Here is a 116,075-nt window from a genome sequence, read left to right on the forward strand (position 1 = left end):
GCACCCTCACTTGTCAAACCCTGGATCCACCCCCAAACGTTAACTATACTTTTACATACATGGCATGCTATTAGCTAGAGAATTTATATATTCTACATGGGATGCATGTGTACTAGCTACAACTGTACCTGATTTAACAATATACAAATGTCTACTATGAACTCATTGTACATGTAAATAGCAAAAAGCAGATCAATTCAAAACAATAACAACTACTACAATATTAATTATTACAATGGTCTAACTGTCTATAGTTTACATTAACTATCCTCCAAATATATCTTTTGTAATGATGTAATTTGTGATAAAACAGTTGCAATATCAACTATAGCTTCTGCACTGATATTGTTGTCTTTTATGTTTAATACTGTTAAAGTTGTGGAACCTTGTAAAGCTCTTGTAATCTTTATGATACCTATCTCTTGTAAATTATTTCCACCTAGATATACTTCTTATAGTTTGGCATTATGAGATAGAGTCTTTGCAATGTCATGTGATGCTTCATCACTAACAACATTACTCCCCAAGCTTAGTACTTTAAGAGTTGTAATGGTCTGTAAAGCTCTTGCAATTTTAATGGCACCTGCAGCATGTAAACTGTTTTCATGTATGTAAAGTTGTTGTAGTTCAGTATTATAATACAATAGCTGCAATCTCACCAGCAACTTCATCATTTATCTTATTGCTTGAAATATTCAGACACATTAGTGTTGTAACGCTATTGCAATTGCCATGTTCAAATCATTTCCACATAGACCTACCATTTGTAAGTTGACATTACGAGATAGAATAGTTGCTATATCATCTGCCGTTTCATCACTAATATCATTGTCTTGCATACCTTGTAAAACTCTTTCAGCCTTCATAGTGCCTGAGTTTTGCAAGTTATTTTCATCCAGACCAGTTATTTGTAGTTTAGTATTGTGAGATAAAACAGCTTTAATGTCATTTGCTGCCTCATCACTGATATAATTACCTTCGATATTCAACACTGTCAAAGTTGTAAAACTTTGCAAAACTCTTGCAATTTTAAGCATACCTACTGATTGTAAATCATTTCCACCTAGATATACATTTTGTAGTTTAGTATTATGAGATAAAACAACTGCAATATCATCTACAGCTTCTTCTCCAATATTGTTGTTTTCCATACTAAATGTCATCACAAAGTTTTAGTACTTTTCAAACTTCTTAAATTCCTAACATCATTTGCAGTTTGTAAATTATTTCCATCTAATGCTACTATTTGTAGTTTGGTATTGAGAGATAGAGTCATTGCAAGTTGATTTGCTGCTTCATCACCAATGTTTTGGTTTAACATAATAAATGTTGTAAAAATTGACGTATTTTGTAAAGTTCTTACTATCACAACACCATCTGCTGCTTGTAAATCATCTCTACCAACATCATTGTGTTGTACCTTATGATATAAAGCAGTTGCAGTGTCAATCAGCATTTCATTATTAAAATTTTCTTCCAAACCAAATGTTGTAAGTATAGCAGGGCTTTGTGAATTACTTGAAAAGCTAATGGAACTTGAATATAATGAAGAAATATCACATAGTAAATGCTGCCTATATAGAGTGAGTCTTTGCAGTTTTGAATTATGAGATAAAATAGCTTTAATTTCAGCTGCTGCTTCATCACTAATATCATTGTGATCCATACTAAATATTGTCAAGGTTGTATTATTCTGCAAAACTTTTGCAATCTTAATTGCACCTGCTGCATGCAAGCCACCAATATAACCTTTGTAGATTAGTATTATGAGATAAAACAACTGCAATATCATCTGTTGCTTCATCAGTGACATTATTGTTTTGCATATCAAATGTTGTCAGATTAGTAGTAGTTTGAAAACCTCCTGCAATTTTAATGACACCGGTTGCATGTAAATTATTTCCACCAAAACTTTCACTATTGACACTAGTGTATCTATAGTCTAGTCTCATATGTCAAATTTTAGGCAACATCGTGATTTACCGGACCAAAGTTCAAAACTTGGTACAGTCATTCCTTAGGATGTACAAAGTGATTTTAGAAGGGGTACCACCATGAACTCACCCTGCACCCCTTTGTGCGACAGCTATTTTCAACAATCTGCGAAATTAAAACCCATCATATTTACTATATTGAATAACTTATGTTTTTCTAAACACATATCTTAAGTTTAATAATTCCTATTTGTGAGTGAGCACTCCATGACATTCCAATATAGTTTCATGGCTCTCTAAAGATACATGGCTTACACAAAAAATAAGTTAAGCAAAAATTAAAATCACTAAAATTTAAATATAGCTAGTTTTGAGGATATTTCACAATACTAGCTTCTTATTAATTTTCTATCAAAAACCAATGGCAGATCCAGAATGGGGAATTTCGGGATGCCCCACCCCCCCACCTTGTGGAGGAGCCATATTTCTTTTGATAAAGACCAAGATCAATTTATAACTCATGAAAATATACACATTTTACTATATAGCATTTATTACAAATTTACCTGAAACCAAAGCGTCAAACTAGCGGTGAAATTGTCACCCCCATACTAAACGCCTCTAAAATAATTATCATGTTGCTGTTGTTCAAGACATTCATAGCCTTTTAAACTGTCTAAGACTTCGACAACCATCTTCAAAGGCCAAATGGCAAAAATCAACAGTGCATGACCTGACACTACTAAGAGGTGATTATTTTCTGCTTCAAAAATGCAGCAACTAACAAGAGAAAGAGAATCTGGCTCTCCCCAACCACCTACAACGTGTGCCCCTCCCTTTGCCAGCTCCTGGATCCGCCCCTGAAAACCATGTCTATATTTCCACTACTTTGGCCAATCACTGTACACAGAACATCTGTTTACTGGATATTTTATCCCTTGGGGGCAAACAAGGTCAACCTTATAGAATTAACAAGGTTTCAGAGAGCAATGATTGGAAAAATCTTTGGCTTTAATCTACTTTAATCTTATACAGTTGTTGATCATGGTTATACGTTAGCTATTAATAAGCTGAATGTGTACATACAGGGGTATTAATTAGCTCTGGGCCATAGTCAGAATTTTATCTGGGTAGGTTCTTTAGATGAAAAGGTGGACCTTTTGTGTAGTGTAGCTTGGGAGTCTGGAGGTATGTTCCATTAGGAAAAAATTTGAAAATACAGACTGAAAAGGCTGCCAGAATTTGGTGACATTTCAGGCACTAAACCTTTAGGTTAAACTTTTGCTACTGAATTGTTGGTCTTTAATACTGAAATAGTGAACATTTTTTTACTGAAATTGTGGACCTTTTCACTCAAATTGTGCTGAAATTGTGGACCTTTTTCTTCAAGAGGGGGTTCTTCAGAACCCCCCCTGCCTACGGGCCTGTAGCCGGTCTTCTATTAGCGCTATTATGTTCAGGAAATACAATTTTCTAGATTAAATGTTATGTTTAAAGCACAGATTTCAAATGATTTACAAAACTCTACAGTGCATACCATGTAAGTTGCTACTTGATGAAGAGTGCTGAATGTAAGTGTTACAATGCTTTTAATCCTGCAATTATGTGTACTGTAACAGCTATATATAGAGCAAACATTAACAATATGGAACAATACCAGCTGGAGGTTACACAGCTCTGGAGGGATACTTAATCAGAGAATCTGTGTAGATTTTAAAAATCATTAGCATTGCAATGGACTCACTATTAGCTGATTTTGTCACCTCTTGGAATTTGAATAATGGTTAGCTGGTTCTAAGCCTTAAAAACGCATCTCTTAATTGGTTAAAAACATGAACTTACAAAAAGTTTTGCATATGACAAAGATTATTTTTCAATACAGACCCTTTGACCTTCAGTAACCTTTACAGGAATTTAACATTCAAACACTATCATTTCTGTCACTAAATCAATCCACAAAATTGGTTTCAAATTGAAGCTATTGTCCCAAAGAATATTAAACTGTTTTTACAGAAAGTCTGTATGTAGCGTATACTCTGTTCTAAAGTTACAGTGACCAATCATGAACCACAGTTTTTCCCTTCCATGCACAAGCTTGAAATATGCACAGAATATGTTTACATTTCTAATAGATCAGTAAAAAAAACAGTATTATGGGGTACATATCTCTCCTGATAGCAGGTTTATGTGTGAGGTTTAATTTGTGTGCATGAATTTTGGCACAATTTTACTGTTTTATAATCATTTTGATTAAACCTTCTGGATTCTAATTTTTAACTGAATCAACATAGCTGAGACAGTTGCTTTGCTAGCTTGCAATTGTAGAATTTCTGATTTGCAAATGTTTACATGTACGTACTCACAAACATAGGCTCAGATAATATTATACACATATCACTGGAAAATATGTCACACAACCCTATAGAAATGCAATTATTTAGTGCAACTAAAAATCTTTTTCCTTATGTTGATTATCAAAGCTACCATAATGAAATCTCTTGAATCCTACATGTCTAACTCATACAGAATGGCAATCTGTAAACTGCTGCACAAAGAAAACTTTGTATGTGTGATACAGTATTACATTGATAATTTGACATCCTCACACAATTTTTCTGCCCCAATTGCATGCACATCGGAATTATAGAAGTTTCACTGCAATTGTTCAACATAAGCAACCTCTCCGAGTGTCTACAATTTTTACGGTATTGTAGCATAGCATGATCCTTTTCTCAATGCCATTTTTACATGTTTACAGGGTATTGTCTTACTGCATTTTGTAATATATGATGGGTGATAGCTAAGTTATAATCCAGTGCATATGGAGGAAAATGTATGTATACTCTACAGACCCAACTAGGTGCATGTAAAATTGATACATTGCTCATATACCCTATTGCTACCAGTCATGGTGCATGCAGGTTTAAAACCAAAACATGTGCATGATGTGACTTACATATCTTAAAAATAATGCAGAAATTTATAGTGCAAGTTTTCTTATTTGGATTCAATATGTAGTAACTGTGTACTGTCAATAGGGCTGCATGACAGCTCCTTGTGCTACCAAATCATGACACGCCAACATAATCCTTGACATACTATACAGCAACAATTACGGGTGCACATAGAATGTGGTAGTGTCACTGTGACAACATTGTATATACATAGATTACAGTTGAAGTTAAGGAGAAGGGTGATATCTAAAATATTGCATATTTGAGTGCACTGGGTATCCCATAGGCATTATCACCGTTTTAGCAATGTGATTTGGACAAGAAGTGTTTTACTATATGATGTACAGATGTTACTGTACATCTCTTGAATGTATACAGAAGTGGTCTCCTAGTACAGGTAGCCATGCATAGGTGTGAATAATACCACATATCTAACTCGGGCTCTAATAATAATTTCAGAAATGCAATCTGTAGTATGTATAAGTATACTATATTATGAGTAGAAATAGGGCTACTTTTGCTCTTATAACTTAGTGCAAGCTATGGAAATGTTAATGTTCTCTTTAGAGCAAGAGTATTAAGTTTAAACTAAGCTATAGTGTATACTGAATTGTGTATAGGTGAAAATCTGACTAATTTTAGGCATTAAATTGGGTGCAAGGTCACCAAAGGTCAAATTAGAGGTGATGTGGCTCTCTATTTAAAAAACTAACTTTTAAACAAGCAAACTATGTGGCAAGTTTCATGCTTTTTTCCAAAAGTGCACAAAAAGATCTTAGAATCCTAGCTAAAGTGCATTTTGTTAGGAAATAGAAATGTGTAAAATATAGTGTAATTCTGGAACCAAGGAGGTGTATTTGGTAAAACAAGTGGTGCTCTGTGTGCAGAACTTAGCCATTGTAGTGGAAACATGTACATGGCTTTCAATGGAAAATAAGTAACAGGCTAATTATTTGAAAGTTCTTCATGAATAACCGTGTTCAAAATATAGCGATTTTAATTTTCGCTAAATGTATATTTAATAGTTATACCATGGCCACAAGGGATTTGCCTGATATATATATGCCCAAGCCCGAGGGCGCGGGCATATATATCAGGCAAATCCAGAGTGGCCATGGTATAAGTAATATATACCACTCTGGCATGCTCACCTAATAGGTGAAGGAAGACAAACCTGCATTCACCACATTACTTTTATACAGAGGTTTGCAAAAATCGATTGTGGGTTTAAATTGTGGGCACAAAAAAGAAATGATCGTGGGTTTCACTGGTTGTAGTGATACCATTTTAAACCAAATAACCACTTTGTGGATAAATAAAGTAACCTAAGGTGCTAAAATAAACACTTAGACATATAGGTTGTGAATGTTTGAGGCATCTTTTCGTGCAGTTGAAATGTACTCCGTAGAAAAACAATCCCCACATTGCAAAAATGATTATTTAGTGATGCTTAGTAACTGAACTATGCAATGCTGACTCAATCATTTCTTTTTACTTCACAACAATGCCCCTGACTAAATCAACATGTTTAATTCAAACCCATAATGCAAAATTTTAAGCAGCTCTAATTCAAACCCACAATGCAAAACTTTAAGCATCTCTATATAAATAATCAAAGGGAACTGATGCTTTGTAGCTGCCTCAGCATCAAAGGCAGTTGTGGTCAGGGCTATATCATGATATTGCCCTAACCACAGGGCAATATCTAGATATTGCCCTGTGGTCAGGTAAATATGTGATATATAACCCTGTGATTTTCTTTGATCTGAGGTGTCAAAGTGGTATATTTTTGTTTAAGCTATGTATCTTTATACAGAGCCATAATATTTCAATGAAACTGATTATGGGATGTTATGGACTGCTCACTCACAAAAAGGATTTATTGAAATTGGGAATGTGTTAAGGAAAAAACAACTTATTCAATAGGATAAATATAATAGGTTTTAATTTCGCGGATTATCCAACATATAACTGTCATACAAAGGGGTGTAGGGCAAGTTCGTGGTGGCACCCCTTCTGAAATCACTCTGTATACCCTAAGTCATTGTACCAAATTTGGTGCTTTGGTCCAGTAAATCACGATCAAAACCATAAGGAACTAGACTAATCCTGGTGTATACAATTAACAGGTTCCATAAGTTCTTAACACAGAAATGTGTGTTTATACTTCAATATCTATCATGATTGTACCACTTTTCTCCATCTCACATAAATAGTTAACAGAAATGGTGATAGTGGCCCAAAATACTGACTTTGAGAGTGTTGCCAGTAGTTGCAAACCTTCAAGCGGTCCAATTCTGCAAACAGTTGCTGATACTCTGTTTACATAACCTGAACATAGTGCCAATGGACAGGTCAACTCAAGTAAGGTAGTTGAATCTGTGGCAGTATTATGAATAACAAAATCTGGTTGATAAGTATCACAGCTGGTGAAATTGTGGCTGGAGGTGGCTCTTGATCACTGGCTTGTAGGTTTAGAAAGTCAGCAAAAACTCAGATAAACGGTAGCAAGAGTTAACTATAGATGGTAGATGTTCAAAAATGTCTGCTACAGAGAATAGACGCTGTCATACAGTGAATAAAATGCATATAATTGAACCCACTTGGATTATTACAGTTATATTAATTGAAACCACAACTCCTAAGTTGTAGAAAACAACACTAATCACCACAAGATAACTTGCACAGTATCCAATAAAGCTATAATAAAAGCTCAGTATCAAAAATGATTTGCCTACTTCTAGCAATGATACAAGCACTGTGGACTATATTAATAATACTAATGCATCTGTACATGCCTGTCTTCTCTAGCCAAATTGCACACACTGACATGCATTATAGCATAGTATCACCAACACCTTTTAGTAGTCTGTGAACTATATAACAGACAGGTAAGGCTGCACAGAGATCAAGCTACTCATTATGAACTCATCACTCTACCATTAAATAGACTATACTAAAAGCTGCAGCTATGTGCCTCTAAATATGCAAACAAGACTTTGAGAACCCTAAGTTTGTGGTATACATACAGGGGCGGCTCCAGGGGGGTTTCTGAGGTTTCCGGAAACCAGTTACATTCAGATAGAGTTACTCTAATAGAGCAGTCAATCACTCTAATAAAGCAGTATTCAGAGCAGCAGTGTAGCAAGCTATGTAGCTATAAATACGTACTTTATCAGCGGTATTATACAGTTAGTGTGGGAAGTTACCTTCTTTTTTTTGGTATTCACCAAAAATTTAGCTATGCTCTTGATTAGAAACCAGTCACCAAAAATCCTGGAGCTGCCTATGACATACAAAGTAATGGAAATCAGGTTGAAAAGGGGAGTATCCATTCAATGGAGTACTGGACTCAAACTTTTTGTTTTCTTGCCTTTTACAGCCAAATTTAACCACAGAAGTATTTTACAAATGAACACCATGCATTCACCACAAGACATAAAACTTACACAGAAGACATATAAAACTTGCACATTATCCACACAAAAAACTACATTAAACCTCAATGTAGTTTCTTATCAAAAGTAATTCGCCTACTGCTAGCAATGACACAAGCGCTGCTACATAATGCATCTATCTGTCTTCTCTAATCTTCTTTTGCAAAATAGCACACATTGACATAAAATTCAGTCAGTTTTACACCTGCCTCAGTTAGCCAGAGAATGCGCATGCACATGTGTCACACACCCACGCACGCACGCACACACAATCTAACAGGCAGGTAAGGCTGCATCTTTGTGAAAAAGAATAATTTAAACTGTTAAATATGAACTTATCATACCATTAAATGAACTAGACTACAGCTGTATGGCTGTATATGCCTCTAAAATGCAATGAGAACCCTGAGTGTCTGGTATTCATTATAATAGCTAATCACTTTTAGTGGTTGGGAGAGGTGTTGAACAAACTTCATGTGAGTCCAGTAGTCCAGTCCAGTCCAGTGAACAGATACACCCTTACAAATTGCTTATTTACTACATATATTTCTGAGATTGTCAATCAATTCGCTATCCTTTTAGCACATTAAAAAAAAACTCATTTTCCAAAATTTAAAAATTGAGCTGGAGTGCCTACCATACAATTTTTAAGCAATGCAATGTTTATGTTATCTGTTGCAATAAGCTAAAAATATCTTATGACTTGAAAGGTCAAACTAATAGCATGCAGCTAAGCTTTGCATTTCTTCTGTGCAATGCTGCACTTCACGCAGTGTAACCTAATTAACAGTTTCTTGTATGTAACATTTTCTACTGTTGCTACTGTTGCTGCTGCTGTGTTATGATCTTTTTCATTGGTGTCATTACTTATTCAATGAATAACAACAGTCAGATTATCTTTAAAGAGGCTAAAAGTAAATTGTGCCACATGCCAAACCAGTGCCATGCACAGTAAAACTGTCAACAAGTTAAATACAAAAATGCTATATAACTTTACCATGGTAATGACATGCATTAGTTATACATTTTTGTCATAGTAACTTCAACTTGATTCCAGTTGTTGATTTCAACATTGCATGGAAGTGTGGCTCCACTGTGTGAGTTGTGTCCATCTCTAGCAGAAACCTGTATCAATAAGAATGCTATGCATGGCTACTACTCATTTATCCACAATGTATTTCATTATTAATTGTTTTCACACACTATATACTAAGAAATTCACTTTATATAATTAAAATATTGTATGATAGTAGAATGCTATAGAATATCTAATCATTGCATGTGTGTGCTTGATAGTTATTTTAAAAGTCTTCTATCCACCATACCAGCTGTACTTACTAGTATTATTGTATTACCACGTGTGGGATGACATTTTGAGCAAAGAGCAATGAATTATTATAAAACCAAGTCTGAATTTTAAACTCTATCATAAACATGGTTCATGCAAGTTTGAGGCACAAATGCATGCTCTCTCTATGCAATACTAATACAATACAAGTGAAGTGCATACAGGGACAGCAGAAAAGAGAGCTGTAGCCTCTCCCCCATCTGGGATATGGTGGGGCTTAGCCTCCCTAAAAGTACCTCTAGCCACCATTGAGCATGAACAATATTTGTGCTATATTCTACAACATCTTATAGTTGCTTGCAACAATATAAAGACCAAGATACCTCAATAGAGGAGTCGCCCCGATACAACAGTCAAACAAATAATAAACTGCTAAGTCAAGAAGTACTCTCAGGTTCAATTTCAGAGGACCTAATTTTTCAAAAAGTTTACTCTTACATTACAAAAAGTCTGGCTGCATCCTTTCAAAGTGCAACCTCCCACCTCCTGAAAAAAAATTTTGTTATAACTTTGCCCTTGAATGCGTATATAATGGACTTCTTACCAGCATGCATGTTGTGTGTTCTGTCTAATTAAAGTGGCGCTGAACCAATTAAGGGCAGCCATACAAAGCTAATTGGACAGCATATTTGTGGTAATGCGCAAACAAATGTGGAAATTATTGTTGTGTGATATGGCAAATTTTGTATATTGCCTAACACGATTATTACTCTCTTCTTTTATCATGATATGATAAACTATCATGATATACAAATTGCATGAAGTCATGGTAATAAATTGCTAGTATTTGAGTATAAACCATGTAAAATAGTCCCTAACATGCACTTTCCTCTGCAAGTAAGTCTGTTATAAAGAAATTAATACTGTCTTGAACATCATTTTCTGATGAAATTGCTATACCATCATATATCACGATATAATGATATTAAATTTTTCATCACAATTACAATATAAAAATTAATATATCATGACAATCAATATAATCGATTAATTGCACATCACTAGTGGAAATCCATTACAGTCGATTGCATGTGTGTTTGAACATTGCACAGTGCGTGAATTATGTCTGGCCTGCCTACAAGGGCTACACAGTCAAAAACAGCACTAAACAAGCTCAAATTCATAAAAGAAAGAATAACAAATGTTCTGTAACACTTACTTACTTTACACCTGTAAACGAAACGGAATTATACGCAATATTCAAACTCATGTGCAATCAACTGTACATGCGAAGCGTTTCAATTGACAAACTCTGTCAGACCGTCCAGCTACTGTTGTCAATACATGTACTGCGGTATGTCAAAAGGCACCTGTCGGGCTGAAGCAACATCAAACAGTGAAAAATCAAGCCCGTAGCCTTAGCCGTTATCGAGTTATGCTTATCTGAAGGCATTAGTCAGTCAGTCAGTCAGTCAGTCAGCTGAAAATTCCACTGAATAAATTTTATTAAAAATTCCATAGCAATTTCTCTGAAGCATTTTTGGCCAATCTGGAGATACTTTTAAGCTTGACTTCTGCCCAACCAATACTGCCAAGGTATTGTGAGATTGATTTCTGGTCAATATTCTTCTGTGAAAAGATGCTAACCTCCCTGATCCCTAATATACAGTACTACTGTACTGTATGATACTACTGTACTGTATGATATATGTCACGACATAACTTGCTCTGGAAAAACAAGTTGATGTTGTGCTACTTCTAAAAACCAGGCGCTGGAAATATATTTTAATCATAATTACTGAATTATTTTGTAATTCTCTAATTATGTCGCTATGCATTGTTAAGGAAGCACAGGTAGTTCACAAAGTTTGCAGAGTTGCTACACGCGTATTTCAAACCAATGAAAAGAAACCACCTCAGTGCAAACCTTGCCTATGCTCAAGTTTAATGTGGGCTTCATTTAGTGTTTAATTTCATAGGCTGACTGCTTTTACCACTAAAAGGATTTGCTCATGTGGGTGCGTACAGACAAACATAGATAGGTAGATAGATAGATAGATACACACACACACACACACACACACACACACACACACACACACACACACACACACACACACACACACACACACACACACACACACACACACACACACACACACACACACACACACGGTTTTACAAAAACAATTTCAGTAAACCAGGCCTTTGCCCACAGCTGGCGGAACAGGAGCACGCCCACAGTCAGTCTTTGGCTGGCTGTTGGCGAGTGCCTCACTTATAAATAGCAAAACATATTTACCATCGGTGAATTTTACACAAAACAACAATATTTTCAAGAGTATAGTACGCATAATTTTTGGTCCCAATATTCAATTTGTACGAAGACGAATTTGTGTGCTATTTCTATGTTACAACATGAATGGGCCATAACATGCTATGTCATGTCATGATATGTCATACATCACGACTATCATGGCATCCCTAGTTGTGCTGATTTCTCCTTTATTATATTATAATAAACAAAATCAGATAAAAATTTATAGTAATAAAAAAACATCACTATAGTTTGGTGACATAACTAACCTGTTCACAATATGTGCAACCGTAACTTTGAGCTCTTGCATGGCAAAACGTTGACCAATACAATTCCTAAAAGTGACAAAACAGAAACACACTAACTCAAAGCATGTACATGTACACAACGTGGACATACAATGACAACACATAACTATAGTTACTTTTTGTAGGATTAAGGGGACTCTTGACCCCATTTTTTATTAATTGATTTACTATTTTGTTGACAAAAGCCCAATTGATTTTCCCTGCAATTTCCAGTTCCCTGTAATTGGCCAACTATAAGCTCTGTTGGATGAGATACAAACCAATTTCAAAAATCACCTAGTTTATCTACACACATAACAAGTAAACGAAAAAATTTGGAATTTTCAACTAGAGTAGGGACCATAGCACATCGATAAAAAGTACTGAAACAAGTTGGAGTAGTCCATGATATTAAATAACAGTAAAACAATAAGAAGTGTTATATCCCTACTGTGCATTTCCGTTATGGTATCTTGAGCACAGTAGGGATATAACACTTCTTATTGTTTTACTGTGATTTAATATCATGAACTACCCCAACTTGTTTCAGTACTTTTATCAATGTACTATGGTCACTACTCTAGATGAAAATTCCAATTTTTTTCGTGTACTTGTTTGTTAACTTTTTTTTTGTAAATTATGACTGGTGAACAAATGCATACCGCATCTGAAATGGCACCGATATATTATTACTGTAACACACTCTATGCCAGTGTTAAAAACACCGTGAACATAAAAGTTAGCTAGTGGATGCCTTGCTAGTACAATACCCAATCTGTATATAAATTGGACAAAATATCAGAAATATGCTCTTGTTAACCTCCTACATTGGATATAAAGCATTTGCAAGTTATTACGAAAGTGTACAGGCTCACATGCAAGTAATAACATAAAGAACTGTAAGTCCTGCACCACTTTGTTGCGCAGTTCCCTAAAATATGTAAATTTACGAATGCTGGTTACTACATCTGACCGGATGGTAAGTTACAAGGCTTAAAATAATAAGCCAGCATGACTTAGGTTCATTTCTATGTCATGAAGAAACTGCCAGAATTAGGAAATTTATTGGTTGGTATCAGTAACATCCAAACATTAAACACTTGGCTGAGTAACACAATGGCTAGAACTGAAACATACATATCCAAGCACTGGAAATTGTTCTGCAATTTAAGTGTCTGACTTCTGAAGGATGGTTCTTAAAAGGGGGTTTTCACTCTGGAACATGGTAATTGCAAATTCAATCTAGCTATCTAGCAGTAAAGAATTCATTTCAAATAATCAATGTCCACTGTTAAATCTTCTAAATTGGCATTTAGAAATGCAACTGAAATCTTTATAAGTAACTAACTGCAATAGCTTTAAAAACATCGAAATGAGAATTAATTTTAGAGGAACTTATTTCGTATGAAGATGCTGGGGTAGCAGCTTCAAGTGATTTTGCAGTGAAGAAAGGTGTTTTGTCACTAGTTATTGTTTGCAATGAGTACTTACTTGACTGATAAACTGATTTTGATGTACTGATTAAAGAAAAACTTGGCAGCAGCTCATCAAGTAATATTAAGGCTCTTCCAAAAAGGGGTTTGGACCCCTGCCCCTACCACCGCCTCACAACTTTTGATGAATTTCAATATTTTAAATCCATGATAATGAGCAAAGCAGCAATTCTTGCCCACAGATTGTAGTACCAATTCATAGCACTGGAGGCGCATAGATCACATGTACCAAGTTTGAATAGCTGTGGCATATATCCACACCCACTGTTCTGGCAGGCCACAGCCAGTATGGACTTTTATCAGACAATAATTTTAGCAGTTCTTTATGTAGCCTAGTCAGCAAATTTAGACAATTAAACGGGTATAACTAATCACTGGACTGGACTACTGGATTAACATATTTTTGGTTTTTACACATTCTGAGGTAGGTTTTATTGTGTCTTGCTAGCTAACGGCCTTCAGTCTGCTACTAAAATGAGTGTGAGGAGTGGAATAAGCAAAAACTGACTTCTCACTACTTGTTATGCTCTACAGCATTTATATACTTAGTATTGTGTTTTGGAGATTGTAATATATAGCAATAGCTAACCAAAAATCATTCTACTATATTTGTGCTACCTATCATACACTGTGTCCTAGCTCAGACACAACTTATCCTTCCTAAAACAATCTATTGTAGCTAAATTCGCTCCTACATGCAATATACACAACTGTAGGGTTTTTTCTGCTATCATGATTAGTTCTTAACCGTGCTGGTTGGCATACTATAATATGTGACCAAATTTATTAGCATTGCTACTATTTCAGCTCCAAGACTTCATCGTTGGTTAACCATAACTAGCACATTCTCTGCAGCATACTGATAAGGAGTATAGACCTTGTGCATGCCAAGGCGTGGTCTAGCAAAAACCAGAAAAAGGTTGCTACGGCTTCAAGTTTCGCGATAGTTTACGAGAAAAGTGAGGGCAAAAGTATCAAGTGTTCTATTGCAAAAATCTTCCCTAGGCGGAATAACTCGCCATGCAGCAAATATGTTATATACTTTTACCCAGTAACTTACTTTATACCAGCGCTACTCTTTTAGCACGATTCCTTCATATTAGCATTAAAGAAATTTCGTATGCATACAATGCGTATGTTTTTCGCCCTCAATAAATGGCGGATGCATTATTTTGATGATGTAATAAAGTGCCACGCCTTAGCGTGCACATGGTCTATAGGTATATGTATTGTAGAAGAACATAAGTAGTGAAAATCACTAGAAGTCACTCCACTCCTCACACTCATCATTTTAGTAGCAGACTGCAACTTTTCTGAAGACCCTTAGCTAGCAAGACTCAATAAAACCAAACTCAGAATGTGTAAAAACCAAAAATATGTCAGTCCAGTAGTCCAGTCCAGTCCAGTCCAGTAGTCCAGTCCAGTGATTAGTTACACCCCAATTAAACTTTCATCCCTGCTTATAGGCGACAATAAATCTGCGAATTGGTGAGTGACTAGCTTTGGACATGTGCCTACAGTTGATACACCACTATGCATATATGTACACAGACACATTGTGGATACCTATGACACATACATACCTTGGTCCAGCAGAAAATGTGAGGAATGCAAAAGGATCCATATTTTTCATATTCTCAGCACTAAACCTTGTTGGGTCAAATCTCTGTTAACACACAATGATACAACACACAACACTTGTGCATGAAAGAACTACTCACCTCAGGATCATCCCAGACTAATGGATCATGGTGTACAGTGTAGATACCAATATTTATCCATGTTCCTAAGATGATATTGGTCAACATAAGTGAGCAAACATCAACCTTAACTTGCCTTTAGGAATTCTTTGTCCATTTCCTACAAACCCTTCAGATAATTTGCTGGTAATTGGGACAATTGGGTACAACCTCAATGTTTCCTTAATACACATTGTAGTATAATTGAGTTTAGTAAGGTCTTCCCTAACAGTGTACACATCAAATAATAATATAACAGAGTGATACTCACCATGTGATGTCATCAGAGTCCCTGCCAGCTAACACTTCTCTTATCTCCTTCCTACACTCTTCCTGGTGTTCTTTGTACATGGCTAGACAGTACAGGATCCAACCTAAAGCTGATAGTAGCACATTGCCATATATGGCATAACAACACATGAATCCACACACAAACCTACTGCAGTAGTGTCATGACCACCAAACATAAAAGTGTCCACTTCTTCTCTGATCTCTGTGTCTGTTAACCCCTCACCATTTTCATCCTTTACGCACAAAGTAATTTTAGTTATACTAACATATTTACTATACCCTTGCAGATAATAAAATGTCCAGAAAATCTTGATACTTTCTAGTTGGCTGTGATCCTAGTGGAGTCTACCAGTCACATTTTGACATATAAGATATTACGATAATAATATTACCTTCAACAATTCATCTCTTCTCTGTAAGATAACTTCTTCTGAGAATTTATGAACTAAATTACAATTATGGAGAAATTTGTGCCCAGCAGCAGTAGCAAAATATATCCAGTCAAATGCAAGAAGTGGATTACTGTGCATAGTTAATAAAAAAGTAATGATAGATGGCTCACCTAAAGCCATGTATATCAAAGGTAAATAGGGAGTATAATATGTGACCGGATCTGCAAGAATCCGACATGTTAGTGCAAGCCTAATTTTACAGTAGAATGCAATAAATGCAATGGGTATGAAAATTTTTAAAACAATCCGTAAATTTTGAGAGCTTGTTTTACAATGAAGGAAGGTGATAATGGCTAAAACCTTGGTAGCATCGTGATCCCCAAAGCTAGACAAATTCTAAAATCTTATTTTGTGTCAGTACTCTCAAGGAGATGGAAGATATGAGTATTGGTCTGCCTCACATTGGACAAGCATTTAGTTTATCACATTTTTGCCTTTGTCCTGGTTGTAGGAATGGCCTGGATGACAAAAGTTACCAGTAATAGATTTGCCTGTTCATGAAGAACCTGATGGTGTAAGTTGCATTTGGTAAAGGAATGCATTTGTAAGTTATGACAGTTTGATTACACGCCTGTAGTTTATTTTCTGTATTGTCACAGTACAAATTCATTTTTCTGTTGTTGCTACTTTGTAGTACTGTAACATCAAAAGTTCTTGGCTTCTAGAGCTGAAACTCTTTGGTTGACCATTCTTTTGGCTAACTAAATAAAGAAAGGAGTTCAAAAAATGCACTAACATGTGGGGTTCTTGTAGATTCGGTCACATGTTATGGCAGTTAGACCTTGGCAGTACCAAATACTAAACACACTGGTAGGAGTTTATCCTTACTGACACAATGTTCATGACCTCAACAGCTTGGAATAAAACCCAGATAGATCCCACATAGATTTTAATGCATAGCTAGATATCAACACCTTAGCTTTGGCTTTACCTCAGCCATCCTGGTTATGTTTATGTGACAAAGTGAGTGAACTACAAAAAAACGTTTCTAACATGCCAAAGTTGAAGCCTTAGCAGCAATCATAAATGTAGCCATTCGTGTGTATCTTCCTATCTAAGAATTAATATTGCCAATACAACCAACATATTAACAATGTACGATGAAGTGCATGTCACTAAATACCAATTACTGTCAAGTAACCAGTTTTCAGTTATGCTCTGTACACAGCTACAGAGAACAGTACGTAAAGCATTTCTACATCTAATCTGCTCACAGTATGGTACAAAAATTACTGCTGAGCCTGGTTTCATTGTGGAAAGGGGGCAACTCCCCTTCCCCGCATCTTTCTAACAAAAGATCAAGATACGTTACAGAGTAGTTAGCCACTCTAACAGAACAGTCACATTAGTAACATTTATCAATAATTGCAAGTAGCTAGTTTACTTCAATGCTTATTAGTTCCTGACTCAGCATATGCAGTAAAATGCTTTATTACTCTATTATTATTGTGATGTACAAGACCTCAATAATGAGTATAAAGTACATGATCAGCTACCAGCTAAATTTAGGTAAGATTTAAAAGTGCTAATATTGTCAGTTTCTACAACATGATCAGGAAGAGAATATTGCAGAGTTTGAAATTTTCTCTAAGCATATAATTCCCCCAGAGTTACCCAGACCCCTAGAATAGCATCCATACTATGATATGGATGTATCATATCTCCTTAGACAAGTACACAAAAAAATTTGGAATTTTCAACTAGAGTAGGGACCATAGCACATCGATAAAAAGTACTGAAACAAGTTGTAGTAGTCCATGATAGTAAAACAATAAGAAGTGTTATATCCGTACTGTTCATTTCCGTTATGGTATCTTGAGCACAGTAGGGATATAACACTTATTGTTTTGCTATCATGGACTACTACAACTTGTTTCAGTACTTTTTATCGATGTGCTATGGTCCCTACTCTAGTTGAAAATTCTCAAATTTTTTCGTGTACTTGTTTGTTAACTTTTTTGTAAATAATTTTATTATGACTGGTGAACCCACACATACCGCATCTGAAATGGCGCCGCATCCCAGCTATATCAATTATCGTCTGAAAAGTGAAATATCCATTACACTTGGTTGTCAGCTATACGAATCAAGAACTTTTCCGGAAGCACCTCTACAATCTATGCATAACAAAAGAAATGGTGCCGCGCCCTAATTTTATTAATTATCGTCTGAAAAGTGAAGTATCCATTACGCTTCGCAGTCAGCTTTGTTCAACCTGTTACACAGCAATATGAATCAAGAACTGTTCGAAAAGCACCTTTGCAATCAAAATAGCCACTATGAAAAATACAAACGATTTTTGTTTCGAAGGGCATCATGTGCTCGCGCCAAATCAACACCTTTCCCTGTCAGCAAAGATGAATGGAACACAAAGGAGGACACTGGTAAGTCCATGAAGAATGCATTGTACATACTGTGGTATGCCAAAAGGCACCTATCGGGCCGAAGCGAAGTCGAACAGTGAAAAAATCAAGCCCATAGCCTTAGCCGTTATCGAGTTAAGCTTGTCTGAAGGAATCAGTCAGTCAGTCAGTTACTTACTTACTCAGTCAGTCAGTAGAAAATTCCATCGAATAAATTTTTTTTAAAATTCCGTAGCAACTTGTTGAAAGCGTTTCGGGTCGATCTGAAAGCTTGTTTGGACTTAGTTTTACCTCACCAATACTGCCTCATCGTCGTCAGGGAAAATTGAGGCTGGTTTTTGGGTGATTTTATTTTGTGGGCCACGCCTGCTCCTTTGTGGTCCCTACTATACAGTTACTATCGTACTGTATGATATGCCATAAGGCACATGTCAACCTCATGTGATATCTTTAGTCCATTAAGCCATTAAGTCACCACCTGGTTTGATATTTTTTCCATATTCAACAGTTTCTCAAGATTCTGACTTCCCAAATACCTTTCAACTTTCTTGCTGGTCCAAATTTTACTTTGGTGGGTATGGCAGAAATTTACCAAATCACATTCCTCAACAAACAAATCGTGCATGTGCATCAAACATAAATGCAGTTTATTATTATTTCACTTACTATACTCGTTCTAAAAGAAGCCGTGATAGTTCTTTGGTAGCCACAAGATATGGCACCTCCCTATGGGTACACACTATACACTTGTTAGTTCATTTACATCTTCACACTAACCTCTCCTCTAGACAGTTACTATTAATAGAGTAAATACATCTCAACAACACATCTAGTGTATACAAGTTCAAATACTCAGTGATCTCCACTGACTCTCCACTATCAGCTAATCCACTCCATATCTCCTATTGGTTCACACTATACACACTGACTCTACACAGTATATTAACACACCAGCAACTTGTGGGACACTTCATTGTATACTGGTATGTACTGTTTGAGTATGTCAAAGTGAAAAGCTGGAGTGAGCATTTTACGATGTCTTCTCCACCTCTCTCCACAACTGGTCACTAAACCCAAACCTGAAATTAATGTATTTAACTTCAAAATATTTGTGCTTTGTTTTCCATGATGTGCTTCATTCTACCAAAGTGCATTTTATATTCTTTATTAAGAGTGTTACACAACCCATCAAGCTTGATCCCACATACAAACATAAGACTGGATCTGTGATAATGATGCATTTTTCTTATTGAATAATATTTATAATCTACTTAGCCAAGTGTATGCTCTGGCCAAGTTTCAGCCTTGTATGCCAACAACTTTTGTATTTACAATCCTACAAAGTAGCAACAACAGAAAGATCGATCTGTACACTACAAAAATGGTTGTAACTTACAAACGTAATAAAGTACAGAGTTGCAACTTGCACCAACGTATTTGCCATGAATAGGGGAGTCCATTACTGGGTAAGTTTTTCCTTCTATCGCTTTTCTTCACTACATACAGAGACGAATCAGTAAAGAAAAAAAGATCACGTACAATCGCTTCGACATGACATAAACAAATGCCCATAACTCACATATCCTTTAGTCTACTGAAACGAACCAAAAACTTTCAAACTTCCCTTGAGTAGACGAATAAGATGATATCCAGGTTTTTATCATTAGACCCTTTCTTCAAGTGTTTACAAATTTTACAGATTTTTTAAAATTTTTACCCATTCCAATCAGTGGCTTTTACTGAAAATTTAGGCTTGCACCATTATGCCAGGTTTTTGCAGATCTCTGGTCACATAATATCAGATCACGAATGATAAACTATTAATCGTTTGTTAAATCAGTTAATGCACTGTGTATACTCACAAACAATTATGTTTCCATCAAATGCTTTGTACTACCTCTTCAATTGTGAATGATAACTACTTCTAATAGCTTATCGTGTTAATAAAAGACAGAGTGGACCAAAAGGCTATAGCTACTGTACATGTAGTATTGATAGACACATAATATACAGCATTCATATACAGTACACATATCAACCTACCAGTCCATTTGTGCATACAATCATAACCTCTCGGTTTTGGTGCCTCTATTAAATGTAGTAATATTAAAACATGGACACACAGTCACACACATATGCGTACCTCCTGATTGCTGTAAGAGTACTCCGACAGTTTCAAGGTCAGCTGTAAACACCATAGGGATGAATGGTCCAATCCAGTACACACACCATTTAGGATATTTCACATGATAATCCTGTATGTACTGCAGTGACTTCATAGAGAAATCAAACTGTGAAAGTTAACATTTAGTTAATCACATTGATAGCACTTAAATGCGTCATTTCTAAGTACAGTAACATGTCACTAATAGAATTTTACAGAGTAAGTTTTCTGACCTCCATACTAGCCAATCAGTTATAAAATTAGCCTATACTATATAGATACACTCTTGTGGTTGTAGTTACCAACCACAGGGGTTGTATAAAGTTATTTTGTATCTGGTCCAGCTCTAGGAAGACTACAAGTTACTGCACCACACTCCAAAGTCTGAAACATAAACCTTCTAGGGCAGGGGCGTAGGGAGGGGGGGATTCTAAAGGGTTCAGGAACCACCCCCCCCCCCCCCCCCCCCCCTGTAAAATTTAGACTTCTGCAAGCAGGACCCTAAAACACCCTTTAGTGTGGCAGGACAAAATGAGTGAGTAATGGCACAGCACAACAATCGATAAAGCATTCATCTCTCAGTGAAGGATTTACAGAGATAACATAAGCCCTCTTCAAAACTTGTTAGAAAGATCAATATACTCTAATAGAGCAGTCAGGTATACTCTAATAGAACATGCATGTAAATATCCATATCTACCAAATTATGAAGTTTTTCAGACATTCTAACATTAAATGCAAAATTGAGCATGACCTTATGCTGCTGTAGCTTTGTGTGCAGTGTTTAAAGATATAGCTAGAACTCCAGTAATTTATCACTTGTGTACGCAAAATGAATTCATGTTACACATATTTGTATAGTTATAATGTTTTGATTGTAAGTTATGCAGTGCTTGAAATAATGGTCGGACATCTGATGTTTGTCTGAACATGTTCTATTTTGGTCGGACATCATGTCCAACCAAAATTGGTATAAAATTTACTCAGACAAATGTGTATCAGATTTAATATAATAATTTTTCATGGTAAAAGTATTCAATCTCTGAACAAGTTTTACAAATGTCTGATCAAAAATAGTTTAGTTTAGGTGCTATGTCCTAGCATTTTTGTCTGCTTATTTCAAGCACTGGTTATGATATTTGTATCAGTGGATTTATGGTTCCTATACCAGTGAATTCATAGGCGGTGGAGACGGAGGGCCAGGGGAGTCATGGCCCCCCACTTTTATGGGACAGTGTTTGCAAGAAAAGATCAAAATACTCTAATAGAGCAGTCACAGTATTCAGAGAAGCAGTGTTTGCAAGAAAAGATCGAGCTACTTAGCTACGTATGTGTAGTTATAAATAAGGAGGGTGGAAGGCAGCTATTGTTAGCAGGTATATATTTAGCTTTTTTTTGGTCTTCACTTACAGCTGGCCTGGCCCCCTCACTCTTTGGCCTGCTCCACCGCCCCTGAGTGAGTTAACTATCACTTACAGATTACTAGCTATATGCGTCTCCATGTGTTATGCTGTCTGTTTCCACTAGGTAACTTTATATAGTATCCCAGGGGCACTTATAATTAATATACTTTTGCATAAAATATAGCAATTTGTTTGAGTTTTGATTCATCAAAATATTGAAAGTCTCTCAGCCGCATCCCTGCTTCTAGTAACTCACTACTGCTGTTGGAACCCTCCTTCAAAAAATCCTGGCTACACCCCTGTAGGGAGGTTTGGGTCTCTGGTGGCATGCCTCCCAGGGAAAATTTTACAAAATTAATTCTGAAATTCCAATGCAGTATTTATGACTGACTGTTCTATTAGAGTACTGTATTGACTGCTCAGATATATCACAATGTATTGCAAAATTCTTAACATGTATAGTCCGGTCAAACCTGGACTAGCAAGGCAAGTTCCTACGCCCTTGCAGTTTATTTTGACTGCTATTTTCAGTCCAACTACATACTATTAAAGTACTCATAATGTATGCATAACTTGACCTGTAGCTAAAATTCCTGTCTGCCATTGACTCTAGATCTCTAAATTTATACTTGTGGAGAACAAGCAAATTGTGGTAAAATTCATACAGCAAATCAGATAACTGATGTACAAAGTATCCCAGTATATCTAATCCTCTTCACTACATATATATTATGGTTTGAGAATAGCGAGGCACTATTGGTACATACATTAATTTTGTACAGGTAGACTTTAAGCCAAAGTAGTCTGTAGAATCTTCAGTAGAGCTGGAGTGGGACCAGTCCAAGAGCATGCATCATGATGCATATTGCAAAACAATGACACATTTACATTAGAGATGTTGAAAAATAGCTACAAGCATTTTCCGTTCAATTAAACCATAATAAATAAAGTAATGTCCACTTGGTTCCACTTGGGGTACTTTGAAATAATAAAGTCACTCTCTCAAAGGTTCTTATGGATACATATACTTGAAATTGACAAGGAAAAGACATCCTGACCACCTGGCAGGCTCCTGTAAGCGTTCGAGTGTTAATAAGATGGCTGCAGGTTCAAGACTGCCCAGGTCCAGTCATGGATTTTTCTCCTTTCTCCACCTTTTCAAACATACTTGCAGTAGGACCAGGAGTCCTACAGACCTTCAGCACTTGTGTTGGTAAAATCTTAATAAATAAATATAAATAAATAAATAATTCTGTGGCTGTTGTTATTCATAAGGTAGTCACAAAATTTTTAAAAAAACTTAAATAAAAAAGATCTCAAACAAAAAAAAAATTGCAACATTTTTGAGGATTGAATGCAGGACCTACACCAAGCTACAGTTTTACCACTACACGATGCTGCTACCCCATACCTTATAGATGTGATCAGTTAATAAGAATCAAATGGTATGGTACTACTGTTTAAGTAGTGATCACCCCAAAAAATTTAGTGTGCCACCCAAAATCCCTTTTTGAAAATCATCCTAGAAACATCTTACACGACGAACTCACCTTTACAAAATAGTACTAGTCCATATAATATACAATGCAGATTTAAATATAACAAACACTACAGATATAGAGTTATTTTAAAATCGCCAAAACTTGAATTTTAGTCTCACTGCCTCACTTCCTGATCACAGTCGCAAGGCTAGAGGTCAAACAAAGCAGCATACGGATACCATCTTACGTTACAATAACAAACTCACCAGTGGGATGTGCCTTTTGGGGTTCTGACAAATGTAGGCCCTCTGCGCATTGCCGCTTCTTTTATCTTCAATTAGGTTGCTTGTCTTCTTCTTCATCCAACGAAACCATATTGAGGAGTTAATTTTCTGTATCAACACTTTCTTTCAGCAGCATATTTAGATGCTACAGAATTATTTCAGAGCTGGATTTCAGAAACGCTTCATGCAGTCCCAGTGCTACTAAAGTGGTATACTAACTAGATATCAGCAACTTCATGATTGGAATTCTGTTCACAATACGTTTGCCACCACACACATCAAATAAAGATCTAGATTGACTAATAGCAATAAAGTACGGAGACTACACCTCTTAACAGTCTAGCTATTTACTTAACAGTAAACGAGATTACCTCACCCCTTATTGGTCTAGCTAGCTGTATAACCCTTGGCTGACTCAAGATACTCTAATACAACAGCCATGTATGATATTCTAATAGAACAGTCACAGGTTACACTGTAGCTAGCTGTGCTACAACAAAAACTAGTATTTTAAATTTAAAAATGAAGTAGGGATCTATGCAATAAAAGTAGTGAAACAAAGATGAATGATGGTATTACAACATAACTCGGTGGGAAAGTCCCTACTTTGGCACAGCTATAACAGCTATTTTGTTCAATGCCAAAGTAGACATTTCCCACCGAGCTATGCTGTAATACCATCTTGTTCACTACTTTTATTGTATAGATCCCTACTTCATTTTTAAATTAAAAATGTTAGCCTACCATATTTTCTTGTACAAAAGCCTGGGCTATTATTTCCTTCCCAGCATTTGTGACCCAGCCTGTAAACAAATAGGGACTATATTTGAGACCGGGTATTTATTTTGTATTAGTCCGACTGATGCCCAACGTTTAATCAAATTCGGGTGGTGATTACTGTAATGGTAAGCATAGAAAACAGCAAGAAAAACAGTGATACCATGTGTTGACTACATAAACAAGTGTAAGAAGGCTTAAAATGATTGGAAAATAGTTGTATCATACACATCTACATACACTCAAACTGCTCAAGTGATTACTTATAGTACCTTCATACCTCAGAAGGCTCTAAACTCAAATATAAAGAAGCAACAGCAAGGGAAACACTTAAAGCCATTAACAGTGGGTTCATAGGGTTGCCAAAAACTTAATACAGACAGTGAACATCATTATGATTAACATAAGGTTTGGGTTAGGGTCAGGTTCAGCTTTGGTTTCTTCTTCACCCAAGTGGCTTAGTATTAATTAATACTAGGTGTACCCGCGCAAAATGCACGTGATACTAAGACAATAATTATGTGCACATCATCACATACCAACAAAGACATGATTACGCATAGCTACTAATGTGCACACATAATTTCTTCAATTGTGTGTGCATCAACAAAGAGTAACTGATGTCATAGTTTATGTAATGTAGGTTGGCCTTATGCACTAGAGTTTCTGCACACCTGTCCTCATGAAGGTGGGTATCAAGATGTGTACCAGTAACCATGCACATACACAAAAGAGATTAGCTTTTGAGTGGCAGACAAATGCCACAATTGGGATGTACTCTACTTCATTTGGATGATAATGTTGCATGAACTAACAAAGTGTGAGTGAGTGTGGTATGAGGATCAATAGTTGGTGCATCACCACAATGACCAATTCAACTTGCGTTTTACATACAGTGGTTTATATTTAGTTAGATTGCGTTGTTAGAGTAACTGAATTGGAGTTCCATTTCTACATCCTAGTCATAATATTGTTGTGTTGTTTACTTATTACATGACAAAGTGTGTATGCAGTGCAGTATAGAGTATGGGTATTCAAGTTAATCGGCTGTACTGAGCGAGAAGGTCAAAACCAGCATGTGCATTTGGATAGAGAAGAGTTGCTTATTATAGTTGCTCTCAGAATTAAAATATCAGCATAGCCCAGGTGAATCCTTCATAAGAAGAGCAGTTGCCCAATTAGAGGTAGTATGTGTTCTATTAGAGTACACTGTAAAAATGATTTCGTCATTTTAACAAATTGTTTGTTGCATTGCGATGGATGTTCTATTAGGGTAGTTAAACTAATAGAGCTTCTGGAAGTTTCAGCTGTCCCTGTAGAGTTAACCAAGGAGTGAAAATGTGTCCCCTACACATTGAAGACTACAATAGCAACTTCATGATCTTGTCCACGATTCGTCGCTTGGTAAGGTAGATGTATGTTCTATTAGAGTAGTTGAAACTTAACCTCACTCACAATAAAGTCATCCTGCAGGATGCAGAGTGTGTCTTTTAGGCTAGTATTCCTTATGTAGTCTGTTAGGCAGCCTGATTGGAGTGACCATCATTCTCTAACTTGCCACACCCACTACGAAACTCTCCTTTTTAACTGTTTCCTTCTACCTTGCAGCGGTGTTGCTGGTAATCCTCCATTTTCGTGTAATCCTCCGTTTTCGTGTCACAGTTCGTGATTTTTTATTTTATTTTTTATACTGGACAGCCAGTAATTACTGATATGCAGTGTTGGGAGTAACGCGTTAATTTTATATGGCCTCGATTTTTATATTTCCCGTTCTGTTGTCCACAGGAGAGAGAAACGTCTAGTGTAGGCTGGGATGGGAAAGGCTGGTAACACAATAAGTGTCTCCAGAAAGTTTTGGACGAATTCATGTCTCCCTCGGGTAGTTACGGTGATTTAAAGGGTATTTCCCGTAGTTTAACAAATCGCCACCAATCCTGGATCAAAAGATTTGTCTCAAATTCTAGAATTGAATGGTATCGATCCAATCGGAATCCAACCAAGAATGACAGATCAGTGCTCGAAAAACTTGTGCGTGGGCGTTAGAGAATTAATATATAGATACCGTATTTCGTTGTATAAAAGCCACATTTGATTAAACACCTGTCTCGATTATAAGCCAGGGGGGTTCCAGCACCTCTGGAAAATGAACGCCTGGTCTCAAATAGAGGCCTGGGCTATTACTTGAGTCTACCAAAAGTTTATCTTCATACAACTAGTGTGTTTGGTTCTATAGTTATGATTGTAATTGTAATTGTAATATTTACATGGGGAATCCACTCAGTAAAACTGATTTCCCTGCACATATACATACAAATATTATACACAAAATGTTAACTACTATGCTTATATTACGAAAGTACACAAAATTCAACTAGCTATAATTACATACAGCACAAACAAAACAAAACAACAACAAAAAATATTAAGAATTGAGGTAAATTTTTAAAAATGATGGTAATGTGGCAGCCTCAGAAACACTTGCCTACAAATTGTTCCACAAGACAGCCCTTTGATAAAAGAAGCTCTTTTTACCATAGTTGGTAAACACTCTGGGGAAAAAGTCAATTAATGTTACGGCTAACATGACCCGTTGTTATGTCCTTTGAAAATTGAAAAATATTATGCAAATAAGGAGGAGAAATCTGATGTAAAGACTTGAAAATCTGAATTGCTGCATGAAATCTTTGATGCTCAGATGCAGGATTGCTGTAAAAAAATATTCATACAACAGTGTTGTACAAATAGCCACTTCGTAAGAGAAACTATGATGAAAGCAAAATGAAGCAAATCCATAACTTAGGTGAGGTGAATCCTCAGACACAACAGTACTACCCTACAGTTGGTTGTGGCAAGGAACAACTACAACAATTAAGTTTAAGCATCAATTCTATTGCATCTAGCTATAGCTAGTATGCACAGATATAAACACCTCGTACAGGTTCTGACTTCAGTGTTCACACTCCAGTGCCTAACTGGTAAAGTTAGTTCTAAAGCAGTGCGTCCAAATGTGGCGCCGGCCGCCTAGTCTCGCGGCGCCCGACCCTAAAAGTCTTTTCAGTAGGGTCGGGCGCCGCGAGACTACCGGCCGCCAGACTACACAGTAAAAAGCTACGCCCCCAAGTTATGTGCTCGGTCATGTACTGAAACACACAACACTCACTTCGAGTGAATTTCCCCACAGCCATCGTCTTGGAGGAGACGGCAGCGAGCGACTGAGATGTCTAATTCCATTATACCACGTGATCCACGAAGCAATCACTCCGGTGAAACGTGACAGTAAGATCAGTAGCAGAACAACAAAACCAATAGCAAACGAATAAAGTATATCCATCAATCCAGTACGGCAGAGAGTCTCTCTATTTCCACAGTGAATGATCTATTCTCAGGCTATTAATTAGGATTTACGCTAGGATTTACGGAAATTTTCTTCCGGGTAATGCTTGGCCTTAAATCTAATATACTTATAATGTCTCCAGCCATAACAAAGTACACCACTTAGTTATTTGATCATCTAAATAACCAAACAGGAATGGGATGGGAACACAAAGATAAGTCCATATGCAGCATTGACCTCAGTATTTACATAGCTACTGCAGTATGCCAAAAGGCACAAGCACCTATCAACTGAAGCATTATTGTTAATGTCCCAAGCTAAGGTCACAGATACTCATATAATATAATTAGGCCAGGAAAGGCTGATTCACACTGAGTTTCTATTGTGATTTGACCAATTGCCTCGTGTTGTTGTTGTGGTGCATCTTCTCCGTTTCAGTTATTATAGCACATGGGACATGGGTTAGCTAATGGTCACATTTTAACAGTGAAGAATGTAGGTGATATGAATACAAACTCTTAACTGCAGCTAAACAGTTTCCTCCTCATCTTGTTGTAGTAGCTAGTTACAGCAAAATTATAAAAACTGGCTGCATTTTTGCTTCCTATTAATACATTTATTGACAAAAACTGATACATTATACCACAAAACTCAGGTAGCCACACATGCATGCACATGCCATTAAGCCTCTTAAATAATCCCACCTGGCACTTTGGACCTTGCATCATGCGGTGACTTAAATGAACAAGCATATTAGCTATTACGAGATGCATCGTGACGGCAACAGAACAAGAAGCTGTTAGCCATGTCACACCTGATATTGTAATTGTTTTCAAAATTAATGTAGAAAGTTAACAAGTAACATACTCACCCATCACCACAAAAGAACCGGCAACCTTAAGCTTTCCCAGTACTCAGTACCCCTATAGGATAACGTTTACCATGATTTTAATTGTTTGTCAAAGTCTCATATCACTTAATTGCCACTCATCACAGGATTACAACATTGGTACTCACATGCATCTATAGCAAAACAAAGTCAAATTGATTCACTTGTTAAGTTCCAGGCAGCTTCAGAAACATCCTACATAGCAGGGCGCCCTTTTACTAACATAGATAATTTTAGATATAGACAAATTATATATAAGCAGTGTTTCTCTTTAGTATTTGCCACATGTGGTGGAATATATATCATGGCATGCACATTCAGATAAAAATTGAAATAGCCTTGATACTTTCATGATACACTCACTATACAAAAGAGTACAAACTATTGTGCATTTTTATTTTGGTCTTTTAGCTTCTCAATCATCAGACACTCAACTTTTGGTTTAACACTGCCACCAATCTTTCTTTTCCTTCGAAGCTATTTGTCACCGGAAGTTGCTATCAAAAAACCACAAGCGCCTTTTTTAGCAAAATTACTACAGTAACTCATCCAAAATTTTCATGCCTTTTGGGTGAAAAATGACAGACTTTAAACATAAGGGTGTAGAATAGCAAGGGGCGTGACCGTTGTTTAACACACAGGTGCTAAAAATTTAGTAGTAAGTCACAGACTAATTAACAACCATAATATCATCAACGTAAAAGATAACCTGTTTCACCATGTGACTTGGGAAGCCTTACGCAAACTGTACAGAGCACCCTTAATCTATACAATTACCCTTTCTCTTGTTTAGATTTAGAACTGTTTGCACTGGCTGGCTGCTTAGAGTTACAAACCTTGGCCCTGTGAATATGTACATATCAGGTAAGTCTTAGTCAGTAAACAATACACTCTCAACTGTCTGTAGAAAAATTCCATATAATTATTTGGATTTCCATTTTGTATTTTTACAACAATTGACTCCAGTTACTCTCTGTGGATGCATGTGAGTATCTGTGAAATTTCAATACACATATTCACATCTGGACCATGCATGCATGCAATGTCAAGCTTACACATGCAATATTTTATTTTCTATATGTGACCAGATTTGGGAAAAGGTACCTTTTCACACTTTTTATATACCAGCAAATAAATGTCATAACATACACTGATTGATATCAAAATGCAGCCAGATACTGTAGCTTCACTCATGGAAAATTTCAGATGATTATATGCAACGATTAAACAGTTACGAAATTGTAAGGTTCAAAAAATGGGTCAAATTTTGTGTGAAAAGGTAAATCCAGTCACATATATCTTGCTGCCCATCAGTATAAGTGGTGAATGACCCATACTATAGTTGGTTACAGTGGCGGATCCAGGATGGGGCATTTGGGGCAAATGCCCCCCCCCCCCCTTCAAGAAATTGCATACAAGATCGAGATACTCTAATAGAGCAATCAATTACTCTAATAAAGCAGTCACAATGTTCATGAGGCAGTGTAGCTTACCTATGAAGCTATAAATAGGATTTTATTTTACATAACAGACGTGATATAGTTGGTAAGGATAACTAGCTATTATTGTCGAGACCTTTTTTTTTTTTTTTTTTTTTTTCTTTTTTTTTTGGTCTTCAACTGTTTTTCAGAAAGGTGCCCCCCCTCTTTCCAAACTCTGGATCCGCCCCTGGGTTAATGATAATAAAAAGATATACTCTAATAGAGCAGTCAATTATTCTATTAGAACAGTCGCATTTTATTCATATTTTTTTTAAAGCCACCTTGTTTAAACACCTTCTCAGAGCTCTTCCTAGGCAGTCCCCTCAGAATATCATCCATGTCTGTTGTAAACTTTGATGAATCTTGAGTGTTCTATTAGAGAGTATAATTAAAAGACTGCTATTAAAGTTATATAAATATGATTCAATTGATTCTATGAATCACAAAGCATACATAAAGAAGCACCTTAACTAATACATCCTTGAATTTTTAATACTGTTATTTCTTAAGATATAGTTTTATCATGACCAGCACTTACTGCTGTATAAGCACAGCATACTATGCTATAAACCACAAAATTGTAGTCTATTAGAACAGTCACCACGTTTCTAGTCACCCACCACTAGAACAGACAATGTGTAACATATAGTAAACTAGCACTTTGGCCCCTAAAGTGAAGTGTATTATTGTATTATCCTTAATATAGGTTGGATACACACTTAAGAGATTTATCAGATGCATATTAACGATAAATATTCTTCTTACAGTGATTAGGTAATACCTATTCATAGTAACTGTACAACAGTTATAATTAAACTCTCTGAGTCACTATTGTGTATTTATATTTTTATTGGAGTCATTTGATGACACGTCCTTAGGGATAGAAGACAACGATGGTGAAGATACTTGGATTGTCTTTTTGTTGTCTCCACGTTCAACACCATCTGCCCACCACTGTTTCTTGCCACTACCCAGTAGCAAATATGCAAGAGCTCCAAAGATACGCACCTCAGCTGCAATAATGAACACAAGTCTCCATTCTTGTCGGTAGACATCAATGGATGTGGGATCTTTGCAGCTGTCATTGCATGTCTCAAAACTTGGCTAATGTAACAATATTAATACATTCAAAATATGATATAACACGCAATATTAATGATCATACCAGTACATACTACATGTATCACACACTCACTTTCTTGGCAATAGCTTTGGCCACCTGTGGTCCAACAAATCCTGGTATTGAGGCCATAATGTTGGCTATGCCAAATAAAATTCCAGCATATTTTGGTGCAATGTCCAGATTATTAACAACTGCACCAGCTGTACCAAATCCAGAGCATGCAAGAGACAATGACAGGAATGCTATTGCCCATTTAGTAGTGTCTCCATAATAAGCACACATTAACAAAAACAATGCTGATAATAACGCACCTGAAATAAAAAAAATAGCATTGATCACGATCTTGACTTTAATTGTTTGAGAACATATTGCACATGTTATACTCTTTTTAGAGTTCTGTAATTTTATATTATCTCCTAATTTGAATATTATAGTTAAATCATAAGCTGACCTCGGCTGCCACACACCACTCAGCTACATACCCACCAACAAGTCTCTTAGGTTTTTTAACATATCAAACTTACATACATATAGTTGTGTAAAGTTACTTTCCCGACAAGTTTTATTTCGTGCTAGTATTAACTTGATGGATAAATTTTTAAAATCTGGTCACATATCAACTATGCACAAATGTTACAAGACTACACCATACATCTATTATCCATAACATGTACCTGCATGTTACACTACATAGAAATAGACACTAAATTGTTAGTTTAACAGTTAGGCAGTTTATATATAACAATACTGGGAAAGTACAAACCAAACTTTTCAATACTTCATTAAAGCATTTAATTTTGCCTATTGTTTTTTAGTTATACAAGTACACGAAAAATTTGGAATTTTCAACTAGAGTAGGGACCATAACACATTGATAAAAAGTAGTGAAACAACATGGAGTAGTGCACAATATTAAATCACAGTAAAACAATAAGAAGTGTAATATCCCTACTGTGCATTTCCATATGGTATCTTGAGCACAGTAGGGACATAACACTTGTTATTGTTTTACTGTGAATTAATATCGTGTACTACTCCAGCTTGTTTTACTACTTTTTATCGATGTGTTATGGTCCCTACTCTAGTTGAAAATTTCAAATTTTTCTGTGTACTTGTTTGTTAACTTATTTTTGTAAATAATAATTATGACTGGTGAACCCACGCACCGCATCTGAAATGGCGGCGCGCGCCCCAATTATCGTCTGAAAAGTGAAGTATCCATTATGCTTCGTTGTCAGCTATGTTCAAGCCGTTACGCAGCATTTCAAATCAAGAACTGTTCATAAAGCACCTCTGCAATCCACGCATACCGAAAGAAAGAAATGGTGCCGCGCGTCCCAGTTATATCAATAGAGAGCTTGCATACAAAATGCGCGTACAAAAATTGCTTGACAACTGTTACTACTCAGCCATAGTTGGGGGCAAATTTCAATGGGACTAATTGTGATGAATGTTCTTGGTTTGCCACCACAAGCTACGCACAACGAGTATCACTGCCAGACGCTAGGATAAGATTATAAATAAATATCAAAAGTAGGTTTTAACATATACAAGCATAATATTAATTTTCGGTAGATTTCTCATGAATTATAGCGCTTTGTGGGATTTTGACTACAGCTATCCTAGTTTATACAAGTGACTAACCTAATGAATATGCCCTGTACTTCGCCAAACCATTGAGAACAGCTGTAGCACGCATTTTTCCCCCAAACATGGCTGACCTAGCAACTGTTGTTAAGCCCACGTTTCATATGCAAGCTCTCTATTATTGTCTGAAAAGTGAAGTATCCATTACGCTTCGTTGTCGGCTATGTTCAACCCGTTACACAGCAGTATGAATCAAGAACTGTTTGAAAAGCACCTCTGCAATCAAAATAGCCACTATGACAAACACGGATGATTTCCGTTACGAAGGGAAGCCATCACGTGCTATCACCAAATCGACACTTTTCGCTGTCAGCAAAGATGAATGGGACACAAAGGAGGACACTGGTAAGTCCATGAAGAAGGCATTGCATGTACTGCGGTATGCTAAAAGGCACCTGTCGGGCCGAAGCAATGTCGAACAGTGAAAAAATCAAGCCTGTAGCCTTAGCCGTTATCGAGTTAAATTGTCTGAAGGCATCAGTCAGTCAGTCAGTTACTTGCTTACTTACTCAGTCAGTCAGTTACTTACTTACTCAGTCAGTCAGTTACTTACTTACTTACTCAGTCAGTCAGTTACTTACTTACTTACTCAGTCAGTAGAAAATCCCATTAAATAAATTATTTTTAAAATTCCATAGCAACTTGTTGAAAGTGTTTCGGGTCGATCTGAAAGCTTGTTTGGGCTTAGTTTCACCTAACCAATACTGCCTGATCGTCGTTAGGGGAAATTGAGGCTGTTTTTTGGGTGATATTTTTCATGGGCCACGCCTACTCCTTTGTGGTCCCTACTATACACTACTATCATAGTGTACTATATTGCTAAAGCTTTCCACACCTGAAGAGCTTCTTGTATTATACAGTAACAAAATTATTGCACTGACCTAGTGCAGTGTTAATCTTCCTGATCACAGTTGTGGTAACTAGTTTACGCTGCCTCAACAAATCTGTCACTTGTCCCCACGACAGTGATACCACTATCAAGCACACATATGGTATTGCGGAGTAGAAGCCATTCTATAAATGATGACATAATGTTATCACCAATTCATACGGTACATGTAGAATGTATCTTCCATGCAATTGGTTGTAAAAAAAAAGGTGTCCATGGCAACCACAAAAGCTGATATCAGGTGTGGCCTAGAATAAATGGTAATACAACTAACTGTAATAAGCATAGTTTTAATATTGGACCCTTATCAGTGACCCGTTAGTCTTGCTGCATTCCCAATTAATTCCTAATTGGCTAGTAATTTGGCCACTTTTTTCAATAGTCAGTATGGAGGAAAAGCTTCCAAATTACTAGCCAATTAAAGGTTAAATGGAATTAATCGGGAATGCAGCAAGACTGAATGTAGAACACGAGTCAGTGAATGATAAGTTTCCAATACTAAACTTTGCTTATTACAGTTAGTTGCATGTATTACTATTCATTTTTGGCTACTCCTGACATCAGCTCTTTCGGTTACCAGATACTTTTAGTTGCACACTTTTTACAGCGAAGATATTTCTGCAAGGAGGAATTCACTTGTTTTGGTAAATCAATTGCATTGGTATAAATTTTATCATGGGTATGTGATCTAAATTCAAGATACAACAATTTATGTGGCCAGCATGCAGGCCAGGTAACCGGCTGAAATACACCTTACAGCTGTAATAATGCACCAGCAAAACTTCTTTGTATCATATGGTAATCATATCACCTTGACCATGTAAAATGTACACAGAAATTGCAATTATTAAATTTGTATAGTGATTACAAGTCATACAAGGCCAGGTAGTCTCATTCAAAACAGTTGCTTGTGATAGAATTTTGAATCGCCAACTTCACAGAACACCTGGCACCACTTATACTGCTTTTCAATATACATAAAACAATTACTATAGTAATATCTCGATGGCAACAAAAGGAGGCAAGAAATAACAACAATAACGGCTAACTGGCTGGGAATATGCGACAGAAAAAAATCCAATGCATGATTTGTCTCATAACAGGTGAGTGACTTGGTATGGATACAAGTATTGTTTGTGTGTGATATTAAGTTGAATATATTATATACTAGCATTGGTACCTGCCCTATGTGCAGGACCATCTCCACATTAAACATTTTAATGCCACGAAGAGGGACTAAGCATTAAACACCAGCACTGCTAATGTAGCTATGTAGGGTACATGGTGATGTCACATTTTTTAAAGAGCATGAGGTTTTCTTATGTCATTAATGATGCAAAACACTAAAGTTTATTGTTTGTGGTTTTGACAGGAATGTAGTTTAATTATTCAGTGCATCTTCCCTACCAGTGACTTCAACGTGCTGTATAGAACAAACGAAACCTTTGCTGCTTTACATGAGAACTAATGCAACAATAATTAATATATTGGGAACCAAGCATAAATATTAGTGTCCTATATTTGCTGTGTAGCATGTATGTCGATAGTGCTTTAAAGTACATGATCCTTATGCAGTACATAATAATTTATAGTGAAGCATGCATGCAAGGCCAGCTAATTAGTTTAACTGCATGCGAGCTAAGGCAATTGTATACAGTATACCCTACATTACATACAGGTTGTGTACACACGGTACAGTTTCAGTTTCTACATTTTGATGTTTACTTTACGGACTGTCACAAAGAGAAATGAACTTGAGCATAATTTAAAGTCAACACAATTTGCAGTTATAGTTACTGCATGGCAAGCAAAAGTTCAGAACTTGTCGTATGCACTTTCAGTTCTGATGTTGCAGTGACACATATACCTCTTGCCATACAAAAACCCAGTTTTGAAACACCTGCAGTGTAATTGACCAATAAGGTATTGTATGAATCTTTAGAGTGAAAGCATGTAAGCATGCAGGATAGTGAAACAGTTGTGCCAGGTCAGATGCAGTTCCTCGGTGTAAACTATGGATCTGCATGGTTCCAGTATTATAATTTTTCAGATGCACAGTACTATTTGTTCAATCATGCAAGCTGCCTATTACTACAGCAGTATTGAGGTAAGTCTGAACAAACAGTTTTTCATGTCAGTGCACACCTATGTGCTTAAAACAAAGATGTAGATATTCTGGATACTGGTGAAAGAAGCTTTTACCTACTCTAATACAACACACTGGACCAACACACAGATGGACAAATATGTTGGCAATTTGTCTGCCCTGTCCCAAAAGTGCTATAAGAGTCCCTATTATGTGAGGTAATTCAGTGCCAGTGCTGAAAAACTGAGCATAAGAGTTTGTAGATGAAGACTTGCATGGAACAGATAGAGCAAAAAGGTGCATCAAAAAGGTCCCAAAAGTGAAAAAAAAAAGTTATGACCTAGGTGGGGATTGAACCCTGGCTGGTTATAATAACTTGGGGTTAAGGGAGGTGCACAAATCGCCACAGTTGTTTATCAGTGGTTTTGACAGGAATGTAGCTCAACTTTTCAGTGATCCTTCCCTACACCAGTGCCTTCATCGCCCTATAAAGAGCGAACAAAAGCACGTATTGATTTGCTACAACAACACTCGAGTTGCCAGATGATGGGCGTTTAATTTTGCTAAAGTCCCGCCTCGATACGTGCTTTGCATGCCAAGATATGATGAGCTAAAAGTCGTGTTTTAAAAAGGTGTTCACAAAAAGGTACTGAGTAGAAAGAAAAAAATCTGTCAACACGTGGATTTGAACCCACGACTTCTTACACGCTAGTCAGGCGTTCTACCACTTGAAAAGTATGTGCTGTGGTTTTCAAAGGAATGTTGCTCAAGTTTTCTCTACACCTTGGCCTTCTACGCGCTGTAGAGACCGAACGGAAGCACGCGTGAACTCGTGATAACAATCTTAGAGTAGGCGGATGATGAGCGCTTCATTATCAGCACAGACTATGTCGATTCGCGCCATGTCTGGTGAGTAAACAGCGTGACCGTCAGACAGACAGACAGACAGACAGCTTTTCAGCTTTATATATATAGATATGTCCATTAGCTGAGGTGTAAACATCACATCAATTGCAGTGAGGATTGAAAAGTCATTGCTACATGGAAATAACTCACACTAGTGGCTTGCACTTATTTTTTATTGATGCCCATTTTACTTTCTTGGCCATGTAACTCACTACCGTGAGTCTTGATACAAACATGTGTCCATGTATGAACACAAAACAACAGTACAGCCTGTGTGATCTGTGCTCTGGGTAAATGGCTAACCTTTTTAATATCGAGACAAAGTGTTTGGTCAAGAAATGTAGGCAAGCAGGTGAGGAGTGTGTAGAAGGCCCACATTCCAGAGAAGTGTGCAAGTACAATACCAAGAAATGGTGGTGATGTGAAAATCTCTTTCCATGGAGTTGACGGATCCTACATATATCCATAAATAATAAAGCATATACACAGTCAACTTAAACAACTTTTAAAGGGCTTTTTTTCAATAGTAGTTCAGCTTGAATGGTTGACTCTATATAATGTTGTTCTTGTGGTGATATTCGTGGATGACTGGCAGGTGTATCAAATGCTAGAAAGAGCCAGGCTACAAACCAAATAACTCCAGCAAAACCTGCAACATTATTACATCAATGGTGAAGCAGCAATGTTTCATGTATAAGCATACCAAAACAATAGAACACCCATGGCCATCCCATGGTGTCACATAGCACTCCAGACAGTGGAAAAGCAATGACATTGCCAATGTTAACACCTAAAAGTAAGACAACTGATTACATTCATATCTGTATCTTTTCTAGTAATACTTGGTAGTTCCACACAACAATATGATAAGGAATTTAAAAAATAATCAATTCAAAAATGAAGTACAGTTTCAGCAATAAAAGTAGCAAAACAAGAGATACGTAAATGATGGTAGCTAATACAAACATAACTCTGTGGGGAAAATCCCTACATTGGCATAGCACCAACTGTTCAATGCCAAAGTAGGGATTTTCCCACATAGTAGCTATGTTGTATAACTACCATCATTCATATTTCTTGTTTCCTACTTTTTATCACTGGAGCCCTAATAAATTATTAGGTTGTTACTATTTTTGTTATAACATAGATAAGATGTGGTTGTGACTGCTTTAATAGAGTATCTCAATCTCTCTTGACTCAAGTGAGCTACGTAAGTTTGCCTTGTCTAGTTTTCTATAGCAATACCACAGCTGACTGCATCTAGGAGTGGGGTCACAGTGTGTATTGATTGTGTTGGCATGTTCTGATTGTTTTGAGGCGTAGCTGTATAATGATACAAGTACACAAAAATTGGAATTTTCAACAAGAGTATATAGGGACCATAATACATTGATAATAAGTACTGAAACAAACTGGAGTAGTGCACGATATCAAAACAATGTGAAGTGTTATATCCCTACTGTGCTCAAGATATCATAAATGGAAATACACAGGCAATCATTTGTAAGAGCAACTACATATGTAACTCCATTTATAATAAACTCCTCTAAGGAAAGTGTCAAAGACAATTAATGCCTAGGTATGGTTTCCTTGCATAAAGAAGAAGATCACCATGTAATTGAAGACAAAAGGAAAGGCAAAGCGCAGAAGGCATACTCTTGTCGGAACCAGAAAGGCACATGCCACCAGTGAGTTTGCTATTGCGGTGTGGCCACTACTTTTTGGCCGCAATTGTGGCTGGCTGGCAGGCAGGCAGGCAGGCAGGCAGGCAGGCAGGCAGGCAGGCAGGCAGGCAGGCAGGCAGGCAGGCAGGCAGGCAGGCAGGCAGGCAGGCAGGCAGGCAGGCAGGCAGGCAGGCAGGCAGGCAGGCAGGCAGGCAGGCAGGCAGGCAGGCAGGCAGGCAGGCAGGCAGGCAGGCAAAAAATCAGATTTTGGCAATTCTTTTGTAAAAAAAAAAATCAATATCTGAGTGTTTTCTTGCTTTCAATGCTGATTTGATGTTAGGTTGACTAAGACAATTCCATAAAGGTGATTTTCATTGCATATGACAAAGATTATTAATGGCTGTATTTTGGGTGGCATCCATCATTTTAGGAAGGAACCCTACTAAACAGTACTACCATCTGTTTTATTCTGTGTATCTAATTGAGTCTCACACAGAAATAAATAACAGAATTACAAGAAAACAATAGCTATCATTTGGTTTCATATTCAACACACATACCTGCAACTGTAGCAAAATTTCAAGAATCTAACTCCCTACCATATAAATTATTTTGCAGAAGAGGCAAAATCTGAATTTCAAAAAAGGGCATATTTCAAAGTCCTGGGTGGATTTCAACTAAACAGAAATCCATGTCACAAATTACAAAAGATACACGCTTGCCAACATCTGACTTACTGATGAAATAATTCCAGTCCCTATGCACTAGAGAGAAGACTGGGTGAAGCAAATTCTATTCAGCCACTGGATCATTTATGACTATACTAGAATTGCAGCAGACTGTCTCAATTCCCAACAATGGCAGTTCTGGACAAGATGCAGTAATGATTAACCATTACAATCACTAGTACTGAGCTAAAGCACAAGCAATTATGTATCCACGCCAAAAATGTTTGATCACATGAAGACTGAGTTACTTTTAATTTATTTTAACAGCAAGTTTAATTTCAAAGACAAGAGCCTCTTCAAAATATTCAACTCTTTGAAAATTACTAGCCATATGGTATATTACAGCTTTTAGGTTTCTTAGTCCTGAGTGGGATGGCCATTAGTAAATAGCAAAACACAGAATTACGGAATTCTGGACCGGAATTCTGCGCCCATTAATTTTATCATGTAAGTCATATATACTAGTCTTTGGCATGGTGCATCAAGTTGGAATCGATAAAGACATGCTGGAATGAACATAGATCATTTTCTCATTAGCACAGAAACACAGATTACTGGTACAGGAACATAGAAATGACTGACAACAAATAAACTAAGGAGACGCTGTTGTAGCAGAAGAAACTGACCAGTGCAAATTGGACTGCCGAAATGATTTGCTCAAGGATTTTCTGCCTACCATGCACTCCACACAGTACACTTAGCTAACCACCAGCAAATGTTACACTCTCATCTGGCATTGTGCTCAGAATAATTAAGGCAGAGTCGGTAAGCAATACAAGATGGTTCTTCTCTCTTAGCCCTGTTACAGATCCTGCAACGCTGTCTGTTATCACGCATACAGAAACAATTTAGTGATGCACGAGTAGCATAGTAGAACAGAGCTAGCTACAGTGTGCCATTCTTGCTATCATGGATTCACAGAATTTCTCCATGGCATTAGCCAGGATTTCGCCAAGGGAGCACTTACAGTTTCATTTGACTAGAATAGCATAACAGTCACCATTTTCCTGTCTGGTTTGTCTGCTGCAAGGTCCTCTGCTTCACTGTTGTCATTCACTTTTAACAGGACTTGCACTGTAGATATAGATACAACAACTGTATTCACTCTGCCAATGTATCATGCTTAAGACTCGATTATATGAATCATGTGATGACATTGATAGATGCAAAATTCCACTCCGTAATTCCGCATTTTACCAATATCCGAGTGGGATAGCACTTACAAGTAAGACTCTTTGCTAGTAAGAATTAAGTTTAGCAGAGAAGGTTTGAGATCCCATGGTTCATACACCTCAGGATATCAAAGACGTACAACGCTTCACCTAAAATAGATTTCTTTATTTGATAAACGAGAGGCCAAATGGCTTATCATGCACAAGCTAGGACCACTATTATTAAAGTTTAGCTTATACTATACCTAGTTATAACAACAACAAGAAATCCACAAATGGTTAGAGCTGGCCCAAACATTTACTAGTAGTATTAACATCATCACTTAGTTACCTGCTACTACGATGGTTGCCATTCCACTTCTCTCCATTGGCGGTGCCCACTTCCCAAGCATTGCATTCCATGCTGGAAATGTCACTCCCTATATACCACCAATGGCATTAAAACAGTTTACATCTTTCCTCACCTCAAAAGCACCCATTACAACTCTACAAGCAACTAGTGCCCAGAGATTGAAGTAGGCCATTAGTGGTGTGATTAGGGTGAGTAATGATGCCACCAGTACACCAACACCAAACACATATTTCCCACCAAATTTGGTAGCCAACCATCCTCCAGGAAGTTGAGTGAAAATGTATCCATAAAAGAAACTAGACAAAACCCAACCTGTAGATGTCAGAGATAATGATTATTCATATGCATGACAAAACAAACACAAAGATCTATTGTAAGTGTCATTCAAAAGAATCAATTGCCTAAAACCCTGTAGACTTCAGCAACAGTATAATCACTTTATAAAAAGAGTGACAATACTGATTTAAGGTGTTAATGCAGATGTGGGTTTAGGGTAGTGTTTTTCTAGTACACAAATAATGTTCTAGTACAGTACTAGTTCTAGTTCAGTTGCCAGAAATATTTTAAGTTTGTATCAGTTCTAGTATTTGTTGTTTAAAACAATTTTTGTTAGTATTAGTTCTAGTTTTCCTTGTTAGACACAATAATAGTTTGTATTAGTTCTAGTATCCATGACTGAAACAATTTTAGTTAGTATTATAGTAGCTGCAATTTAGTAAGTATTAGTTATAGTGCTATACTTTGTTATAGATATTCATTGCTTTTAAAAAATGATCACTAAGTGTATTAGAATTATCATCCTATACCACTTTGAGAAGTAGAACATAATCAAAGATTTAAAATATATCCTAACAATATATGTGACCCAGTCTGGGAAAACCGGGCTTATCGCCTATTTAAAAGTATGGAGAAATGCTGGTTTTAAGTATTTAGTGTGTTGTAGCTCGCCAACGGTTGAAGCTATGTGTACCAAATTTTCACATGTTTTACACCAATTCCTTTACCTTCCAGAGCATCCACTGTGCAAGTAGCCAACAACTAAGTTTCCCACCATTTTAGATAGTTTTTAAACCGAGGTTGACTGTATCAGGCGAGCTGCAATTGGGATGGGAGGCGGGGGGGGAGGCCCTGGAAGGCGGGCAAGATGGTGTTCAAATATTGAGAAGGAAGGCCAAGGGATGGATTAGGCCAAGTGTTGGGAAATTGAGGTCTCAAAACTGGCTAAAATGAAAGGAAATTCACAGCAGAGGTACTTATTCAACACCACAGAGCTGTACCACCACATACAGTCATCCCAGGCTGACCAGAGCTCCATCAAGGCCCCACACCACACGTACGAGTCGCCACTGGGCTTGGGAAAAGCAGCCAGCAAAACCAGACCACTCAAGTCTAGCTGATTTTGATTGTGGAATTAGATAGTTTGTTCATGTAGCTTTGTGTCTTGGGTGAAAAATCGAATCTGCTGACATGGGCGATAAGACCGGTTTTCTCAGACTGGGTCACATATACTATACTTCTTGTTTCTACATAAGAAGATCTGGCTTTCTAAGTTTTGTCTGTCATATGGTTTTGTTTCCCCTTGCCACCTCTCCACCAGAAGATAATATTTTTTCCACCAGAGCAGTGGTTGCTAAAATGTCACAAGCCACTCGAGATAGTAATAAAAGTTGCCTTTGTTCTTACAAAGGTTATATCATCTTTCAGCATTTGTGCTGTAAAGTCTTAATAAATAAAATAATGTCCACTTGGTTTCACTTGGGGTACTTTAAGATAAGAAAGTCACTCTCTTAAGGTTCGTATGACAAGGAGAAAACATCCTGACTGCTCGACAGATCCTGTAAGCGTTCAAATGCTAATCGGATGGCTGCAGGTTCGAGGCTGCCCAAGTCCAGTCATGGGTTTTTTCTCCTATATTCACCTTTTCAAACATACTTTCTGCAACAACTTTAAACAGGCTGTAGGAGCATTTGTGCTGCAAAGTCTTAATAAATAAATATGTTTAAAGTCAGGCTTTAATGAGAGAGATATAGTCAGTTCACCAATCAGGTTCCTGCTAAATCTCAAATAACAGCTGCTGCAGTACTAAAAGTTAAGTTTAGTTCTAGTATCGGTATTATAAAGCTATTAATATTAGTTTATTTCTTGTTCAAAACTTGAAGACAGCACTTTTCTAGTATAGTTCCAGTTTTTTAACTGGATTATAATGGAATTATAGTTTAGTTCTAGTTCCTAGAACTAAAAGGAAAAGGCTGTACTAAAACTACTTTTAGTTCTAGTTCTAGTATACTAGAAAAACACTAGTTTAGGGGTGACATTAAATACCTTGACGCACAAAATTTTACTGTGTATATACTAGCTACAAAGTTGCTTCCTATAAATAGAAAGATGCATGGAGAGAGCAAAGAGAAGGGCTAGCTCTAAGAAGGAAGTAGTCAAAATTATATATTTGGAAACTTAAAGTCAAAATACCTAATAAAACAGTCAACTATTCTAATAAAGCATTCAGCATGCAGGATTTCATTATGAACTGCAAGGGAAAAAAGCAGTGCTCAAGCTGAAATTAAACCTCTTCTTCTTCTTCATGTCCGCACTGTTATCTCACCATTGTATTAAATATCCTCCCATACCAAAGCTGAAATTTCAATAAAAATATAATTCTTCATTGGTATACTTTATATATGTGACCCAGTCTGGGAAAACCGGTCTTATCACCCATGTCAGCAGATTTGAATTTTCACCAAGAACACAAAGCTACATGAATAAACGATCAAATTTCACAATCAAAATCAGCTAGACTTGAGTGGTCTGCTTTTGCTGGCTGTTACAATAATATTATCAAATATTGAATTAAATCATGCAATGTAATACATTTATAAGTCGTCTTCAGTAATCATCATTGTGTCTGCAGAAACGTGAGTAAAAACAAACCAGTCAGCTTTGGGGCCTTATAAAGTACAAAAAGAAGTGAAATCCACACAAAAACAGCCAAGCTGTAAAAAAAATGGTGCAGCCTTAAAAAGCCTGGGTGAAAAAAGTTGGGAAATCAAAGGTGGCAGCCAAGAATTGGCTGCAATGATAATAGGTGATTCAGTTGCTACAAACAGCATTCCGTAATTGCTTTTCATGCAGTTGTAACAAATGAAAAGATAGAGAGCATTCAAGACATAGACTATAGGCTATTATGTATAATTAACACATTCAATGAATTGTCAGTCATCCATGAAGCTTACAGCAAACGTTTATGACAAATGTTGCACACTTGTAGTATATATTGTGTTATGAAATCTTATAGAGTGACTACCTCTCCCAACACAGAACACCTAGGACTAGCTATAATGACCATGCCATATAGCTAGTCCTATACAGCACACATGTAGTAGCTCAGGTGTGATATTCAATGATGTAATGTATGATATTGGTATCAAACCTTCCTGTCATTACCCAAGGAAATAAACAATAATGTAATAGTATGAGATATGTTCAAATAAATAAGACGATGCTAGGAGATGGGCAACATTATAAAGCAAGTCCTTTCTATAGCATAGGGACTATATAAGTTATGTAGCAGCATGTATAACAATGCTGTATGACTAGTTGTGCCATTCATACTTGGGTACACATGATTAGTGCAGTCTCCAGTGTTAAGAAGTGGTACTACAATCTGAGATCAAGAATTGCTACTTTCTTTGCATGCTATAGATCATTTTAAAATATAAAAATTACTTGAAAGACATGCATGTTAAATCACATACCTAAAATACAAAGTTAATTCTGATGCATGCTTACAACATTAGCTGAGTAATAAATGATTGGCCATATCAGGGTATGTACCAATTAAAACAATAATCCATAATTTCTAGCATGCTCACTTCATTTCATGACATAGTAGAACACGTCAGTTAGGCAGTAATCCAGGTCCATTAAGTTCCAATGACATTTTTCATCACAGGATAGCTTGTTTGCATGACTTACCACTCCACACACAGTAAACAAGCTTCCACAATTTGATGGCATGTAGAGGTGGATCATGGTACTTCACACACACATACACGTTAATGTGGTATGTGATAGCGCATGCATCATAACATCAACTTCTTATGAACTCTTGATAACATGTAATAGTTAAGGATCTTCATGATTTAAATACCCGAGACAAAGCCAAGGTTTTTTTAAAGCCACAGATATCTAAGTGTGTGGCCTCTAACTGACTTAGAAAATGGTGTGGGTGTAGACAGATAAATTGATTGTGGGTTGAATAAAACATCATCATGTCATAGCTTGCACAAAATGTAAGCCCACAATCATTGTTATCTATAAAAGGGAGCTCACTGATCTGCTCTGCCTCGGTGATCAACTGTGACATCTGTAAGCATATCAGTGATCAATAGTGAGGTGTGCTATGTGTTGACTCCCTCAACTGGAGATATGCATTCCTCAACTGGAGATATGCATTCCTCAACTGGAGATATGCATTCCTCAACTGGTGATATGCAGATACCTATATATCTGCTAATAAGGAGGTCTCTAATCATTTTAGAGAACGTCTCCAGGGAGATCTAACCATTTTAGAGAACCTCTTTAGAGGTTTCTTCGCAATTTTAAAGACCTCATTATCTCCCAAAGATCAAAGGATTTTATGAATAGCATTTTCTAGTTTCTGTTAGAGCAGATCTAGATTTTACAATAATGTGCAGGATTTTACCATCAGTTCTAACAATTTGAAATTATATGATGTGTAGTCAAACAATTCTATACAGTTTCACAAACCTTCTTCCATGTTTGACCAATCAAAATTTCTAGAATAAGAAATTTTACGTAAAATCATTTATCATTAACACAAATCTCATAGCTACCTTTGGCCATGTTGAGGGTGTTTAGCAGTCATCTGTACAATGGCTACACTCAGGTTAACTCGAAGTGCATACACGTTACATATTCCCAAGAAAAGCATAAACACGAGCACGTATCGTGCTCTGACAAAAGGTAGACAGTCGATGTACCAACATGGGGGCGCCCAGTGAAGTTTCTTCTTTTTGTGAGACTGACTCAACAACTGCACAGATTTCCAATCGTCTGAACCCATCGATAAATTCAACCGTAGATTCAATCAGATCCACACAGAACTATAAATCATATCTTGTGTAAGTAACACGCACCACCATCCTAATAATGCCTCCATCCTGACAGAGGACAAACCACTCTGGTCTCCACCTATCACCACGTGCCTATAATTTGGTCGAATTGCACGTGATTAACTATTTTAATTTTTTTGCGCGTGACCGTACTTGAGTCCTTACCTTGGTCGTTTTTACTGTGTGTTAAGCACATTGCTTGTGTGTGTGTGTGTTAAACATATTGTTAGTGTATATCTACTCATCATGATCAGCTAAAAGACTTATATCGATGGGTTTAGACGAAGATGCCGGAGACGATGATACCGTACATCTTCTGAGTCAGTTTCACAAGAAGAAGAAACTTCAATGGGCTCCTACGTGTTGGTACATCGACTTTTTACCTTTCGTTAAAGCACGATACGTGCTAGTTTTTATGCTTTTCTTGGGACTGTGTAACGTTTATGCACTTCGAGTTAACCTGAGTGTGGCCATTGTACAGATGACTGCTAAACACCCTCAACATGGTCAAAGGTATGGTGATTAGCGTATAATAATTTGTAGTTGTATTCAAACTCCTATCCTAGAAGTTTTGATTGGTCAAATACAGAAGAAGGTATGCAATGTGTTGAGTGGGTGTGGTCAGTTCTATTTAATGTGCTAAACAACTATAGCTATGACTTCAATAATAGAAGAAACTATTTGATTTCCAGGATAAATTTGCCGTTTCCCTTGTGATTGCTTAGGAGGCGATTGGCTACCGGGTTTTGTAGTGACTTTGAGGGAATAATAGACCAAAAGTCAGGGTTTTCAAAAAAATAATATTCAGCCTTCTGTGTTTTCTTGTTTTTAAAGCTGGGTTTGATGTTATGCACTAAGACTATTCAATTTTAGTTACATATGATGGTTTTTAATGGCAGCAGTTCAATGGGTGCCATTATATTCAATTAAAGGGAGAACCCTACAAATCAGCACTACCATACTGTTTGATGGTCTTCGCTAACAGTACTAGCAAACATCCATCCTTCACTGTTTCTTTCAGTGACTCATAAATATTGCATTCTTGGGATAATTATAAATTCTGAAGACCTCTATAAGATAATTCACTAAAGGGATGTCAAGTTTACAGTTGAGCAGAGATGAAGTTTAGTTTTCTTATTCCTTATCCATGTGGTGTCCTGTATTATATGAAAACAACAAAGCAACCTCTAAATCCACTTTATGTGTACCATGGAGAGTACAAAGAGTGACTGTTAAATCAGGATATCTAGATAAAACCTGTAAGTTCTAGTGTATGGTCAGAGCTTTGTATATAAATAATGATACTTCCCTTGACACTGTGTGTGTGTGTACAGGTATGGTTGATCGTACATACCTGTCAGTTATACGAACACATTTCCCTACTCCACTGTATGTGGTATATAGCTATATATGCGTAACATACTTTGGCATGTGATTATGCTGTAACATTCATTCCAAATGCTGTGCCTTTGGAAAGTCATTGGAGTTTAAAGTCAATTTGAACAGTTTTTCAATTTTCCAAGGAGCAAGGGTTATATTCTCAATAGGACATTGGTAGGGTGGTACCAAAGCAAGCTGTTAAAGTTGTAGTTATTCACATTGGTATTTCTATACAGGTTGGGTCTTGTCTAGTTTCTTCTACGGCTACATGGTGTCTCAACTTCCTGGAGGATGGTTGGCTACAAAAATTGGCGGTAAATATGTGTTTGGTGTTGGTGTACTGGTGACATCATTACTCACCCTAATCACACCACAAATGGCCTACCTCAATCTCTGGGCACTAGTCTCGTGTAGAGTTGTAATGGGATTTTTTGAGGTGAGTAAAAAGATGTAAACTGTTTTTTTCTAATGCTGCCAATGATAATATCAAGGGAGTGACATTTCCAGCATGGAATGCAATGCTTGGGAAATGGGCACCACCAATGGAGAGGAGTGTGATGGCAACCATAGTAATGTCAGGTAACTTCTATGCATTACTACACCTACTCTGTGAAAGCAGTAGAGTGTTCTATTAGAGTACCAATTAAAGTACACTTTTTTATGCTGTGTTTTATGATTTCAAGTGTTCATATATTCACCTTGCAGTGCTAAAGTACTCCTAGTTATATACATAATACATATAGATTTCCATATACAAGGTGCTAATGTAATTATCCTATTCAGGTCTTAATATTGGTAACATTGTTGCTTTTCCACTGTCTGGAGTGCTGTGTGATACCATGGGATGGCCATGGGTATTCTATTGTTTTGGTATGTGTATGCATGTAACATTGCTTGGTGTGATGTTACTGTAATGTTGCAGGTTTTGCTGGTATTCTTTGGTTTGTGGCTTGGCTGTTTCTGGCATTCAATACACCTGCCAGTCATCCACGAATTTCTCCACAAGAACAACACTATATAGAATCGACCATTGAGGCTGAATTGCTGTTGAATAAGAATACTTCAAAGGTCAATTTAAATTTGTGGCCTTGTATGCTAGTCTAGCTGGGTGTGTACAGGATCTATCAACTCCCTGGAAAGAGATTTTCACATCACCACCATTTCTGGGTATAATACTCGCACATGTTTCTGGATTGTGGTTCTTCTACACGCTACTCACCTGCTTACCTACTTTTCTTGATCAAACACTTTGCCTTGATATTAAAAAGGTTAGCTACTATGTTATATACAATACTATCCACACAAAAACAGCCAAGCTGTGAAAAATGGTGCAGCCTTAAAAAGCCAGGGTGAAAAAAGTTGTGAAATCAAAGGTGACGGCCAAGAAATGGCTGCAATGATGTTAATGCTAACAGCCAAATTTGTTAGCATTAACACATTAACATCATTGCAGCCCTTTCTTGGCTGCCACCTTTGATTTCGTGAGTTTTCACCCAGGCTTTTTAAGGCCGTACCATTTTTCACAGAATAGGGACCATAGCACTTCAAAACGGTAATATTATTGTAATACTCTAATAGATTGCACATTTTTTGAGGACATCTAATAGAACATACATAAATTGTTCTAGAACAATCCAGTACTTTTATTGGTAGATCTATGAAATCACAAACGTTTATTTATAGACAAATAAAGCAGAAATTAAGCAAGTTGATCAGCCAAGATAGCAGTGTGTTCAGTAGTTAAGGATGCGGGTGTTAAGTATGGAGGTCCCTGGTTCGAACCGTGGTAAACTTTTTTTTACATATTTTGTACACCCTTTTACCCTGCAGTGACTGCTCTATTAGAGTATCTTGATCCCATCATTTTACACTTGTTTGGTTTTTGCTTTATAACTTTGTAACTTTTACAATGCATGTACACACCACTTTCAAGTAGCAGTTTACTCTGTTGCCTTGACAGAAAATCAACATTTTAAATGAAAATAATTGTCCATAATTTATCGGATTAGTGTCAAACTTGGCGCATGAATTCAGGTGCACTACACCATGAATATATTCACAGGAAGAAAACACAGCTTTTTCGTGTGTGCATAGCTCCATGGCCCCTTCTCCAAAGCACACTGTTTTTGTATTATAGCTGTTGCCAGGTAGGGTAGGTCACACAGTAAATTTGATTAAATTCGCAAAAGCCGTTTGCGAGATATGGGTGTTCAAAGTTTCTATTTATTTTCTTCATATGTTTTTTCTTATGCCATATGGGGGGGGGGGCTACAAGATTTCTTTTCACGCACTTTGCAAAAATTGCTATAAAATATAAACATGTCATTCGATTGCCTCAATCTTTGGCACAAATGAAGAGCGTATATAGGTGAATTCACATACCAAATTTGCAGTGAATCTAATGAATATCCATGGAATTATGAGAATTTATTCATGCAAAAAAAATCAAACTTTTATGATCTACCAATGAAGATTTTAAATACATACAAAGTCTTCAAATTGTGCACTCTATTAGAGTGTTACAATAAAATTAGCAAATAGTTAAATAAAATGTGCAATACAGTCAATTGTAACTTCTGTCTTCAATGATCATTACTTTATCTGTATAGGTATTAAGAAATGTGAGTATAAGCAAGTTCCAAAGCCATCCTAAAATACAAAAAGTAAAATTCAGTCAAAAACAGCCAAGCTGTAAAAAAGGGTGCAACCTTTTAAAACACTTTGATTTAGAAAGCTATGAAATCAAAGATGGCAGCCAAGTAATGGCTGTAATGGGTGTTAGTGCTAATAGATATTATGAAAAATAGGAATCTTCACGATCCCTAATTAATGATAATGGCTGTGCATTATTTAATTTGTGTCCCATTTATCTTTGCTGACAGCACAAGGTGTGATTTGCAGTAGTGCTGCATGATGGCTTCCCTACATTTGTAACAGGAATTGTCTAAGTTTTCCGTTGTGACTGGATTGATTGCAGAGGTCACTTCTCATAGTGTTCTAACACTGTGTAACGGGCTGAACATAACTGTAAATGAAGTGTAATGGCCACTTCATTAATTGATAATTGGGGTGCTCATTCAGACAAAAACAATAAGCCCCGGTGCCATTGTTTCTTCTAATGCGGTATGCAAGTCATAATAAAAAGTAAACAAACAGTACAAGTGTTTTTTCTTGAATTTAATCCTTGAACCCTTTGTACACAAGTACACAGAAAAATTTGGAATTTTCAACTAGAGTAGGGACCATAGCACATGGATAAAAAGTATTGAAACAAGCTGGAGTAGTGCATGATATTAAATCACAGTAAAACAATAAGAAGTGTTATATCCCTACCGTGCATTTCCATTATGGTATCTTGAGCACAGTAGGGATATAACACTTCTTATTGTTTTACTGTGATTTAATATCGTGCACTACTCCAGCTTGTTTCAGTGCTTTTTATCGATGTGTTATGGTCCCTACTCTAGTTGAAAATTCTGTGTACTTGTTTGTTAACTTTTTTTGTAAATAATTATTATGACTGGTGAACCCACGCACACCGTATCTGAAATGGCGCCGCTCGTCCCAGCTATATAATTAATCATCTGAAAAGTGAAGTATCTATTATGCTTCATTGTCAGCTATGTTCAACCTGTTACACAGCATTTCGGATCAAGAACTGCACCTCTACAATCCATGCATACCAAAAGAAAAAAAAATGGTACCACACGTCCCAGTTATTATCGTCTGAAAAGTGAAGTATCCATTACGCTTTGTTGTCGGCTATGTTCAACCCGTTACACAGCAGTACGAATCAAGAACTGTTCGAAAGCACCTCTGCAATCAAAATAGCCACTATGAAATATATGGACTATTTCTGTTACGAAGGGAAGCCATCACGTGTTACCACCAAATCGACACTTTTCGCTGTCAGCAAAGATGAATGGGACACAAAGGAGGACATTGGTAAGTCCATGAAGAATGCATTGTACGTACTGCAGTATGGCAAAAGGCACCTCTTTGGCCAAAGCAACGTCAAACAGTGAAAAAATCAAGCCCATAGCCTTAGCCGTTATCGAGTTAAACTAGTCAGTAGAAAATTCTGTTAAATATAATTTTGGTTGTTGAAAATGTTTCAGGTCAATCTGAAGGCTTGTTTGGGCTTAGTTTTACCTAACCAATGCTGCCTCATTGTTGTCAGGGAAAATTGAGACTGGTTTTTGGGTGATATTATTTCGTGGGTCACGCCTACTCCTTTGTGGTTCCTACTATACAGTACTATCATACTGTATGATAGAGTTTAGACAAAAAATGAAATTTTTAATAAGTACAGTGCTCCCTCAGTTATCCGACCCCCCTAGGTACCAAGATGTGTTCAGATAATCAAAAGGTTGAATAATCGAAGCCTATTCATTTATATACAGAGCCCTGTTCAATAACTATAATAGAATGCACACATTAGACAAAATACTCTAATAGAACAGTCACTTCTACTGTTCGGGTAATCAAAGGTCAGATAATTGAAGGAGTATGGTTTGAAATATAATTATATGCTAACTGCAGAATTTGAATCTAATGCACACCAAGTGAACAGTTTTCTTATATGCTGGTTTTGATGCATTGTAAAGCATGCAGTAGCTCAAACTAAAATCCCAGAGTAGCTGGATAATTAGTGCTTCATTTCAGGCATGAATTCTGTTGATACATGCAGAGACTGTTGAGCACTCAGTGTGACAGGCAGACAGAATTTCTGCTTTAGGTGTTATTTAAAAGTGCATAGCATAGCTATATAGTTCTCTTTAGTGCAATATCAGCTGGAATGTACAGCATTCATAATGTATAGAATTGATTGTGGGAAGCTATATCATGTACAACAACGTACATGTGTTGATGGCAATGTAAAATACTTCATCAGCTACATAGCGCACGCTAAAGACAATTTGTTTCACATGTGTACTGTAGGCTCAGCACAACAGAGTCTATCACAGTTGCACCTAATTAGCTTGACACTAGATAGTTGTGCATAGCCTCACCTTCTAGTTTTCAAGGACACCTCCTCACAACTATGTGCTACAATACTGCAACCACAAATCCTCTGTTGTTCAACTAACCAAAAACATGTTTCCCTGTTCAACTGAAACTATCTAGGGAAATTTTTTGTGCTACTTACTTGGAGCATGTGCATGACCAAGTGATTGTTCTATTAGAATGGTTCATTAGAAGTTTGATTGATACTGTTTTGGTGTTAAAAAGTTGACTGGTTTCCAGAAACTGGTGAAGCTCCTAGAACTGTACACACACACACACACACACACACACACACACACACACACACACACACACACACACACACACACACACACACACACACACACACACACACACACACACACACACACACACACACACATGCATACATACTTTTGTACTGATCTGAGAATATATAACAACTTGATATATTATGTATTCATGTTTAGAATGGGTTCTACTCAGCAATACCATATGTGTGCATAATAGTAGTGGGAATTTCGTGGGGACAAGTGACAGATTTATTGAGGCAGCGTAAACTAGTCACCACCACTGTGATCAGAAAGATTAACACTGTACTTGGTGAGTATAATAGAGTTTAAACATCTTAATCATGGTAATACTCTATATACCACATTGAAGTGTGACTCCAACACAGACAATTCAATAAATATCACTATCCTCAGTGGACCTTTTAAAAATGTAACCATATGTCCAGTTTGGATAACACAAACTATCCAGGCTCACCCCTGGTCTCAGGATCACTTGTGATCAAATGAGTCCCACCCCTGGTCTCAGGTTTTCCTTTTGTAGTACACATACCTACAAGGGCTTGAGTGCGGCATGCAACAGGATATTATCTGTTGTATAGTTGCACTTGCACTCTATTAATATGTACACCAGTAGAAAGTTGTGGTAGTGTCCATGTTCCAATTTGCAGTATTAGAATTCATCTTCTCCATTAGAAACTCAACAAGTGACAATCAAATATTTCCTTAGCGTGCCAATTTATCATGCCAGTAACCCACTAAAAGTTGGAGAAAATTGCCCTGAACACTTGATCAAATGTAGAAAAACTGATCCCTCTAGAAAACTTGCAAAGTAGATAATTCTGGTCAGAGTGTAAAGTGTACCTTGAAAAGACAAGTTTTGATCTTTCTTGGTAAAATAAGCTGGTGGCAGGGACATTCCAGATTGTGTTTGGCATAAGTTTCACAATTATGATTGTATTGCAAAATTACCCTTGTAAGAAATTTACGGTATAGTAGTCTCTAAGCACATAGCCTATCTTGTGACTAAACAGCAATGCCATACAAGATCAAGCCAGTGAAGCCACTATACTGCATATTCCTGCAAAAAACAATGGGAGTCTTCATTCAATAATCAGTCCATAAAAAGACACTACTCATCAATCACCTTAGTTGACACTAGTTAGCAAATTTCCACAACTGTCATACTGATAGTGTTGAGCTATTTTAGTTTTCCGTAACAGTATACCTATAGCAATAGATAGTAAAAGTCCATATTCTTGCTTGTGGGTAATGTGCAGATTGTTATTTAGGTCAGTGATACAGCAAACAAGCCAACCATGTCCCCTAGTTTCAACTGTCCATTGTGTGGATATGCAAATAATTAAATGTCTATCTAACATTCCCTTATTTTCCCACAATTGATTATGATTCTATACATTACTAATTACAGGTGGATTCTTATCTGCAATATTTTTACTACTATGTGGTTATTTTGGAAACACCACCAAATGGGCTATAGCATTCTTGTCATTGTCTCTTGGATTATCTGGATTAGGTACAGCTGGAGCAGTTATTAATAATCTGGACATTGCACCAAAATATGCTGGCATTTTGTTTGGCATATCCAACACATTTGGCACAATCCCAGGATTTGTTGGTCCACAAGTGGCCAAAGCTATAGCCAAGAAAGTAAGTGCATACAAGTTATAATAATATAATAAAAATACTTAAACATTGCATGTGTACAACTTTAGCCAAGTTTTGAGACATGCAATGACAGCTGTGAAGATCCCACATCCATTGATGTCTATCGACAAGAATGGAGACTTGTGTTCATTATTGCAGCTCAGATCTACGTCTTTGGGGCTCTTGCATATCTATTACTGGGTAGTGGTGAGAAACAATGGTGGGCAGATGGTGTTGCACATGGAGACAACAAAAAGACTATTCAAATATCTTCACCATCATTGTCCTCCATCCCTAAAGACATGTCATCAAATGACTCCAATAAAAATACCTACACAAACAAAGAATGCAATTAAAATGTTTATTATATATGTAATAGTACCTGTACACTATTTATGTATTTATTTATGTATTTTATTTATGTATACACTATTTATGTATTTTACTTTATCTGCAGGAAGCATAAATTCCTTGTTTATGTAATGAATTTATGCTTCCTGCAGATAAAGTATTTCACACAATAATCCACCCTATGCACAGATGCATTTCACCTTAAGAGAAAGAGGAATTTGCTTGGTTTCAGAGGCATAGCCAGAACTGAGCATTGATAATTGCACACATCAAGATTGAGATACTCTAATAGAACAGTCACCCTGTCAGGCAAATATGCACAATAGTAGCTACCCTAATGAACTGTTAAAACTAGCCTCACATTCAATTTCAGAGTGTATAATGTTTAAAAATTTTCCCAAGTGGCATTAGCAGAAAGTCAAGATATCGTAATAGAGCAATCACCTTACTACAGCATATTAATACTTATACTGTGCATAGACTGCTGAAATCAGAGGGCCTAATTTTCAAAATTTTCCTGGGGGAGCATGCCTCCAGACCCTCTAGGTTGGCATGCTAGTGTGCAAAGGCACACTATGGTATGTCTTTCCTATTGAGCTATAAATATATTTTTAGACAGCCCTGGCCATCACCTAAAGTCTAGCTACGCCCTTGCTTAGATGCTGGTAATTAATCTATTAATACAGTTTAGGTATAATTATAATGAAATCATGGAGTTGCTAAATTTTGACTATACCACAAAAGCAACTGCATGATCATTAGATTTTAGAAACTTACATAACAGCAGTAGCTTTACTATAACAACTTATATGCATGCAGTAATCACATGAGCCGGGCTTTGCTTTATGGGATGTATGTTTGTGATTTTACTTTTGTCATATTATTTTTGTGAATCTTGTATTATATAATGCATACATGACATCACAACCTATTCTATAGCTATGGCACGTCCAGTGGTCATACATGTATTATGTAAACAAACCAGTGGGATTTGTTGTAGATTTGTATTTCATTGACTATAATAAGTTGATTTCCTTCCTGTGATGCATGCATGGAGATAGTATGTAATAAAATTTTTGTCAACATGCAGTTGTAAAGTCTTTGTGAAGTATTTCCACAACATAAGTTTATTATGCACTAGCATACAAATTTGAAAGCCCATAATTCCTTCATTGTATATACACTAAGGAAAATGGAGAACTACGCCAGCTTGAAGATGTGTTTATATAAACCAAATTTTGAGTCCAGTAGTCCAGTCTGGTGAATAGCAACACCATTTCTGAACTATAGACATAAAATAGCATCCACTAAAAATCATGATGATGACATTAACTAGTATGTAAATGTAATCACCATGCATCAAGTGCTAGGCTGTGTACTGTCTAGAGCTCGATCTAGAGACTGGGCCTGTGAGACTGCTATGTGTGTCACCACTATAGCTAGGCAGTGAGTGCTACATTATCTATTTTTACAGTAATGCTTCCTCAAATACAGACATTAGTACAACAACAATTAATTACAGTTATGTAATTTTGCAGCATCCTCATGATATCTCGACATTTGATCAGTGCATGGTACCAGTCAGCAAAGGAGCAGATATGTTCCAGCTGTGTAAAAATCGATATAGCTACAGCGGTCTATGCTAGCCAATTTGGCATGACTGTTGCCAAGAACAGGTATTGAATTTTTAATTTGATTTAGGCCATACCTATTTGAAAAGTTGTTGCTCGGATTATTTTTACAACAAAATGGGTCGGTCGGTAGGCAAAAAAAAAAATAAAAACACTGAGCTATAGACATAAATAGCTATAGTTTCTGTTGTAGCTACTGTAGCTAGATTTATTTTTAAACTATAGCTAACTATAGTTTAGCTATAGTTACATGTTTCAAATTTAAAACATTTTTACACTGGCTGCACTGTATGGGGTGCCATTTGTGCCAAAATAGTACAAAAACACCTTATTTATAAACTATAACCATACTTTATAAATCAATACACTACTTTATAAAGTATAGACATATACTTTATAAATCATAGACATACTTTATAAATCATAGACATATACTTTATAAATCATACTTATACTTTACAAATCATGCATATACTTTACAAATCATGCATATCTATATATATAAAGCTGAAAAGCTGTCTGTCTGTCTGTCTGTCTGACGGTCACGCTGCTTACTCACCAGACTTGGCGCGAATCTACATAGTCTGTGCTGATAATGAAGCGCTCATCATCCGCCTACTCTAAGATTGTTATCACGAGTTCACGCGTGCTTCCGTTCGGTCTCTACAGCGCGTAGAAGGCCAAGGTGTAGAGAAAACTTGAGCAACATTCCTTCGAAAACCACAGCACATACTGTTCAAGTGGTAGAACGCCTGACTAGCGTGTAAGAGGTCGTGGGTTCAAATCCACGTGTTGACAGATTTTTTTCTTTCTACTCAGTACCTTTTTGTGAACACCTTTTTAAAACACGACTTTTAGCTCATCATATCTTGGCATGCAAAGCACGTATCGAGGCGGGACTTTAGCGAAATTAAACGCCCATCATCTGGCAACTCGAGTGTTGTTGTAGCAAATCAATACGTGCTTTTGTTCGCTCTTAATAGGGCGATGAAGGCACTGGTGTAGGGAAGGATCACTGAAAAGTTGAGCTACATTTCTGTCAAAACCACAGATAAACAACTGTGGCGATTTGTGCACCTCCCTCTGCCTTAACCCCAAGTTATTATAACCAGCCAGGGTTCACATAACTTTTTTTTTTCACTTTAGGGACCTTTTTGATGCACCTTTTTGTTCTATCTGTTCCATGCAAGTCTTCATCTATAAACTCTTATACTCAGTTTTTCAACACTGGCACTTAACTGCCTCACATCATAGGGACTCTTATAGCACTTTTGGGATAGGGCAGGCAAATTGCCAACACATTTGTCCATCTGTGTGTTGGTCCAGTGTGTTGTATTAGAGTAGGTAAAAGCTTCTTTCACCAGTATCCAGAATATCTACATCTTTGTTTTAAGCACATAGGTGTGCACTGACATGCAAAACTGTTTGTTCAGATTTACCTCATTACTGCTGTAGTAAATAGGCAGCTTGCATGATTGGACAAATACTACTGTGCATATGAAAAATGATAATACTGGAACCATGCAGATCTATAGTTTACACCGAGGAACTGCATCTGACCTGGCACAACTGTTTCATTATAATCCTGCTTACATGCTTTCACTCTAATGATTCATACATTACCTTAATGGTCGATTACACTGCAGGTGTTTCAAAACTGGGTTTTTGTATGGCAAGAGGTATATGACAACATCAGAACTGAAAGTACATAGCATAGGACAAGTTCTGAACCTTTGCTTGCCATGCAGTAACTATAACTGCAAATTGTGTTGGCTTTAAATTATGCCTAAGTTCATTTCTCTTTGTGACAGTTGGTAAGGTAAACATCATAATGTAGAAACTGAAACTGTACCATGTGTACACAACCTGTATGTAATGTAGGGTATATACTGTATACAATTGCCTTAGCTCGCATGCAGTTTAACTAATTAGCCTTGCATGCTCATTATTTCACTATAAATTATTATGTACTGCATAAGGATCATGTACTTCAAAGCACTATCGACATGCATGCTACACAGCAAATATAGGACACTAATATTTATGCTTGGTTCCGAATATATTAATTATTGTTGCAATAGTTGTCATGTAAAGCAGCAAAGGTTTCATTTGTTCTATACAGCACGATGAAGTCACTGGTAGGAAAGATGCATTGAATAATTAAACTACATTCCTGTCAAAACCACAAACAATAAACTTTAGTGTTTTGCATCATTAATGACATAAGGAAATCTCATGCTCTTTAAAAAATGTGACATCACCATGTGCTCTACATAGCTACATGAGCAGTGCTGGTGTTTAATGCTTGGTCCCTCTTCCTGGCATTAAAATGTTTAATGTGGAGATGGTCCTGCACATAGGGCAGGTACCAATGCTAGTACTTTATAAACCATACACGTAATTTGTAAACTATTAACATACTTTATAAACATGATTTATTAGGCATTTAGTATTTCCACAAACACATGATATTATCGTTTGGTAATGATTGTCAATTATCGAACCTTTCTGCACGTGTAGAATAAATCCTCGCACGTGCAACCGAAAGCAGGATGGTGGATGTCATACCGGGTTATCACAAGCTTTGGAACAAGCGTTTTAACATTTGCTGGGGCAATAGCACAGAACCAAGTACAAAACGTATGGATCTAGCATACAACAGTGTGGCTTCCTCCGTAAGCATCCATGTGATGCCACCAGTTGTTGCGAGACTTGGACATCTCAACAAGGTATCTATTGCCTGTGGTGTAGTATTGATGTTTAATTTCAACTCAAATAAACAAAGCATTGACTGACTTTCAAGGTGGCTGGAACTCTGACACTCTGCGGTCAACTGAGGGTGACATGACTCCCATGCAATTGTACCTAGATGATTTACAGGCCACTGAGTGCAGTATCATGCCTCAAAAAGTAATCTGGATTAACAAGCAGACTACAAGATTTAATGCCAGAGGAGACAGACCTTGTAGAGATTGTTGGCATGGTTTTTTGTATGTCCTTTTAGCCACCAACACAACTGTACTGTAAGAAAAATGCAAACAGGTTGTTAATGAGCTTATTACCCTGGAACAGGTTGTACAGATTTTGAAAACAATTTTATGAGCAATGTAAATACTAAGACAACACTAATTTTACAAATCAACAGTAACACATGTCACCTATAATAATATATTGATATTGTATTATATGTCGTAACAATGTGTACAATTTTATATACTTAACACCTAATTTCTATTAAGAAATGTAACTTGTCTTAGAGTATTTCTGTTAAACTTCTCCATACCCCTGTGAGTTGAAGATGTTGAAAGCATTTTTCCAACAGTACAGTAAGTGTCATTAGCAACAGCCATGACATCATGAAATAGGATTCCCAGATCAACTGCTTCTTGTCTTATGAAGCACGCTTTCAATAATTTCTCTACATCAAACGCCTTCTTTGAAAAATGTCACAGGGCATCAGAATACACTTGTGATCTTCTGATATTGATCCTTTGAACATCCTCATTGTTTGAAAATTTTATTGCACGTAACTGATGTTGCTGAATCACATGCTTTATAACAGCACTATCAATAGGCCCTTCTCTGGTTCCCTGATAAGCATATCATTGTATCGGTAGCTATAGAGGTGGCAGCAGTGGTACTGGTGAAAAAGGTGCAAATGGTAACATAGAGGTTGCATTGGTGTTGGAGATTGTGGTATTTGTGATGGGGATTGTGGTGTTGATGCAGAGTAAGTTTCCACAGGACTGTTCACTTCAATATCCCCTTGATCACCCTACATGAAGAATTAATTATGTAATTAGTCTGCAAATTAAATTATATGTGTACACCTCTACCCCTCTTCAGTGGTGTAGTGAAGGTCAGCTTGTGCCCGTATATAAATAATATTGTGCCCAACTGGCTAGAGAAGCGAACCACCTGCTGTGGAGTCCATTAAAAGATGAGCTTTGCAATGGTATAGTTAATGATTTTGCACCAACACCTGTCACTTGCAGGTACAGAAATGAAAAATTGGAATCATTTTGCATTGTTCCTAGAAAAATTGACCAAATTTCACATTCAACATCATTGTCCATCATCTCTGATGTGAGGTGTAGCTTATACCAATTAGACCATTGTTTGCCAAAATAAAAGCATAAAGAGGTAAAAGCATATTAATAATGTATTCAAGTTTGGCTCTGGCTAGTTGTAGACAGTACGTGCATACTCCAAACTACTAATAATGTATGTTACTACTTAGGGCCATTGCAGAAAGACTTGAAAAGTAGTCAAATGTTTGTGTACAAGAACTCCACAATCAGCCATGCCAAAATGGTCCATATCTTCTATTGCGAACTGCGATGGCCCTTGCCCAAAGCTCATCGAAAATTATCTATTTGGATACTCTACTACATCTTTCATTAGAGAACAGCCATTGATTTTTAAAAATATTTTCAATTCCGAGTCAATATGTTAGCCACAAGGTCACATTCTTTGACTTTGAACCTAGTGCCATTAGCTATTAACGCATTTAGGCCACACACTCCTTTTTTGTGGTTGCACCAATGTTATGGAACTCTATACCATTGGCAGTTTTGTCTCAGCTAACTGCAGGAAGTTTTACGTATAGGCTTAAGTATTTAGTTTGTAATTGTGTGGTCTTTTGTGTGATTGTTAAATATAGCTAGTTAGCGTAAGTAGTTTAATTTTGTTTTGTATTTGTGTCTAATAATAATTATATAATTGTACCTAATACTGTAGTTTCCTTTTTTCTTGGGCACATCATCTGTGCTGATTGCCCAGTAACAGGGATGTACCGAGGGGGTTTCAGGAAACCCCTTTGGATTTTACACAGTACTTGAAAGATAAAAGAAATTGAAACTTCAGGTTTCCAGAATGTGGAATCTATCATGGAACAGGACTTTTACATAGTTAAATAATAGTTTCTAACATGATGGCAACACCTGCAGCATTGTTCTGAATTATGATTTTGGTGAAAAGATTGAGATACTCTAATAAAGCAGTCAGATAATATAAACTACTCTAATGTAACAGTCACTTAGCTGTAGGGGAAACCCTTTTTCAAAATTACTGCGTATGCCCCTGCAGTAATCATAAACAGATAAATTGTATGTGTGTATGTATGTTCTGTGTTGGGGACCACCTTGTACAGGCTAGCCTTTTGTGTTAGCTACCCTTCTTCAGAGAAATAGAGCACGCTTCTTTTACCCCTACTACTGGGGAATGGGAAAAGAAGCCATAGTTTTCTATAGATGTTTGGTTGACCTACTGTTTCATTGAGATTCAACTGCATACAGCTGTACTCTGGCCTGCACACTGTCCTTTTCTCTGTTGCCCTCAACAACAGTGTATATCAGTGGTAGTAGGTCCATCTTGCTACGATCTGCTAACATCTCTCCAGAGATGGGCCACTGTGATGAAAACAGGGACTACTGAGTCCAACCTTCTGTCTCTTAGTTGTCCAGCACATGCCAACTAGTGCTGGGGATGGTGGCAAGGGCAGTCCATCTAGCCCGGAAATAACAATAAAAAACAATAATACTATAAGTAACACTTCAAGTTATATTCCATTCACCCCAATTCGGGTTAGTTAATTAACTTGCCTCAAGCAGGCAACTCCGAAAGTAGCTAACACATGTAACAACTTGGTTAAATACCTTGTTGAAGAAGCAATAAGAGCCGGAGAGAAAGTGGTTGTGGAAGCGTCGGAAGCAACTCAGCATGGCCGAGTGAGGTGGCTGATCTCAGAGCCAAGATTGACTGTTGGACCATGGGTCCAGTCAGTCTGTGGTACACATTGCCGTGACGTAGTTGGTTCTGCGCTATATAGCCCCAGCGAATGGTAAAAACACTTGTTCCAAAACTTGTGTGACCAGGTAAGACCCACTTTAAAAGCTGCACGTGCGAAGATTTATTCTACACGTGCGCGAAATTACTTTATCGATTACTGACAATCGTTACCAAACGATAATATCATGTGTTCGTGATTGCTTATTGAAATGCTAAATGCATAATAAATCATGTTTATAATAATTTACAAATTACGTGTATGGTTTATAAAGTATATGTATGAGAGAGAACCATCACTAATAATTGATGAGAAAACATGCATGATTACAAACAAATTATATATTATGTGTTATGTGTCCTCGGACAACATGCGACCACATGTCTGACCAACAGTGGACAGCAGTGGGCATGGCAAGGAAAAAAAAATTATATTTAAGTACAAAACTAAAGTTACAGCTTAAATTATATACAGATTAAAAACAGTCCGGGTTGATTGTCCATTCTTTAGAGTTCCTACCATAAAATATTCTCTGTGAAGCAGAAATTGAGGCACTGGCCATCTTGAACAAAAGATTTCTAGCACTTCCCTTGGAAAATAGGGATACTTGCTGGGTAAAATTTATCACATCCTTAATTGCAGCAATAGAACTAGGTTGAAAATGGCCCAAAACACTGACTTCCACAGTTCTGTAGCAGTGAGGAATCTTCAAACGATCCAATTCAGCCAAAAGCTGTACATACTCAGGTTTATAAAGTTTGCGGTTGTGTGCAGACTCCAAATGATGTATTGAGTCCAATGGACATGTAAGCTCTATAATGCCCATCGATGCAGAGTGTCTGTTATAGATGACAACATCGGGTCTGTAAGGAGTGACTAAGACATTGGAGGGGATGGTTTCAGGAGGAGAGTCATTAAAACGATGTCCCTGCAGGTCCGCATAGACACTGACCATCTGGCAATCAGAAAAGAGAGTAATTAACTGAGAAATTAAAGTGAACAGTACTTGATTATGTCTATAGGTGTACCTTTGTTGGGATAGTGCTATTGGGCAACCACCTAAAATATGAGCGGTAGTTGGCCGGTTAGAGTCACAAAGGGTACACTTGGCACCACACTGTATGTGCCAGCGACGCAGGTTAACAGCAGTAGGCAGAGTGTCCGAGGATGCTCTCAACAAGAAAGAAAGTTGCCCAGGGTGAAATCCAGTCATTAACTTATTCCATGTTCTGCAGCTAGTTTCTAACCTAGCAGAATCCAAAAATTTGCATTGCACAGTGAGTTGATTGAGATGGGCTTCACTGTCAGAAGTAATTTTACTAGTCAAATCATCCTTAGCTCTCTTGTAAAGAGACCGTGCTGATGGCATATCGGACAATTGGCTTTGGGCAGCCGACAATATGGAATAATCTTGATTCTGGAACTGCAGAAAATCATTACCAAGATGGAGATGCAAGCCCAATTCCTGCAGCTGAGGATCAGATGATGCACAGATACATGAAAGCAAACTAAGTTTTGCCTCTCTTGACACACAAGAGACACTGGGGCAACAAATTCCCGGATAGTATAGGATTACCCGAGTAGCATTCCTTGGAAGCTGTAACCATTTCTTAAGATAACGACTGACCATAGATTCGAGTTGTTTAATAGTATGGTTAGTGATTGCATCAACACATAGATGGAATCTTAACAGTGACAAGATGTAATTCCTATAAATCCAGAGCTTATACTCTCCCCTAACAGGAAGAGAATCAGTAGCTGTTAGTAAACCAGATAGACGAGAAGTCATATTCTTGTTTGCAATAGATTTGGTAGCTGACAAAGACACATCAATTAGTTTTCCCAGAAATTTTGTGCCACCCTCAGTAATCAATTTTGTGGTCCCACCTGATAACGGAATTCTCTGTGACAAATGTTTAGAGCCATCAAATAGAAATGAAACGCACTTTGAAGGCTTAAGTGTTAGATCCAAGTCTGCAGCTTTCTTGTCAATCTCTTGGAGCACAGAAGAATGGGTTTCCAAATTGGTGGAAATCAAGGTAGCATCATCGGCATAACCCTTCACTGAATGGGCAATTGAATCGACAAATTTTGGAGAAGATTTCCAACTGGATTTAACAGTGGCAGGTTTATCAGTAAGAGGCACAAACCTCTTTGCCCTCTTACCACAAGGTTTCCAGTCCACCTGGTGGAGGTCAACTTCTTCAAATACCATTGTATCTATGTCTTCCTTGTACACAAGTTTACAGAAACCATTAAACAGATACTTGTCAATATGAGCTTTATACCAACCAGGTTCTTCATCACCACTCTCGGACCATTTAATGTATACAAAAGAACCAACAGGTGGTAGGCTATCACAATTAGGCACAGGAAGTTGAAATGTGTAGCCACATGGATTATTCAAAGAGTCTGCCAACTGTAGAAGTGGATTAAATACCAACAAAAATATCATAGGGGAGAGAGTATCTCCTTGAAATACTCCTCGTTGAAATGGTATCATAGCTGTCTCCCAGTGATCACTTGTAATTGTAACTGACAACTGTGAATAAAATGAAAAAACATAATTGAAAAAGGAGGAAGGTACTTTGACTGCCCTTAACATGTCAAAAATAAGATGGTGTGAAACAGAGCCGAAAGCATTCTTGAGGTCAATAAAAGTTACCATCAAAGGCTTTTTGTTTGACAGAGCATCTTGCATAATTGCTGATAAAGAGTAAATGTGTTCAAATACACCCGGCATGCCTGACACAAATCCTTTCTGTATGGTTTATAAAGTATATGCATGATTTGTAAAGTATAAGCATAGATAATAGAGGGCGTAAACGCCCTCTATTATCTCTGGTATAAGTATGATTTATAAAGTATATGTCTATGATTTATAAAGTATGTGTATGATTTATAAAGTATATGTCTATACTTTATAAAGTATGTGTATGATTTATAAAGTATATGTCTATACTTTATAAAGTAGTGTATTGATTTATAAAGTATGGTTATAGTTTATAAATAAGGTGTTTTTGTACTATTTTGGCACAAATGGCACCCCATAGTATGTACTGTCCACAGACATGCATGTCAAATATCTTCTACAAGCCACATGCATAACTACATAAAATAGCTAGTAGCTACATACATGGCAGCACTGAAGTTTCATATCCTAGATTGCCATTGCCATTGCCATACAAGGTGGGGCACTGGATCTATACGCCAATTAACAGACAACATTTATGCCTTTCGAGAACAAACTTTTACTCCTGACTGTTCTATTAGAATATCTCGATCTTTCAGCAACATTAATTTTAGCTCATTAATTTCTAGGTGTCACGTGATGATCAGGTTCTTTTCTTAATTGGTCGGGTCCGAGCAACGACTTTTCAAATAGGTATGCATGGCCTTGGATTTTGGGTCAGTTTTCTCTTTATATATAGAGTTCTAGGTATAGATTTTACGTGTACCGCACGCGAAAAATAAACTGATCTAGCTACGGTAGCTAACTGGCTACAACACCGCCGGATTACTGAGAAATTTCTTGTGAGAGAATAAACGTCTTAATAATTAAGACAAAATATACATTACAAGCATACAGGGGCCTAGACACAGGGGAACCATGTGCTGATGGATCAGTACAGGAGCCCTGGCAAGACTTACATTAACTAAAGGTACTATACACAAAAAAAAACAAAAAAAAACAACTATATCTACATATATGTAATACTTAAAGTTTACCTAAGGTGGTCTAAAAGATCCCAGCCCGGGGAGGCTCTAGAATTAAAAATTCTGTAAGAACAGGACACAGCAATGCGAGCTGCCTGCTCAAACAAGGATCTTACGGTTTTCTTTGGCACTTCACAAGCAGTAGCCATTTGAGCAATTGTTTCTGACAAAAAGTGGCCTAAACAACCAATTTCAATTGGAACAAGATTGACAGTTAACCCAGAAAGCTGGAGGTCATATTGCAGGGAGCTATATCTATCTTCCTTTCTAGCTCTAGCAGCAAGAAGATGTTGCTGGGTATTAGTTGGTACTGTCAATTCGAACAAACAAATGGAATCATTAGAAACCAATACCAAGCCAGGCCTGCTGAGGGTGGAGGACAGATTGGTTGGGATGGTACTAGGGGGGCTGGAATTAGCTAGATAACCTGGAAGGTCAGCGTAAAGTTTGAATGTTTCAGGTAAATGCTGTTGGAGCCCATGAACAAGGACCTGTAAAACTGAATCATGTCTCCAGGTATACCTGCCTTGATCTAGAGCAGCAGGACAGCCAGTCAAAATATGGTTTGTTGTGGGTTGAGGAGCTTGACAAAGGGCACATCTAGGGTTGTTCCATCTGGCCAGGTTCATAGGGGTTGGTAGAGTGTCACAACCAGCACGTAGCAGGAAGGACAGCTGTTTTTCAGGGAGGCCATACATCAATCTCTTCCACAGAGGGCAAGCTTGCTCCAGAGTTACAATATCTAAAAATTTATTTTGAACAATTAATGGTTCCAGTTTTGATTTCCAATATTCAATGTGAGCAGAACGTAAGTTGTGGCAAGCATGGTTCTTGAAAGTTGCAGAGTGAATGTTGGCAACTGAAGCCTTAGCAGCAGATAAACAGTCAAGGACAGTGGAAGAGATATCGGATCTGTTAGCTAAAATAGAATGTCGCAGCTCTATAATCAGTGGATCAACTGACCATTCAATGGCCAGAATGTATGAAAGTTTGGCTGATTGCTTCAGGTGTGGTAAAAAGGGGAGATCCAACACATCCGGGTGGAAAACAGTTCCAGGAGTACAATTTCTGGGGAGGTTCAACCAATTTTTCACAATTTCAATACTGATGACTGTGCTGAAATAATAGAAGACATGGTAAGCCTCTCAACAGCTAAATGAAAATGTAGAACAGAAGACACAAAGTTTTTTAAGATCCATATCTTATATTGCTTCAGGTGTGGTAAAAAGGGGAGATCCAACACATCCGGGTGGAAAACAGTTCCAGGAGTACAATTTCTGGGGAGGTTCAACCAATTTTTCACAATTTCAATACTGATGACTGTGCTGAAATAATAGAAGACATGGTAAGCCTCTCAACAGCTAAATGAAAATGTAGAACAGAAGACACAAAGTTTTTTAAGATCCATATCTTATATTCTCCCCGAACAGAACACTTATCGATGGATTGTAAAAATTGTAAAATTTGTTGCTTCATGTTAGCAGAAGCTACCGATCGAGCAATAGTTGGAGAAACACCAATAGTGCGACCCAGAAACTTAGTACAATCCACATTACAGATATTAATGGTATTCCCAGCCGCCATTGAAAACTACAGTAGAGGAAAGCATACGATGACCATTAAAGTAAAGGGAAATACACTTGTTTTAATCGAAGAGGCGGTCACGCAGGTACTAAACCCTACCCGACGTTGTTTCACTTCAGTGAACGGAAGAGAGCTAGTAGAAAACATCCTCTACCATCCGCCTTCTGCCAGGAGTTTCATCAATATAGTTTCATTAAGCTTATAGCGCCTAATGATCGATCTCATTTCTAACAACAGTAAGCCCGTGCGCGTTCAATGGGTTCAGAAGACGAAGAGCTGTTGAGTAAATCTCGCCAAAGGAGGAAGCTGGCATGGGCTCCACCATGTTGGTACATCAACTGCTTGCCTTGTATCAAAGCACGATATGTGATCGCTGTCATGCTTTCTCTGGGATATGGCATCGTGTATGCACTTCGGGTAAACCTGAGTGTAACCATTGTGCAGATGACTGCTAAGCATCCCCGTCATCATCAAAGGTATAGTAAATGTTAATCTAAATCTGAAGTTATAGCTATAATTTTTTTTTTCATTTTAGAAGTTTTGATTGGTCAGACTCAGAGGAAGGTAATAAATTAAACCCACAAGTGGCAGTTTACACCCTTCACATGTCACATCTGCCGTCATGTTGAGGGGGCTTGTGATCAAACTTCAGTGTTTGTATTTTGCTTTTGTTGCTGTACTGTTATTGACTTAGTGTTGTGGTTTGGGAAATACCCTTGTGCAGGCTCTAGCTGCCTTTTGTCACCCAGTCAGATGACAATCAGTTACTGATGAGTTTATAAACCTCACAGTGTAAACCCATCAAACATCTGGGATCCAATCTTCTCCTGACCAGCTAAGTTGTGGGTTGATTGGGAGCACATTATGTTCTCTTCATGTGTGGTTCTGTGCTGACGGTATAGAAGTTAATCCACGAGGTTTAATCTGGGAATTGACATTCATATAACAATTTTACATGCTTCATTAGTGTAAGATTCCTGGGCATCAGATGTAGTTCACTTGTGCTAATAATGACTTGTATCCAAATTTGTTCAGCAACACATGGCATCTCCTTTAACTGGTATCATAATCTTATGTTTCCACTGTTTTACAGGTTGGGTTTTGGCTAGTTTCTTCTATGGTTACATATTCACTCAACTTCCTGGAGGATGGATGGCTACTAAATTTGGCGGCAAATATGTGTTTGGTATTGGTGTACTGGTGACATCATTACTTACCCTAATCACACCACAAATGGCCTACCTCAATATCTGGGCACTAGTTGCTTGTCGATTTGTAATAGGTATATTTGAGGTGAGGTGTTCTTTGCGACGTTCTCTTAATTACATGCTGAAAATCTATAGGGACTGACATTTCCATCATGGAATGCAATGCTTGGGAAATGGGCACCACCACTGGAGAGAAGTGTGATGGCAACTATAGTGGTTACAGGTATTATATTGTTTCTGCCAGAATAGAATTTATTCAGAAAGTTTTTTAAGTCTACATACATCATTACATAATTAAGGCCACACCTAATGTAAATTATTTCACATATGGATATAAGGTAAGTCAGTTTAAAAATGAAGGTGATATATCTATACCGTGTACTTCGATGATAAAACTTATTTGTTCAGGTCCTAACGTTGGTAACATCATTTCTTTTCCACTGTCTGGAATACTATGTGACACTATGGGATGGCCATGGGTATTCTATTTATTTGGTGAGTGTCAAACTGGCAGAAGTAGTATTTTTGTTTCACATTTAATGTGCTACTGTAGGTTCTGTTGGAGTTGTTTGGTTTGTGGCCTGGCTCTTTCTAGGATTTGATACTCCTGCCAGCCATCCACGAATTTCTCTACAAGAACAGCAGTATATAGAGTCAACCATTGAAACAGAATTGATGCTGAAAAAGAGCACTCTTTCAAAGGTGACTTAAATTGTGGTTGTGTCTGCTAGTTTAACTGGATTCTATGCAGGACTTGCCGCCACCCTGGACAGCGATTTTCACATCACGACCATTTTGGGGTATTCTAATCGGCCACTTTAGCACAACATGGGGCTTCTACACTATTCTTGTCTGCCTGCCAACTTTCCTTAACCAAACACTCTGTCTTGACATTGCAACGGTTTGTAGTATGTTTATACACTAGTATTTTAAATAATTGTTAATTTAAAAATGAAGTGGGGATCGTTGCAATAAAAAGTAGTGGAACAAGACATGAATGATGGTATTACAGCATAGCTCGGTGGGAAAGTCCCTACTTTGGCACATTAGCTATAATTTTGTTCAATGCCAAAGTAGAATACCCATGGCTATCCCACAAAATTATAGCTAAAGTGCCAAAGTAGGGACTTTCCGACTGAACTATGCTGTAATACCATCATTCATTTCTTGTTTCACTACTTTTTATTGCATAGATCCCTACTTCATTTTTAAATTAACAACTTTTAAAATACTAATTTGTTTTTTTGTTGTAGCACAGCTAGCTAGCTACAGTGTAACTTGTGACTGTTCTATTAGAATATCATACATGACTGTTGTATTAGAGTGACTGTTGTATTAGAGTATCTTGAGTCAACAAAAAGGTGCTAAACCAATAAGGGGTGAAGTCGTCATCTTGTTTACTGTTAAGTAAATAGCTAGATTGTTAAGAGGTGTGATCTCTGCACTGTTTCACCATTAGTTCTCGTAGATCTTTATTTGATGGGTGTGGTCGCGAACCTATCATGAACAGGATCCCAATTGCGAAGTTGCAGATATCTAGCTAGTATGCTGTATAAGCCTAAATATTTAGAGGGGAAAAATTTTTGCTGTTTTTTTTTTCTTTGCAGTTTTGGGGGTTATCAGTGGAAATTTTATCCTTGAAAATAGTCTAATATATTTTTGGAAGTGTTTACAAATCCGCAAAAAAAAATATTTTTAACAACATTGCTCAACCTCGAAAAATTTGTCCCTCGAAATATTTAGGCTATATGGTACCTTTTATAGTAGTGCCAGAACTGAAGCACTTCTGAAATCCAGCTCTGAAATAGTTTTGTGGCATCTAAATATGCTGCTGAAAGAAAATGTTGATACAGAAAATTAACGCCTCGATATGGTTTCATTGGATGAAGAAGACAAGCAGCCTGATTGAAGATAAAAGAAACAACAAGGCTCATAGGGCCTACACTCATTAGAACCCCAAAAGGCACAATCCACCGGTGAGTTTATTATTGTGGAATAAAATGGTGGCCATGCGCTGCTTCATTTGGCCTCTAGGCTTGTGACTGTGCTCAGTCAGTAAGTGAGTGAGTGTGTGAGTGAGACAGACCAAATTTCAAATTTTAGTGATTTTTTTTTTAAATTCTATATCCGGTCACCAGTAAGTCTTTTCTTGTTTTTCATGATGTATTTCATGTTAGATGGACTAATATCATTCCATAAAGGTGATTTTCATGGCGTAAGATGTCTCTAGGATGATTTTTGAAGGCAGAATTTTAGGCGGCACGTGTCATTCAGGGGATCCCTACTTAAACAGTACTATTGTACTGTTTGATACCGCACACGAACTGTACACACTACACACATGCAGAAAGCTACATATTGATACAAGGAAGTATATAGTATAGGTTGTTTGTATAAGAATGTCAATGTTATTACATCCAGAATGGGTTCTACTCAGCAATACCATATGTGAGCCTTGCAATAGTGACATTTTCTTGGGGACAAGTGACAGATCTGTTGAGGAAACGTAAACTAGTCACCACAACTGTGATCAGGAAGATTAATACTACAGTAGGTGAGTAAGTTGCTGTGTTAGAAGGCATATTGTGGCAATGGAAACAAATGTATAGTATGACCACTGTTTTAGCAGCCTGTAATTGCTGCCAAAGCTAAGTGTTCTTTATTTGGTACCAGATATACTGTAGCTAAAATTATATTATATTAAAGATGGTATTAGAATTACCATTGTGGTGATATTACAGTTTGTATAAACAAGATTGTCTTTTTGCCACATACAGGTTCGTTCCTATCAGCCGTATTTTTGCTTTTGTGTGGTTACTATGGAGATTCAACTGGAGTGGCAATAACATTCTTGGCCATCTCTGTTGGGAGTTATGGGTTTGCGGTAGCTGGTGTGAGCATAAACTCTTTAGATATTGCTCCAAAATATGCTGGTGTTTTGATGGGAATTGCCAACACATTGGCCACAGTCCCAGGATTTGTTAGTCCACAACTATCCAAGTATATAGCCAGAGATGTGAGTGTGTGTTATGTCCATAAAAATTACATATTTTTACTTGTGCTTTATTTCTGGTGAGGACTGCAGTAATTTTTAATATACTGTAGGACTTCCATTATCTGAACACCTGTATGCCAGTTCAATGATAAAAGTGTTAATTTGTTCAGATAAATGAAGCCCATTCATTAATATACAGAGTTCTGTTCAACTACTCTAATAGAATATACACTACTCTAATAGAACGTTCACCTACTACGAAATGCTCTAATAGAGCAGTCACTTATATTGTTCAGACAATCAAGGTTCTACTTTACCATACAACAGTAAACTTTGATAGAAGGTCATGTCATCAGCTTCAACAAATTAAATATTGATGACAAAAATCACAAAATCATAACACTAAACTCCCACATTTCAGTAAAGGCAGTTAAGGCACTTATTGAGATTTGACGAATCAAAGTTCATATAAATTCATGAATTGCTTTTTTTTTCTTCTACATCAAAGTTTCTTGTTGTGTGATACTGGAGTGATTTTGGAGATGATATCAAAGTCAAACAAAACATCTTATACTAGAACAATTGAGGAAAGTTTTTGTGCTACTGAGGGATCAAGTCACCACCTGGTTTGTATTAATTTTTCTGCATTCAACAGTTTCATGTCAAACCTTTGACTCCCTTACAGGCTTAGCCTTTCTCACAAATAACATTTTCAGTATACATTACCTAGCTTAGAGTAATTGATTTTAAATTTTCTTTAGCCAAGTTTTGAGACATGCAATGACAACTGTGAAGATCCCACATCCATTGATATCTACCGACAAGAATGGAGACTTGTGTTCATTATTGCAGCTGAGATCTACGTGTTTGGAGCTCTTGCATATCTATTACTGGGTAATGGTGAGAAACAATGGTGGGCAGATGGTGTTGAACATGGAGACAACAAAAAAACTGTCCAAATATCTTCATCATCACTATCTTCTGTCCCAAACAGTGTTTCACCTACTGACGTCAATAATAAATTACAAATATGACTGTATATTGAAATGCTAGTCTCAAATATATGAAAAAACATGAATTTTAAACATAACATATATTCCATAGTCCATACATCAACAAAAAATTTTAATGTGCCCAAACATTCCTTCCTATATGTAGTAGTTTTAATAACACTCAGAATTTTGTGTAAATGTACAGCACGGAATAACATTACACCTGCTTTGATAATACCACTGACTGTACAATTTTTTTACACAATGACGAATCTTACCTGCAACAAGAAAAACATGTCAATCCAGTATAACAAGTCAAACTTGTTACGACCTTATCATCCAGGGCTGTACGGATCACCTTGACATTTGGAAAGTACTGAGTGGACATCTGTAGAAGTATGCACATTTAGATATAGTTTGGTCCAGCAATTCCACCATACTGTATGATACAAATATTTAACAATGGAACACATTCATGGTTTCATGGTGTTGTCTTTAGCCATGATTATTTTTAAATGCATGTAGCAACAGTAACAATATAAAGATGCTTTTCCTTATGGTAGGCAAACCACAAAAATTTCTTAACACAGATTTGCATTGCTGTATATGTGTATACAAGTTATAGTAACTGATACATATGCTGTTGAATGTTAGTACCAGAGGTATATAAATTGAATGCTTATGAAAATTTCCCAGTAGAACATCTTACTTGAGAGTCTTTATAAAAAACAGTGTATTGGAATCACCTTTGTAATAAGGACAAACGATTACAATCATTTGTCCTTATTATAAAGGTGATTCCAATACACTGTTCTTATAAAGACTCAAGTAAGATTTTCTACTGAGTGTATTCTGTGCAGACTGAGCTACCACAATAACAATATATATTGTTATTGTGGTAGCTCAGTCTACGTGGTCATGCAGTGCATCCATGATGCACAGTTAGCAAGGAAGAGTAGTAGCATGCATGTAGCTATGTTCATATAGAGAAAAGTTGAAGTGTTCATCCATGCTCACATGCATGGTATGTGAGCATGGATGAACAGTTCAAGTTATCTCCTGTGACTGTGGTGGGGATTAGTGGGTGGATTGGAGTGGGCAACCAGGGCCCATGCTCTTGCAAGTGAGGTCAAGCAAATATAATTTATGTGACCCGCTGAGCCAAAATCCTAAGACTCCAATAAAAACACCCAACACTCAAATATCATGTAACTAACTGTTTATACTATATGAAAATAAAATTATTATGTAATAGCATACACTAGCTTGTACACTATTTATGTATTCACTAAAAATTATCGAACAAAGAATTTGTTCTTCCTGCAGATAAAGGATGTACTATAATCTACCCTATGTATAGATGAATTTCATGAGGAAGTTTGCGTTGTCATGCTTATGAAAGTATATAGCATGCATGCAGATGTTGGTAATCAATCTGTTTAGGCTATATAATAAAAAAAGATTCTAGAGTTGGTTAAGTTTTGACTGGATCACATTTACACAGGTAACTGATCATCAGATTTTAGAGATTTACACATCAAGATATTTCACTGTGTATATGTAAGCTATACACAAGTATATATGTGACCCTCCCAGCCTTCAGTTAGTATATTAAATGCCACGTAAAATGTTAGGATACCTACGTAATCTGCAGGATACTTGGTTATGGTCCCAAAGTACCCTTTAGCATGTAAAGCAACCTGCATGAAGATCAGGACACATTTACTCAGGACACTTGGTTGGTCCCAAGGTGTCCTTAATACACAGGTTTTACTGTACATGCATATGTATGCACACAACTGTTTGACTAAACTTACTATCACCACAAGCGCCACAAGGCACAAAGGAGCGTTTAACATCTGTTAATAGTACTGTATGTTGGTGAATTTTTACTGTCACCAGCTTAATGCACAGTGCATTATAAGGATGGTTGTGAATTGCATTAATGTATTAGCATGGTTTCATTGGTTATGACACTTAGCTGGTGTCTTTGTATTCTGAAAGTACAACTCCATAGTGACTTCAGAGCACTTTAAGATGTAGCGTTCTTCATCACTGTATCCACCCCATTGTTACTAGTGGATTTATTTTGACAAAATCATGCTCAATTGTGAAGATTGGCTCACAATTCTATCAAGAAGCCATAACATGCTTTGGACATTGAAGCCAATAAAATGCACCACAAATTAGATCCAATTATTGGTTTGCTGAATAATGTTAATGTAGTGCTGGTTACAAAAAATCACCAAATGTGTGTTTTACTAGTTAACGCTCCTTTGCGTCTTGCGGCGCTTATAGGCTCCTGCCAGAGGTGTAATGTCATGCATAATTTACACATCCTTCACATGCAAGAACATAATAATATTATCAAGAGTTCATAATATAATGAACTCTTGACATTATGAGTAAATGTGTGCATCCAATGATATTCATTGTATACATTTGTTTCACTGTATAATTAGGGAGCTATATATGTTACAAAATATGGTAAACCAGCAGTAGAGTTTGTATGCATGTCATTGGCTATAAGTCTATTATGCACTAGCTCTTAATTCCTTTTATTACATGTGGAGAAAAATTAGCTTGCAGCCAAGATGCATGTGTTCAAAATTTCAGTCCAGTAGTCCAGCCCAGTGAACACCAACCCCAGCTCTAAATTAGACATAGCCTCCACTGGAAATCATGATGATGTGTACAGTGTTAGTAGCTATGTAATCACCACACGTAAGTGCTATGTATCTCATGCACTATCTATAGAGATTGGACCTGTGAGACTAAAGCCGGTTATGCATATGTGCATGTGTCACTTAGTCAGACTAGTCTTGTGTAGCCAGACCCTTTTGTGTAGCCAGACCCTTTTCCTTCTTTTTTCTACCCTAGCACAAACATGTATCATTGATCAGTATTGTTAGACCACAGATGATAGACACCCATAGACATTAGACTACGTACCAGACACAAGCCAATGTTGTAGCTACCTCCTGAGTTTGGATAACTTTAATGCTACTGGCCTCGGCATATTAGTAAGTGAAAGTCAGGTGCTAAATGGTACTTACATGGTTAGTTGTGATGGAGGGGTGAACCAGAGACCTCAACCTGTAAAGTGTATTTGGAGTGAGACAGCCTGAGGTTAAAATGAGTGAGATTTACTTACTTATGCGTGAGGTCTCCTCTGAATAGAAAAGAATTCCTGTAAAAATTGTAAAATTTGTCACTTTAATTGAGAGCTATTTTCGGTTATACTTGTCCATTTTTAGCCATTAGAACACTGTTTAGTGCTTTGCCTGAAGTGAAGTTAATTTATTTAGCTTATAAATTAATTTTCCAGGAATTGCAATGCGTGAGATGGAAACCATGCGTGAGACAACAATCTGATGCGTGTGTTTCACGCGTAATGCGTTAGAGTTGGGTGGAAAATGTTCAGTTGCAATTTGGTGATGGACAATTGCTGATGGGGGAGGACAAATGCTTCCCTATCCCTTCCCCCCTGGCTACTCCACTGACTGTCTGTCCAAATGACCATGATTTCAGCAATATAAGGAAGCGATAAACAACCCACGTACCTTTTGACCTATATTAGAATATGGAAATGTAATTTGGGGACCCCATTATGTATTAGATCAACACAAACTTGAGGGTGTGCAACGGCATGCTACTAAACTAGTACCATCTTTAAGAGACAAGTCTTACATAGATTGACTGACATCAATGAATTTACCATCTCTTTTATACAGGCACAGACGTGGTGACTTATTTCAATTCAAGATGTTGAATGGTTACTTCAATCTAGATCACTCCAACTTTTTTACTTTCTCCCATGCACAATACACAAACTAGAGGTCATGCATATAAATTACTTAAGCCCCCTGCCCACCATTCATGTCGGGTCAACCATTTTGGTACTAGAGTAATTAACGACTGGAACAATCTTACAAGCAATATTGTTGGAAATTCTTCATTAAATAATTTTAAATCAGCTATAGATAATTACTTTTATGTGTAATAATTCATAGTTAATTTTTGCTATCTAATTTATGTATGTGTATGTATGTAATTGAATGGGTGTACACTGAGACTTCTAAGCTTCAACCCAAATCACATCATAATCATAATGAATTTCACGATTGTAGCAGCAGTATAGATACTGTTGATTTAATGTTGTATTTTGTTAATTTCTTTTTAATTGAGTGTAGCTAGCTATATGTAATGCTGTTTTTATTTGTTGTTGTTTTTTTTTGTTACCCTTGCCATGCCCACTTGTGGGGCTTATATTGCCCTATTTGTGGTAGCATGTGTCCGAGGATATAATTATACTGTTAGCTACTGTGTTTTTCATCAATAAAACTGATGGCCGGTTTTCTCTCTCGTTTGAGCCGTGAATTATTCGGCCGTGGCAGTTTTTCTGCCACCAGCAGCTTACGGATTGGTCACAACCACTCATAAGAAGTCACTGTGACAATATAGTGAAGCAAGGTTTGAGCTTCATCTTATGCATAACACGGAACTTGTATCGAGGACGGAACTGTTCAAACGAAAATGAAATTGTGGGATTCTCCCGTTACCAAGCCTAAGGCAAGTTACCCTAAACTAATCAGTTTAATGACTAATGCGGTCAGAAATACTGCATAATTATATTGATGAACCTGGAAAAGATTGCCTAGTTAAGTGACCGCTTTTTCTAAGGAATTTAGTGCCGAAAACTATCGGGTGAGTGAATATGTTTATAAAGCAGTTGTTTTGTGTTGTATCAATATAATTAATGTTTCCTATAGCCATAGATCGCACGAAGAATATACGATCTATGGTTTAGCGTGTTTTCAATGTGTGTAAAATGCGGAATTCCGCTAAAATTAGGAAATTTACCTTGTAATCAGGCACACGCCCCGCAGCTGGCCTTTGGTGCGTGCGCCTGGTTAGCTATTTTTATGAAAGTAACCTTAACAAAAGCATTTAGTTTAAAACTTCTGAACTGAACTCTTCTGCATGCTATAATTATTATTTTGTATTATAATTTAATAGTGTAAGTCTTACCAGGGCACCTGCCACCCAGTGCACAGTACTGACCCCTAAACCTAGACCCTGTACTTATGTTGTATGTCATCTTAACAAAATAAGACACCTCTCTCCTTTGCTATAAATATATCACAACATTCCAATTCAAAGAATTTTAAATTTTAAAAAATTGCCTGATTTCTGTCACATTTGGCCATGTAAGTAACCTTTTAAACCATTTTCATTGTAATTTCAACTTCTATCTATCAGTGGTATCAAATGAATGAAGTAGCCAAGTAGTTTTATAAATCATAAATCTATCCACCCATGTACATAATTGGATTTGTTGTAAAAGCTGTTATTAGCACAGTGACATTGAAAAGTGCATGCTTATCATGACAATGGACATGATTCATATTAAGGGGAACTTTTGGTGATATCTGTTTCCATGGAAACATACTGGAAGGCTAGTATCTATGTATCAATCATGGGAATATGTATAGCCTGGTGCCGCCCACCCTTCACAAAAATTATGGGTCTGGTGAAATGGTACTAAATCATTTCTAATGTTCAAAATTCAGCAGTAGCCAATTAATTTGTCAGTGAAACAAATTTCCTTGGCAATGCAATACTTTTGTTCATATTGAAGAGGCGATCACAGGGCCACCCACAGGGGGGGGGGGGGGGGGGGGGGCATTTTGCCCCAGGCCCCAGCCTGAAAGGGGCCCCAGGAGGCCCCACGAAGGGCCCCTTGAATACCTGTTTAAAAGATCAATATACTCTAATAGAGCAGTCACAGTATTCTTCAAAGGAGCAGTGTAGCAAGCTTATAAATAAGGAAATATGGTTGGTGAGGGGCAGCTATTGTCATTGTCATCATGTAATGACTTTTTGTCTTGTCTTCAACTTACAGCTTGGATGAATTTGTGATTCAGAATGCATGCAAACCTCCTTGACCCTGGGGCCCCACTTTAACTCTTTGCCCTGGGCCCCTGAATTTCTCTGGGCGGCCCTGGGTGATCATCTACAATTATATATGCTGTCTAATTGAATTCCTTTTGAAATGATATGGGATCTGTATTTTTACCAGTCCCTTACTTTTTGTAAAGGGGTGGACTAGGGAATATGTAGTAGGTTTACAATGCAGGTTGCAGGAAACACTGTAACAGTCCATTTTTAGGGGCAGATCCAGGAGGTTTCTGTGGTTTCCAGAAACTGGTCAAGTATATTCAGACAATTAAAAAATTGTATTTTAAAAGTGCCAGTCACAAAAGTTTTTTTAATTTATTTTAAAAATTGTATTGTATTTAAAAAAAAATAATTATTTTGAATGTGCCAGTCACAAAAGGCAACATTTTGAAATTAGTGCTATCCCACACACCACACACACACACACACACACACACACACACACACACACACACACACACACACACACACACTTTTATGAAAAAAAGTTTGTAGTGAACCAAAACTAAAACAATACACCGCATACAGATGGACGCACACACGTGATCTCTTTCATGCAACAATGTAATAGGCACATGTGAGATCTTTTGTATGATTAACGAGGCTTGTAAATTTGAGTGTTGCCATTGTACTCTTGGTACTATCAATTATTGTTGAATCAGATAAAAATGCTACAAAATTCAGTAAACCAGGCACACACCCACAGCTGGCTGTTCGCACACACCTAGTTTAAAAAGTTTTCTCAATTTTTATGCATACATCAAGGGTCATGCAATCAGTAGTAGTCATTCGCATACTAGACCATGTTTCCATGGTAACATATAGCACCAAAATGTCCACAAGTATCAGTATGAATGTCTATGATTTAAGTGTGTACTATTCAATGTTTATAGTGTTATAGTGCTAAGAACAGCTTTTGTAACAAATCCGATTGTGTTAGTAGATAGTACATAAATATGGTAGTTTGTGTACTTTGTGAGAAAAGTATCAAACTTCAGTGGCACATAGTTTGTACTCTCAATGACATTTATTTTTGGATATAGTGCCATCACAGAGTTGACTTTTGGTGACTTTTATGACCATTTTTACATTAAAAATTCATCATTTTTGTCTTAATCTTCCTGAGGCACCATTAGAACTTAATTTCAAATTAAAAGTCTTGTTGAAAGACATCTAACATCTTTAATTTGGACCATGTTTTACTAGTGTAAAATGCCTTAGGAAGATAAAGACAGAATTTTCAATACAAAAATGGGTGCAAAAGATCACTAAAGGTCAAATCTGAATGTCATTGGAAGATATGGAAAGTTTCATGCTTTTCTCACAACTAACACAACTTTCACACTATGTATGTAGCTCTACTGTGTGTGTGTGGATAGATGGATTTATGTTTTGTGGTTCATAAAACTACTTATACCTTTTGAACTAAATAGGCTATGAATTTTAAACAAAAATCACCTGTTCTTTTTCATTTGATAATAAATATTCAATTTTTTGATGAAAATGGTCACCAAAACTTTTCTCCTAATAGTAAGTTATAAAGCAAATTTATTTCTGTGCTAGAAACTATTTAAAATGTTTGTTTGCACATTTTTGTTGCAATTAGGTAAAGGTTAAAGCCATAAAATGACTGGACATGTGTCCACGCGTGCATGCATGCGTGTGTCTGTGTCTGTGTGTACTCCACAGCATCAAGTCTGACAGTAGCTCATGAAGTTTTCTGATCTCATTTCTAACAGTAAGCCGGTGCACATTTAATGGATCCAGATGAAGAAGAAGAGCTTTTGAGTAAATCTCGTAAGAGGAGGAAGCTAGCATGGGCTCCACCGTGTTGGTACATCAGCTGTCTCCCATGTATTAAAGCACGATATGTGCTCACTGTCATGCTATCAGTGGGATTTGGCATCATGTACGCACTTCGAGTTAACCTGAGTGTAGCCATTGTACAGATGACTGCCAAGCACCCCCATCATCATCAAAGGTATAGTAAATGTTAATCTATATGCCATAATTAATTTTCTCACTTTAGAAGTTTTGATTGGTCAGATTCTGAGGAAGGTAATCAACAAACTTACAACACAGATCAAGGAGATGGCACTCCAATATATCCTGTACTCTGATCTTTGTCAGTGAAAATGAAAGTCAAAAGTCATGCAAGAAATTTGCAGTAGGTCAAAAGACAAGTTTCGTTTGTAAAGTGTAAACCACAATTGATACTTTTAGAAATACAACACAACCATAATTTAACAAAAAATATATATACAACTGTTTGGCCAACAGTCAAGCACGGATTTTAGCATATGTCAAGGGTCAAGGGCTTAGTTTTCAACGTTGACTGAGGATGAGGATTGGAGTACAGGGTATATTGGAGTGTCACCCCTACACCCTTCATTAATCATCAATAATCTGCCTGAATCTAAGGAGGACAAGGTTCCTCTTGTGATCAACACCTCACAATGTAGACCCATCGTCAAGTAGGGGAACAAACTTTAGACCAGGCAAAGCTAGCTGATTTGCAATTTGCATGTATGCTTTTGTCCAAGGCTTTTTGAAAATGCATGCAGGCAGGTTGACATGATCGTGTGTGTGTATGTATAAATTTCATTGTGAAATACATGGTCATTGTTTAGCTACACTTTGGTACATCATTAGTCTTGCAATACTTAGCTGACTAATTATAAGTTAATTGCCAATGGGGATATCAGTCCAATCTACTGAGAAGCTAATTAAGTTGCAGGTTGATTGGAGAGAACATTACATATGTTCTGTCAAACACTATTTGTGTGTGGTTCTCTGTGCAAGCTCCCCAGTATAATAATCTCTACAATGTGAGGGGCCTGTCACCTACACCTAAATTACTCACATATGGCCAGTGATCAGTGTGGCCATGTACATGCCAAAGCTGCGCATGCCAGAATTAATTGTTAGAATAACACCCTATAATGTGCTGATTGTCATGTAGTCTACAGCCACATTTTAAATTGAGCAGTCACAATATAGTCAGGTGTAGCAATATAGAATTACCCATGAAGTTTATAAATTAGCATTCATACACAAGCTTTGTCAGTATTAGATTTGGTATAATATTATTGAAGGTGTTGGCACAGTAAATTCAGACCCCCATAAGAAGTCAAGTATAGTTCAGTTTGGCAGTGACCCATGCAGCAGACTATTTTAGTTGTAGCATCTCCTTTAACTGGTATCATAATCTTGTGTTTTATAAATTCCTGCTGTTTTACAGGTTGGGTTTTGGCTAGTTTCTTCTATGGCTACTTTTTCACTCAACTTCCTGGAGGATGGATGGCTACTAAATTTGGCGGCAAATATGTGTTTGGTATTGGTGTACTGGTGACATCATTACTCACCCTAATCACACCACAAATGGCCTACCTCAATCTCTGGGCACTAGTTGCTTGTCGATTTGTAATAGGTATATTTGAGGTGAGGTGTTTTTTATGGCGTTCTCTTAATTACATGTTAAAATCTATAGGGAGTGACATTTCCAGCATTGAATGCAATGCTTGGGAAATGGGCACCACCACTGGAGAGGAGTGTGATGGCAACTATAGTAATTACAGGTACTGTATTGTTTCTGCTGAGAATAGCATATTACTAATTTTAAAATTTTGCTTTCAAATATTTCTGTGTACTCAAGTCTGCACCATTTATACCTGTGACATAAGTAGCCCACACCTAATGTTACACATGCAAATTAATATTTCACATTTTGATATAGCCAGAATAGCTAAGCAAGTCAGTTTGAAATGAAGGTGGTTACTTTGATAGTAAAACAAAATTCATTTGTTCAGGTCCTAACGTTGGTAACATCATTGCTTTTCCACTGTCTGGAATACTATGTGACACTATGGGATGGCCATGGGTATTCTATTTATTTGGTGAGTGTTGAACTGACAGAATTAAGTCTCAGCAAGTATCTTTGTTTCACATTTAATGTGTTACTGTAGGTTCTGTTGGAGTTGTTTGGTTTGTGGCCTGGTTCTTTCTAGGATTTGATACTCCTGCCAGCCATCCACGAATTTCTCCACAAGAACAGCAGTATATAGAGTCAACCATTGAAACAGAATTGATACTGAAAAAGAGCACTCTTTCAAAGGTCACTTAAATTGTAGTTGTGTCTGCTAGTTTAACTGGATTCTATGCAGGACTTGCCACTACCCTGGACAGCAATTATCACGTCACGACCATTTTGGGGTATTCTATTCTGCCACTTCAGCACAACATGGGGCTTCTACACTATTCTTGTCTGCTTGCCAACTTTCCTTGACCAAACACTCTGTCTTGACATTGCAAAGGTAATACAGTCAAACCTCTCTAATCTGATGCTCAATGAGAGACATAAATTTTGCTGATTGCTTGTTGGTCACCTCTGTAATCTGACATTGTACAATATCTACAATTATGCAGTAAATTACAGGTAAAACGGATCACACAATGTTTTTAACATGTATTTTAGAATTTGCAAGTATCACAGCTTTTTTTCTATTGTTGTCAACCAATTAAATGCTTTGGTTGCTTAAAAATTATTTTCTGTGATTGTTTTAAATGCTGCTATTATTCTCTATCAGTCGAAAACAATGTCTAGGGAACATTGGACTGGGATTACGGAGTACAGAGAGGTGAGATTACAGAGGTTGTTTTCTATACAACAGTGTTGGGAAGTGACATTTTGGTTGGATTAGAGAGGTTCGACTGTAGTAATGTAATATGTTATACATACCACACACATGCAGAAAGATACAAGGAAGTACATAGTATAGATTGTTTGTATAAGGATGTCAATGTTATTACATCCAGAATGGGTTCTACTCAGCAATACCATATGTGAGCCTTACGATAGTGACATTTTTCTGGGGACTAGTGACAGATCTGTTGAGGAAACGTAAACTAGTCACCACAACTGTGATCAGGAAGATTAATAGTACAGTAGGTGAGTGAGTTGCTGTGTTAGAAGGAATATTGTGGCAATGGAAAAACAGATATCTAACATGACCAGTTTAACAGCCTTTATTTTGCTTCCAAAGCTAAGTGTTCTTTATTTTGTGCAAATTTTACTGGATGTACTGTAGCTAAAATTATATATTAAAATTACTATTGTGGTGATATTTACATGTTGTGTAAAGGTTGTCTTTTTTTGCCACACACAGGCTCATTCCTACCAGCCATGTTTTTACTTTTGTGTGGTTACTATGGAGACTCAACTGGTGTGGCAATAACATTCCTGGCCATCTCTGTTGGGAGTTATGGGTTTGCTGTAGCTGGTGTGACCGTAAACTCTTTGGATATAGCTCCAAAATATGCTGGCATCTTGATGGGCATTGCCAACACGTTGGCCACAGTCCCAGGATTTGTCAGTCCACAACTATCCAAGTATATAGCCAGAGATGTGAGTATGTGTTATGTCCACAAAATACGTATATTTTTATTTGTGCAAATGTTCTCTGGTGAGTACTGGAGCAATTTTTAAATGTATCGTACAACAGTAACTTTGACAGAAAAAAGAAATAAAAGGTCATGTCATTAGCTTCTACTAAACTCCCACATTTAAAGGCACTTATTGAAATAAAGGCTCATACAGATTCATTGAAATACTTGTTCTTCTATGTCGCAGTGGAACTGGAGTGGTTTAGGGGACGATATGAAAGTCAAAACAAAAAAATCTTATACTATTCTAATTGAACAATTGGGACAATTACATTCACTACCGGCCTGGTTTAGTTTCTTTTGCTTTTTTCAGTTTCATGTCAAATCTCTGACTCCCTATATTAATAGGCTTAGCCTTCTCACAGGCCCCTAGTGGAATAACATTTCCAGTAGAATAATCTGTTTACTTCAGCCTGTCCTATACATTACCTAGCTTGGAGTAAATGATTTTATTTTTCTTTAGCCAAGTTTTGAGACATGCAATGACAGCTGTGAAGATCCCACATCCATTGATGTCTACCGACAAGAATGGAGACTTGTGTTCATTATTGCAGCTGAGATCTATGTGTTTGGAGCAATAGCATATTTGTTACTGGGTAGTGGTGAGAAACAATGGTGGGCAGATGGTGTTGAACATGGAGACAACAGAAAAACTGCCCAAATACCTCCATCATCACTATCTTCTGTCACTAACAGTGTTTCATCTACTGACGTCAACAATGATGTCGATAAATAACAAACAGGACTATAAAAAAGCTATAGAAATGTTATATGTACAAAAAACATGAATCATAATAATTATGCTCAATTCTCCACACATCAACAAAACTTTTTCCAAAAAAAATTTTAAGATACCCAAACGTTCCTTGGAGACTCTTAAGTAATTATAATAACAACACACTCAGAATGTTTTGTAAACTTCTTGTATGTACAACATGGAATAACAATATATCCTGCTTTGACAATAACATTGTACAATTTTTACATAAGGACAAAATGTGTGTTTTAAAAAAATGCAAACCCCAAAATTGTACATTTGATTTCAAATTAGTTATTCACTTTAGATTTTAACCTGTACCAAAATATCTATCACCAAAATTGCCTGCAGCAAGAAAAAACATGTTGATCCAGTATAATGGGTCAAACGTGTTACCCACCTATCCCAGGAATGATGTGATACTGGTCGTTGACCTTATCATCCAGGGCTGTACTGATCACCTTAACCTTTGGTAAAGTGTAAGCTACTGAGTGAACTCCTGTAGAAGTGCGGACAGTTAACTACACATATTAATCAAAGCACTGCCGTGAGCAAGTGCTATGTATATGAAATATACAGAATGTAAAACCTTTAGTACTATATATTTCATATAACATGAGTAAGCAATGCTTTAAGAACTTCCAAGTTCAAACTGGAGTTCCAGTGAAACATGTGCGGAGCTATTTAAGACTGACCAAACAGCCTTATCAATGGATATGGACATACCTTAAAGACCCTCTGAGTACTTTTCCCTCTGACTCTGGGGTGTTTTTTCTCTTAAATATCCTTATTGTCTCGATTTTAGGGTTGGGCGCACGTAACTAATCATCTTCTTCCCATGCAAAGTGCTATAACTACCTCAATATAGCACTGCAGTCACATGATAGCACTGTGAACTATTCTGTATGGCAAATATACACTATTTTTGCTTTGATCTCAAAAGTTCCTTTAATGTATGATACAAACTTTTAGCATCGGAACGCATTCATGTTTTCAAGGTGTTGCCTTCAATCATAATAAATGCAGCAACCACAAAAAAAAATAATGTTACAAATAGTAAGAATTTTAAATTAGCAGGCCTTCATCTAGGAAATAACTAAAGGAGGGATACACTTTTATCAGAGTTGGGGGGGTGGTAGTGTAAGCATGATAATCTACCCTATGTATAGATGAATTACATGAGGAAGTTTGCTTTGTCATGCTTATGAAAGTATATAGTATGCATGCAGATGTTTGTAATCAATCTGTTTAGGTTATCATAACTAAGAAATTAAAAATCTAGAGTTGGTAAGTTTTGACTGGATCACATTTACACAGGTAACTGATCATCAGATTTTAGAGACTTACACAACAGCAACCTGATCAGATTTCACTGTATATATGTAAGTTATATATTTATACACAAGTATATATGTGACCCTAGCTCCCGGCCTTCAGTTAGTATATTAAATGCCACTTAAAATGTTAGGATACCTACGTAATCTGCAGGATACTTGGTTATGGTCCCAAAGTACCCTTTAGCATGTAAAGCAACCTGCATGAAGATCAGGACACATTTACTCAGGAGGACACTTGGTTGGTCCCAAGGTGTCCTTAATACACAGGTTTTACTGTACATGCATTCACTGTGCAATGTATGCACACAACTGTTTGACTACACTTACTAATTACTATCATCATAAGCGCCGGGCACAAAAGAGCATTTAACATCTGTTAATAGTCTTTTTTTACTATCACCAGCTTAATGCACAGTGCCTTATAAGGATGGTTGTGAATTGCATTAATGTATTAGCATGATTTCATTGGTTATTACACTTAGCTGGTACCTTTGTATCTAAAGTGCAACTCCATAGTGACTTCAGAGCACTTCAAGATGTAGCATTCTTCATCACTGTATCCACCCCATTGGATTTGTTTTGACAAAATCATACTCAATTGTGAAGATAGGTTCACAATTTTATCAAGAAGCCATAACATACCTTGGTCATTGAAGCCAATAAAATGTACCACAAATTAGATCCAATTATTGGTTTGTTGAATAAGAATAAGTAGTGCTGGATACAAAATCACCAAAGGTGTGTTTTACTAGTTAAATGTTCCTTTGGACCTTGCAGTACTTATGGGCTCCTGCCATAACTATAGAGTAGGTTGTAATGCCATGCATAATTTACACGTCCTTCACATGCAAGAACATATAATATTATGTCAAAAGCAAGCAAATGTGTGCATCCAATGATATTCATTGTTTCATTGTATAATTTTTTTTATATGTATAGGTTCCTGATTGTATAGGGAGCTATGCTACAAAATATGGTAAACCAGCAGTAGAGTTTGTATGCATGTCATTGGCCATAGGTCTATTATGCACTAGTATATGGAAGCTCTTAATTTTAAACCTTGAAAGAATTCAACATCGTGCCACTAAATACATCTTGAACGATTACACTAGTTGTTACAAACACCGTTTAATAAATCTGAGGCTCCTTCCTTTAATGTACATGTTTGAACTTCAAGACATACTGTTTGCTATCAAATCACCAACTAATCAGTTCAACATTAATAACTACATCACTTTCAACTCTACCAATACTAGATCAGGCTCCAGCAACAAACTCTTGTTACATCAACATCTTAACAACATATCACGACATTCTTATTTTCATCGTTTACCATCCCTGTGGAATGCCATACCAATTCTAGACCTAAACATGTCAGTTTTTTTGCTGAAATCTAAACTGAAATCACATCTGTGGGACCATTTCCTGAGTACTGCACTCCCCATTACTTGTGTCCATGCTCCAGAAGTCACCAAACTAAACCTCCAACTACCAATTTTAACTACTTATAATCTTAACTATGTAACTATATATGTAATTACTTAAGTAGTTAGTATTAATTGTACGTATTGTATGGCTGTTGGTTGCTACCAACAGACCTTTGGTGGTGTTTTTAAACCATAAATCCTAAATAAATAAATAATTCATTCAGGCCTTTTATTACGTGTGAAGAAAAATTAGCTGCAGCCAAGATGTGTTTAAAATTTGAGTCCAGTCCAGTGAATAGCAACCCCAGCTCTAAATTAGACATAAAATATATAGCCTCCACTGGAAGTCATGATAATGTGTACAGTGCTAGTAGCTTTGTAATCACCACACATAAGTGCTACATACCTCATGCACTATCTAGAGATTGGACCTGTGAGACTAAAGCCTGTTATGCATATATGCATGTGTCACCTAGTCAGGCTAGTCTCAGACCCTTTTCTTTCTTTTTTTCTACCCCAGCACAAACATGTATCATTGATCATTATTGTTAGACCATAGATAATAGACGCCCATAGACATTAGACTACGTACCAGACAAGCCAGTGTTGTATCTACCTTTGGATAACTTTAATGCTACTGGCCTTGGCATATTAAGTCAAAGTTAGGTACTTACTAATTTAAGCTTGTGCATTAGATGGCTACATGGTGAATTGTGATGGAGGGGTGAACAATGGTTCGAAACAAATACCACACACACGCACACGCCCTTGGCTACTCCACTGACTGTCTGTCCAAATGACCGTGATTTTAGACTAGTTCAGCAATATAAGGAAGCGATAACCAACTCACGTACCTTTTGACCACATGAATTTCACGATTGTAGCAGCAGATACACCGTCAGTTTTCCCAATGCGCGCAATGTATTGTGGGATTCTCCCGTTACCAAGACTATGGGACTAATCAAGTAATGACTAATGTGGTCAGAAATACCGCATAATTATATTGACCGCTTTTTCTAAGGAATTTACGGCCGAAAACCATCGGGTAAGTGAATATGTTTATAAAGCAGTTCTGTATTGTATCAATATAATTTATGTTTCCTTTAGCCATGGATCGCACGGAGAATATACGATCTGTGGTTTAGCGTGTTTTTTGAGCCTTTCATGCCTTTCAATTGAATCTGACTCAATTAACTCGTTTTCTAATAGATTTCACGATTGTAATGGCTGGACCAATGATTAAAGTTTGTTGTATGTAATTGTGTACTGTGCAGGAATCATGTATGATTATAATGCACAGGTGTAATTATAAAAGTGTCCAAATCATTACAAAACTCATGCACTTGTCAATTTCATGCCCCACCCCCCACCCCCGGGCGTCCCCACACCCCAGGTGGGGATTTGACATTGCTTCTTGTCCCCACCCCTGGGGCAATTGGCAGTTGTCCAATTCACTGACCTATTTTCGGTAGTTGTATTTCTAAACAATAAAATCGCACTTGCTATAATTTTACTAGCTACAGGGCAGGTTTATTACTAGTTGCATGCATGAAATATGCGCCGGCTTAGTCACCCTTGAGGTGTTGTCAAATCCCCTACTATGGGGGTGGGGACATAGTGGGAATTTGACAGCCGATTTTGCCCCAGTAGTGGGGAATTTGATACCACGATTTGTCAAATCCCCAGTATTCCCCCACCCCCAGGGGGATGGGGCATGAAATTGACAAGTGCATCAGTGTATGTGGGAGTGTTAACGATGTTCTGGGGTAGATTATTCCATAGTTTAATCACTGAAGGGAAGAAGGAAATTTAAAACTGTCCACTCCAGTATTTAGTTGATTAAAATAGCCATTTCGTAGAAAGGAGGGAACGGGAGTTAAACAATCATCTGGAATATCAGCTAAACGATGAATGATTTTATACTGCATTTGCAATTTCAATTTTTCCTTCTGCTCTGCAGGATGGGTAGATCGAGATCAGTTCGCATTGTGGAAACACTGGAGAATCTAGAAAAGTCTTTATAACACATTCTTGTGGCAGATCTCTGTACAGCTTCACGAGCTGTTGGATATGTAATAGTTGTATCATGTACCGAGTGATTTGCCTGATATGTACACCCACGCTCTCGGGCCTAACGGCCCTCGAGCTTGGATGTACATATCAGGCAAATCACGAGGGCACGTGATACAACTGATATGTACCATGTAGGCTAATAGCCTACTGTGGTGGGCGACTAATCACCCAAGCCGATACGAGGCAGCCCGCTGGATTTATTATATAGAGAGTCTTGTAAAATTCGATTATGGGTCAGCAGCAAGTAACGTTGCAGTTACGTTTGTTAACATAAACGGGAAAATCCTATGAATATCACGGAAACACTCAATTTTGCGATTTAACAAGTGTTTCAAAGTTGCTACGTCGTTTAACTACTGTTTACAATGTTTTCTAAACATCCAGAGGGGTAAGCTTCGCTGTAGAGTGGTTACCTCGTGATATACGAAAAGTGGGCGTGGTACGTAATCAAACACGCGGACACGCGATTGCAAATTAACCATGACACTAGTTCTCACCTTAAACTTCCGTTTGTCAACTCATAGGGTGGTAGGGTGTCGAATCGCCTTCGTATGAGTACTGTAGAATGCAAAATCGGGTTCATGGTTTTCATCACGTGAGTAATAATAAACTCCCACAATCGAATACTGCCAGGACTCTTATAAAAACAAACAACGTTACCTCATCAGATATATCAAGACTCTTATAAAAACAAACAACGTTACCTCATCAGATATATCAAGGCCATGGTACATTTAAATGTATCATGGCCAGCCATGGTTTATTTTAAATGTACCATAGCCAGCCATGGTTTAACTTAAATGTACCATGGCCAGCCAGGGTTTATAAGATATGTACCCTGGAATTTGGCTTTGAAGTTAGGTGGTTTCATGGTACATAGACATATATATACAGCTAGCTCAGGTAGTAATAAAAAATGCGTGTTATCTACGGCTGCATATAGCCCAGGCGGTAACCGTGATAATGAGCACTATTTATGGCTGCCTATTAACCCACGACCACTGTTGACACAACAGCGACAACCCAGCTAATTAACACCCTCCATATAAAGACATGTGGCTGCAAAGGCATTTCATAAAAGATAGAACACCACTATATCCTGAGTGTTACGCTCCTTCGCGCCTTCGGCGCTTATAAGCTCCTGTTATACACCATAGGATTGATTCGAGGGTTTTGTCCCCGAGATTCACCAACCCCCTGAGTAATGTGACTTTACGTAAAACAAACAAAAACGGTAAGTTCACCAACTTTCCAACAGTAAACAGGAGGTGGTGACATCAGAATTAACAAATCAATATGATCATAACCGCCAACAATCGCCCACATCTCAGCGTGATGGCAAACTGGATGTACCAACCGTGACGAACATAACTGAGACAATGCCACAGCGGGATCTCAAGGCTACCACTAAGGTTCCTCTCAAGGCTAGTTCGAAGGCTACCAAAGAAGCCTCTACTTCCAATTCAAAAGCTCCTACTACGTCGAAGTCGACTACTACTAAGCCCTCTGGAGAGCCGGTATCACAGGGGTATGCTTTTATTTATAGCAACTTTGAAGAACAAACCAACGGAGCTAGAAATTTATGGCAGTTAGAAATGTGGGCCAAGTTACTTGACATAAAAGTTGCAGAGCCATTTGCTATAGACTCTATGTTTGGATTGAAGGGGGCACTTCCTAACACATCTCGATCACTACGATTTAGTGACTATTATGACATAAAAATGTGGAACAAAATGGTTAGTGAATACGGTGGCAGTCCACTAGTCAAATGGGAGAATTTTCTCTCTAATTCTCCTCACCAAGCAGTAATTCTGTGTACAGTAATGAGAGCTGTAAAACAAACACCTATTGTTAGTTTTGGTGAAGAGGATGTAAAGAAACTCGTCCCACAAAATGACATGGTTTGGCTGAAAAAGAAGTTTGATATTGTCAGGATGGTAACTTTTATTCGTAGTACATCCTCCCGTCATGCTGTGACACTTGAAGAATACAATTCTTACGTATTTGGAGACTTGGAGCCAAACCAAGTGACTGTAATAGTAGTGAATTGGTTTGGTATTGGTGTACAAAGAGAGAGGGTGGAAATCAAATCAAACCCATCAACTAAGTCTTTTCTTTCTTCTACACATATCTCCTTTGTTCCCCCAGTAAATAGTTCTCATGTATCACCTAATATTTTACCAAGTCAGAGAGTTTTAAATGCATACAAAACTTATGTCGCAGAATACATTGGTGACCACAAATATGTCGGAATTATTTTTAGAACGCACTGTGTACTGTTTTACTTTGCTGGCAGTTTTGATGTAAAGAAAAAGCATTTGCTTAGCTGCAGCAAACAGCTTAGTGATGTACTGAACAAAATCAGGAATAAATGGGAAATATTTATGGCTTATGACTTGGATTCGTTTGGAAGTGATGGATATTATAAATCATCTGACAAAAGGTTAATTCCAGTTCGTAATCAAATCTTCCTAGACGTCTTTAATGGTAGTCTTCAAATGAAGCAAAGAGAAGAAAGGTTGATAAAAGCTGCAGGTGGAGTAACAGACAAGGGATTTATTGCACTATTGGAAAAGACAATTGCTACACATGCTGATTGTATTATATTACTTGGGGTCACATCTAGTTTTGTTGACTCATCAGCACAAACATATATTTCACTTCACAATAGCAGTACTATGTGTGTTGTATCTGTCTGTGCACGTAATTACGGTGACTCAGCTGGTAAGAAAGTCTCATCACAAAGCATACCAGATAAATTTGTGTAAGGTGTATATGGTATTATACCATTATGAATCATTCTATTTTTGATGCTGAAATATTGAAGCGGAGTGAGACATAAGAAAACAGATGATAAACTTTGTCATAAATTGTAATTTCAGTCGTACAGGTTTCATTTTATCAACAGTTAGGACATCTATATTATAATTGGTACAACTAGCTGATTAAAGTTCATAATATTAGAGATGCATGTATGCCAGGAACATGCATTCAGAATAAAGGACTTATAGTGGAACCTGCTAATCAGAACACTTGAAAATGCGTACAATCTGGACACTTGGTAATGGTCCCAAAATATCTGTTTACATGTAAACTGACCTGGATACATGGTCAGTCCCCAAGGTGTCCTTAATATAATTATACACTGTAGTTGATTGTGCCTTATGAAGACTGACCATCAGCAGTTTGATTAATGGTAAATTGACCAAATGTGTTTGTAGTTTGTACTGGCCATATTGGCAGTTGATACTCTACCTCATACAAAATTTTACAATTTGGAATAGGGATTAGTGTTAAGTGCTTTTGACATGGTACAATATTGTTACTTGATATTGTGGTATGTATAACTAATGCCTTAGTCAGATGCCATTTTAGACCTCTACTACTAGATCTAAATTATGAAACTAATAAGTGCCACCTGTTCCAACCCTGCTTTTGCACCCTTGTGAAATGGCCGTCAACTTTTGTTTAAATGTTTGTTCAATGATGGCCATGGTAGTGTGAAAAAGCTTGAAATCTTTGTGAGGAACTTGTTATTCATTGTGGTCTGGCATGGACCCATTATGTTTTGTGACAACATATTTGGGGGGTTTATTATAGGAAGAAAATTACTGATAACATCATAAAACCATTCAAAAGACAAACCAGTACACTCCTTACAACAAAAGAATAATATGGTGAGTAAGCAAAAATTGGTAGTTCTTTTGAAATGTTTGTCTGAAAATGCAAACACCAAAATCACTCACTATAGAAATTAAGCATAGAAACCAGCCTGTATCCAAGCAAAACAATTCATCTAACAACTACTCCCAAAACAGCTTTGCTGTTAAAAAAGGCACGTCCAAGAAACTACAAATACCTGTAACCCCATGTAAAAACAGCTCAGCTGTAGAAAATGACTATAAAATAAAAATAACTAGTAACTGAAAGAGCTAATAACTGGAGTGGCCAAGAATCAATGTTAATGCAACTACCATTTACCTCCATGAACACCTTGGTTGTAAAGCAGGTGCACCCATGAGAGTAAAAGTAACTGGCAACCGAAACAGCTGATATCTGAAACAACCTAGAATGAATGTTGATGACTAAATTTAACATTGAATCTAACAGTGTTCTACATTCACCCTTGCTGCATCCTAAATTAATGTAACTATAACTGACTGATAATTTGACCACTTATTTTTCCATTATTGAAAAGGTGGCCAAATTACGTTAGGATGCAATGTAGAACAAAGAGTCAGTTGAATGACATGCTACCAATGAATTTGCTATTGTGGTATTAAATGGTGGCCATGCACTAACTTTGTTTGGCCTCTAGCCTTAGGCTAGTAGGCAGGCAATCAGACCAAAAAATCAGACTTTAAAAAAATTCAATATCTGGTATCTGGTTGTCTGTGATGTTATATGCACTAAGACATCTCTGTAAAGGTAATATTTGTTGTGCATGCTTTCTATGATGGTTTGAAAAGCACTTTGGCAGGAAATGTTGGAGAACCCTGCTAAAAGAAGTACTACTGTACTGCTTGACAGGTTCTGTTTTACAGCTACTACTGTTCAAGACCAAGGCATAGTATTTGTACTCATTAGGTTCCACCCATACATATATGAACTCTGAGGGTGTTATTGAAAGACTGTCATTTGGTCCATATTTTGACAAGTTTATATTAGCAGAAATGTCTAGCATGAGTCAGTTCTTCAAAGTACTGTATTCATCTAATTCATCACGAAACTCTTCATACATAGCATCCTCATTTGTCACTGACAATGGCAAGTCCTCTAGACTAGTAGACATGGTAATAGTGATGGAAGCTTTTAAATGTTGTAAAGCATTCTTTGGTTTTGATGCTAATCTCTTTAATGTTTTGGTTGCTCTGTGATCATTTGCATGTTCTTCTGTGGAGATGTTACACTTCCTCCTACAAAGAGTACATTCACTTTTTGCAAATAACATATTCACTTACTTGAGAAAACTTGATATAATAATTGTCACGTACAGTACAAAGTAGATAAAAGGAAGGATTAAAAGGAAAACAGAGAACCCATTATTTTTAACTCCCTCATTGTCCAAAAGGTATGTTGAAATAAGAACAAGATCCAGTAGTATCAGTTCTTCAGCAATATTCACCCATTTTTGAGTATATGGATGTAGTGTGTGTGTGTGTGTGTGTGTGTGTGTGTGTGTGTGTGTGTGTGTGTGTGTGTGTGTGTGTGTGTGTGTGTGTGTGTGTGTGTGTGTGTGTGTGTGTGTGTGTGTGTGTGTGTGTGTGTGTGTGTGTGTGTGTGTGTGTGTGTGTGTGTGTGTGTGTGTGTGTGTGTGTGTGTGTGTGTGTGTGTGTGTGTGTGTGTGTGTGTGTGTGTGTGTGTGTGTGTGTGTGTGTGTGTGTGTGTGTGTGTGTGTGTGTGTGTGTGTGTGTGTGTGTGTGTGTGTGTGTGTGTGTGTGTGTGTGTGTGTGTGTGTGTGTGTGTGTGTGTGTGTGTGTGTGTGTGTGTGTGTGTGTGTGTGTGTGTGTGTGTGTGTGTGTGTGTGTGTGTGTGTGTGTGTGTGTGTGTGTGTGTGTGTGTGTGTGTGTGTGTGTGTGTGTGTGTGTGTGTGTGTGTGTGTGTGTGTGTGTGTGTGTGTGTGTGTGTGTGTGTGTGTGTGTGTGTGTGTGTGTGTGTGTGTGTGTGTGTGTGTGTGTGTGTGTGTGTGTGTGTGTGTGTGTGTGTGTGTGTGTGTGTGTGTGTGTGTGTGTGCATAGTACTAGAGCTAACTGGACAGGTCCGTCTGTTTCTAGTATACAGTGAGCATTTCACAAAAGACTCCTTCGAAAAAGTTACTGAATTAGCAGCAGGTTTTGGAATAAAGAAACGACGTAGGCTAGTAGAAGGAGCCATTCCAACAATTTTTAAAAGGCCAGAGACTCCCTCCGGCTTTGCTTCATCCCAGTCATTAGAAGGTAGACTATCTGATCTGTCACTTGAATATTTTAATTTAAACAGCACCTCAGTCAGAACTGTTGATGAAAACTGGTCCTTTTTTCAAGAAAACTTCCAAAGCATTATAGATGATCATGTCCCTTTCAAAACACTACGTAAAAATACTCGTCTGCCCTGGATGACAGCCGAACTCACACGCCTAATAAGAAAAAAGAAACGAGTATATAAGAGGGCTAAACGTCACAAGCGAGACTCAGATTGGTCAGAATACAAAGATTTACAACGTAAAGTACGTCAAATGTTAAGACATAAGCACAGGGCTTATATTACTAACATTATTTCATCCTCAAACGATAACAAATTGTTCTGGAGATATATTAAAGCTAAACAACAAGATATTACAGGAATTACTACCTTAAAAGGTCCTGATGGTGAAGCTATAACAGAGTCAATAGATAAAGCAAATATCTTAAATGAACATTTTAAATCTACATTTACCACAGAACAATTTGATAACTTTCCTTCTAAGTCCAATTCTCCGTATCCATCTATGCCACATTTTGAGATTACCACACAAGGAGTTTACAATATACTAAATGAAGGTAATTCAAACAAATCTCCAGGTCCTGACAAGTTACACCCTTATGCCCTAAGAGCCACAGCAGCAGAGATATCACCTATGCTTACCCACATCTTCCAACAGTCTCTCAGCTACAGTAGATTACCAACTCAATGGAAGCATGCATATGTCACACCAGTTTATAAAAAAGGAGACAAATCAGATCCCAAAAACTACCGTCCAATATCACTAACTTCAGTAATCTGCAAAACCATGGAGCACATCATTGTCAGCCAATTAATGAAACATCTAGAGTCAACCAACATCTTAACAGAAAATCAATTCGGCTTCAGAGAACATCACTCCTGTGAATCACAACTGCTTGTGACTGTCAATGATATAGCCAAAGCAATAAACAATAAACTACAGGTAGATTTGGCAGTACTAGACTTCTCCAAGGCCTTTGACAAGGTTGCACATGCTCGACTTCTAAACAAACTGGAGTATTATGGAGTGAGAGGAAGTTTGCTGGAATGGTTTGAATCATTTCTACACAACAGAACACAGCAAGTAGTAATAGAAGGCCGTTATTCCATATCTTGTGACATAACATCTGGTGTCCCCCAAGGCTCAGTTCTTGGACCTGCCCTTTTCCTAATATATATCAACGACATAACTACAAACATACATAGTGAGTTGCGACTGTTTGCAGATGACATTTTAATTTATAGGCCTATACACTCACCAAGTGATCAGAAGATTCTGCAGGATGACTTAACTACTCTTATAAAATGGGCAAATGAATGGCAGATGGACTTTAATGTATCTAAATGCAACATCTTACAAGTTACCACACACCATACCACCAAAACATTTACATATCAAATGAATGGAGTGCCCTTGAAATCAGTAGAAAAGATTAAATATCTTGGAGTTTACTTGAACAATAAACTTTCATGGCACGATCACATTGACTACATATGCAACAAAGCAAATCGATTACTTGGTTTCCTAAAGCGAAATTTACATTCCTGTCATAAACACTTCAAAGAATATGCCTACAAACAATTTCTGCTACCATCTATCGAATATTGTTGTGCCATCTGGGACCCACACCACCAAAATGACATTTCTAAACTTGAAATGATTCAACATCGAGCTGCTCGTTTCGTCTTAAATAAGCCTTGGAACAGACACCACCGTGACAGTATCACAGACATGTTAAATGAACTAAATTGGCCATCTTTACAAGAACGCAGAAAGCAAGCACGCCTCATCCTATTGTACAAGATAGTTAATCATTTATTATTGGTCCCAAATCGCTGTCTGCCATCATTAAATCAAACTGCTACCAGAGCCCATCATGATCAGAAATTTAATCATATACAGTCTTCAGTAAACACGTATCTCTATTCATTCCTACCCAGAACTATTCCCCATTGGAACGATCTATGTATCCCTAATCTATCTACCATTGATCTTGAAACATTTAAACAATCAACTACTCCTACTTTGTAACTGTAACTTAGCACTTATTGTATTTATTGTAACTTAGCCCTCACTGTAATTTAGTATTCATTGTAATTCTAGCACTTATTGTAACTTACCACTTACTGTAATTTAGCACTAGTTGTAACCTAGCACCTATTGTAACTTAGCACTTATTGTAACTTAGTACTAATCATTATTGTAACCTAAATTATAGGCACTTATGTTATTGTAACTTAAACTAGGCACTTATGTGTACGTACCTTGTACATTAGCGTAAAAACCCTGTTGGGTGTTTGCTAATCAATAAATAAATAAAAATAAATAAATAAAGGTTGTTCCTCGTCACTAAAACGAGCTGTTTCATCACACCATGAATGGAATGAACCACAAAAGAAAAGGCAAGCCTTTGAAAAGAGAGAGTCACAGGGGCGTAGCCAGGATTTTTTGAAGGGGGGTTCCAGCACCAGCATTGAGTTACTAGAAGCAGGGGTCTGGGGGCACAGCCCCCAGCCGCTGAGAGACTTTCAATATTTTAATAAATCAAACCTCAGCAAATTGCTATATTTCATGCAAAAATTACATTAATTTTTATGCATTAAGTGCCCCTGGGATGAAGGTAGTACTAGATAAAGTCACCTAGTGGAAACAGACAGCATAACACATAGAGACACATATAGTAATCTGTAAGTGATGGTTATATCTCACTGTGGTATAGGAGCCATGAATCCGCTGATACAAATGACAATCAAAACAATATAACTATACAAATATGCATAGCATGAATTCATTTTGCATAACACAAGTGATAAATTACTGGAGCTCTATATCTTTAAACACTGCACACCAAAGCTATAGCAGTATAAGGTCATGCTAAGTTTTGCATTTAATGTTGGAATGTCTGAAAAACTTCATATGGACATGGATATTTAAATGCATGTTCTATTAGAGTATACCTGACTGCTCTATTAGAGTATATACCTGACTGCTCTATTGGAGTATATCGATCTTTTTAACAAGTCTTGAAGAGGGCTCATGTTACCTCTGTAAATCCTTCCCTGAGAGATGAATGTAAGTTTTATCAATTGTTGTGCTGTGCCATTACACTATATTGCTCACTCAGTTTGTCCTGCCACACTAAATGGTGTGTTAGGATCTTGCTTGCAGAAGTCTAAATTTTACAGGGGGGGTTCCTGAACCCCCCGGAACCCCCCTCCCTACGCCCCTGAGAGATCTCGAGTAAGTGTAGTCATGCACTGTGTAAGTTCGTGTAACCAGCCAAAGACACATAGCTATACACGTAGCCATATAGCTATGTAGTCCATGCATATTGCAATAGTGATGCCTTAAGATATACTATTATACAGATTGTCGAGGAGGCACTACTAGTAGCTGCATTTTCAAGCATCCAGTTAGAATCAATTAGTGATACTGCAGACAGGTGAATCAGACACCCAATCAGGACTTAGTGATTCATCAGGCACCCAGCAAGAATCCAGTGATTTGCAGTTGTGCAGCAGTAACAGAGGTTGAGATTGAGCCAAAATATACTAACTCATCAACACAGGTTATCCCCAAAATGATATCTATAGGTAAGTGCTACATGAGGCACCGATAGCTATAGCCATAGCTATTTAATTAGTTCAGGTATACTACATGTGCAAATACTGATTATGGTACTATACTCTACCTACACAGAGCAATGAGGTTAAAGGAGCTATCACATGGAAAAAGAAGGACTTTTGCATGAAACATTTAGGAGATAATGGTTTACAGGTGTATACACTGATCACAGATTAGGAGCAGGCACTTATAATTTCCAATCGATAAGCATAATAGGGTCTGGCTACGTGAGACTAATCACAGATCATCATAAGCAAATAAACAAATGGCTCCTTGAAACATATCCATCTGTCACTGTTATGATGTGTGGCATGTAGCCAAAGGTAATTCACTGATGTATAGGATTAAAACATATCTGAACAAACATGCAGGTTCATGTAAGAAGTTGGAGAAACTAGCTAAGCAGAATGGGTGTGAGCTATAGTAGGAGAGTGGTAGAAGAGCATCATTAACCACCTGTACTGGTGTGTCTCCTCAACAGCAGATAGCAATGAAGATGTCATTATGGCAAAGTGGTTATCATTAGATAATCATGTGCATATATGTGCATAGAAACCATGGAACCAGACATTTTTGTAAATGTGATCATGGTAGATTAAGGCAGCGTGATAGAAAGAAGTGGTTTAAGAGACGTGAATTTAAAGCATTTTTCTTATAATTGCTTTGCTGTTTAATATTGTTGTAGATACCAAAGCAAGCGAGAAATTGGGTGCGAGAAATTGGGTGCACTATTGACATACATCCATCTTTGTAATGACACGTGTGTGTCCCCAAACATCGTCTGTGGAATCCTTTCAAAATGTCATTATACATTTTGTACCCGAGTCTGTAGCATTTTCATATCTAGGAATGCAATGCAGGTAGGCATAAAATGTTCATCAAAGGGATTCTGTTATATCTAAAACTATGTGGTCATGGTGTCTGATTTAAGATATGTAGGATACACTGTGAGATACACAACATATAGTTGTCCAGTAACAGAATCCCTTTTATGAACCTGTTGAAGTATATGATGACTAGCACTGTTTTTACTTAACTAATTAAATGTCCTCACATACAGATTAAAACTAGCTGCACTTCATTTCAATGAAAATGCTAACAGACCTCAAGCTGTTACCAAGGAAGGTGATGAATGCTATGACATTGTATTCCCTAAAGGTGGGGTACATTGTAAGAAAAGTTTTGGATAAGCCAACATATGGTAAGGAATAGATGCATGTGTATGCAGTTACATATGCAAGCACATTTTGGCAGGTTACATTGAGGAGCTGATGGCAGAAACAGCAAGACGTTGCATGTACAGTTGGAGAAAAATGGGACAGTTCCAATGCACCAGACTCCAGAGGCCCTTGCATCTACATACGAAAGGCCAGGCCATTCAAGAACACAAAAGTAGATTTAAATCATGATTTAAGTGTATTATATTATAGTTATTATATTATGTAATTAGATAACATTAAGAAGGTACAGTTGTAGGATACTTATGTGTTGATGAAGGAAACTTATTTCGTATCTTCGTTACAGCACAGGCAGGCAACACTACTCTCACTGATCTGCCAAGCCAACCCCAACACCATCTTGTCAGTTGTCAATATGCTATAAATCGATATTGCCTGCAAGATAATTGTTATTACAAGTACAAATTATTTTAACTTGCTCATTGACTGATTTTTCTACAAAATCACCATACAGCTGATAATATTGAAAACAAGCAGCCTGCAGGACCCACACATTCAAGCAGATGGCTTCAAAGCCTTCATGTTGAGTGATACACAGTGCACCTGTCTCAGTCATTTTATCTGCTGTCTGATAAATTTCACAACAGCACACACACTCAACTGCAGTTGGAATAATTTCACAATTCTCACATTTGCACCTTGTATGAATGCGTATAATACATGAATATTTAGCTGTAGTATAATAGAGTAGCTATCTAGATTTAACAATATCTATGCTGTGTAGCTAGTGGCTACTGATTTACCAGTCTTTAATCAGTAGCCTTTCGCTGAAATCTTCTTCGCTATCTACCAAGTATGAATCTTCATCACTGTCGCTGGCTACTGGTTCGAATTGATATGGGTCAACTGTGTGCTTCATCTCTTCCTCTACATCGCTAGCTTGCTCACTGACTTCGGATGACTCGGTGATTGTATTGGTATCTGAGCTACTGATGCTTGCTGTATTGCTCAAATTGTCATTGAGGATTCTGAAGGCTATATCATTCATTACAAAGCATGGCAGAGGATGTATGAAAACAGTCTTTAAAGTCTTACTACACACGAGACAACACTATGCAGGAAACCCTGTGATTTATTATACTCTTACACCTGTGACGTCATGAGTAACAGGACTGCAAAATGGAAGAAGCCATAAATGGGCTTGGAATCCTGTTTTTCTACTTGCTTTTCACCCGTAAATTATTTTTATTTTCAAAAACAAATCTTACAAACAGTAAACACATTACATACACTATATATTGATGTATAAAAAACGACATTAAAAATTTCATGCAATCCTCCCTTTAATTTAAATAAAGTGGCAAAGATTTTGAGTTGTGATTTGCAAAAGCACATGCTAAATCCATTTATGTACAATACACTGAACACATGCAGACATCATCTATGTAATATGATACAGAATTTACAGCAGAGAAATTTGGTCACGTTTTATGCTTTCATTGACACAAATTGCACAGAATACATCATAGCTTGTTAGCTGAATATTATTTGTACTACTAAATAGTTACTGGCGATGCTTTCAAGGTCATTAAATCAATGTTCAAGTTTCCGAATCTGCATTTGTCAAGATACTTAGTCAACTATTCAACACGTAATGTGCTGTCTATTATAATCGCCATGAAAACATCAATGTAAAGACTTCCAGCAGTAAAGAGTGGCAACACTGTAAAAAGAGTTCCACGATCTGTTGCAAATTAAATGAAGATATTTTTACACTAAGTTTTATCACAAACTAGTTATTGCATAAAAATATAGTGAATCATAATAAGTAGGGATCAGTAAGAAATCATATGGCTTCATTTTTTTGCACTTTAAAAAAAAGAACAGCTTTGCAACAAATTTTACCCAAAAATACCACCTGTAATGATGCTGTGCCTTGGTTAAACGAAGCGAAAAGTCAGAATGATTCAATGTACAGTGAATTTTAAAAATTTCTAAATTCACCTGCATTTCGTCTGCCTGCCGTAAGACCCGGTAGCACTAGGTGCACGGCTCCAGAAATTTCAGACAGCCAAGGTAATGACGGTGGATTCACGAATCTGTTGTTTCTATTACAGTTTGCCCACTGCACCATGCTATCCATCATTCAAGCCTTTCTTGTTCTTCATGAAGGATAATTGATAGCTGTGGTGCTTTATAGTTGTGGTGTGGGTCACTGCCTGAACATGTGATTTTAACAAAGTGTACCGTAAGATCAGGTTAGTAGTCAAGGAGTCATCTCTAGCATTTATTAATGCTGTATAGTCATTTTATAGTCTTACCAGCTTAGTTATTTGTACGGTAATCATGTCTTTCAGGGGTTGGATACAGTCTGGGGGGTTCCACTCTTAATGATAAACTCTCCAGTGATGTTTCATCTTACCATTTAGGCTTTTAGAAATGCAGTTGAAGCCTTTAACAGTTGGTGTGATAGTTTTAAAAACAAAGATGATAATTATTTTTAGAGGTGTTTATCGCGTACGAAAATGAGTGATATTTGTTCTATGCAGGAGTGTAATATAGCTAGCTAGCTGGGCATAAAAAGTAGACAAACTAGCTATTTAAAAAATTTAAACAAAAGTAGGGATCAATATAAAAATACACACGCTACAGAAAGTAAGGAAACAAGAAATGTTATAGCTGAAATGAGAAACGATCCACGCAAAAAAAAAAGTAAGGAAACAAGATTAGATGGCTACTTGCTAAAATGAGACACATTTTATTCCCTACTTTTGGCTAACATTTTGAAATGAGACTATCAAATTAGCCAAAAGTAGGGATTAAAATGTTTCTCATTTTAGCAAGTAGCCATCTAATCTTGTTTCCTTACTTTTTGTTGCATTGATCGTTTCTCATTTAAGCTGTAACATTTTTGAGCTTGTTTCCTTACTTTTTGTAGCATGTGTATTTTTATATTGATTCCTACTTCCTTTTAAATTTAAAAAAATTTTAAATAGCTAGCATTGTTGTGATTCAGTCATCAAATTTCTGTATGACTGCACACATTTTGTTATACACATGCATACTATTAATGACACACTTACTAGCTTTCCTTTAAACTCAGTGCATGGGTTCATACACTTGAACACATCTCAATAAATTCAAACAAGTATCAGCAGTGTAGACATAAGCAATGAGAATTAAAAACCAAATACCATCAACTGTTTTTCTTTTACTTAAATGAGGAAAATAGCGAGCCCTGCAATATTGATTTACCGTATATCAATTAAATTTGGCGGTGAACTAAATTTGGCGAATTGGCGATTCGTCACTAAACCGCCAAATTTAAATTTCGTCAATATTATTTTCAAACCTTGGGTCAAGCAGTTGTTGAAGTATAATAGGTTTTCAACAAACCTTTGTTGATACTGCTGAAACTGGTAAATTAGTGTGGTTCCACGCATGCAAATAGTGTGGCTTGCCATAGTACTTGATTAGTGGGCGTGGCTATACATAAGCTTTCAAACGGCAGCAGACATGAATTCATGCGCAGCCATTGATAAATGGGCGAGTATATCTACAGACAGCAAATAATCCTGAAAGTGGGTGTGGCCACAATATTCGAGTACAATAGCGTCTGTGGAAGCAGGACCCGAATATTATTCAAAGCGAGTCAGTACAGCGTCGTACTTACGCCATTCTACAATTTTTCAGTGAGAGCATTTCGCCAAATTAAAATTTCGCCAACTGCAATTTTATAGCAAATCGCCAAATATTCGTTTCGCCAATATTTGTTGTTATACAGTATATAACATAACATACAGTAAGGTATGCATTCTTACAAGAAAATATATGTTGAAACAGTCAGTATTATAAGCACTGGAGTTACAAAACCAATCACAGCAACTTCCACTGCATCCAAATTTGATGAAATACACAATGGGAGAAATAAACTAAATCCAAAAAATCTTGATAAATAGAAATGCTAGAAAGGAGTTACAAATAAAATTTATGTTTAAGATATTAATGATCATACCCATTGTAATTCTCCATTATTAGTTCCAGTGTTATAAACATAACCTACAAACTGAAATAAGGTTCAATACATGCACAGTATTACTAGCTACTGCAATTACACTTTCTGCATTTGGCTCGACACACTGAAAGTAATTATGCTATAGTATCTATTTTTGACATATTATTTATTGCTAGGATACAGTGAAGAGTTGATTATATGAGATCAAATGTTTCCTTGACATATTGTCTTACTTAACTGGCCTACACAGAAACAATGCTTGATCATAGTACTTTCAATTACACTAGTCCCTCGATCCTATAAAAGAAGACTATTCATTTACATTCTATTTAGTTACTTAATTAGAGCATATACGCTTATTCTAATAGAATGCACACTCCTTCCTATCAAAACACTCTAATTGGACAATTCATTATCATAAAATGTTGAACCAAATTGTTTTAAAAATTGATAAGGACATCCTTTGCAAATAGCCAAAGTAGTCTTCTATAGACCTCCACGTATGAGCCGAAACTGTTTTGGTTGCTGTATCACCACCTAGTGTTGGGACAGGCTACCTGTTGACTATCAGCACAACTTTACAGCTTATAGTTCCTTCACTTTAATCACAGAAAACTGTGTGCACAAAATGCCAGCACGTTACAATTGCTAGTTCTTATGCAAACTGCTTTTACATGAAGGTTGAACAGTAGGAAGTAAACCATTGCAGCCCTGAGATTATAACTAGTTATGTGGTGTTGATTAATACACTTTGATTACAACATACGTACTTGGATGAAGAACAGAAATCCTTTCAGTGCATTTGGTAGACGGACATTCAAGTAAATAATTAACACCGAAACAGTCACAATTAAAGGACCTGGTGACAAGAAATATTACAAGCATCATTAACAACATCAGTACAGTGAAACCTGTTCTATTCTGGTCACATATGGACCTGCGGAGGTGGGTGATTTCGGCAGGTCACCTTGAACATAAATACCGAATTTGTCATTTTTACAATTAGCGGTCTATCTTTTCATAAACTGACTTGATTAGACAGATTTCACTGTATATCCATTTAACACATGTATGTTATTGCACACATCCAAGTATCTATACACTATATTAGAAACCTGAAGAATGGTACAATAATCACAGATACATGCAATAATTGCTTTAGACTATGTCTCATGCGATTCTGGTTGCTCACTTAGTGCCAATGTAACTCACTGATCAGGGGCATAGCCAGGATTTTTTGAAGGGGAGTTCTAACAGCAGTATTGAGTTACCAGAAGCAGGGGACTGGGGGCACAGCCCCAGCCACTGAGAGACTTTCAATATTTTAATGAATCAAAACTCTATATTTTATGCAAAAATAGTACATTAATTATAATGCACAGCTATATAAGTGCCTCTGGGATGAAGCTTGTACTATACCTAGTGGAAACAGACAGCATAACACATAGACACATATTGACATCTGTAAGTGATAGTTATCTCACTGGAATAGGAACCATGAATCCACTGATAAAATTGGAACAACTTACAATCAAAACATCATGACTACAAAATATGCATAGCATGGATTCATTCTGCATGCCCAAGTGATAAGTACTGGCATTCTATATCCTTAAACACTGCACACCAAAGCTATAGCAGCATAAGGTCATGCTCAGTTTTGCATTTATTAAATGTTAGAATGTATGAAAAACTCCACTAATGAAGTTCCTTAACATAATGGATATTTACATGCATGTTCTATTAGAGTATATGCGACTGCTCTATTAGAGTATATACCTGACTGCTCTATTAGTGTATACAGGTGTATTGACCTTTTTTACAAGCTTTCTAGAGGGCTCATGTTACCTCTGTAAATCCTTACCTGAGAGATGAATGCAAGCTTTATCAATGGTTGTGCTGTGCCATACACTATATTACTCACTCATTTTGTCCTGCCACACTAAATGGTGTGTTAGGGTCTTGCTGTAAACTCAGAAGTCTAAATTTTACAGGGGGGGTTCCTGAACCCCTGGGACCCCCCCCCCCCCCTCCCTCCCTACGCCCCTGCTGATGAGCTCATAATGATTATTCTTATATAAACCAGCAATGATTTATACACTAGCAATGATTTCTAATGATTGATGTGACTACATTTAGTTAGGCAACACAAACATACGTGACAAGAAATTCACCGCGGTATTTACTTTCCCTATAATCATGGGAGATGTTTATAATAAATAGCTAAATTTCAAAATATGCTATGCGTGACATAGTCTAAACATACTATGAAATGAACAATAATATAATTCTATATATTGTATATATATTAGTATAGCGGCACAACCAAAAAATTGTGCACTTTTTCATAAAGCCATGAAACTTTCCACATAAATAGTACTCCTCATGATATGTAATTTTAGATATAGTGCCATCGCTGAGTTGACCTTTGGTGACTTTTACGGCCATTTTTGTACAGAAAATTGATCATTTTTGTCTTTAACTCCCTGAGGCAGTAATTAACTTGGTACCAAACAAAGGATTGTGCTGATAGAAACAACTTGGTTTTTATTTGAAGTCAATAGGTGATTTCATTACAAGTTATGATTATTTTTACTAGCTGCAAAATTTGATAAATTTACCTACCCTCAAGGTGTGAATTACCTGTGGGCAGATTATTATGCATAAATTCATCAAATTTTACAGCTAGTAAAAATGATCATAACTTTATAATGAAATCACCTATTGACTTCAAGTTGTTTCTATCAGCACGATCTTTTGTTTGGTACCATGTCTTAAAAAGTTAATTACTGCCTCAGGGAGTTAAAGACAAAAATGGTCAATTTTCTTTACAAAAATGGCCGTAAAAGTCATCAAAGGTCAATTCAGTGATGGCACTATATCTAAAATTACATGTCATGAGGAGTACTATTTATGTGGAAAGTTTCATGGTTTTATGAAAAAGTGCACAATATATCGCCAATTTTGGGGGCTACGCCGCTATACTATATGCACAATGACACTTACAAATGATGACAAAGACAACTATATCAGATATTCCACATGTTCTACACTCAATCAGGTTGAGTGCAGTGCCACGGGTAGTGTCCTTGGGACATTTTTCACACAAAAATCCTGTAATATACCACTTCAGTAAAGCTAGAAAATATACAAGCATATCATGAGATATGGTAGTACTTATATTAATGCTAAAGTTTTCCAACAGAAAAGCAGTAGGATATTTATGATAAGGTAATGTGGTTGAGAAACATTGTCCAAATTAAATGTCTAAACCCAATTTAAAAACACCATACAAGCCTGTTTGTTCTTCTTCTGGTTTTCCATGTATACATATAAGCTGGTTACTTCCAGATGCATGCGCTTTCCAATAATATGTATGCAAACCAGTAACACTGCAGTCCTAATTTTTGAAATAGAAAACAAGGCTTTACATGCTTTTGTTACACTACAGGTACTGCCCATACGTAGCAACAGCAGCAGCAACAGCAGCAGTAGCAGCAGCAAGCAGCAGCAGAAAGCAGCAGCAAGCAGCAGCAGAAAGCAGCAGCAAGCAGCAGCAACAGTAGTAGTAGGTTTCTGTGTACTGAAATCTATACCCGGTTACAATTTACAGGAAAGCATTTGTATTGCATTGCATATTTACTTCAAAGTATATAGTGGTAACAATGAAATATTTAAATACATCATACACTGATGGATGAGTGACTTTACCAGTTCTTCCTTGATTACATTGCTGATCAAGATCATCATCCATTACTAGACATCCTGATAACCTTCCCTCTTGTGTACAGTTTTGATAAGATGGTGGAATTCTTGCTGTTACAAAGTATCCATCAGAATCAAATCCTCCATATCTAGTTGTCTGCATATATGGATAAAATACTGTAAATGTAATATCACATCAGAAACAGACAACCGAAACTTAAAACATCTTTGTTGAGTATTTCTCAAAGTAGATGCAAAATTAGCTGTAAGAATATCTAATCCAAAACAGCCAAGCTGTAAAAAAAGAGTGCGGCCCTGAGAAAGGCTATGGTGAAAAAAGATGTGAAATCCAAGGTGGTGGCCAAGAAATGGCTGTGATGGTAGGTTAATGGTAAAAATTTTAATAACGACAGTTCAGGTGAATTTTGTGCCTTTTCACCATGGCCTTTCTCAGGGCCGCACTCTTTTTTTACAGCTTGGCTGTTTTGGATTAGATTTCACTTCTTTTTGTATTTGTATACCCCAAAGCCGGCCTATGGCAGGCTTTAGGGATTTTTAACCTGTCATTTTTTCTTTACTACAGGAAGAAGAAAAGATGAAGCAGGGTGATTTCTTTGTAGCTGACCTCTCTGCAAGGTGATCCTTCTAGCTGATCTCTCTACTGGATGACTTGTTTGTAGCTGAACTCTCTACAGGGTGATTTGTTTGTAGCTGAACTCTCTACAAGGTAATTTCTTCTAGCTGATCTTTCTACAGGGTAATTTGTTTGTAGCTCAATTCTCTACAGGGTGATTTGTTTGCAGCTAAACTGCTGAATTCTCTACAATGTAACTTCTTCTAGCTGAACTCTCTAAGGGTGGCTTGTTTCTAGCTGATCTCTCTACAGGGTGACTTGTTTCTAGCTGAACTCTCTACAGGGTGATTTGTTTGTAGCTGAATTCTCTACAAGATAACTTCTTCTAGCTGATCTTTCTACAGGGTGATTTGTTTGTAGTTGAATTCTCTACAGGGCAATTTGTTTGCAGCTGAACTCTCTACATGGTAGTTTCTTTGTAGCTGAACTCTCTACAATGTAACTTCTTCTAGCTGAACTCTCTACAGGGTGACTTGTTTCTAGCTGATCTCTCTACAGTGTAACTTGTTTCTAGCTGAACTCTCTACAATGTAACTTCTAGCTGAACTCTCTACAGGGTGACTTGTTTCTAGCTGAACTCTCTACAGGGTGATTTGTTTGTAGCTGAATTCTCTACAGGGCAATTTGTTTGCAGCTGAACTCTCTACATGGTAGTTTCTTTGTAGCTGAACTCTCTACAATGTAACTTCTTCTAGCTGATCTCTCTACAGGGCAATTTGTTTGCAGCTGAACTCTGTACATGGTAGTTTCTTTGTAGCTGAACTCTCTACAATGTAACTTCTTCTAGCTGAACTCTCTACAGGTGACTTGTTTCTAGCTGATCTCTCTACAGGGTGATTTGTTTGTAGCTGAACTCTCTACAAGGTAACTTCTTCTTTCTACAGGGTGATTTGTTTATAGCTGAATTCTCTACAGGGCAATTTGTTTGCAGCTGAACTCTCTACATGGTAGTTTCTTTGTAGCTGAACTCTCTACAATGTAACTTCTTCTAGCTGAACTCTCTACAGGATGACTTGTTTCTAGCTGATCTCTGTACAGGGTGACTTGTTCCTAGCTGAACTCTCTACAGGTGATTTGTTTGCAGCTGAACTCTCTTACATGGTGGTTTCTTTGTAGCTGAACTCTCTACAATGTAACTTCTTCTAGCTGAACTCTCTACAGGATGACTTGTTTCTAGCTGATCTCTCTACAGGGTGATCTGTTTGTAGCTGAAGTCTGTACAGAGTGGTTTGTTTGCAACTGAACTCTCTTACATGGTGGTTTCTTTGTAGCCGAACTCTGTACAAAGTGACTTCTTCTAGCTGATCTATCGACAAGATGACTTGTTGCTAACTGAACTCTTTACAGTGTAATCTGTTCATAGCGTGAACTTTCTACTGGGTGATTTGTTTGCAGCTAAACTCTTTGCATGATTGTTTCTTTGTAACTGAACTCTCTACAAGGTAACTTCTTCTAGCTGATCTCTCTACAGGATGACTTGTTTCTAACTGAACTCTCTACAGTGTGATCTGTTCATAGCGGAACTTTCTACTGGGTGATTTGTTTGTAGCTAAACTCTTTGCATGATTGTTTCTTTGTAACTAAACTCTCTACAATGTGACTTCTTCTAGCTGATCTCTCTACAAGATGACTTGTTTCTAACTGAACTCTCTATAGTGGATCTGTTCATAGCGGAACTTTCTACTGGGTGATTTGTTTGCAGCTAAACTCTTTGCATGATTGTTTCTTTGTAACTGAACTCTCTACAAGGTAACTTCTTCTAGCTGATCTCTCTACAGGGCAATTTGTTTGTAGCTGAACTCTCTACAGGGTGATTTATTTGAGCTGAACTCTCTACATGATGGCTTCTTTGTAGATGAACTCTCTATTAGGTACCTTCTTCTAGCTGATCTGACTACAGGGTGACTTGTTTGTAGCTGAATTCCCTACAGAATAACTTGCAATGTAATATAACTGCGTAAATTATACATGCAACTGAATGCTTTATTAGGGTGACTGTTCTATTAGAGTATCTCGATCTCGCATTTGCTGCACGTAGTTGGTGGGGTCTATTCTACGGAACGGAACGGAACGGAACGAAACGGAACGGAATGATGGACTAAACTGCGGAACGGAATGCTTTCTCAGATTGAAGCTTGCAGCTTACCATTGCTGTACCTGTTATCAGTGGCACTTCCAGCAGGTAATCAAACGTACCCCAAGAAAGATAAAACGAATTTAAGGATCGATTGTGGGTTCTTGTTGGTTGTCATTAGTAACGAAGTACTAATTGTGGGAATAGCTGACTCAATGTATTCATCTTCGGATATATCAAGTAGGGAACTTAATGCATGACTTGTTTACTAGTATGTGAGTTATTTTTACTTAATTTGACTTTAGAATGTACAGTCTGAGGCCCAGCCTTTCTAATCGGCATAAATCAGTATGTGTTTAGCTACACTACAAAGGAAACAAGTATGGTGACAAGCTGAATCAACTCAGTCTAAGCAGAATCTAAAGGAATTTTGTGCAGTGTGTGAGGAGCAAACATTCAGATACCTCAAGGAGGCTATACTGATTGTGTGAACATCAATGATTCATTAACAGAGTAGTGGACTATTGTCAGATATCTCAGCCTGAGTACTGAGTTGAATTCTGGATGGGGTCTATTTTACAGAATGGAATGCTTTCTGAATCAACTTGCAGCTTGGATAGCTGCTATCATTGCTGAAATTGCATTTTATCAGTGGAACCTCCAGGAAAATGAAATAGGATAATTATAAAACATTAATTAAGTGATTGTTCTACTACCTGATAAATTAAGCATGTCTCTTAAATTTATTTATTGCATGACCAAGGCAAGTTATGTTACTACGATACAGTAGCCGATTGGATGTCAGTTGTTTCTGCTTATCTTGACAAGATAAATAGTTTAGAAGACCACTCAATTTCTTCAGTTTCAGAGGATTATATCCAGAGAAATTAACTAGAAAGTTACTGGTGACATGAAAATGCTAGGTGATCATGACTTTATTCAGTCTAATAAACAGAATATATGGTTGATTGAGTGAGGTATCACTTTCAGAATGTTCAGACGACCAGTGATGAGATGCATGGATTCATCGAATTTTTGTTGCGGTTGGAGACATTAAATATCCAAAAGCAAACTGACTGTATAATATTAATTCACTTTCTTTATATTTTCTCAATTTTGAGCCTGTATACAAATAATTGAATCTTTCCTAGTCAATAGAAATCCTAGAATAAGATGGGAGAGAAACTTATCTTTGTTTACCTATACTGTACAACCAAGAGTTCGTAATATTTGTATGGGGGAGAGTGTCTAACTCTCAGTATGGCCTGTACAAACACCCGGTGTAAAGTTCACCTTTCATCAAATCAACACCTTTACTGGGGATAGAAAACTGTTGATTAGTGTTGCAGAAGAAGGTAAAGCCTTTGTTCTGAAATAAGGCCGAGGTGTTACTTTAAGCAGGGTGTTTGGTGAATGCATTCAAGTTAGACACTCTCCACCTTATTATGAACTCTTGGTACAACTTCAAAGGAAAATGAAGAAAACATACAGATGAATCAATAAAATCACTACAGTAAGGTGAATTACAGACTAGTGAGATCTTGGTTAATTAATGACAGTGGTTGGAGATTAAGTGTGGTAGCTTCTTGTTCTTGAATATGTTGCAAAGTGGAAGTACAAATCAAAATGGGATATCAATTTCATTATGAAAAATTTGTATACATAAATAATTACTATTTCATTTGTCCTCCACTTAAACACGCTACAACAGTACTAGTGTCAGTACATTGGCAGTGAGTCTACCTTGAAATCTCAACTCTAAAGTAGATCCAACACAGGACAGCCCGCACTGTAACAAATACATGTGATCCCATTGTAATTTCATGGACCAGCTGGACTGGGAATCACTTGAAAATAGACGAAAAAATTTAACCTGTTTTGTTTGAAGTGAAGCATGTGAAATGTTACTTAAGAAATCCTAGGATTCTTAGGTGGTATGTAATTAATGTGAGTATTCCATTTCAGGTCTGACTAGATACATTGAAATTATACACACATCCTGGTCCAAATCACGTTTGCCTGGTGGCTACGGGCATGGTTTCACATGCGGCTTATAATAGAGATTTGGCTGATCTTGGAGTTTTGGCATTTAGCCTGATTCAAGGCTAGCAGTCAGACACATCCTTGAATTGTGCAACAGATAAAATCAGCTCGCTATTGAATACGGCATTAGTCCACTGCACCAGCTGTTAATATATAAACAACTCCATGCATACACTTCAGTGATGTTTGCAGAATATACCCTCCTTGAGGTCTACCAAAATATTTGCTCCTCACACACTGCACAAAATTCTTCAAGTTTTAATTCAGCTAGCTCTTTCCTGTTACCAGTATCTTCTTGCTTGCTTTATTTATACACTGACTTATGACTTGAAAGACCGGCCCAGACTGTTTTCTAAAGTCTAAATTAGAAAAACAACTCACATAAAGTTCCCTTCCATAGATGAACCATGGATGAACATCACTGATACAGCTCATCCCACAATTAATACTTCGTTACTAATGACAACCAACAAAAACCCACAATCGATCCGTTAATTCTTTTTATCTTATGTTTAATCACCCACTGGAGGTGCCACTGCTAACTTATAAGGGAAGTTTCAGCAATGGTAAGTTGCAAGCTTCAATTTGAGAAAGTGTTCCGTTCCGTGGTTTAGTCCATCATTCCGTTCCGCAGTGTTGGGCAAGTTACTTTTTAAAAGTAACTAGTTACATATTACTTGCAGCTGAACTATTTAGTTACAGTTACATATTACCCATAAAATAAAGTAACTGTAATAATATTACATATTATATTACTTTGTGTCCATAGCCTTAAGCTGTCACGTGTGAAACTACCACCTTATCACGTGACACGATTGCGTTGTTGGACAATGTGCAAGTCTTGATATAAGTAAGTAGCTGGTGAATAAGCTTAGTAGGCTTCATTACTTCGTTGTGGCTAGGCGTTACTCAGTGGGTTACTAACGAGTTTAGTAACTTTGTTACTTTTAGTAATAATATTACGTAATATTAGATTCGTTACAGTAACTATATTACTTAGGTAACGTGTTACATTTGCAAGTAAAGTATCTTGAGTTATATTACCTGTTTTTATAGCGTATTTCATTATATTACTTTGTTACCACAAAAGTAATAATATTACGTAACGCGTTACATAAGTAGCGCGTTACTCCCAACACTGCCGTTCTGTTCCGTAGAATATACCCCACCCACGTAGTTGCCTTTCGAATCATAACTCAGTGATTGTAATCCGATTCTTCTGTACTACTGCAAGAACTTTCTATGATGATTATTCCAGCTACATACAGATTTTCAGCTCGTTGCTCTAAGCAGTTTGTCTGGTAGACACGAAAACTAATAATTTTTTTATTCATAAAAATCGATCGCGTAATTTTGACACAGGTTGGGTTTTGTGTCATATCTCCATGGTCTTTATCTCGATTCCTTTCAAACCACAAAAAGGCACTCCTACGATGGTTGCTCCATCTACATATCAATTTTCAACCAATTCCTCTAAGGAGTTTACCCTGTAGGCGTGACAGACCTTCGACCTTATTTTACGCAAATAATCGGTCATAACTCCGTGAATGTTCATCGGATTCCTACCAAAGTTGGTACGGAGATCCGCCTTATGAGCCCTGTAAGTGTGCCAAATTTCAGCCCAATCCGAGCACGCATTCGTGTTTTATGGCGAATTTTGCGAAGTGTGCGAAATGAAGAAGATGAAGAAGAAGAAAAAAACGAAGAAATTAAAACGAAATTTTGTTCGCTCGTATCTCGGAAATGGCTTGAGCGATTTTCTTCAAATTTGGTATGTAGACTCCCCTAACTGGGCGGCACGTCTCTAGCAAATTTGGTTCCAATCGGATAAGGGATCACAGAGCTACATAGGTGTGAAAATTGCGTTTTCTTTCTTCCTGTTAATATACTCACGGTGTGGCGCGCCGGCTTCTTGGGCCGCACGACACACTATCGTGTGTCTTGATTTTGCCTGATTTCTATCACATTTGGCCATGCAAGTGACCTTTTAAAGCCATTTCATTGTATTCTCTCTATCAATGGTATCAAATTAATGATGTAGCCAATTAGTTTTATAAATCATAAATCCATCCGCCCATGTACATAATTGGATTTTTTTGTAAAAGCTGTTTTTAGCACTATAACATTGAAACGTGCACACTTATCATGGCAATGGACTAAGGGGACTTTTTTGGTGCTATCTGTTTCCATGGAAACATACTGGAAGGCTGGTATCTATGTATCAATCATGGGAATATGTATAGCCTGGTGCTGCCCACCAGTGTTGGGAGTAACGCGCTACTTATGTAACGCGTTACGTAATATTATTAATTTTGTGGTAACAAAGTAATATAACGAAATACGCTATAAAAACAGGTAATATAACTCAAGTTACTTTACTTACAAATGTAACGCGTTACCTAAGTAATATAGTTACTGTAACGAATCTAATATTACGTAATATTATTACTAAAAGTAACGAAGTTACTAATCTCGTTAGTAACCCACTGAGTAACGCCTTGCCACAACGAAGTAATGAAGCCTACTAAGTGAGGCTTATTCACCAGCTACTTACTTATATCAAGACTTGCACATTGTCCAACAACGCAATCGTGTCACGTGATAAGGTGGTAGTTTCACACGTGACAGCTTAAGGCTATGGACACAAAGTAATATAATATGTAATATTATTACAGTTACTTTATTTTATGGGTAATATGTAACTGTAACTAAATAGTTCAGCTGCAAGTAATATGTAATATGTAACTAGTTACTTTTATAAAGTAACTTGCCCAACACTGCTGCCCACCCCTTCACAAAAAATAAGGGTCTGGTGAAATGGTACTAAATCATTTCTAATGTTCAAAATTCAGCAGTAGCCAATTAATTCGTGCCAATGATACAAATCACCTTGGCAATGCAATACTTTTGTTCAAATTGAAGGGCAATCATCTGCAATTATGTATGCTGTCTAATTAAATTCCTTTTGAAATGATATGGGATCTATATTTCACTAGACCCTTACTTTTTGTAAAGGGGCGGGTGGCACCAGACTAGAGAATATGTAGCAAGTTTACAATACAGGTTGTAGGAAACACTGTAACAGTCCATTTTAGGGGCAGATCCAGGGGGTTTCTGTGGTTTCCAGAAACTGCTCAAGTATATTCAGACAATTAAAATATTGATCTGCAAAGGTATCAAAGGTTT

The 116,075-nt window shown here is 37.1% G+C and overlaps 8 protein-coding genes and 1 long non-coding RNA gene across 13 annotated transcripts; 3 read left to right on the plus strand and 6 right to left on the minus strand.

The window, feature by feature from the left end:
• Positions 1-704: 704 nt before the first annotated feature.
• Positions 705-1,163, minus strand: LOC136248361 (dynein regulatory complex subunit 5-like). The gene has a single exon (XM_066040147.1). The coding sequence runs from the start codon at positions 1,161-1,163 to the stop codon at positions 705-707; it is 459 nt and encodes a 152-aa protein (XP_065896219.1).
• An 8,130-nt stretch (positions 1,164-9,293) lies between these two features.
• LOC136249596 (cytochrome P450 4F6-like) lies at positions 9,294-28,084 on the minus strand. Its single transcript, XM_066041659.1, has 15 exons — positions 27,825-28,084; positions 20,699-20,846; positions 20,599-20,643; positions 19,507-19,634; positions 19,333-19,457; positions 19,222-19,281; positions 16,133-16,262; positions 16,020-16,085; positions 15,886-15,973; positions 15,721-15,829; positions 15,547-15,674; positions 15,432-15,496; positions 15,294-15,376; positions 12,200-12,265; positions 9,294-9,450 (listed from the first exon to the last, which is right to left on the minus strand). Exons 1-15 carry the CDS (start codon positions 27,993-27,995, stop codon positions 9,357-9,359), a joined length of 1,506 nt encoding a protein of 501 aa, XP_065897731.1. The 5' UTR covers positions 27,996-28,084; the 3' UTR covers positions 9,294-9,356.
• Positions 28,085-31,048: 2,964 nt separating this feature from the next.
• On the minus strand, positions 31,049-46,171 carry LOC136249595 (sialin-like). 2 transcript variants are annotated; one of them, XM_066041658.1, is made up of 10 exons: positions 45,789-46,171; positions 45,703-45,731; positions 41,048-41,247; positions 40,915-41,002; positions 37,723-37,809; positions 37,523-37,668; positions 37,323-37,472; positions 34,020-34,152; positions 31,564-31,691; positions 31,049-31,472 (listed from the first exon to the last, which is right to left on the minus strand). In XM_066041658.1, the coding sequence occupies exons 1-10, from the start codon at positions 46,016-46,018 to the stop codon at positions 31,197-31,199; spliced, it is 1,467 nt and encodes a 488-aa protein (XP_065897730.1). In that variant the 5' UTR covers positions 46,019-46,171; the 3' UTR covers positions 31,049-31,196. The 2 variants fall into 2 exon arrangements, with proteins under 2 accessions (XP_065897730.1, XP_065897729.1); XM_066041657.1 differs by having other exon boundaries at positions 31,050-31,472; positions 31,564-31,802.
• A 34-nt stretch (positions 46,172-46,205) lies between these two features.
• On the plus strand, positions 46,206-54,816 carry LOC136249593 (sialin-like). Of its 3 annotated transcripts, none has more exons than XM_066041653.1 (11): positions 46,206-46,580; positions 46,634-46,662; positions 47,249-47,326; positions 47,684-47,883; positions 47,939-48,026; positions 48,231-48,317; positions 48,370-48,515; positions 48,566-48,715; positions 52,904-53,036; positions 54,156-54,394; positions 54,460-54,816. In XM_066041653.1, the coding sequence occupies exons 1-11, from the start codon at positions 46,339-46,341 to the stop codon at positions 54,745-54,747; spliced, it is 1,680 nt and encodes a 559-aa protein (XP_065897725.1). In that variant the 5' UTR covers positions 46,206-46,338; the 3' UTR covers positions 54,748-54,816. The 3 variants fall into 3 exon arrangements, with proteins under 3 accessions (XP_065897725.1, XP_065897726.1, XP_065897727.1); XM_066041655.1 differs by having other exon boundaries at positions 46,468-46,580; positions 46,721-47,326; XM_066041654.1 differs by lacking the exon at positions 47,249-47,326.
• A 6,830-nt stretch (positions 54,817-61,646) lies between these two features.
• Positions 61,647-64,904, minus strand: LOC136248362 (uncharacterized). Its single transcript, XM_066040148.1, has 2 exons — positions 62,841-64,904; positions 61,647-61,784 (listed from the first exon to the last, which is right to left on the minus strand). The coding sequence occupies exons 1-2, from the start codon at positions 64,902-64,904 to the stop codon at positions 61,647-61,649; spliced, it is 2,202 nt and encodes a 733-aa protein (XP_065896220.1).
• A 2,769-nt stretch (positions 64,905-67,673) lies between these two features.
• LOC136249602 (sialin-like) lies at positions 67,674-72,755 on the plus strand. 2 transcript variants are annotated; one of them, XM_066041665.1, is made up of 10 exons: positions 67,675-67,938; positions 67,998-68,026; positions 68,556-68,755; positions 68,806-68,893; positions 69,079-69,165; positions 69,224-69,372; positions 69,422-69,571; positions 71,092-71,224; positions 71,448-71,686; positions 72,427-72,755. In XM_066041665.1, exons 1-10 carry the CDS (start codon positions 67,718-67,720, stop codon positions 72,697-72,699), a joined length of 1,569 nt encoding a protein of 522 aa, XP_065897737.1. In that variant the 5' UTR covers positions 67,675-67,717; the 3' UTR covers positions 72,700-72,755. The 2 variants fall into 2 exon arrangements, with proteins under 2 accessions (XP_065897738.1, XP_065897737.1); XM_066041666.1 differs by lacking the exon at positions 69,422-69,571 and having other exon boundaries at positions 67,674-67,938.
• A 4,004-nt stretch (positions 72,756-76,759) lies between these two features.
• LOC136249599 (sialin-like) lies at positions 76,760-84,877 on the plus strand. The gene is made up of 11 exons (XM_066041661.1): positions 76,760-77,364; positions 80,358-80,599; positions 80,648-80,676; positions 81,860-82,059; positions 82,109-82,196; positions 82,428-82,514; positions 82,584-82,732; positions 82,782-82,931; positions 83,434-83,566; positions 83,784-84,022; positions 84,524-84,877. Exons 2-11 carry the CDS (start codon positions 80,376-80,378, stop codon positions 84,794-84,796), a joined length of 1,572 nt encoding a protein of 523 aa, XP_065897733.1. The 5' UTR covers positions 76,760-77,364; positions 80,358-80,375; the 3' UTR covers positions 84,797-84,877.
• A 102-nt stretch (positions 84,878-84,979) lies between these two features.
• LOC136249604 (uncharacterized) lies at positions 84,980-90,269 on the minus strand. Its single transcript, XR_010698297.1, has 3 exons — positions 90,152-90,269; positions 85,218-85,316; positions 84,980-85,162 (listed from the first exon to the last, which is right to left on the minus strand). It is a non-coding gene; the product is annotated as an uncharacterized lncRNA (long non-coding RNA).
• Positions 90,270-103,517: 13,248 nt separating this feature from the next.
• On the minus strand, positions 103,518-108,301 carry LOC136248363 (uncharacterized). The gene is made up of 6 exons (XM_066040149.1): positions 108,145-108,301; positions 107,440-107,547; positions 105,204-105,292; positions 104,434-104,484; positions 104,240-104,382; positions 103,518-103,656 (listed from the first exon to the last, which is right to left on the minus strand). The coding sequence occupies exons 1-6, from the start codon at positions 108,299-108,301 to the stop codon at positions 103,518-103,520; spliced, it is 687 nt and encodes a 228-aa protein (XP_065896221.1).
• Positions 108,302-116,075: the final 7,774 nt, after the last annotated feature.

Source organism: Dysidea avara, chromosome 3 (genome assembly GCF_963678975.1).
Source record: "Dysidea avara chromosome 3, odDysAvar1.4, whole genome shotgun sequence".
Classification (NCBI taxonomy): domain Eukaryota; kingdom Metazoa; phylum Porifera; class Demospongiae; order Dictyoceratida; family Dysideidae; genus Dysidea; species Dysidea avara.

Bases quoted from the DNA above. Each gene is read 5' to 3' on its own strand.
- LOC136249599 (XM_066041661.1), top strand. From the start codon at position 80,376: ATGGATCCAGATGAAGAAGAAGAGCTTTTGAGTAAATCTCGTAAGAGG. The intron at 82,060-82,108 runs GTGAGGTGTTTT...TAAAATCTATAG, and splicing joins TTGTAATAGGTATATTTGAG to GGAGTGACATTTCCAGCATT. The intron at 82,515-82,583 runs GTGAGTGTTGAA...GTGTTACTGTAG, and splicing joins ATGGGTATTCTATTTATTTG to GTTCTGTTGGAGTTGTTTGG.
- LOC136249595 (XM_066041657.1), bottom strand. From the start codon at position 46,018: ATGGGTTCAGACGATTGGAAATCTGTGCAGTTGTTGAGTCAGTCTCAC. The intron at 41,003-41,047 runs GTGAGGAAAGAT...GGTGGTATATAG, and splicing joins TTGTAATGGGTGCTTTTGAG to GGAGTGACATTTCCAGCATG. The intron at 37,810-40,914 runs GTAACTAAGTGA...TCTTACTTTTAG, and splicing joins GGCAACCATCGTAGTAGCAG to GTGTTAACATTGGCAATGTC.
- LOC136249596 (XM_066041659.1), bottom strand. From the start codon at position 27,995: ATGGATATACTTTATTCGTTTGCTATTGGTTTTGTTGTTCTGCTACTG. The intron at 19,458-19,506 runs GTGTGTTAATAT...GTGAACCAATAG, and splicing joins AAGTGTCCCACAAGTTGCTG to GAGATATGGAGTGGATTAGC. The intron at 16,086-16,132 runs GTAATATTATTA...TGTGACTGGTAG, and splicing joins GAAGAGATGAATTGTTGAAG to ACTCCACTAGGATCACAGCC.
- LOC136249593 (XM_066041653.1), top strand. From the start codon at position 46,339: ATGGGTTTAGACGAAGATGCCGGAGACGATGATACCGTACATCTTCTG. The intron at 48,027-48,230 runs GTAACTTCTATG...TATCCTATTCAG, and splicing joins GGCAACCATAGTAATGTCAG to GTCTTAATATTGGTAACATT. The intron at 48,516-48,565 runs GTCAATTTAAAT...GGGTGTGTACAG, and splicing joins TGAATAAGAATACTTCAAAG to GATCTATCAACTCCCTGGAA.
- LOC136248363 (XM_066040149.1), bottom strand. From the start codon at position 108,301: ATGCAGACAACTAGATATGGAGGATTTGATTCTGATGGATACTTTGTA. The intron at 107,548-108,144 runs GTAAAGTCACTC...GGTATATTACAG, and splicing joins ATGTAATCAAGGAAGAACTG to GATTTTTGTGTGAAAAATGT. The intron at 104,383-104,433 runs GTATGATCATTA...ACTCCTTTCTAG, and splicing joins ATAATGGAGAATTACAATGG to CATTTCTATTTATCAAGATT.
- LOC136248361 (XM_066040147.1), bottom strand. From the start codon at position 1,163: ATGACATTTAGTATGGAAAACAACAATATTGGAGAAGAAGCTGTAGAT.
- LOC136249602 (XM_066041665.1), top strand. From the start codon at position 67,718: ATGGGTTCAGAAGACGAAGAGCTGTTGAGTAAATCTCGCCAAAGGAGG. The intron at 68,756-68,805 runs GTGAGGTGTTCT...GAAAATCTATAG, and splicing joins TTGTAATAGGTATATTTGAG to GGACTGACATTTCCATCATG. The intron at 68,894-69,078 runs GTATTATATTGT...TTATTTGTTCAG, and splicing joins GGCAACTATAGTGGTTACAG to GTCCTAACGTTGGTAACATC.
- LOC136248362 (XM_066040148.1), bottom strand. From the start codon at position 64,904: ATGCCGGGTGTATTTGAACACATTTACTCTTTATCAGCAATTATGCAA. The intron at 61,785-62,840 runs GTCAGTGTTTTG...TTTTCATCACAG, and splicing joins ACTGCTACAGAACTGTGGAA to TGGCCCATCTCTGGAGAGAT.